The 142,143-nt window shown below is 43.7% G+C and overlaps 1 protein-coding gene across 4 annotated transcripts; it reads left to right on the top strand.

Annotated features, from left to right (window-relative positions):
- Nucleotides 1-26,892: 26,892 nt before the first annotated feature.
- On the top strand, nt 26,893-114,148 carry LOC115467196 (glutathione S-transferase 3-like). 4 transcript variants are annotated; one of them, XM_030198953.1, is made up of 7 exons: nt 26,893-27,065; nt 42,280-42,376; nt 51,771-51,822; nt 64,714-64,846; nt 91,986-92,127; nt 103,427-103,558; nt 113,984-114,148. In XM_030198953.1, the coding sequence occupies exons 2-7, from the start codon at nt 42,290-42,292 to the stop codon at nt 114,104-114,106; spliced, it is 669 nt and encodes a 222-aa protein (XP_030054813.1). In that variant the 5' UTR covers nt 26,893-27,065; nt 42,280-42,289; the 3' UTR covers nt 114,107-114,148. The 4 variants fall into 4 exon arrangements, with proteins under 4 accessions (XP_030054813.1, XP_030054814.1, XP_030054815.1 ...); XM_030198954.1 differs by lacking the exon at nt 26,893-27,065 and adding an exon at nt 27,112-27,204; XM_030198955.1 differs by lacking the exon at nt 26,893-27,065 and adding an exon at nt 36,185-36,226.
- Nucleotides 114,149-142,143: the final 27,995 nt, after the last annotated feature.

The following is a 142,143-nucleotide window of genomic DNA, read 5'->3' as shown; positions in this document are numbered from 1 at the left end:
AAAGGTCCATCTAGCCCAGCATCCTGTCACCGACAGTGGCCAATCCAGGTCAAGGGCACCTGGCACGCTCCCCAAACGTAAAAACATTCCAGACAAGTTATACCTAAAAATGAGGAATTTTTCCAGTCCATTTAATAGCGGTCTATGGACTTGTCCTTTAGGAATCTATCTAACCCCTTTTTAAACTCCGTCAAGCTAACCGCCCGTACCACGTTCTCCGGCAACGAATTCCAGAGTCTAATTACACGTTGGGTGAAGAAAAATTTTCTCCGATTCGTTTTAAATTTACCACACTGTAGCTTCAACTCATGCCCTCTAGTCCTAGTATTTTTGGATAGCGTGAACAGTCGCTTCACATCCACCCGATCCATTCCACTCATTATTTTATACACTTCTATCATATCTCCCCTCAGCCGTCTCTTCTCCAAGCTGAAAAGCCCTAGCCTTCTCAGCCTCTCTTCATAGGAAAGTCGTCCCATCCCCACTATCATTTTCGTCGCCCTTCGCTGTACCTTTTCCAATTCTACTATATCTTTTTTGAGATACGGAGACCAGTACTGAACACAATACTCCAGGTGCGGTCGCACCATGGAGCGATACAACGGCATTATAACATCCGCACACCTGGACTCCATACCCTTCCTAATAACACCCAACATTCTATTCGCTTTCCTAGCCGCAGCAGCACACTGAGCAGAAGGTTTCAGCGTATCATCGACGACGACACCCAGATCCCTTTCTTGATCCGTAACTCCTAACGCGGAACCTTGCAAGACGTAGCTATAATTCGGGTTCCTCTTACCCACATGCATCACTTTGCACTTGTCAACATTGAACTTCATCTGCCACTTGCACGCCCATTCTCCCAGTCTCGCAAGGTCCTCCTGTAATCGTTCACATTCCTCCTGCGACTTGACGACCCTGAATAATTTTGTGTCATCGGCGAATTTAATTACCTCACTAGTTATTCCCATCTCTAGGTCATTTATAAATACATTAAAAAGCAACGGACCCAGCACAGACCCCTGCGGGACCCCACTAACTACCCTCCTCCACTGAGAATACTGGCCACGCAATCCTACTCTCTGCTTCCTATCTTTCAACCAGTTCTTAATCCATAATAATACCCTACCTCCGATTCCATGACTCTGCAATTTCTTCAGGAGTCTTTCGTGCGGCACTTTGTCAAACGCCTTCTGAAAATCCAGATATACAATATCAACCGGCTCCCCATTGTCCACATGTTTGCTTACCCCCTCAAAAAAATGCATTAGATTGGTGAGGCAAGACTTCCCTTCACTAAATCCGTGCTGACTTTGTCTCATCAGTCCATGTTTTTGTATATGCTCTGCAATTTTATTCTTAATAATAGCCTCCACCATCTTGCCCGGCACCGACGTCAGACTCACCGGTCTATAATTTCCCGGATCTCCTCTGGAACCCTTCTTAAAAATCGGAGTAACATTGGCTACCCTCCAGTCTTCCGGTACTACACTCGATTTTAGGGACAGATTGCATATTTCTAACAGTAGCTCGCAAGTTCATTTTTTAGTTCTATTAATACTCTGGGATTAATACCATCAGGTCCCGGTGATTTACTACTCTTCAGCTTGCTGAACTGACCCATTACATCCTCCAAGGTTACAGAGAATTTGTTTAGTTTCTCCGACTCCCCCGCTTCAATATTCTTTCCGGCACCGGTGTCCCCCCCAAATCCTCCTCGGTGAAGACCGAAGCAAAGAATTCATTTAATTTCTCCGCTACGGCTTTGTCCTCCTTGATCGCCCCTTTAACACCATTTTCGTCCAGCGGCCCAACCGACTCTTTGGCCGGTTTCCTGCTTTAATGTATCTAAAAAAGTTTTTACTATGTATTTTTGCTTCCAACGCTAATTTCTTCTCAAAGTCCTTTTTTGCCCTCCTTATCTCCGCTTTGCATTTGGCTTGGCATTCCTTATGATCTATCCTGTTACTTTCAGTTGGTTCTCTTCTCCACTTTCTGAAGGATTGTTTTTGGCTCTAATGATTTCCTTTATCTTACTGTTTAGCCACGCCGGCTGACGTTTAGTCTTTTTTCCCTTTTTTCTAATACGTGGAATATATTTGTCCTGAACCTCCAGGATGGTGTTTTTAAACAGCATCCACGCCTGATGCAAGTTTTTTACTCTGCGAGCTGCTCCTTTCAGTCTTTTTTTCACCATTTTTCTCATTTTGTCGTAATCACCTTTTCTATAGTTAAACGCTAGCGTACTTGATTTCCTAGTTTCACTTCCTTCAATGCCAATATCAAAACCGATCATATTATGATCACTGTTATCAAGCGGCCCTCGTATCGTTACCCCCTGCACTAGATCATGAGCACCACTAAGGACTAAGTCTAGTATTTTTCCTTCTCTTGTCGGCTCCTGAACTAGCTGTTCCATGAAGCTGTCCTTGATTTCATCAAGAAATCTTATGTCCCTTGCGTGTACAGATGTTACATTAACCCAGTCTATATGCGGGTAATTGAAATCCCCCATTATTATTGTGTTGCCCAGTTTGTTTGCTTCCCTGATTTCCTTTAACATTTCCGCATCCGTCTGTTCGTCCTGGCCAGGCGGACGGTAGTACACTCCTATCACTATCCTTTTCCCCTTTGCACATGGAATTTCAATCCACAGTGATTCCAAGGAGTGTTTTGCTTCCTGCAGAATTTTCAATCTATTTGATTCAAGGCTCTCGTTAATATACAATGCTACCCCTCCACCAATCCGATTCACCCTATCACTACGATATAATTTGTACCCCGGTATGACAGTGTCCCACTGGTTATCCTCCTTCCACCAGGTCTCAGAGATGCCTATTATATCTAATTTTTCATTTAGTGCAATATATTCTAACTCCCCCATCTTATTTCTTAGGCTCCTGGCATTCGCATATAGACATTTCAAACTATGTTTGTTGTTCCTAAGTACATCATGCTTAGTACTTGACAGTATTAATTGGCAATCTTTTGTCTGATTTTTATTGTTATTTAAAGATACCCGATCTACTACAATCTCTTTTGCAACCTCACTATCAGGATACTCTATCTTCCCTGTTATGGTGATATCTTTGAAAGATACCTTATCCCGAACCATGCTCTTTTGAGCGACTGTCGGCCTTCCCCCCATTTCTAGTTTAAAAGCTGCTCTATCTCCTTCTTAAACGCCGATGCCAGCAGCCTGGTCCCACTCTGGTTAAGATGGAGCCCATCCTTTCGGAATAGGCTCCCCCTTCCCCAGAATGTTGCCCAGTTCCTAACAAATCTAAAGCCCTCCTCCCTGCACCATCGTCTCATCCACGCATTGAGACTCTGGAGCTCTGCCTGTCTCTTGGGCCCTGCGCGTGGCACAGGTAGCATTTCAGAAAATGCTACCCTGGAGGATCTGGATTTCAGCTTTCTACCTAAGAGCCTAAATTTTGCTTCCAGAACCTCTCTCCCACATTTTCCTATGTCATTGGTACCCACATGTACCAAGACAGCGGACTCCTCCCCAGCACTATCTAGAATCCTATCTAGGTGACACGTGAGGTCCGCCACCTTCGCACCAGGCAGGCAAGTCACCAGGCGATCCTCACGTCCACCAGCCACCCAGCTATCTATATGCCTAATGATCGAATCACCAAGTACAACAGCTGTCCTAACCTTTCCCTCCCGGGCAACATTTGGAGATATATCCTCGGTGCGAAAGGATAATACATCCCCTGGTGGGCAGGTCCTGGCTACAGGAGTACTTCCTACTTCACCAGGGTGATGCTCTCCTTCTAGGAGACCTCCCTCCTCCAAGGTAGCACAGGGGCTACCTGACTGGAGGTGGAACTTCTCTACAACATCCCTGTAGGTCTCCTCTATGTACCTCTCTGTCTCCCTCAGCTCCATCAAGTCTGCTACTCTAGAGAAGGAAAGAAACTAAAAAGATTATGAGTCCATAACCAAGCAGATTTTACAACATTATTTGAAAATAGTTGGGGAATTTTTCAATCCAATGAATTGTAAAATGGGTTTGAACAGTTTCATTTTCAACAGTTAACACTTTACAACCCTTTATTCTTTACAGGAACAACTAGATCTTCGCATCAACATTAGGATAAAAACCCAAAATATCAGAGAAGTATTATTATTCAATTAGTTTAAGTTTTACTGCTACTTTTAATTCAAAAGAAAATATATCTTTCTAAGAAATGTCTCTTTGTGTGCAATTTTTGTCTTACAGACCTCTATGGATCTGGTAGTCTTCCCTATCAGGTAAGTCGCTATTGTGTCAGTGTCCTTTCTTTTCCAGATGTATGACTACACTTATTTATGGTCTTTCTTGAGTTTGCTGTCTTCACCTTGCTTGAACGGTGGGGCCCTTTGCTTCACTTCTGCTCCGGCATAGACTCTGGAACCTTGCCCTACTACTCTAAATTTAAACAACTCAAAAAGAGAGTCTGTCTTCCTAACTTGTCAATTTACTCTTTCTGTGAGAAAAGGGAACACTTGGGACTCTAGCTATTAAAAAAAAAAACAACTAAACTAAAACAATATCTATCTTATTAAATATCTATTAAAAAAAACAAACCAAAAAACAACAATAACTCTGATTATTCGACAGAAAACAGACGGTAGGGTTAAATGGTAATCTCTGTCAATGGAGGAAGGTGAACAGTGGAGTGCTGCAGGGATCAGTACTGGGACTGGTGCTATTTAACATTAATAAATGATATGGAAATCGGAATGATGAGTGAGGTGATCAAATTTGCAGATGATATAAAACTATTCAAGGTTGTTAAAACACGTGCAGACTGTGAAATATTGCAGGAAGACCTTAGGAAATTGGAAGACTGGGCGCCCAAATGGCAGATGAAATTTAATGTGGACAAATGCAAGGTGATGCACATTGGAAAAAATAATCCGAATCATAGTTACCTGATGTTAGGGTCCACCTTGGGGATCAGCGCTCAAGGAAAAGATCTAGCTGTCGTTGTAGATAATACTCTGAAAAAGCAAACAGGATGCTAGAAATTATTAGAAAAGAGATGGTGAATAAGACCAAAAATACTATAATGCCTTTGTATTGCTCCATTGTGTGACCACACCTTGAGTATTGCGTTCATTTCTGGTCACATCTCAAAAAAGATATAGCGGAATTAAAGGTTCAAAGAAGAGCAACCAAAATGATAAAGGGGATGGAACTCCTCTTGTATGAAGAAAGGCTAAAAAGGTTAGGGCTCTTTAGCTTGGATGAGGGGAGATATGAGTGAGGTGTACAAAATCCTGAGTGGTATAGAAAGAGTAGAAGTAGATCAATGTTTTTTTCATGTTTCAAAACTACAAAGACTAGGGGACACTCAATGAAGTTACATGGAAATACTTTTAAAACTAATAGGAGTGGCCTAGTGGTTAGGGTGGTGGACTTTGGTCCTGGGGAACTGAGGAACTGAGTTCAATTCCCGGCACAGGCAGCTCCTTGTGACTCTGGGCAAGTCACTTAACCCTCCATTGCCTGCCGCATTGAGCCTGCCATGAGTGGGAAAGTGCGGGGTACAAATGTAACAAAAAAAAAAAATTATAATAATAGGAGAAAATATTTTTTCACTCAATGAATAGTTAAGCTCTGGAACTCTTTGCTGGAGGATGTGGTAACGGTGGTTACCACTAGTTAGGTGGCTAACATAAGAGTAGCCATACTGGGTCAGACCAATGGTCCATCTAGCTCAGTATCCTGTTTTCCAAACAGTGACCTAGCCAGGTCACAAGTACCTGGCAGAAACCCAGTTTGATGCAACATTTTATGCTATCAATCCTGGGGCAAGCAGTTGCTTCCCCATGTCTGTCTTAATAGCAGACTATAGACTTTTCCTCCAGGAAATTGTCCAAACCTTTTTTAAACCCAGATACACTAAATGATGTTACCACATCCTCTGGTAAAGAATTCCAGAGTTTAACTATTCGTTGAGTGAAAAAAATTTTTCTCCTTTTTGAAGGTGTGTTCTTCAGAATTGTACACAGTATTCAAAATGAGGTCTCACCAGAGTCATATGTAGAGGCATCATTGCCCCCTTTTTCCTACTGGCCTTTCCTCTCCCTATGCACTCAAGTATCCTAGCTTTTGCTGTCAACTTTTCTACCTGTTTGGCCACCTTAAGGTCATCATGATTGCGCAAAAAATTTTCACCCCCTAATCTGTACCATTCCCTTCGGTTTTTGCAGCCCAAATGCATGACCCAGCATTAATTCCTGGCTGCCAAACTCCAGATCATTCCTCTAGCTTTGCTAAGTCCTTTCTCATGTTATCCACACCATCAGGAGTGTCTACCCTATTGCAGATTTTGGTATCATTCGCAAAGAGGCAATCCTTAACAGACAGCATTTCAGCAATATTGCTTCCAAAAATGTTAAAAAGAACTGACCCAAGAACCAAACCTTTTGGCACACCACTGTTAAACATCCCTTTCTTCAGAATGAGCTCCATTTGCTATTACCCTCTGTCGTCTTCCACTCAACCAGTTCCTAATCCAGTCAGTCACTTTAGGGCCCATACCGAGAGCATTCAGTTTATTTATTAGTCATCTGCAGAACCATGTCAAAGGCTTACTAATATCTAGATACACCACATCTAGCGCTCTCCCTTGATCCAACGCTCTGGCCACCCAGTCAAAGAAATTAATTGGATTTGTCCGACAAGACCTGCCTTTAGTGAAACCATGTTGTCTTGGGTCCTGTAATCCATTGGATTCCAAAAACTTTATTCTCCATTTTAAAAGTGTGATCATTAATTTACTTACCACAGAACTTGGACTTATTGGCCTGCAGTTCCCAACCTCTTCCTTTTTTGTGGAGAGGGACCACATCTGCTCTTCTCTAGTCCACCGGGACCACTCCCGATTCTAGAGAAGCATTGAAAAGGTCATTCAGCGGAGCCGCTAGAACTTGCCTAAGTTTCTTCAATACCCTCGGATGTATGCCATCCAACCTCCTTTGCTTTGCTCACCCTGCCCCAACGATGATAGTTTAAAGCCTTCTTCAGGACAAACACAAACAGGAAAACTGCATCCAGGCGTTTCTGTAGAAAAGAAAGTTGAAAAACGAGCAGAAAGCCTTGTTTCTTCCTGCTACTTTGGGCTTCTGGATAAATCACAGCTGGATTCCTGTTTGTCTAGAGTGCCATAAGCTTTCGTTTACAATTACCCTGTTTTTTTTTTCTCCCCTTTATTTTTCAGCTTGTGTCTCAGCTCAGCAATTAGAGGTAAAGCCCATTTGCACCCTAAGCCCAGCTGTAAGAGTCTCCAATCATGATTCGGTAGTGACACCTTTCTTCTTCTTGCCCTTGATCTCTTTACCTCTAATTCGTTGGATGAGGAGTGGCCAGCAGGAAAAAAGGAGGTGATGGTGCCTCTGTATAAATCTCTGGTGAGACCTCATTTAGAGTACTGTATACAATGTTGGAGGCAACACCTTCAAAAAGATATAAACAGGATGGAGTTGGTTCAGAGGGCAGCTACTAAAATAGTCAGTAGTCTTTGTCATAAAGGGCCAAATTATATAAATTGTGGCAGTAAAATTCTATATAGGGCACGCCGGGATGAGCACTGTTTTTATAGAATGACATTGAGTGCATGCATGAAGAATTTTTTTCCATTTTCAAGACACCTCTTATCAACAAATAAAGACTATAGCTATGGGGGCCACTGTGGCCTCCTCTATAGAAAACCTACATGTTGCTAGATTTAAGAAATTGTTCCTCTCCAAGCATGAATAGCATGCTGTTCAAACTGTGGAAGTGATTCTATTGATGTCATTTTACTTATCTGGCAAGATAGTGAAAGAGAGTTGAGAGAGTTTTATGCTTGGTTGAATGGTCTGAATAGGAATTTGGTTTTTAAGATGGATTTTTAGTAGGGTTTGTGTTCACTGTAAACATCAAAATCATGTACAGTGGAGGAAACTTCATCACATATATTTTTAGAAAACTCACAGATAGACTCATTTTTGGATTACAAACAGGATGGAGTTGGTTCATGAAAGACTCCAGACGAAATTGGAGAGTCATGGGATAGGAGGTAATGTTCTATTGTGGATTAAAAACAGGATAAAAGATAGAAAACAGAGAGTAGGGTTAAATGGTCAGTATTCTCAATGGAGAAGGTTAGTTAGTGGGGTTCTAAAAAGGCATACAATACTTGAAAGCATGAGAATTACCCTCAGAAACCAAGGTATTGACCAAGGTCTGACCAACAAGACCCGTTATCTATATAAGATTTTGGTTTCCGTGGTCTGATCTCTTTCATTGGGTAAGAAAATTAATCTCACATGCTTACAATCAGAATTTTCTCATAATGCAAACATTTTCACTGCGAATCAAATGTTTCCAAAAGCACAGCTATAGCATAAAATAACTTAGCTTTCCTTAGCTGGCTTAATCACCCCTCATTCCAACTGCTTAATTGTGTTCAGCAGATGAATGCCCCTGCATAAGTTTGTTTAAACTGGGTTGTTCCTGATGAAGCCCAGAAGCGGGTGAAACGATATGGGCCCTGTTGAACACATATTTGATTCTCAGTGAAAATGTTTCATTATGAGAAAATTCTGATTGTAAGCATGTGAGATTAATTTACTTACCCAATGAAAGCGATCAGACCATGGACACCAAAATCTTATATAGATAACGGGTCTTGTTGGTCAGACCTTGGTCAATACCTTGGTTTCTGAGGGTAATTCTCATGCTTTCAAGTATTGTATGCCTTTTCATGACCTTTTGGGATTGAATTTGGCTGTTGTTTAGTTTGTTTTGTATTAGTTTATGCAACTTAGATCAACAGCTCATACTGTTATTTATCTATTAGTTAGTGGGGTTCCCCAGGGGTGTGTGCTGAGACCAATGCTTTTTAACATATTTATAAATGACCTAGAGATGGGAGTAACTAGTGAGGTAATTAAATTTGCTTATGACATAAAGTTATTCAAAGTCATTAAATTGCGGGAGAATTGTGAAAAATTACAAGAGGACCTTACGAGATTGGGAGACTAGCAGGCTCATTTTCAAAGCACTTAGCCTCCCAAAGTTCCATAGAAACCTATGGAACTTAGCCTCCCAAAGTGCTTTGAAAATATGCCTCTAGGTGTCTAAATGGCAGATGACGTTTAATGTGAGCAAGTGCAAAGTGTTACATGTGGGAAAGAGGAACCCGAATTATAGCTACGTTATGCAAAGTTCCACGTTAGGAGTCACGGACCAAGAAAGGGATCTAGGTGTTGTCATTGATGATACGCTGAAACCTTCTGCTCAGTGTGCTGCTGCGGCTAAGAAAGCAAATAGAATGTTAGGTATTATTAGGAAAGGACTGGAAAACAAAAATGAGGATGTTATAATGCCTTTGTATCGCTCCATGGTGCGACCGCACCTCGAATATTGTGTTCAATTCTGGGCGCCGCGTCTCAAAAAAGATATAGTGGAATTAGAAAAGGTGCAGAGAAGGGTGACGAAAATGATAACGGGGATGGGACGACTTCCTTATGAAGAAAGGCTAAAGCAGCTAGGGCTCTTCAGCTTGGAGAAAAGGCAGCTGAGGGGAGATATGATAGAGGTCTATAAAATAATGAGTGTAGTTGAACGGGTAGATGTGAAGCGTCTGTTTATGCTTTCCAAAAATACTAGGACTAGGGGGCATGCGATGAAGCTACAATGTAGTAAATTTAAAACAAATCTGAGAAACTTTTTCTTCACTCAACGTGTAATTCAACTCTGGAATTTGTTGCCAGAGAATGTGGTAAAGACGGTTAGCTTAGCGGAATTTAAAAAAGGTTTGGACAGCTTCCTAAAGGAAAAGTCCATAGACCATTATTAAATGGACTTGGGGAAAATCCACTATTTCTGGGATAAGCAGTATAATATGTTTTGTACTTTTTTGGGATCTTGCCAGGTATTTGTGACCTGGATTGGCCACTGTTGGAAACAGGATGGTGGGCTTGATGGACCTTTGGTCTTTCCCAGTATGGCAATACTTATGTATGTTATGTAAGTTGTTAAGAATTAGGAGGATATGTTCAGATCTTGTTACATTTGAAAGCAGAGCTGCTGGAATGAAGGAGAGATTTATTGCAAAAGGTTACGCAAAAAAATTGTATTGATGCTTGTCATAAAAAAGCCAGAAGTATGGACAGAAGGGCACTATTTACTCCAGGCACTCGGAAGAAGCAGAGTGTTGTATTCGTTCTCCCCTTTATATATATCTTTTGAATAACATCACAAAGATTCTCAGGGAGCACTGGCACATCATACAGCACCTCAATTGTTTTAGCGACAATAATGGTGGCCCATAAGAAAGGACACAACTTAAGGAGACCACTTGGTCCTCTCTACATTACCAATGAGTAATGAAGGCAAAAGGAATCTACTGTAGGACACTACAGATATATAGGGTTCTGTCTGTGGGGTGAATATGCAGTGGAAATCCTCTGTGGACCCATAGTCTGGAGAAGAGTTTTCTAACTATAAAATTGCTGGTGTTATATGTGCAGGCATTTGTCCTTGTGGACTCATCATTTATAGTGGCAAAACTATAAGACAATTTAATAAAAGATTGATCGAACGGAAAAGTGCAATTAAATACAGAACATCAGAGAAACCTCTGGTGCAACACTCGCTGTCTTTGAACCATTCTTTTGAGGACTATAAGTTCCTGGTCCTGGCTAAACCCAAATTAAACTGGAGAGAGAGGGCAACTTGGATGTTGACCTGTTAAAGCTTTAACAAAGGATGATTTCAAATTCCATACTATTCACCCAAAGGGTCTTAACCAGGAATTGGATTTATCTGTGGTTATATTATGACCACCTGATCATATTTATGTATTTGTTAGTATTTATTATTAGGTTGCCTGTGCCTAGTTGCGGTAATATGGGGATTTTAGGTACTGCTTTCTAATTGTTACTATTTAGCACAGAGTCTGTTTACCCTTATGGTTCCTAATTACTTGACTTCTATTGACTTTTTAATAAGTGCTTAATGTCACCAAGTTACTATTAGCTTCATGGGCACACTGCCCATTTAAAAGCAGTTTTAGTTGCGATTTTCTTTTTTTTAATATGGCCAAATATTGGATTTTTTTTTTAGTATCACTTGAAAGCTGAGGTTGTGCCCTTCATGAATATAATTTGTTTTTTCAAAACGAGCAATTCTGACGTTGTTTGTTTTTATTGATGATGGCCGTTTCATTTTCAGTGTGTTTTATCATTGTTAAACTGTTTTTAACCACATGGGTAATATAAGAAACATGTGCCTTCCATGATTATACCCTTATTTTTCAGAAACAAACCTTTTTTTTAGGTATTTGTTTATGGTTTTTAGATTGGACAGCCATATTGGCCCCTATAACGTCATTGGAACACATGGAGGTGTATTTTCAAAGCACTAAGCCTTACAAAGTTCCATAGGTTACTATGGAACTTTGTAAGGCTGAGTGCTTTGAAAATGAGACCCATGGTGGTTTTTTTTTAGCTTTTTTAAATGTTGTTTATTGTTCTTATTCACTCAGAGATGGGTTTAAGCTGTTTAATAAGTCTGGAGCTTCTATTTGAAAAGAATAAGTTGTGAGTTTTCTTTTTCCTGTTGCGGCAGTGCTAGGTCAAGTGACCCACTGCTGATTTATGGAAAGCTCCAGATGTACAAACCAGATGCTGCCCACAGTGCTCCCCCACCCCTGGGAGGTTGTGTAAGAATAATATATTTTATTCTAGTCTCCACCAATTACCTATAAGGTAATAAGATAAGGATATGTAAGAAAAAGGGGAATTAAATATTATATTTGTTAAATTACATTAACCTGCACTGTAAGGTTTAAGGACATGTTCTCAGAACATAAAAGACCATATATTTAACTTAAAAAATGTTTATTTACAATACAGGTAATGTAATAATGTTATAAGAGAGAGGCAGTTTTTAAGAATCTTATCAAAAGTGGAAATGTGCTTTCAAGTTAACAAGTCTGAATTATAAATTATGCTAGATATGGTAACTCACTTTGATGGAGGTGGCTGGTTGAAGTGATGCTGGAGATCCTTGCAGAAACAGAAGTCTTTTCTTGCAGAGGTGTAGTTGTTTGTTGGAGAATTCTTATCAGGGTGTGTGTAATGTCCAGCAGAGAGGCAGGAGGCAGGTCAAAAGAGAGAGACCAGTCAGGAATCCATGAGCCCAGTGTCCAGAGGAAGAGAGAGAGCCAGCAGCAATTCCAGCTCCTTTTCTAGTAAAATGGTCTAATCTATTTTTAGTAATGGGTCACCTGGTTAATGACATCATCTGGACATCTGCTGGTCCATTGTCTGAAAGTGATTGAGCTTAGATGGGCTTAGTCTTTGTCTGAGAATAGGTGGAGGTTTAGTCTTTGGTTAGGTGCAGTCTCTGTGATTGATTCTTTGGATAGGTGTTGATGGGCTTAGGTAACCAGCCAGCTAGTTCTTGTGTCACGTTTTCAAGGCAGAAGTTAGATTCGTGAGCCCTTGGGCCGCTGCCGAGGAGCGGCAGCGGCAGGCAAAACCACCCCACACCAGAAACAAGGCAGCACTCTGACAGGGACAGCTAGACTTCATCTGCACTTGACTGCCCTTCCCCAGGAGTTGAGCCCCTGGGTGTAGGCGGCCGGCAGGACTTACCGGACAGGGCAGGCACTGGATACCAACTAGGCTGAACAGGGACTGAGGGTCAGAGGAGTAAGGAATATACATGGGCAGCAAGGCAGGAAATGGACAGGCTAAAGGGTCAGGCCTGAAAGCTGCAAAGCAGCTACTAAGAAAGGACACACAGACAGGTAAGAGACAGAACTGAAAGCTGCCAGAAAAAAGAGCCAAACACGTCCTTTATGGATGGCCTTGCCCCCCCCCCCCCCCCCGCCGTCGCCGCTGTTCCCCGCTCCCCCCTGCATTAAAAAATCATAACTTTAGGCAGCCCCGGCTCCCCTCCCTCCTCCCTTCCTCTCTTTATCCTAAGCTCTGCCTCCCGCCATCCTCCGCCCCGTGCCTTGCCCCCGCCGCCCCCCCTGAGGTCGTCGCCGCCACTCCCCCCCTCCACCGGGCTCCCCTCCGTCTAATACCGAGCCCTCACAACACCTCTCACCTCTGTGTGAAGGCGCTGCATGGGCAAGAACAGCTGATCGCCTCTTCGGACGCCCGTTCCTCCTGGGCCCGCCCTCGTCTGATGTAAGTAACCTACTTTCCTCAGATGAGGGCGGGCCCAGGAGGAAAGGCGAAGACGTCCGAAGAGGCGATCAGCTGTTCTTGCCCGTGCAGCGCCTTCACACAGAGGTGAGAGGCGCTGCGAGGGCCCGGTAAGAAGGAGGGGGGCCCGATGGAGGGGGGAGCGGCAGCGACAACCTCAGTGGGGGGGGGGGGCAGTGGAGGCGGGGCACAGGGGCGGAGGATGGCAGGAGGCGGAGCTGAGGAGAAAGGGAGGAGGGGGGGCCGGGGCTGCCTAAAGTTATGGGGAGTGGGGAATAGCGGCGACCTCGGGCGGGGGGGGGGGGGGGCAAGGACATCCATAAAGGATGCTTCTGACGAGCGTTTTTGCCCCCTCCTGATCCTTTTTTTTTTTTACATTTGCCGGGGCTGCCTAAAGTTATGATTTTAATGCAGGGGGGAGCGGGGAGCAGCGGCAACCTCGGGCGGGGGGGGGCAAGGCCGTCAATAAAGGATGCTCCTGATGAGTGTTTATGTCCCCCTGCGATTTTTTTTTTTTTTTTACATTTAAGTTTTTTAAGCCAGGCAGCCCCAACGAGAGAGGTACAGACCTCTCGTTAGCTTTCCCATAGTTTTCCAGCGTTAGGGCAAGCGAGAAACCTTAACGCATCTCATTTCAATAGGGTTTCTACACAATTTGCTCATCTGCATTCCGTTTTCGTTTGCTGCTATCGTTTGCTGCTACCGTCGTCGGAAATTGGGCTTTAGTGCATTCCAGGGTGATCTACTTGTTCGTTAAAGGCTCGTTTAGTTTAGTGCATTTTGCCCTCAGACAATAAACAGGACTAGGCAGAAGTGCAGCAGCACCCCAACATACCAGGGCCTTAGGCGATGCAAAGGCAAACACAGAAGTTTCTAGGTGATTAATAAAGCCCGTCAGCACCTGAGGTTTAGCTGCAGCAATCTCAAGGAAGACAAGGCTGGCAGCCTGGAAGATCCGGACCGGACTGGACTGAAGCCTGGAACGGGTAGGGACAGCAAGACAGTCTATGGCAGCCACCAGTTCTGGCCACCAGAGGGCGAGGGGAGCACAAACCAAGAAGCAGGCAGAAAGCATACTGAAGCATAGAGAGGCTTAACACACACAGGTGCAGTATAGTGGAGTAATCAGAGCCATGCTGGAAGCAGCCAGCACACAGAGACAGAACTAGCTCAGAAAGACCAGACAGAAGCCAGCTTAGAAGCTGACCGCCAGAAATAAGGTAAGCCTGAGAGGGGTCATGACCACAGACGTGACATATTGTTCTCAGTAGTTTTCCAGGGGAAAGGGGAAAGTAAAATTAAAGCCAGACCAGTTTATCTGATTCTGTCCCAATAAGTCTTTAGAGCTGTATTTTTATGTTGGTATCTGATCCAGCAAAATCAATAACTCATATCATGCTACAGTTGGCGGTCCTGGCCAGTGTTCTTTTAGACTTTTTTTTTTAAGACTTCTTTTAGTCTTTTCTTCAGAAACTGCTTAAGGTGTACTTGCTGATGTACCTATTTCATGGATGAGTGAGTATTAGCAATTGTTCATATTCATATTCTTTGCAGCCAGTGCAAGTGGTGATGTGAAATGTTAACACCATAAGGGTATGTAACATGTTTGGGTTCCTACACACATTTTGGTGTATGCCACTTTTTTTGTTTTTTATGTCACACATATTTACTTATTTGTTTTAGTATTATTTAACTCATTATGATATGTTAGTTTGATTTTAAGGTTTGGTATGCTTTTATTCCCGTATTGGTCTTGTTTGTTTTAACAGTACATTTAGCCCATGAAGCAGCCCACACCATGCCAAACTGACTGGGTCATGCGCTCCTTTTAATTAATTTACTTGTTAATATAGTCTCTAGGTTTTTACCACCCTGTCTGTTCATTCTTTTTGGAACTTGTGGACCGCTTACCAGTCTCTCTTTTTCGGCACAAACACCTTCTCGACAGTTCCTGCCCCACAATTATTACACTGTTTGGCAGTTTATTTTTAATTTAAAGTTTTCCAAACTTTACTGTGCCAGCTCTTATAACAGAGAAGATTCTTGGGATGGGTGCTGCTTTTCAGGCACTTCTTGATGCAGTCTGCCCTTGGCGCTGTTCTATTGTGATTCTGGGTCATGTGAGCAAACAGATTTCCAAGTCTATGCCCCTCATAAGTGCCTATCAAAAGTACATGCATACAGTTTTGAGAAAATCTTGTACGTAACTAACTAGCAGGAGAAAATATGTGCAAGTATGTTTAATGGGATAATTTTCCAAGGGGAAATAGGTACATTATTTTCCTTTATTTAAAAAAAATAGTGTGAGTTAGGCATGCACTGCTGTCATAAAGTAGATATCCTGTTACTGAATTACTTTCTCTATGAATAAATTCCTCAAGGGCACAGTAAGCAATATTGTCTCACTACACTGCACACCACAGCTATGGGACACTTGTTTGCTCAGGCTTGTGCTAGATCCTAACGCCATCAAAAACCAACCTTGAAGCAACTAAATTCTTTCTGGCTTTCCGCAGTGCTATGGAGCCTGAACTAGAGGAGATTATTTCCTTTTGTCTTGGTGGTTGCTTCGAGCAGGCACATGCAAATACTCCTGCAGGACTTGTGCATCAGCCTTCCTGTTCTTTGTTAGTGTGCCATATCCCCCATAGTATGCAGCTGCCCTGCTAATGTGGCTCCTGGCAGAGTAGAGGGAGGGAGGGAGGAAGATATTGAGAATTGATGGACTCAGGGACAGTGGGGAGGGAGGGAGAGGAAAAAGAGAGAGAGATGGTGGCCCCAGGTGCAGAAGAGAGGGGAGAGGTGCTGAATAGCCTGAGCCTAGGGTTATGTGAGAGAAAACGCGTTGGATTAGAGAATAACACGGGGACAAAATTTGTCCCCATCCTTGCTCCGTCCCCATGGGTTCTGTCTCCGTGCTCGTAGGTTCTGTCCCTGTCTCCACACCATCCTCTTGGGCTCTGTCCTCATCTGCAGAAGCCTCGAACATTTACGATTTTATATTTAAATCTTTTTATTAAAGTATGAAAAGGAACAATATGCAGTGCAACTGTTTATAAATCACAAATAGAAAACAATAAAAATGAGCAACTTGTCTTCTTAGAAGATGTGCTGGTAGCAGGAATGTACAGGATCCGCCATTCAAATTTTGGGGTCCTTTTACTTAAGGTGTGCTGAAAAATGGCCTGTGGTAGTGTTGGCATGTGTTTTGGGCGCGTGCAGATCCATTTTAGAGTGGGCCTGCAAAAAAAATGCCTTTTTGCCGAAAATGGGCGTGCAGCAAAATAAAAATTGGGACGCGTCCATTTTGGGTCTGAGACTTTACCGCCAGCCATTGACTTAGTGGTAAGGTCTCACACATTAACCGTGTGGTAATGACCTACGTGCGCCAAATGCCACTTGGTGCGCGTAGCGGACGCGCACCAGAAAATAAAAATTATTTTTCAGACGCATGTATCGGACGCACGCCAAAAATGAAATTACAGCAAGAGCCAAGCGATAGCTGGGTGGTAACTCAAAATTGGCACGCGTTGGTGCATGCGTAGATGCTTACGCGGCTTAGTAAAAGGGCCCCTTTGCTAGTTGTGGCCAGCATGTTTTTCCCAAAAATCAAAATATCATCAATATAGCCAATTCTGCAGCAATGAATAGATTTTGTGGCTCTTGCAATGGTTGCAGAATCGCAGGAAACTAAGGACTAGCCAACTAGATGCTGGTGGTATTGTGAGAATGCATTAAAGTTTGGAGAGCTACTGGAGTGAAGGGAGTAGCCTAACGGTTAGTGCAGTGATCTGAGGAACTGGGTTTGATTCCCACTGTAGCTGCTTGAGACTCTGGGCAAGTCACTTAACCCTCCTGTGTATAATATGTAAACCGCTTGTATTGTAACCACAGAAAGGCTGTGTATCAAAATCCATCCCCTTTCCTCATATAACTCATATTGCTCATATAACTAACCTTGCTTCAATAGAAAATAGCCTTAAAACTATGCCCTGGAGTGTTTTCTTTCATAAGAACTGAACGGACAAGTTATTTCAACACATATAGTTAGGCAGCCTTGAATTTCTTTGTACGGTGATATCGTTAGGCAACTGAGAAGTAAGGGAAAGAGAGAAATTGATTTATCTTTCAGTTTAATATACATTTAAGAATAATTTACTATCGTACAAAGTGAACTATGCAAAATTAAAAAAATAAATCAAGTCATTGCAAATATTTTGGGCAAGAACAGCTTGCATTTTTAGTTAGAACTGGGTCTTTTATAAAATGCTATATCTGATTATAGTAACCAATACTTTTCTAGGTTGCTATTATTAGATATTAGATTTCTGGGTTTCAAGAATACTGTCTTCGAATGTCTTGCAACGTTGAGAATCCTGTTTCCAGCAGTGGCCAGTCTACGTGAAAAGTATCTTACAGAGTAGATCTATTTCTCATAGTTCTTTTCCAGGAATAGATAATGACTTTCCAAGCCTACCTGACTAATTATGGGCTTTTCTTCCAGGAACAACTACTTTCTTTTTTTTCCCCCCCGAATCCCATTATGTTGATTGTCTTGACCACATCCTCTGGCAACAGATTCCACAGCTTGGTTATGTGCTGTATGAAAAGTTAATCTTTCATGTAACTGGGTGCAATGCTGGAGCCTGTACATTACAATTTTAAAGCCCTTCTGATGGGAGAGCCTTTGAAAAATAAAGCTAGTATGACTTTACACAACTTACATGCTTACTCTGGTATGCCTTATTGTGATACCACCTCCTACAACAGATGCTAATGCTTCTTGCCATGGCTGAAGCTGCAGCTCTTACAAGCCATCTGGAGTCAAACTACAGTTTATATCTTTTGGCAAGAGAGAAAACCTGGCTATAAATAAATCTGCATTTCAAGAGGATTGTGGGAAAGTAGAGTTTCAGGAAGTTGTCAGAGTAGTTTTTTCCTAAAGGTGAAGACAAATTAAGCCACACAAGGTACTTCAATGTGCGGCAAAAGGGGTAGTAGAAAAAGAGAGCTCTGTTTCTTGGGAAATAGGAATCAACTACGGCAGATAAAATATTTTACAATGATGATGACTTTCATCTCTCACAGAAAAACCATACATGGATATAAATTTAAACTGGATGAGGGTGGTGGGTAAACCAGGTTCTTGCCCTTTGCAAACAAATGTAGTAAGTGGACAATGTACAAAAAGGTGAGAATTGAACAAAGCCATTAATGAGATATAGCTTAGTAGTTAGAGCATTGGGCTGAGAACCAGAGCAATCAGGGTTGAGCTCCTACTGACACCGCTTATGACCTTGGGCAAGTCACTCAAGGGACCTTTTACTAAAGCTTGGTGTGCACTAACTGCCAAGAAGACCATAGATATAAAATGGGCTTCCATATCATCAAGCTGATCAATCCATAGACTGGTGGGTTGTGTCCATCTACCAGCAGGTGGAGATAGAGAGCAAACTTTTGCCTCCCTATATGTGGTCATGTGCTGCCGGAAACTCCTCAGTATGTTCTCTATCTCAGCAGGTGGTGGTCACACACAGCAGCAGCTCTGGCTAGGCCTCCAAGCCTAATCCTTAGGTTTTGTTGAGGCCTGGGGTTGAGGGCTCTTTTGAGCAAGTGCAAACCTGGTGGTGCCAGGTCCCTCCTTTTCTCCCCCCTCCCGCTGGCTCCGTTTAAAAAAAAAAAAAAAAAAAAAAAACTTTTAAACGTCTTTAAAGGCGTTTATTTTGACGTTTATTTAAACGTTCATTGCAGCTACTCACTGGGACACCAGTTCGTTACAGCTCGGAGCGGCAAGCAGGTAATTTTACCTTTTTCTAGCGGGCAGGGGGTTCCCCGATTCTTCTCCTCGTGGCATATGGCGTCGGAGGGCGAGGGCGCAAAGGGTCGCTCCCCGGATCGCTGGAGCGCTTCTAGAGGGGATGCGGGGGTTTTACAGCCTGATTCGCCCTTGATGGGTGACAGTTTAGTGACCGATGAATGTCCCGGTCCTTCCTCCGGCGTGGCGGTTTTTCCCGCCATAAGCGCCCATCCCCCGCTCCTCGCCTCCGCCATCTTGGCCGGCCACGCGGCTCGGACGGCTTCTTCGGGGGCCGCCCTTGAGGTTGGAGACATTAATGCCATGAACGCCCTTAATTTGGGCGACGGCACTAAACCGGCTAATGTTAAGAGCCGTTCTTCCCGCGCGGCTCCTTCGCGGAGTTTCGCGCCGGACGCCATTTTGGATGCGCAGCATGTCTCTCCCCCGCTATTTCGAGCGCCGGTTGAGAGTGCGTCTAGGGCTGTTGCCCAGGCTGCGGAAGTGCACAGTCTGGGGGGTTTCTCCCCCGAGTTTGTTTTGCTGCTGCATCAGGCCTTCCTCATGCACAACGCTGCCCCTGCTCCCTCGTCTGGTAAAGAGGTTGAGGTTCCCAGAGGCAAACGCCCTCGGGTTGATTCCCAGGCCTTGGAGGAATTTGTCTCCTCCGATGTAGATGAGGGCAGCGTGTCTGAGGTCTCCCAACGGTCCTTTGCGGATTCCTTGGAGGAGACGGATCCCCGCTCGGTTGGAGCGGATGACCCCTCTGCAGCACGGCTTTTTAGCCCAGAGGATTTGCCCAACCTGTTGTTACAGGCCATGGACACTTTGAAGATTTCCTCTCCGGAGGACGTCTCTCCCTCAGCCCCTGTTGGCTCTGCCATTATGCTGGGGACGAAGCGCCCGCCTAGAACCTTCCACGTGCATGATGCCATGCACACCTTAATTTCGGCTCAATGGGATGCCCCAGAAGCGAGCCTTAAAGTGGCTAGGGCTATGTCCCGCCTCTATCCTTTGGCTGTGAGTGAGCGTGAGGCCTATCTGTGGCCTACCGTGGATTCTTTAATCACTGCGGTGACTAAGAAAACGGCGTTGCCGGTGGAAGGTGGCATGGCCCTAAAGGACGCCCAAGACAGAAGATTGGAGGCGGCCTTAAGGTCGTCCTTTGAGGCGGCTGCTTTAAGTTTGCAGGCCTCAGTTTGCGGCTCCTATGTGGCCAGGGCGTGCCTGACTATGGTGCAGCGGGCTTCCCCCTCGGATCATTCCTTGAGGGCTGATTGGCCGGCCCTGGAATCGGGCTTAGCCTATTTGGCAGACTTGCTGTATGATGTCTTGAGAGCCTCAGCTAAAGGCATGGCTCAGACAGTCTCTGCGCGGCGGTGGCTTTGGCTGAAACATTGGTCTGCTGACCACGCCTCTAAATCCCGCCTGGCTAGATTGCCTTTTAAAGGCAAGCTGCTCTTTGGGGTCGAGCTGGACAGAATCGTGACCGATCTCGGCACGTCTAAGGGCAAGAAGTTACCAGAGGTCAGGGCTCGGGCTAGTGCTCGTCCCGGTACCTCCAGAGGACGGTTTCAGGAAGCCCGTCGGTACCGCCCGGGCAGGTCGGGTTCTTCTGCCCCCTCTTCCTTTAAGAGGAATTTCTCCCCAAGCAGCATTCCTTTCGCAGAGACCGCCGTCCCGGAGGTGCTCCCTCCGGTCCTCCCCCAGGGTCTCGTACCCAATGACGGGGTCTTGGTCCACGCCCCAGTGCAGATTGGAGGACGGCTGTCCTCGTTTCTGGGCGAGTGGACCACAATAACTTCAGACGCTTGGGTGCTGGAAGTCATCAGAGACGGCTACAAGCTAGAGTTCTGCCGACCCTTAAGAGACGGGTTTGTACTCTCTCCCTGCAAGTCTCCGGTCAAAGCTGTGGCAGTGCAGCAGACTTTGGACAATCTGATCCGCCTGGGTGCGGTCGTTCCGGTGCCAGAAAGTCAGCTTGGCAAGGGGCGTTACTCCATTACTTTGTGGTACCAAAGAAAGGAGGTTCTGTCCGGCCTATCCTCGACCTCAAAGGGGTCAATCGGGCCTTGAAAGTGCGGCACTTTCGCATGGAGACTCTCCGCTCTGTTATAGCGGCAGTGAAGGCAGGGGAGTACCTGGCATCCTTGGACATCAAGGAAGCATACTTGCATATTCCCATCTGGCCTCCTCATCAACGCTTTCTGCGTTTTGCAGTCCTGGGTCGACACTTCCAGTTCAGAGCCCTCCCTTTCGGGTTGGCTACTGCTCCGTGGACCTTTTCCAAAGTAATGGTGGTCATAGCGGCCTTCCTGCGAAAGGAAGGAGTACAAGTCCATCCTTATCTGGACGACTGGTTGATCCGAGCCCCCTCTTATGCAGAGTGCGGCAAAGCTGTGGACCGGGTAGTTGCTCTTTTGAGCTCCCTGGGATGGATCATCAACTGGGAGAAGAGCCAGCTGCGCCCGACTCAGTCCCTGGAGTATCTGGGAGTTCGATTCGACACCCAAGTGGGCAGAGTGTTCCTGCCAGACAATCGGATTGTCAAACTTCAGGCTCAGGTGGACCAGTTCCTAGTAGCCTCTCCTCTTCGGGCTTGGGACTATGTGCAGCTGTTGGGCTCTATGACGGCCACGATGGAAGTAGTGCCCTGGGCCAGGGCTCATATGAGACCACTTCAACACTCTCTGCTGCAGCGCTGGACTCCGATGTCGGAGGATTATGCTGTGCGCCTTCCCTTGGACCCAGCAGTGCGCAAGGCGCTGAGCTGGTGGATGCAGACAGACAAGTTGTCTGCGGGAATGCCTCTGGTGACCCCAGAGTGGATTGTCGTCACGACGGACGCCTCTTTGTCGGGCTGGGGAGCCCACTGTTTGGGAAGGACAGCGCAGGGGCTCTGGTCTCCTGCAGAGGCAAAGTGGTCTATCAACCTCCTGGAACTCAGAGCCATTCGGTTGGCGCTTTTGGAGTTCATCCCGGTACTGGTGTTGAAGCCTGTACGGGTCCTGTCGGACAATGCCACGGCTGTGGCCTATGTCAACCGCCAGGGAGGTACCAAGAGCGCCCCTCTAGCCAAGGAGGCTATGAGTCTATGCCAGTGGGCAGAAGCGAACCTGGAACAGCTGTCAGCGGCCCACATTGCCGGAGTCATGAATGTCAAGGCGGACTTTCTCAGTCGCCATACCTTGGAGCCCGGAGAGTGGCAGCTATCGGCTCAGGCGTTCTTGGACATCACGAAGCGCTGGGGCCAGCCGAGCCTAGATCTGATGGCGTCATCGGCCAATTGCCAAGTGCCGCGCTTTTTCAGCAGAGGACGGGACCCTCGATCCCTGGGAGTAGATGCTCTTCTCCAACAGTGGCCGACACAAGAGCTTCTCTATGTGTTCCCGCCCTGGCCCATGTTGGGCAGGGTGCTAGACCGGGTGGCAAAGCATCCCGGCAGGGTAATCCTGGTGGGTCCGGATTGGCCCAGACGTCCCTGGTATGCGGACTTGATCAGGCTCTCAGTCGACGATCCTCTGCGGCTGCCAGTGGAGCAGGGCCTGTTACATCAGGGTCCCGTGGTGATGGAGGATCCCTCCCCCTTTGGTCTTACGGCCTGGCTATTGAGCGGCAGCGTCTGAGGAAGAAGGGCTTCTCAGACAAGGTCATCGCCACTATGCTGAGAGCGAGGAAGCGCTCTACTTCTACTGCTTACGCCAGGGTTTGGCGTATCTTTGCAGCGTGGTGTGAAGCAGGCTCACTTTCTCCTTTCACTGCTCCAATTTCTTCAGTGTTGGCGTTCCTGCAAGAAGGTCTGGACAAAGGCCTGTCGCTCAGTTCCCTTAAAGTCCAGGTAGCGGCTCTGGCTTGCTTCAGGGGCCGCCTGAAGGGTGCTTCCCTGGCTTCGCAGCCAGATGTGGTGCGCTTTCTCAAGGGAGTTAATCACCTGCGCCCTCCTCTGCACTCAGTAGTGCCTGCGTGGAATCTCAACCTGGTGCTAAGAGCATTGCAGAAGCCGCCGTTTGAACCCTTGTCAAGGGCATCTCTGAAAGACCTGACGTTGAAAGCAGTCTTTTTGGTGGCTATCACTTCAGCCAGAAGGGTTTCCGAGCTCCAGGCGCTCTCATGTCGAGAGCCTTTTCTGCAGTTCACTGAGGCAGGAGTGACTATTCGCACAGTGCCTTCCTTTCTGCCCAAGATTGTTTCTCGCTTCCATGTGAATCAGCAGCTCTGTCTCCCTTCCTTTCGTAGGGAGGACTACCCAGAGGAGTACTCTGCTCTTAAATATCTGGATGTGAGACGAGTCATCATCAGATACTTGGAAGTGACCAATGATTTCCGGAAATCGGATCATCTGTTTGTCCTGTATGCAGGTCCTCGTAGGGGTCTGCAGGCTGCTAAACCTACAGTGGCAAGATGGGTCAAGGAAGCCATTGCAGCGGCTTATGTGGCCGCGGGGAAGGTGCCGCCTATCCAGCTGAAGGCTCACTCCACAAGAGCTCAGGCGGCCTCGATGGCAGAGGCCGGTTCCGTCTCCTTGGAAGAGATATGCAAGGCGGCAACTTGGGCTTCGGCCCATACATTCTCCAAGCATTACCGCTTGACTGTGGCTGTTCGGGCGGAGGCCCGGTTTGGAGCTTCAGTGTTGCGGTCAGGGATTTCTATGTCCCGCCCTGGGTGAGTACTGCTTCGGTACATCCCACCAGTCTATGGATTGATCAGCTTGATGATATGGAAGGTAAAATTATGTATAATCATACCTGATAATTTTCTTTCCATTAATCATAGCTGATCAATCCATAGCCCCTCCCAGATATCTGTACTGTTTTTATTCTGGTTGCATTTCAGGTTCAAGTTCAGTCTTCAGTTACTTCAGAAAGACTTCGTGTTCAAGTTTTTTCACTTGGATTCTTCAAGAGTTAAGACGAGTTTGTGTTACAGTGAGCTGCTGCATTCCTCTCCCCTCCGTTTTACGGGGCTGGATTGAGACTTAAAATTCTGCCGGCACTCCCTCCCGCTTCGTGCGGCTGTAGGGCAGTTTTGTACCCCTCCCGCTTCGGCGGTGTTAGGGTCAGTCAGCTCCTCCCGCGGTTGCGGTTGCAGGATAAGCCAGATCCCCCCGCATCGGCGGGTGTGGTGTCCCTCCCCCGCTCCGCGGGGATGAGCTGGACGGATTCCCCTCCCCCACTTGTGTGGGGATGAGCTGGGTTAATTCCCCTCCCCCGTTTCGGCGGTGGTGAGCTGGGCAGAGTGTCCCTTCGTGGGTGTAATTCTCTAAGTGCTGAGTCCTGCGGATGGTGCTTTGATATCGACATACTGAGGAGTTTCCGGCAGCACATGACCACATATAGGGAGGCAAAAGTTTGCTCTCTATCTCCACCTGCTGGTAGATGGACACAACCCACCAGTCTATGGATTGATCAGCTATGATTAATGGAAAGAAAATTATCAGGTATGATTATACATAATTTTACCTTCTTGTCATTTAGTACGTTCTAAGCTTTAGTGAAAGGGTCCTTTAATCTTTCATTGCCTCGGGCAGAATCTTACCGGTCAATAGCCAGTGGTGAACAGCATTTTTTATGTCCACCGCTGGTGCTAAAACTGGAAATTCAACACTGGACATTGTTTGAGCTTCGGCATTGAATTTACACTTGTTGGCTTGCACATAGATGGGCATTTTTGATAGAACGTCTAAATCAGACGTTGGACGTTTTACAAAAATGTCCAAATTCTGAACAGGAAAGAATGTCATTTTCGAAAAAGATAGACGTCTATCTTTTGTGTTCGAAAAAACTGTGGATGTTTTGTGATTTGGATGTTTTTTGGGGTCCATTTTCGAACAAAAAAAGTCCAAATGTAAATGTCCAAAACAGAGGAGGAGTGACTTAATGGTTAGTGCAGCTGGCTTTGATTCTGGCAACATGGGTTCAATTCCCATTGCTGCTCCTTGTGACTTTGAACAAGTCAAATACACGAGGCATTTTTGGATATGACATCTAAGTCTGAATTTGGATGTTTTTTTGTAAAACGTCCAAAATTAGAACAGGAAAGGTCATTTTCTATAAAAGAAAGTCTATCTTTACCTTTTGAAAATGCTGTTTGGAAAAACATTTTGTGATTTGGATATTTTATTGTTTGGTCCATTTTCAAACAAAAAAACATCCAAATGCAAAATGTACAAAATACACAAGAAAATCTACAATAGAGTGAAACCATTCACATGTTCTAAGTGTGGTAAAAGCTTTGGTTTTAATGTAAATCTCGAAGTGCATCAGAAAGTCCACACGGGAGAGAAACCATTTGCATGTATAGAGTCTGGTAAAAGGTTTGGTCAGAAGGTAAACCTCAAAATGCACCAGATAATACACACAGGAGTGAAACTATTTTCATATCCTGAGTGTGGTAAAAGCTTTGGTTGGAAAGAAAGCCTCATACGGCATCAGAGAATCCACTGAGGAGGTAAAAGCTTCAGTAGTATTGGGACAGATAATTAGGGAATGTATACTCTTGCTATGAAGTATGGAAAAATAGCACTCTGGTATTTAGATATATATATAATGAGATCTTTTTATCTATAGATCTGAATTCAAAGCCCAAATCTACTGATAAACAATAGACACAAGGCTCAGATGTTATAAAAAAAAATAGAAAACTTGGCATCAGGTATAATAGTGGAAAAGTGACATCCCAGGAAAGCAATAGGGCATCCTTGCAGTCAGATGCAGGATGGAAGGCAGAGAGATGGAGAGGGGGGTGGGCAGACACTGGATGGAAGGGAGAGAGTGAAGAGAAGATGAGCAAAACCCCCATCCTCGGGTCAGGACAGGATACCATAACAGCAGTATACTGTACTGACCTGAGGAAGGAGGTTTTGGCCTCTGAAAGTTAATTGAAAAATGTATTAGTCCAATAAAATGGTTTCTTATTTTCCATGTTTTGTTTTGTTAATTTCTTAATTTTTAAAGTGGTGATTGGTATTTAACAGTTTTTTTTCAGATTTACATCTGCTATCTTAATAATTATATTTGCATAGTTCTAGTGGACATGCGTCACTGTTTCTGTGGTGTTGCATTGTTTGCACAATCTGGCTTTTTTTGGGGGTTTAATTTTGTTTTGTATATATCTGTGTTCTCTGTTTGTGAAAAAGACATGGTTTTCTGTTGGCAGGATCATCTTTACTAATCTGGCTTGTTTAGTTTTACAATGGGTGTATTGATGTTCTAGTTCTCACTGCAATGTTTAAGATGCTGCATTTTCCTAGGTACACCCTTGTTGCATGACTCGTGGATTATTACTAAAAATAACTTTTTCATATACAGAAAGGGGGTGTTAAAAATTGATTGGACCTGGGTATCAAAATATGCTGAACATTTTATGAATAAATTAAATATTAAACTGTGTTGTGTGTGTGCATTTATTCTTCAGTGTGTGTGGCTGTTAGACTCTTTTTTGTTGTTGTTGCTTTAGCTGTAGGTGCTGGCTGGTGCCGCCATCCCTGATCTTGCCTAATGGTTAAACTGACCCTGTATTCTCTAGCATTGTGTTTTGGTCTGAACCATTCAAAGTGTACACCACAGGAGGAAACACACCACCTCAGGGGCAGGAAGAAGAAAGTAATTACAAATATGTAATAGCATTTACCACACTTCTACAGTTAAATGGAAAACTGTTGAAACTACCCTAAACAAGAAAGTATGAAGCAAGATTGAGAACAGATAACGCCCAGTAGACTATCTGATAAAACCACATTCAAAGTGCTTGGCACTGGACGTCTCAAACAGCTACTGGTTCCTTTTCTGTTCGTCTGTGAACGTACAGTGATTTCTGCTGGTGCATATCATTAATAATTGAAAGGGGGGGGGGGGGGGGAGATCCCGATAGATCGTGTGACTCACAGGCTGCTTCTGCCAGGTATTGCAGACTAGAACGGTGAGGTGGGGGCGGAGATCTTTAGCTGCCGATTGGTGCTCTCGGCAGCTTCCCACCCTTTGGCTCACCTTTAGAGCGAGCAGCGCTCCCCCAGTCGCAGCTGTGGTGGTCCGAGACACGGAGGTGGGAGGGCGCGAGACGGGTGAGTATCCGCAGTGACTTTGCTGCTGAAACTGGTCAAGGCTGCTGATCAAGCACTGATAGTAGCCAATTCCTGGGTACCCGAAGCAGGCATAAATAACCACGTTTAGGAGGAAAACCCAGCTTTGTGTGGAAGGAAGGAAGGGGCTTGAGAACTGTGTAGAAAGCGTTTACGTGGGTGTTGGGGCGTCCTCTGTTCGGCACACTATTGATTCTTCTGTCCTAATGCTGCATCCGTTGCCTGCCTGAGCTCAAGCCTGGAGAAGTAATAGCTTTCTGTCCTTTGAGTGTTTGAGTTTATCCTCCTTCTCTCTCTGTGGGGGAATATAATTCGGTTTTTGAAAGTAGAGGAGCAGCCTAGGGGGTAGAATAGCAAACTGAGGTTCTGGAAAGCTGGAGTTCATATCCCACTGGTGCTTCCAGTTACTTTTGGGTAAACTCTTACCCTCTCCATTGCTTCAGGTACCACCTACATTATAAACCCTCTTGGGCAGGGAAATAACACACGTACCTGATTGCAACTTGCATTAAAATATGAATTTGGAAAAGGCAAATATAATTAAAGCTAAGTCCTAAATATTTATCAAGTAGCTGAAACTCCATGAAATTCACTTCACATTCCTGTCACTTCTCAGTTTGACTCTCACTTCTGTCCCCAGCATAGTTCCCTGTCAAACAGAAACGCAGCATGCCCTCTCTTAATTCCCTTCCTTATTGCCATTAGTCTCTCTGTGGGATCCTCTCTTTGACCCCACTTAATTCTTTCTTTTATTTTCCAGGCATCCCACCAGTTGCATTCTCACACTTCCCCCTCCCCCCATATAGCATTAAATCTTTTCTACTACCTTAAAAAAAAAGTACAAAAAGACTACTCCATGAAGTTACACCGTAATACTTTTAAAACAAATAGATGAGAAAACATTTTTTTCGGGTCCCTTTTACTAAGCTGTGGAAAACATAAAGGGCCCTGCGCTAGTGATGGGGGGGGGGGGGGGGGGGGGTTTGCCACAGGCTGCAGCCCTTTTTACAGCAGTGGGTAAAATAACCCTGAAAATAGCCATGGCCATTCTGTAAGATTGCTCTTACTGCATGGCCATGTGAGGGGGAGCACTTACCACCACCCATTGAGGTGGCAGTAAGGGCTACCATGTTAACCCAGTGGCAACTGGATAGTGTGCGGTGTTGCACAGGTTAGCACTGTGCTAAAAATTATCTCCCTATTTTCCCTAGTGCAGGAAATGGTATGTGCTGGGGCTGGAGCTACCACCGGCACCCACGTTGGGCAAGTGGTAGTTCCAGATTAGCGTGTGATAAGCCCCCATTGGTCTTACTGCTGCTTTGTAAGAGGGACCCTCAATGAATAGTTAAGCTCTGGAATTGGTTGCCAGAGGATGTGGTAACAGCAGTTAGCATATCTGGGTCCAACAAAGGTTTGGAAAAGCTCATGGTGGAAAAGTCCATAATCTTCTACTAAGATAGATACTGCTTATCCCTGGGATCAGCATGCTGCAGCAGGAAGGTTATGGCTGTCTCATGAGCAGAGACACATAGATATGAGATTGAGATGTGTGCACATGTACACCCCACTAACTTGTTTTGTTGGAGACATGTTTTTTTCTCTACTAGAAACAGGAGTATTGCTGGACAAGGTGTGCATTTCTCACTTCCAGTTTGGTGACACAGATGTCAAACTACTCTACCTATACTATGTATATTGGTATACATCTGTGCCTTGCAAAGGTTGTCTCACCTTTGTATATGTTTCACATTCTGCTGTCTAAAAAAAAATACAATTCAGAATCAAACCTATAAATGGCAAGTGACCGACTCACCTGCAAATGCGCAGTAGAGACTTCCCTCTCTGTCCCGCCCCCGCGTCAAGACGTGATGACGGGGAGAGGGGGGCGGGACAGAGAAGGAAACTGCGCAGAAGGGGATGGAGGGAACCGCTGACGTCGCTACCGCTCCCCCCCAAGGTAGCCGCTACCACCCCCCTTCACCCGGCCCGGGCCCTCTCTTCGTTATTCAACTTACAGCAGCGCCGAAACAGCAGCAAGCAGCTCAGCTTCAGCTCCCGTCGGCCTTCCTTCCCTGCCTGTGCCCCGCCCTCGCCGACGTGACGTCACACGAGGGCGAGGCACAGGCAGTGAAGGAAGGCCAACGGGAGCTGCTGTTTTGGCGCTGCTGTAAGTTGAATAACGAAGAGAGGGCCCGGGCCAGGTGAAGGGGGGGTGGGGGCGACTCCGGGGTGGGGGGGCGGTAGCGGCTACCTTGGGGGGGGGAGGGGACATGGGAGGTCTCAGAAGGAGGGGGGGCCTTGGAGCTGAGAGGGCTGGACTGAAGGGGGCCTTCCAGCTGGCTGGGAAGAAGGCACGGGGGGGGGCAGGGGGCCTTGGAACTGGGAGGGAGGGCAGGGGGGCCCTTACAGTTGTGAGGGAATGGGGCCCATTACAGTTGTGAGGGAATGGGGCCCCTTACAGTTGTGAGGGAGAGCAGGGGTCTTGGAACTGGGAGGGAGGGAAGGGGGCCTTGGGAGCTGGGGGGGAGGGCCTGGGGCCTTGGAACTGGGAGGGGGGGAGGGCGGGCAGGGGGCCTTGCAGCTGGGAAGGGGGGAGGACTGGAGCCTTGGAGCTGGGAGGGAGGGAGGGACAGAGGGGGCCTTGGAGCTGGCAGGGAAGGAGGATGGCAGGGGGCCTTGCAGCTGCAATGGGAGGGGGGCCTTGGGAAAAAAAAACATTCCAATACGCGCCCGTTTTAACGGGCTTAACGGCTAGTATAGTGATGATTCACTGTTGTATGCAACATACTCTATACTTTTAGGTAGTGTGGGGAGGAGGACATGGGGAAATCTGCAGGGATTGTAGCAATATGATGGGGTTGTGGTGAGTGTGGGGAACAGATTATTTCCCCATGCACACCTCTACTTGATAAATATTTGGGACTTTAGATTTAATTATTTGCCTTTTCCAAATTCAAACCTTAAGGCAAGTTACGATCAGGCACATGTGTTATTTCCCTGTCCAAGAGGTTTTATAATGTAGGTTGTACCTGAGGCAACGGAGAGGGTAAGAGATTACCCAGAGGTTACAACTCCTGCCACCATTACATCATCAGAATGCTCCTTTTTCAATTATAGGATGAAGACTCAAACAAAGAATAGAGATTAGCTCTGGCTCTGTATCTGGTTTATTATTTTTTAATAGTTTGAAATGATGGACTGCAAGAACATTGTGTTTAATAGTTATGAAAATAATACAATTGGGAATTCAATGATGGGCCTTCTGCAGGCTTCGGTATTGAATTTGTTTTTTTTTTTTAAGCTGACTAGTGCATGACCAGTTAAGTTAATATTCAGACTTAATTAGCCATGGGTTAGCTTATAAAGATAGGATGGCTATTTATGCAGTCCTATGTATGCACTAAACCTGGCCAGTTTGGTCTGAATATTAGGACCTAACCAGACTCCACCCCTGGAATGCTTCCAAAATGCCTCCAACATAGCTGGCGTTACATTTGGCGCTATCAGGTCATTTTCAGTGATGACTGGTTAAGTGCCGCTGAAAATTACCAGATAGCCGTGGCCAAGTAAGTTAACCAGATGGAGATTGTTTCCAGCCGGTTAATTCGCTTTGACTGTCAGCCAGGTGGTTTTCTTTCATATTTAACAAAGTAATGGCTATTCTGTGTTAAATATCAACAAGATATAGGACATATTTTATATTGTGTTCAGATTTACAAGATCTTTTAAATTTGGGCTGGGTATGGGGGAAGGAGTGGGGATAAGGACCAGTTTATGTCCCCATGCACACCTCTATTTTAAGATAAGCCTTTTAGAATATGTGCAAAACAACTTTGCACAATGGGATAGTGCAGTTTTTGCCAGGTCTTGACAGAATATATCAAAGTTTTTTTTTTTTCAAGTTGATGAGTTTGGTGTTTGGACTGCAGTCTTCAAGTCTTGCCACAGAATTTCTGTTGAGTTTAGGTGCGTCCAGTTCTTGCTGAGCCATTCCATGGTTGCTTAAGTTTGCTTTATAATGCTATTGCTTTATTTTGCATTACATTCTCAGCTTTGTTTTCCCTAGCAAGGCGGCTGATCTTTGTGCTAGTATATTTGCAGCTTAGTAAGAATATAGTTCAGAAAAACAAAAAACTTATTTGTGGTCCTATTCTTTTTCTCATAACCTTCAGTCTCTGATGTTTTGTGTGTATGAAAGCAACTGAGTACTACATGCCCTTTAGACCCATGTCCTAATTCATTAGTTAAGGCCATTAAGGAGACTTCAGGAGATTTTGCAAAGGTTATGTTAAGTGTGAATTGTGAGAGCAGTTAGACTGTTGTGAGCTGATTTGTAAGAGATGTTAACTTGCTGGAGATTTGGGGTCTAAATAGCATCTAATTTTTACCCCATCTAGATTAGCTTATTTAGGGGTCCTTTTACTAAGGTGCGCTGAAAAATGGCCTGCGGTAGTATAGACATGTGTTTTGCCCGCGCACAGAATTATTTTTTAGCGCACCTACAAGAAATGCCTTTTTGGTTTTTTTTTTTTTTTTTTTGCTGAAAATGGACGTGGGGTAAAATGAAAATTGTTGCACATCCATTTTGGGTCTGAGACCTTACCACAAGCCATTGACCTAGCGGTAAGGTCTCACACGGTAACCGGGTGGTAATGGGTCTACGCATGTCAAATTCCACTTGATGCACGTAGCTGCCGTGCGTCAGAAAATAAAAAATATTTTTCAGATTCACATAGCGGACGCATGCGAAAATTGAAGTTACTGCAAGGGCCACGCAGTAACCGGGTGCTAACTCCAATTTGGCGCATATTGGGCGCACGTAGGCGCTTATGCAGCTTAGTAAATGGGCCCCTTAGTGTATTAGAATTTCTGATACTATTTGAGTACATTTGGATACAGGACATCATAATAGTGAATGTAGTCTCATAAAATATTACTTATTTATTGATGTTGGGTAGTGTTGATATGTTCCTTTTAAGTTGGATGCTAGATCCATTTTCCCCCCTTTTTTTGTAACAGCATGTCTATATGCTAACAAATTATTCCTTGTCCTCCTGCTAGTGCCTGGTCAGATGTTCTCAGGGTCAGACCACAGACCTCCCTTGATTGAGCATGGGAGAGAGGATGATTCCATACCATATCTAACCTAAGGGTCTCCCTTGGTGGGCTGTTGGTCAGCATGGTACTCTCAGGAACCTTCTGTAGAGGGAGGAAGTATATAGTGGATGGAGCAGTCTGATTTTCCGCTTTACTTTTATTCTTCTTTCTTGCACATTCTCTATTGAAATAATATCTGGGACTGGTCTTATAGAGAAGAAGAAAAAAATATAAAACTTTCTCTGAGGGGGGCCAGGATCCCCAAAGGATCAGAGGGCTGGGCTTAATTGGCAGCTACAGATCTGGCAAGATCCTCAGCTGGAGCCCGCAAATAGGTGGGAAAATATGGGATACAAATGCAATTAAATAAATAAATAAATAAATAGCAAGACAATGCAGCACAGGATGCTTGGCATTACAGAGCAGGGGGTGTGATAATTGTGGCACAAACTGCTTTAACACAGCAGGCAGATTGTTCTGCTGTGCCTGATAAGGAAGTTCAAGGAGACCCCTGTTTGCAGCCAGAGCCTGGGTGCTGCAGAGGCTTTCATTGCCACCACATCCTCCGGCAAAGAGTTCCAGAGCTTAACTATTCGTTGAGTGAAAAAAATATGTCATCCTATTTATTTAAAGTATTTCCATTTAACTTGAGTGTCCTCTAGTCTTTGTACTTTTGGAACGAGTTTAAAAATCAATTTACTTGTACTCGTTCTACACCACTCAGGATTTTGTAGACCTCAATCGTATCTCTCCCTCATCCGTCTCTTTTCCAAGCTGAAGAGCCCTAACCTCTTTAGCCTTTCCTCATATGAGAGGAGTTCCATCTCCCTTTATCATTTCGGTCGCTCTTCTTTGAACCTTTTTTCTAATTCTGCTATATCTTTTTTGAGATACGGCGACCAAAACTGAATGCAATACTCAGGGTGAAGTCGCACCGTGGAGCAATACAGAGGCATTATAGGATTTTTGGCCTTATTCACCATCCCTTTCCTAATAATTCCTAGCATTATATTTGCTTTTTTGGCCGCCGCCTCACACTGAGCAGAAGATTTCAGCGTATTACAACGACACCTAGATCTTTTTCTTGAGTGCTGACCCCCAAGGTGGACCCTAGCATCAAGTAACTATGATTTGGATTATTCTTTCCAATGCGCATCACCTTGCATTTGTCCACATTAAATTTCATCTGCGATTTGGATGCCCAGTCTTCCAATTTTCTAAGGGCTCCCTGCAATATCTCACAGTCTGTGTGTATTTTAACAACCTTGATTAGTTTTGTGTCATCTGCAAATGTAATCAAATCACTCGTTCTGATTTCCATATCATTTATAAATATGTAAAATAGCACCAGTCCCATTACTGATCCCTGCGGCACTCCACTGTTCACCCTCCTCCTTTGAGGGAACTGAGCATTTAACCCTACCTTCTGTTTTCTGTCCAACAACCAATGACTAATCCACACCAGAACCTTGCCTCCTATCCCATGACTCTTTAATTTTCTCAGGAGTCTCTCATGAGAAAGCTCAGTTCCCTCAAAGGAGGAGGGTGAACAGTGGAGTGCCGCAGGGATCAGTAAGGTGTTAGACTTGTGAGTTCTTGTACCAAGTAGAGCGCTGCTGAGCCCGGTACTTGGACCAGGTTCTGCTTGGCGGCTGGACAACCCTGGGTTTCACCTGTGCTGACCGCCGTTCCCCAGAGGTTGAGCCCCTAGGTGTGGGCGGCCTGCAGGACTTACGGGACAGAGCTGGAAGTGGGGTGATGAATGTATCAGCCAGGCAGGCAGCAGGACAAGAGAGTAATCCAGGTACAAGCGGCAATCAGTAGGCAGGCAGCAGGCAAGAGAGTAATCCAGGTACAGGCGAAAGTCAGCAGGCAGGCAAGAAAGTAATCCAGTTACAGGCAAAAGCGGGCAGGCAAGAAAGTAATCCAGGTACAGGCGAAAGCAGGCAGGCAAGAGAGTAATCCAGGTACAGGCGAAGTCAGCGGGCAGGCAATAGAGTAATCCAGGTACAGGCGAAAGTCAGCAACGAGGAACCAGAAGATAAGAAGCTGACTACAGAGTTAGAAACACCTACCAAAGTAGAAGCTGAAGCATGGAGTCCAGGGAGAGCTCGGCTGATAAAGTGCTGGTGTCTGACATCAGCAGGGAGAAGGGGCACAGCCATAGGACAAGAGCAGGGGAAGGAGGAACTGGAAGACCAATAGGAGAGAAGCAGGGTAAGCCAGGCAAAGGAAGAGCAGACCCAGGTGGATGGAAGCAAAGCAATCAAGGAGCCTGGAAGCCAGGCAAAGAGAGAGCAGAGCCAGGTGCATGGAAGCAAAACAATTAAGGAGCCTGCAACCACCGCTCTCTGAACAAACCCAGAGAGGACTACACACACACATGGCTCCGGCAGTGCCAGTCAAGTGTGCGTGTCGATGGGACCCTGCGCAGCCCGAGGATGCTGCTTGCGTTGAGGTAGGGGACATGACAGACTGGTGCTATTTTACATATTTATAAATGATATGGAAATCAGAACGAGTGATTTGATTAAATTTGCAGATGACACAAAACTATTTAAGGTTGTTAAAACACACACAGACTGTGAGATATTGCAGAAAGACCTTAGAAAATTGGAAGACTGGGCATACAAATGGCAGATGAAAATCTAGATACACTACATCAACTGGCTCACCTTTTTTTCATGCCTTCAAAGAAATGAAGCAAATTGGTGAGGTAAGACTTCACTTGGCTGAGCCCATGCTGACTCTGTCCTATTAAACCGTGTTTGTCTATATGTTCTGTAATTTTATTCTTTATAATAATTTCCACTATTTTGCCCGGCACTGACGTCAGGCTTACTTGTCTGTAATTTCCCAGATCACCCCTAGAACCCTTTTAAAAAATCGGCGTCACATTGGCCACCCTCCAACCTTCAGGTATTATGGATGATTTTGACAGGTTACATATTACTAACAGCAGATCAGCAATTTCATGCCTAGTTCTTCTGCAGTTGTTAGTACTCCAGATAATCTCCTGGTTTAATCAGGCTCCATGTGGGCTGTCTCCAGGGTGAATACACCCCAACTCTTCTTTTTCTCTCTCTTTCTCCCCCTGTTCTCCAGCAAAGCTCCTCTCCCCTCATGTCTCTTCATCCTTAGTCCTGGCACATAGGCACATTCACATCCCCATAGCTATCTCTCTTCATCTCACCAGGTACACACTTCTATAGCTCTCTTTTAACTCATTCCGGTGCACACCCCCTATAGCTTGCTCTCAGTCACCATCTCAATTCTCCCTCCTATTGCTCTTTCAATGACCACCACCCTATATAACCTCCTGTGGTTCACACCCCCCCACCTCCATATTTGTCTCCTGATGACCACTTCAATACTGAATTCCTCTATCTCTCTCCAACTTTCTCTGTTCCCCAGCTTCTGCACCCCAGCACACACACTCGGCTCTCGCTCCCATCTCCCCACCTCCTTTAGCCCCAGCCCAGCAAGGATCACAAGTGGGAGGAGAGAAAAGTGGCTATGCATCAGGCCACATCCTCCTCTTCTGTCACTTTGGTGCTAAATGCAAAATTTGAACCATATGGTTCAAATTTTTACATTCAGTACCATGTGGCAGAAAGGGAGGCTGTGGTCTGATGTGCAGCTGCAGTTCTTTCCTTTGGCTTCTGATCAGCGCCAAGCCGGGAGCTGGGGTAGGAAAAAAGATGTATGTGCATGTCAGAGGTGCTGAGGTGGGGATAGGGGGAAGTAGAGAGCCTGCTGCTAATACTGCTTACTTTTCACAGCCCCAGTCAAGCTGTCCATATGTTTAGGCTGTGAAACCTAACTGCCTGGTCTGATTTTTAACAGTATGGTGACCTGCTAGTTGTATGTTTTTAGAAGGTGATTTTAAGGTTTGACATGAGTATACTGACAAGTTACAGAACTGGACCAGTCCTTATAATTACTGGTGATGCCACTGAAACTCAGTGTGTTTCCGCCTTCATTTGCTGGTTGGGAAGCAAAACCTGCTTGTCTGGGATGGTCTAGCAGGAAAAGGAAATTAGTAGGTAAGAACAAATTTCACCTTTCTTGTTCATATCAAAAAAATCTAAATTTATGGTTTTCTCATGTATATGCCTAGGCAGCTGCTTGGTATTTACCCCATGAAGTGGAGAGGTGTGGTAGCCGTGTTAGTCCACTCTTAAAGGTTATCAATAGAAATCAAACAAAATAAAACATGGAAAAGAAAATAAGATGATACCTTTTTTTATTGGACATAACTTAATACATTTCTTGATTAGCTTTCGAAGGTTGCCCTTCTTCCGGAGATGGGAAGGTGGTAGAACGAGAGGACATGAAATGAGATTGAAGGGGGGCAGACTCAAGAAAAATGTCAGGAAGTATTTTTTCACGGAGAGAGTAGTGGATGCTTGGAATGCCCTCCCGCGGGAGGTGGTGGAAATGAAAACGGTAACGGAATTCAAACATGCGTGGGATAAGCATAAAGGAATCCTGTGCCGAAGGAATGGATCCTCAGGAGCTTAGTCAAGATCGGGAGGTGGGGCTGGTGGTTGGGAGGCGGGGATAGGGCTGGGCAGACTTATACGGTCTGTACCAGAGCCGGTGGTGGGAAGCGGGACTGGTGGTTGGGAGGCGGGGATAGTGCTGGACAGACTTGTACGGTCTGTGCCAGAGCCGGTGGTTGGGAGGCAGGGCTGGTGGTGGGGAGGTGAGGATAGTGCTTGGCAGACTTGTACGGTCTGTGCCTGTGCCAGAGCCGGTGGTTGGGAGGTGGGGCTGGTGGTTGGGAGGCGGGGATAGTGCGGGGCAGACTTATACGGTCTGTGCCCTGAAGAGCACAGGTACAAATCAAAGTAGGGTATACACAAAAAGCAGCAAATATGAGTTATCTTGTTGGGCAGACTGGATGGACCGTGCAGGTCTTTTTCTGCCGTCATCTACTATGTTACTATTAAGTTATGTCCAATAAAAAAGGTATCATGAGTGAGATCCAAGATGGCTGCCTGAGCAGACGTGTGGGAAAGAGCTCCCGAAAGTCACCGAAAACTCCTTCAATTGAGTGCTCTCAGACCCGTCATGGGTAAGAGGAAGGGTAAATCCTTAGTGCCTACCTCCACAGGCAGGGTTGAGCCCCCTCTTTTGAGGCAGTTGACGCTGGAAGAATCGGGACTCCAACCGCCGGGAACCGGAATGTTCGCTTATGGCGGTCCGGGTGAACAACTAGACCTAAGCGCTGAGGGAGTATCTTTAAGTCCTCCTTCTTTGACGGTACCTCCAAGACCAGGACGAGAGGCGACGGGCGCGGGAGAACGGCGCGTTGAATCCGGAAGTCGGTCCTCAACGGCTGGGTGTGGAGACCCCGCGGCCGCGTCGACGCCAGTGCAGTTACCAGCTTCGACAAGGATTTTGTCAGAAAAAAGCCCCGGGGAATCGCCCTTGAATCTTGAAGTTATGAAACCAACTACCGTTACGATGGATTCTATATGGGATGCAATCCAAAGATTGAATACCAGCTTGCAGCAAATTTCAGGTACTTTGTCTGGTGCTGTGGTGGACATAAAGAGTCTACAATCTGATTTGCAGTTGAAAAATGCAGAACAAACTATAAAAATGGAGAACTTTGATAAAGAAGTAAAAACAATTAATTCCTCTATAAATGTTTTAATAAGGGATAGTAATTTTCAACAACGCAAAACGGAATATTTAGAAAATCAAATGAGGGCTAACAATTTACGTTTCCTCAATTTTCCTAAAAGCCCATTGGTTCCAGCAATTGACATGCTAAAGAAATACCTTAATGAAATATTAGGTATACCATCTGAGATGTACCCTCCGATTACTCGAGTAATGTATATTTCTGGAGCACAAGGGAAATTATTACCTGTTAACTCTCAAGATGATCTGAATATAACAGAATTATTAGAATCCTCATTAGAGACTATAACAGAAAGAACTACACTATTGGTTACTTTTGCTCTGCAATTAGATCGCAATAATATTTTAAAACTCTTTTTCCGCCACACTAATTCATTATTCTTTGGCTCTAAAATTCAAGTATTTCCAGACTTTGCCCGAGAAACTCAAAGGAAGAGGAAACAATTTTTGTTATTAAAAGAGAGAGTTTTGCGTATAGGTGGGACCTTTATGTTAAGGTTCCCATGTAAATGTTATATTTCTTTGAACTCAGTAAATTATGTTTATTTTGATCCAGAGAAGTTAAAAGTATTTATTGCAACAAAAGAATAACACTGCAATAATCTTGGATTGTAAGCGTTATACCAGTTAGCGATTTTCATGTTCCTTCTGCTTAAGTAAGAAGTTAATTACTTTGATAAATATGAGGTCATTTAATTTTCCTTTCTTGGATCAACAATTGTGGACTAAAATTTATATTTCTTTTCCTAATAGCGATTTCCTTTTGTAATATTATTACCTGATGTGTGAGATTTATGTTATTACATAAATGTAATGTTATAATTATCAAAAATAAAAATTAAAAAAAAAAAAAAAAAGGTATCATTTTCTTTTCCATGTTTTATTTTGTTTGATTTCTATTGATAACCCCATGAAGTGGGAACCAGGTACACAATCAAATTTATTGGTTAGTGGGACCAAGGCCAGGATTGGAATTACACTAGGAAGCTTAATAAGCAGTTCAGACTTTTTATAGTTCTTAACACAATAACTCAGCTGACTCCAATGTACTTTTAATCTGAACTAGAACTATATACAAAGTCCTTTACTCTTATGCCTTACCACTGGAGTAGCAGGGTTTAACACAGATAAAGTTTCTTTAAATCTACAGTGCCAGAACCATTGCCGTGTCTAGATTAGAGTGTTGATTCCTCTATTCCCTGCTTCATTATTAGAGAGGAGAAAAGGAGAAAGACAGACTGGATTTTTGCTGGGAATTACTAGTAAGGCTAATGGAGCAGGGAATAGAGGAGTCTTCAAACACTCTAATCTAGACAAGGCAATGGCTCTGGCACTGTAGGGTTAATAAGGTGATTAGCTAATAATTACTCTGGTTAGAGCTTTTGGATTGTGTTGTCTGTTTGGAATATGATTTTGCTATAAAGTGGTCCCAAAACAAAGAAAAGGGTTCTTACGAAGGTTTTGCTGGCAATATGAGAGAAGAATGCCACACTTTTTGGAAATATATTACACACACACATACCAATAAATTGTATCTCTATCTATGTATCTATCTATCTTTAGATTTTGCTCACACCTTTTTCAGTACTAGCTCAAGGTGAGTTACATTCAGGTACACTGGATAATTCTCTGTCCCAGGAGGGCTCACAATCTAAATTTGTACCTGAGGCAATGGAGGGTTAAGTGAGTTGCCCAAGATCACAAGGAGCAGCAGTGAGATTTGAACCGGCCACCTCTGGATTGCGAGACCAATATATATGTAAAATAGAAGGATAGATATATTTTTATGGCAAAGCAATAAGGAAAACTTAGCAGTAAGACTTATCAGTACATGGTAGAACAGTAAGGTAACAGTATCAGTGCAACTAATAATTATTACTGAGTCATAGCTACTGGTGCTAACCTAAGACCACATTCCAAAAGGTTCTAACTCACTTGGAACATGGTAATGCTTTCTAACTCACCCCAACTATAGGAAGGATAACTGACCTCACCCTGTAGGATGCTTGGAAAAGTTCTTTGGCTCCATTGTTTTGATTCCATCCATTTTCCATACTTGGATTATCTGTGTTTTATTGTCCCCTCTGCTACTCTGTAGCCTTTTTCTCCTCTCAGTTGATGGTAAACTTTGTTACCTGTGTTATTTCTCTCTCATATGGCAACAGGTCTTCTGTTCTTGTTCTATGTGTATTCCCTTTAGTTCTCCTCTGAGCCTGTCTCCTGAGTGCTGTGATGTCCTCTGTGTAAACAGGATAAGGATAAGACCCAGGATGTGTGTATTATCTCCTGCTTAGTGGAATAGCACTCACCAGCTATACTGTCTCTAGCCAGCAGGTTCCTCTTCACAGATAGGGTAGCTTTGAATATTGTGTACAATTCTGGTCACCACATTCTAAAAAGATATAGCTGAATTAGAAAAAATACTGAGAAAGGAGACCAATATCATAAAGAGGATGGAACTCCCCTTTGAAGAAAGGCCAAACAGGTTAGAACTCTTCAGTTTAAGGAAGAGGCAGCTGAGGGAAGATATGATACAGATCTAGCTATGTTGCCTCTCTCCTTACATCGAGAAGGTAAATCTTTTCCCAGTTGTGCGTGCCATGATAACATCAAGACTGGATTACTGCAATGCACTATACAATGGTCTGACTACAAAGGGCCTGCACCAGCTCCAGTTGATTCAGAATGCTGCATCTAGACTCATAGAAGCTTGCAAGTGACGTGACCACTGACCACATCACACCATTTTTGCAAAACATTAATTGGCTACCAAGATAATACAGGGCTAAATTTAAAACTCAGTGTCTGATCTTCAAGGCCCTCAAAGGAAATGGCCCTGAGTAACTGAAGAAGAGGATGATCCTCTACATACCGCCAAGGACACTAAGGTCCTTTCAGGGACTATCACTAACCACACCCTCTCCAAAAGACATTACATGATGTGATACTCGCAAGCGAGCCTTCTCCGGAGTAGCCCCCACACTCTGGAATGCACTGCCTGAAAGGCTCTGCTTAGCATAAGACTATCTGTACTTCAGGAAGCAGATGAAAGCTTGGCTCTTCAACCAGGACTTTAATAGAAGAAGTAACTAACTTGTTAGTTTCACTCACACACAAGGAGTGGCACAGGCTGCACATACTGCAGCAGGACATGTTTATCCACTCTTACCCTAGCTGAGATAATATTTAGGGGTATGTTTACTAAGGTGCGTTAGCATTTTTAACACACCTTTAAAGTTAAGGCACATTAAACGCTAACGCACCCATAGAAATGTATAAGCATGTTAGCGTTTAATGCTCGTAAACCATTAAAGCTTGTTAAACCGCTAACGCGCCTATAGCGCATCTTAGTAAACATAGGTGTTAACCATCTCTCTGATCTCATGTGCAACTTTATTTAAATTAGTCACCTTACTTTCTAACTCTTTTCTTACTCTTACGTATCTATATGTTCTGTCTTTGCTTATACTCTTCACTATCAATTAAAATGTTCTATTACATATTGTGTTGACATTGTAAGTAGTATACTATGCCATACTTTGTATTGTTATTTGAATATTTTAACCGCTGTAATTGCCTATTGCTCGTATTTGATCTATTCTTACTGTACACCGCCTTGAGTGAATTCCTTCAAAAAGGCGATAAATAAAGAAATAAAAAATAGTGGAATAAGTAGAAGTAAGTCACTTGTTTGTTCTTTCCAAAAATACAAAGACTAGGCGCAACCCATGAAATTTACTAAATAAATTTAGTGTAATGTAGCTGCATCTCCTGACTAGCCCTGAAGCTACTTACCTACATTATAAAGATATAATTCAGGGTTAGAGAGGACCTCGAGTCTCTTGATGCTGTGTAACAAATCACATTGTTTGCTTTTCCTAATGTGGGACATTATCTATATATATAAAACTCACTCTCAATGTTCTATTTGCACTGACGTCACTGAAGCCAGGTTCGTAAGTTTGAAGCTCTGAAGCCACACAAAATCACAGTCTGTGGGCCCGCCCTTGCGTCAAACGTTATGACGTTGAGGGCGGAGCACATTCTCAGCTCCAAGTTCCGTTGTACTGCACTGTAGCTCTCGCACAGAGGCTGCAGGGGGGCCGGCGACACACAGAGACACAAAGGGACGGAGGGGAGCCTTGCTAGCGCCCTATCATTCCGATTTGAAACGGGCCTTCGTTACTAGTTGGTTATAAAGCACATGATAAACCCAAGGTATGATAACCTGTCTTATGACAGTGTTTCCCAAGTCATTGCGGATATCCTGAAAACCTGAGTAGTAAGGAGGTACTCCAGGACCGACTTGGGATACACTTCCTTATGATATATCACTCAAATTATTTAGATGCTAATTGGGCTATGTACTCCAGTAAACCAAAGATTAAAAAGGAACGTAATCACCCTGCACTTACAGTAGTCTGTTTTTTTTTTTCTTTTTCAGATAATCGAATATGGCTGAAAAACCCAAACTTTACTATTTTAATGGAAGATGCAAAATGGAATCGATCCGGTGGTTGCTGGCAGCAGCTGGTGTTGAGGTTTGCTATTAGTTATTAAAGATATCAGTTTTAATGACAGCATGTTTTAAAAACAAGCTATTGCTATTCATTTATTGGCCACTTTAAAACAAGGCAGTTATTACTGAGTGATTAGAGAAAAGGTGCTTGTTTCCAGAAATGCTTATAATTGCATCTTTTTTTTTTCAGTTCATAGTAATACATGTTATCCTACTATATTTCCCTCATTTGTACTGATCTGTCTAAAATCACTATAAGAGATGGGAGAGGACCACTCTACTCTGGTTTCAGGAAATTAATCAGTTTCTGAGTTAAATGATGTGTAGAAATTTGGTGGTACAGTAGTCCTTAAAGGACAACACTACCTTCTCAGGAGTCAGGAAGGTTTTTCTGGTGGTAATTTTTATAAAACTTTTTATTTCTGTAAAGCATGTTTTACTTGGGGAAAAGGGTTCCTACTGTGAAGCTGAATACACATATTGACAAGATTGCAAATAGGCATTTCTTGTTTGAAGCAGATGTAAGTTTGTGCGTTACTGATGCTGATTCTGCATACCTTTTTGACATTTCACATAGGTACCCTGTTTTTAAAATTATCCTCTGCTTAGCTCTCTGGATTAAGGATTGAGATTGCTTAACTCGCTGCAGAACTGCCTAGAAATTAAAAGGGTCATCATAGCTGCATCCACTAATTCTGTCCCAGCTTTCCCGAATAGGAATGAAGGTCATTTTTGAAAGGCCCTCTCTGCCTTTGTGGTGCAATCTGAGTGTTGCTGTCTTCTCTTTTCTGGAACCTTAGTGTACTACCTAGTTCCCCAAAATAAAACGTAAGCAGGTACCCCTGACTACAGAGTCCAGCTTCCTCCCTTCAATGGATACTCTTAAGAACTCTCTTATAAACAGCTTTCATTCACCACATAGAACAACCACATCACTATCTCTAAAAACATTGTACTGGCTCCTGCAAAAACCCTGCTGACAACTTAATTCACACAGCCTTGCTACCTGCTAGGTCTGTCTCTGCTTGAACACCAATGTCTCGATATTCGGGGCTCCAGAGGTCAGAATTTCCTCTTACCCAATGATGATGGTAAGACTGCACAGCTCACTACTACTCAGCACCTCAGACTGCCTGAATTCAAACAGCAGCCTTGGCATGTTGGGCAGCTCAAGTGCCTCAAGCAGGCTTTTCTTACAGCTCAGCTTTGCCTTCATACAAGAGAACTTGAAGACCCCCCCCCCCCCCCAAAAAAAAAAGACCCTTTCTCAAACTCTCTTATAAATACTACAGGCTCTCCCTTGAAAATCTCAAGTTAACTTCAGAACTCTCTCTTAAGCCTCAGAGCTCAAAGCTAGTGCTCTCAAGAAAAACCTCTAATTTTACCAAAAGGGATCCAAAACAGGCTTTCACAGCCTTTTGTCTCCTAACTAGCTAAACTTGTTTCTCACCCTGAACCCTGCTTTCACAGCAAGCACTTTTATAGGCTTCATGTGGGTCAGCCTGCCTTCAACAAAACAGAAAAATTGTTCTGAACTGCTCCCTACTGCTCCACAAGCTTCCCCAAGCTAAGATAAGCTCTCATAAATTAAATGTACACAAAACCCGTAAGTTTTAGACCAAAAAGAACCTCTTCCACTGGCACTACATCTAACAGCGCCCCTCTCTCATTCATCCCAGCTCTAAACTGCCTCAACGTTTTTTCACCCCAGTGACAACACTCCTGGTAGCATTCTAAGAGAATTACAGGCACTTGCTGACACAGAATTCCATTTCCAGATTAAAATAATATTTTACCCAAAATCCATTTCCCCACACATCCACAGAGCCCTGTCACACATACAACTCAGTCACTCACAAAATCCAGCTCCAGAACCCACATGTTTTTACCATTCTGAGTCCAGCCACAGTTACCATGCATCATACCTCAGCTTCCACTCTCCATGCTAGTATTCTGCTCTGGCAGCTCTTCACTGTCTCCTCAGCTGCCCCTGAGGAGACCAGGGGTTGCTGAGCTTCAGGAATACTCAGGGGACTTAAAACATTCAGCTGTGGCTGATCCATGACTGCCCCATGGTACCATACTCCCGCACCCGTACTCTCTGATGGCTCATCACAGCCCTGGAACTCCTGAAGTCTGCCCTAAGCCCCAGTAATATTTTTAAAACCTGTTTACACACTCAAGCATCCTTCCAGCGTTCACCATCATCTTTTCTACCTGTTTCGCCACCTTATCAGATATGATCTTTCCTCCCCCATCCCACTCCTCTTTCATGCACAGAAGTATTTCACCCCCTAAATTGTACCACACTCTTAGATTATTTTATAGCCCAAATGCATAATCCTGCATTTTTTAAAAGCATAAAATCATGGCAATCAAATTCTGGGCCATTCTTCAAGCTTCGCTAAACCCCTCCTCATGTTATCCACACTAACAGGGGTGTCTATCCTATTGCAAACTATGGTATCATCTGCAAAGAGGCAAGATTTTAAAAATTTATTCCAGTCTTCAAGCCAATCCCATATTTGTTGCAAAAGACATGCTACAGTGTCGAATGTCTGGCAACCTAACCTCCTTTTCTTATTGGAATGCATCTGAGTTTTCTTGGTTATTCACAAAAATCTACTCAGTATGCTATTCCTTCTTTGGAGATCTACCTAGTGCAGTAATGCCAACACAGCTTGTTCACTTTGAATGGGCTGTGTTGGCATTGTCATGCGACTTTGTAAAACGGGAGAAAGACAGGACTGCTATTTATGTGGTCTTATTTATGCACTGTGGCTGGATAGCTTTGAATATCGGGAACTAACCAGACTCCGCCCCTGGAATGCCCCTGACATAGCCGGCTTGCACTTCAGTGCTAATTGGTCATTTTCAGTGAAGATAACCAGTTAAGTGCCACTGAAAATGACCGGATAGCTGTCAATAAGCGAGTTAACCCATTGGTGGTTGTTCCTGGCTGGTTAACTTGCTTTGAATATTGGTTGGACAGTGCACACAAAGACACACGGAGCAGGACTGAAGAATAAGACAAACTAGGCATGTGCCCAGGACCCAGATAGTTTAGCAAGAAACTCTTCAGGGTACTGGGGCTGAGCCCATAGCCTGTGCTGTTTTCTCAACAGTCTTTCCCAGCTGGCATCTCCTCCAGACCCTTTGGTCTACCAACCTTTTCCTGGTTAGGCCTGACTGGCCTTGTCCAGCTTCTCTCCCTGGTTAAGACCTAGCCTGCCACGCATAGAGGCAACTTCTTTTGCTGATTCGTCAGCAGCCTGAGCCCCACAGCTCTCCCTCAGCACTGTACTGTACTTCAATTCTCTGGGTCTGAAGGAGATATTGAGGGCCCTGGAGGGCAACAAATAATGCTGTCTAGAACTTGTATGTACACACACTGCTAGATCTTGTAGATTTCGCTATGCTAAGGGTTCTAGATACAAAACAATGAGCTGGCGAAAGGAGGCATGGGTCCCACATATCAAAGGAACTACTTTAGGACAGTGTAAAGCATTTGGATCCATCATATAACCTGTCCTTCAAAATGAAACAGCTCAAGAACTCACCACAAATACTTCCACGAAACAGTATCAAAAGCTTTTTTAAGATCAAAAATTTTTAGTTCTCCTTTGTTATATAGTTTCTGAGTCTCTGGATCACAACCACCATGCTCCAAACATTCATTACAGTATTCCTACCAAAGACAAAACCCACTTGTTTCTTTCTTGTCAATTTTGGAATTGCTTCACACATCCAATTAGTTATAATCTTAGCATAAAGTTTAGTATCTTCGTTAATCAGTGATACGGGTCTATAGGAGCCCACCAAGGCTTTATTAGATAATGAAGGGAGGGATACTTGTTCAATAGTCTCCTCGGATACGCCCACTAACATGGGCACTATGTGATGTCCTAGTAATTTATAGAATTCTATCGAGACGCCATCCGATCCTGGGGTCTTGTGATTTGCCATTTGTCCCATGCATGCCAAATTTCTGTTCCTGTTAAAGGAATATCTAGAAATTATTTTGAAGAAAAAAATCTCTCACTATTAGTTCCCACTCAAAACAAAAATAGTGATCCAGTGCAACCGGCTAGCATATTCAGGATATAAATCTCTGAATCTTTTGAAACAGAGGAAAAAAAGCCTCAGTTGCTGCCGAAGTGAGTACAATGTTCCAAAGAACCTTATATTGCAAACTTCCAGATTTAGAGAAAAATGGCCTCAATCTCTTTAGCTTCCAAAGTGAGTGAAAGACACTAAAGGTCAACAGAGACTTGGTTTCAAGGGTGAGGAAATGATCTATTGTGACTTCCAAGATTTTCATTGATGACTCAATTTTGAGATTTTTTTAGATTTGTTATACCCCCCCCCCCCCCCCCAGTCTGGGTTAGCCATCTTGTTGGCAAACCTCATGTTTCATGCTGGTTTTTTTTTTAATGGTTAAAATATGGCCAGTTAGTGAATTCAACAGCCTTATTTTATCCTGAACTATTGGGTTGTTATCCTCTCCTTACAGAAAATGGAGGTAGAGAAATTGATCTTTCCCAGTGACACTGGTACAAAAGATTTGTGCTTAGTAGAAAGCTCCAGTATTTCCTCTACCTCCAGCAGATGGTAGGTTGTTCAAGCTGGTGTTCCTGGTCCCTTGCCTAGTTCCCAGCTTTGCAGGCTAAGGCCACACAGCTTGGTTGAGCCTTGGCTCCCAGGGTCCCAAATCCATGGACAGGACCTGGTTGAGAATGTCTGCAGCCTCAAGTCATTGGTGAGATCGCAAGGCAGTGCAGGCTTCTGTGTGTATTGGCCATGTGGCCAGGCAGGCTGACACTGCAAGGCCTGCAGGAGTTCTTCATTGTTTTTTTCTTTCCCTGAAGGGGGTTTAAATAAGTGACTGGGAAGTTGCTTCCTCACCTCAAGCAAATGAACTCTACAGTGTTTTTTTCAGAACGACTAGGCTGAAATATTGGTGCTTCCTGCAAGCTCGGCCCACATTTCAGGCCACGTTTCTGGAGGTGTACTTTTGGAGGTCTTGACAGAAAATGATACCTCAGAAGTCTAAGATATGTATGAAAGTCTTTGCATGACATCTACTTAAAGTCGTGCTGCATGAACAAAAATTCCTTTGACAGATTCAACCAGCAGGGGAACAGAGAGGGGATCAGCAATGTCTTTTTCCCCCTTTGGCACCCTCATCTGTCCAGACTGACTAATAAGCCAGAGATGGTCTCATTAAGTGGGTAGGTCATAAGCACATAAAAAAAGAGGACATTTCACTAAAAATTAAAAATCCTGGAGGACATATGTGAAGACACCCAAAAAGAGGACATTTCCTCTTAAAAGAGGACATATGGTAACCCTAATCATGGCATCTCAATGTTCTCACCCAGCTGATGAAAGCTCTGTTTAAGTCACTTGAAACTTACCATTTGAAGATTTTGACTTGTCAGGTTTTTGTTCTTGGTGGTGGCCACTTCAGCCCTCAGGGTCAGTGAGCTCCAGGCCTTTTTAGTTGATCTAACTGTATCCCCTCAATGGGTTAAATAAAAAAAATAATACCTCGGCGGCACTGGGCATCGGGTCTAGTTTGGTCAGCGGTGCAGGAGCTGAGGGGCAGTTTCAGTAGTGGTGGTGGCGGCGCAGTTCTTTTGTAGCATCAACGGCGTTGGTAGTTGCTGAGCACTGGGGTTTTGGTTTTTTTAAAGCGGTGTCGCTGCTAGTGGCGATTTCTCTGGTAAGGAAGAACCCGAATTACATCTGTCATGCAAGGTTCCGCTTTAGGAGTTACAGACCGAGAAAGAGATCTGGGAGTCATCCTGGATAGGACGTTGAAATCTTCCGCTCAATATGCTGCGGCAGCTAAGAAGGCGAACAGAATGTTGAGTATTATTAGAAAAGGGATGGAAAACAAGCATGAGGATGTTATAATGCTGTTATATCGCTCCATGGTACGACCGCACCTGGAGTATTGTGTTCAGTTCTGGTTTTCTCATCTCAAAAAAGATATTAAGGAATTGGAGAAGGTGCAGAGAAGGGCGACAAAAATGATAAAAGGGATGGGACGACTACCTTATGAGGAGAGGTTAAGAAGGCTAGGACTCTTTAGCCTGGAGAAAAGGCGGCTGAGGGATGATATGATAGAGGTGTACAAAATAATGAGTGGGGTAGAGTGGACAGATGTGAAGCGTTTGTTTACGCTTTCTAACAATATTAGAACCAGGGGACACACGATGAAATTAGAATGTGGCAGGTTTAAAACAAATTGGAGAACGCTTTTCTTTACTCAGTGCGTAATTAGACTCTGGAACTCATTGCCGGAAAAGGTAGTGACGGCAGCTGGCCTTGCTGAGTTTAAAGGGGGTCTGGACAGATTCTTGAAGGACAAGTCCATTGATCGTTATTAAATTTGGGGGTTTTGCCAGGTTCTTGGGGCCTGGATTGGCCGCTGTCGGAGATGGAGTACTGGGCTTGATGGACCTTTGGTCTTTTCCCAGCGTGGCAGTGCTTATGTACTTATGAAGAAGAGAGGGTGAGTTGGGTGGTGGAAATTGCAACTGCAATGGCAGCAGCTGCAGCGTCAGTGGTGTCGGTGGCACTTGAGTGCCGCAATGTAGGTGGAGGTGCGGTGGTGGCAGGCCGAGATGGAGGGGTGCTTTGGGAAGTCCAGCACATGCAGCCGGTGTTTCTAACAGCATCAGGCGGCAGCACAGTGTTTGGGAAAGCCCTTGGTGAGATGTGTCGGTGTAGGACATCTTTGGGTGACGTCAGATGGCCACGCATGCTCATGGGATCAGTGATTCCCGGCCCTAAAAGGAGCCGGCTCAATTTAATGAGCAGAGACGGTTCTTGGACAAAAAAGAGACTGGTGTGGGACTGGGGAAAGGAAGGAAATGTTCCAATGAGCTCTCCTTACTTTTATTTTTTTATTTATCTGTTCCGGATGGGATTGGAGGTTACGGACACTGCGCATACGCCAAGAGGAGTGTGGAGAAGGCAGAGAGCACAAGCCAGATGCCGGCTCATGGCAGAGAGCCTTGCAGCGGGTGTGTGCTGAGAAGAAAATGGAAATAAAACACACAAAAGGATAAAAAGGTATGAAAATTCGTATTTATTAAATGTCATTTAAAAGTTGTATAATGCTAAAATATTTAAAATTGTTAAAAAGCTGTATTTTTCAGTTGTTTTGGGGTTGTGTTAGTGCAGGGGCTCGTAGGAGGTTGTGACCATCAATGCAATTCTCCTCAGTTGGGGAGTTCACTGCTTGGGCAGTGAAACAGGATTGTTGGTCCCCCTTGGAGGCCTCTTGGTCTATCAACCACCTGGAGATCCGGGTATAGAGGTTGGCACTGGTGGAATTCTTCCCACTGGTACATGGGAAAAAGCAGTCCCGTGATGGGGGTGCCCTATATCAACAAGCAGGGACACCAGGAGTCAGGTAGTGGCTCAGGAAGCCAGAGCCCATTGTCCCTGGGCAGAAGGAAATCTGCTGGTTTTATTGGCAGTCCACATAGCAGGTGAGGACAGCATCTAGGTGGACTTCCTCAGTCGATCTCTGCTGGATCCGGGGGAGTGGGGGTTAGGGCCAGCAACCATTCAGCTCCTTGTGGACCAGTGGGGACATCCGGTCTTTGATTTCACGGATAGGTCGGGAAGTGCATAGGATAGTGTAGCATCCCTTTCTGATTCTTTGGTGACCACAATTAGCCACAGAGAACAGGGTATGTGGATCTGGTTCATCTGTTGGTGAACATTCCACTTCCTCTTCCCAGAGGTAGTGGCTTGTTCAAACAGGGTCCAGTAGAAATAGAGGATCCAGAAATCTGTTCTAGTTTACAGTTCGACCCTTGAAGGGTGGTGATTAGCAAGGGAAGGTTTTTCGCCTTCAGTGATCTCAAGGCCTGTAAGTCTTACACTTTGTGGCTTATGTCCAGGTTTGGAAGGCCTTTTAGAACTGTTGGAATCACCATTCCCATTTTCTTTGGAAGACACAGATTCCCAAGGCCCTTGGGTTTCTGCTGCAAGGGTTTGATTGAGTTGTGCTGAACTCGCTTAAAGTTTTAGCTGGTGGCTCTCTCCTGTTTCAGGGGTAAAATCCTGAGACTTTCCATAGCTGCATACAGGGACATTGCTCAGGTTTTGAAGGGGGTCACTTACTTTCATCCTTCTGTCCCTCTCTTTCCTCTTAAGATTTTAATTTGTGCTGAATGTCCTCTTGGGAACCCCCTTTGAGCCCCTGAGGTTGGATTCAATTAAGCACCTCAATCTGAAAACTTTGTTCCTGTTGCTGATTTTATTGGCCAGGAGGATATTGGAGTTTCAGGCTCTGTCTTGTCAGGACCCATCTCTCTTTCTTGGAGGATTCATTGTCCATCTACACTGTTCCTTCGTTTCTTCCCAAGGTGATCTTCCCTTTCCATATGAACCAGGAAATATTTTAATCCTCCTTTTGTGGATGGGGGTTTGGGCTCTACTGCCAGGAGGCTTCACAAGTGGGATGTCTGCAAAGTTATGCTCATATATTTGCAAGAGACTAATGAAGTACATGAGGGCAGGTAAAGATCTGCACAGTCCATCCAGTCTGCCCAACAAAACAGCCAGAGGTGTGCCTGCCAAATGAGCTTTACTCTTGGATCATCTTTTTGTTCTCTTCCATGGTCCTAGAAAGGGCCAGGCAGTGTCCAAGACTCCCATTCCTGTTGATCAAGGTAGCCATTAAGGCCACCTACGTTTGCAAGAATAAGACAATGCCTTTCAGACTGAGAGGTTACTCGGCTCAGGCTCAGAAGTGACCTGAGCAGAGGCCCGGGTGGTTTCTCTGGAGAATATCTGCTATATGAGAACATAGTCATGGTCCCATTCCTTTGTGAAGCATTACAGACTGGAAGTGCAAATTGGAGCCCATTCGGACTTTGGCAGAGCTGTCATTCATGGGGAACTTGTTTTCCCCAGGCCCAGCCCAGTGAGTTCTGCTTGGTTACATCTCAGTAATTCAGGATGGTACATCCATGGCATAAAGGAAAGTGAAATTTAGTCATACCTGTTTAATTTCTTTTCCTTTAGTCTGGCTGTACCATCCTGAGGTCCTCCCTCAGAAGACTGTTGTTGACAGGACTCATGGAGATCTCTGTTTTTCTCTACTGCAGTGTTGCAATAAAAAAAAAAAAAAAAAAGGAATCTATTGTAGCTGCAGTAGTTGATGGGGCATGGGTGTGAATTCTGGAACCTTTCTGCTGCTTTGGCAGAGCTTTTCACCGAGTACAGACCCTTGCACTGGTTATTTAACTGGGAAAGTTTAGGTTTTTTACCTCCATCTGCTGGTAGGCAGGAATAACAACAACCCAATAGTTCAGGATGGTACATCCAGACTAAAGGAAAGCAACAGGTATGAGTACATTTTCACCATCTTTCTTTGCTTTCCTTTGCAGTTTGAAGAAGAACTTTTGTATTCAAGAGAGCAATTTGAAAAATTGCTACATGGTAAGAATTAGTAAGGTGGCACTGTTCTGTCCTCTGACAGCCTCGCACTAGTTTATAAAGTGATCCTAAAATGTGTGTAATGCTTTTACTGTTCTTCTCATTTCTAAGGACTATCATTGCTGCAGTTCTTACTCTGCAAAGGTACGTGAGCAAGGCATTGTGTGTAATGTAGTTCACAAGCAATGCAACCACACTTGCTTGGCTGTGTAAGAACTGTTACCACTGGTTGTGAGGCTGCCCAGACCTCCTCTCTCTCTCTCTCTCTCTGCCAAGCTTGGCTGTTTTGTCTTCCTGCTATAATTTCCTGGTCATTCTCACTCTCTCTGTCCTGGGAGGTCAGCCAGGCATGACCTTTCCCTCCAATCGAGGGCTGTCCTCTAGCACCTCCCTTGCCACCCGGTGGCAGGCTCTGTCCCTATTGGTCTCTATCTGCTCCTCCCTGAGCCTGTGTGAAGCCTCAACACCCCTTTGTCCCTTCAGCCATGAGGCATTCACCATCTTGGCCCAGACAGCTTTGTCCTACTGGAACTCCCTGCAACAAACTTGGGTTTTTTACCTTGAAAATATTTCCTCCCTAATGAGATATCGCACATTCCAGTCACCCAGCTTTGAACCATTTCTACCTGTTCAACTATCTTTCTCCCCTGCAATAAAGCTACCTCTCCTCAGATTTCCACCTCCAACAGCTCTCAGATGGAGTCTCTGTGCCCTGGAGCAGTACTTCTGAACATCTGTCTGTGAGTAAATTATCTGTGATTTATTCAAATAAAAGAGGCTTCATAAAAATAATAGACTCCAGGTGTGACTGTGTGCCAAGGTTATACTCTAAGATATCATGACTTTACAGTAATAAGTCTATGAGAGTCTTAACAGGCACTTTTTGTAAAAGCATGGATGTTTGCTTATTTGGAAATAATGTGCACTGCTTTTGGTGCCATAATTTATTCTGTATAATACAGCCAGGTCAATAGACATTCCTGATTTTATATAATATTAGTAATTAGTATATAAAGTAATCGTATTAAGCTATAACATTTAAAATTATTTTTGTTCTGAAATTATTGCACATCACATTTTATAAGTGCACCAGAGAATCAAAATGTATACAAATTATAATTACATTTGAACATGAAATGAAAAGTGCATCAGAGGTAATTTGTTCAATTTATATAAAAGTTAGTAAGTGTGCCTCTAGTAAAGTAATTTTGCTTATGTGTAACAGATGTTTTTCCAAAGACAGCAGGATTGATGAGGCCTACAAGCGGTGATGGGATGGAACCGATTTCCTACTGCTCAGAACTTTACACTAAGTTCTGAGCTTTTGTGGTCCTTACTTTATGTAGTACTTTTTTCAGCTCCTCAGTTGGTCTAGAGCTCAATCCAAGCAACTCTGATAGAGGCATGTCTTTTATCAATCCTGTTATCTACAGAAAACAACTGTTATGGGGGAGCAACATTGCTTTTTCCATCAACAAGCAGGACTGGGTCAAGCACACAAATGGGTGATTTCTAAGCTTAGGGTTGTTAAGTTAATATTGCCTTAGTCTTTGGAGCAGCCCACATAGACAAATGCAAGAGTTAGCTTAGCAGGGTTTAAAAAAAGATTTGGCTAACTTCCTAAAAGAAAAGTCCATAAGCCATTATTAAGATGGATGCGGAAAATCCACTGTTATTTGTAGGATAAGCAGCATAAAATCTATTTTACTGTTTTGGGATCTTGCCAGGTACTTGTGATCTGGATTGGCCACTGTTGGAAATGGGATACTGGGCTTGATGGAACTTCGGTCTGTCCCGTATGGAAATGCTTATATTCTTTTGAGTTGTTAGCTCATAGGAAAAGAATAGCCAGTACCCCTTGACCAAAGGCAGTGTCTTGTACTGAGGCTTGGTCCAAATAATGTGCAGTAAAAATATGAAGCGAGGACCATGTGGTTGCTTTGCAGATGGCAGTCTTTAAAAGTTGACCACTGTTGCTGCAGTAGGTCTAATTCCATACAATCCAAGTGGGCTATGTCAGCGCCAGATCCGCTGTAAATAAAACAGCAATAATAACAGACTGGATCATGTCAGAAAACCTCGACCTACTCTTCCTCACTGAAACTTGGAACCATGACCAAAAGGACCCTATAATCCTAGACCTGTGCCCGCCAGGATACAAAATCACACACTGGACCAGAAAAGAAAAGAGAGGCGGGGGCTTTGCACTAATCTATCGGTCCCACTTCACCACCAAAACCACTGCCGAGTCCATAACACCTCAACTTGAAATTGCCTCAATCAGAATCCACAATAAAATCCTACGCGATCATTTGAATTGTGTCTTGTTTTACAGACCTCCAGGTAATTGGAACGAAGGCCAGACCAACTTCATGGACTTCATTTCAAACACATGTGTAACCAACTCCAATACACTAGTACTAGGAGACATCAACCTTCACTAAGAAGACCCGAACTCTATCAACACACGAGAATGTAAGGAATGTCTCCATTTATGCGATCTCAAATGGCCACAAATGTAAGCAACCCACGTCAAAGGGCACACACTTGATCTCATCTCACACAAACTCTCAACAGACCAGAACCTAACAATAACAAATATGAAATGGACAGAGACACCCTGGACCAACCACTACAAACTAAACTTATCCCTAAATTGGCGAGTGAAGGGTATACAACGAATACCAGAACACACATCCTACAGCACAAGAGGTCAAGTAGACACGAAAACATTCTGGCAACTAATATACATTAATGAATGGGCAACACAAACAGACTCCATATACTACCTCATAGAATGGGACAAAAGATGCAAAAGCATGCTAGATGAAATTGCGCCCTTACGAACAAGAACCCCATGCAAGCATAACTCGACATCATGGTTCAACGATGAACTGAAAAAGTTTAAAAACACAAACCAGGAAACTCGAACGAGCATGGAATGAAACAAAAGATGAACATACACTCAACACATGGAAACAAATACAAAGAAAATACAAATACGCAATAAGACAGGCCAGAAGATCATACAATAAAACCAAAATAGGGACAGATTACAAAGACACGAAGAAATTATACCAACTCGTGAACAAACTCCTAAACACCAACTTGGTCAATACCACGAATACAGACATCCCATCTGCAGATAAACTTGTGAAGTACTTCAATGACAAAATTGTAAACCTACGTAACACACTACCTCAGAACAACACTGACACTTCATAGCAGACCTCACATCCCACCTAAATTACATGCTTCAGCAAGGCCTCTTCCCTAAGGAAAACGGCAATATCCTACTCACCCCAATACCAAAAGATACCAAGAAAAAGCAAACAAAATCTCTAACTACCGTCCAGTAGCATCTATTTATTTTATTTATTGCACTTGTATCCCACATTTTCCCACCTATTTGCAGGCTCAATGTGGCTTACAAAGATCTGTTATGGCATCGCCATAACAGGGAAAAGAATACAGTTGGTGTTACAAAGAGATAAAAGAAAACAAGAGGATCTGGTCAAGCAGTTGTAGAGTAAGACATTCTGAATAAAGGAGTTTAGGTGTTGTGTTCTCGTTAATTATGGGTTCTTGTGGTAGGCCTTGTTAGAGAGAGGTTTTCAGAACTTTGCGGAAGTTATTTAGTTCGTTGATCGTTTTCAAGTGAGTTGGTAGTGCATTCCACATTTGCATACTCATGTAGGAAAAGCTGGTCGCGTGTGGGTTGAGAAAGGTGCGGGAAGATCGTTTAGCATTCCTGGGTGGCAGGTCCACGAGGTCTAGCATGTAGGTCGGGACGTCTCTATAGATGATTTTATGAACAATCATGCAGATCTTGAACTAGGTACGTTCTTTCAGTGGGAGTCAGTGTAATTTCTTTCTTAGGGGTTTTGCACTTTCAAATTTGTTTTTCCAAATATGAGTCTGGCTGCAATATTCTGGGCCGTTTGAAATTTTTTGATCTGTTCTTTACAACCAGCGTAAAGTGCATTGCAATAGTCCAGGTGACTTAATACCAATGATTGTACCAGGTTGCAAAAGATGGTCCTTGGGAAGAACGATTTTACTCTTTTGAGTTTCCACATGGAGTGAAACATCTTCTTCATTGTATTCTTCACGTGGTTTTCAAGTGTGAGATTTCAGTCAATGGTGACTCCCAGAATTTTCAGATTGTTTGAGACGAGGAGGGAAAAGCTAGGGGTGGTTATGGTGGTGAATCTATTTGTGTTGTGTTGTGAGGTGAGTATAAGGCATTGTGTTTTTTCTGCATTGAGTTTTAGCTGAAATGCATCCTCCCAGGAGTGCATGATTTGGAAGCTTTGGTTGATTTCGCTGGTGATTTCCTTTTAGGTCTTGTTTGAATGGGATGTAGATCGTGACATCATCTGCATATATGTATGGGTTAAGGTTTTGATTGTCTAATAGCTTTGCTAGTGGTATCCTCATTAGGTTAAAGAGGGTTGGTGAGAGACAGAGACAAGATACTTTATGGTGGTAGGGGCAGAGAGACAAGAAGGGATGCTAGCTGGCGGGAGGGGGGGTGAGAAAGAAAGACCAGAGGGGATGCAGGATGGCAGGTGGGAGAGAAAGATGAGAGGTAATGCTAGATGGTGGTGGGAGAGTGAGAGAGAAGATACTGACTGGATTGCAGGTGATAGAAACAGAAAGGGAGGAGTTGCTGGATGAAAGGGGTAGAGAGAGGAGATGCAATGCTGGATGGTGGTGGTGGGAGAGAGGCAGAGACAGAGAAATGCTGGATGGCAGGCGATAGATAAAAGGAGGAGATGCTGAATGGCAGTGGGAGAGAGGAAAAAGCTAGTGAAAGACTGGGGAATAAGAGAAAGGAGAATTGGAGGGCTAGAGTGAGGAAAAGAGATGAAAAGCTGTAGGTAGATGCAGTAAAAAGAGGGAGGTGGAAGACTGGATAATATGAATGAAATCTGAATGGCTAGGTAACAAAAAAAATGGAAGAAAGCTGAAAGGAACAGATTAGTGTTGATGATAGTTGTTATGGAAGAGGTGAAGAAGACAGAAGAAGAGAAAAAAAGTCCCATGGACAGGAGACCCATGGAAAGAGAGTTAAATGAAAACATGGAATCAGTAACCAGAGACCAGGACCAACACAATTGGCAGACAGCAAAGGTAGAAAAAATAATTTTATTTTTAATTTGGGATGAAGTAATGAGGCAGCCTTGTTAGTCCACTTTAAAAGTTAATAAATAGTTATAAAATAAAAAAAGGTGACTAAATATATTGTTGTGACTTGCTTTCGGAGACCAAAGCCTAATTCTCCAGGTCAGGACAGTATACTGCTATAACAGTATGCTCATCCTGACTTTAAGAAGGAGTTTTTGGCCTCTGAAAACGAGCCAAAAATGTTGTTAGTTGAATAAGAAGATATCACCATATTTTTTTTTGTTTTGTTTTATTTGCTAATTTTTAATGTAGCAATTGAAATGTGTTAGTTTTTTGAAATTTACATCTGCTCTCTAGATTTTCCACAGTACAAAGGAATGTGTCACTGTTTCTATTTCTTTGGTTTTGCATTGTATGCAGAGTATGGCTTCTTGGGGTTCAGTTTAATTTTTGTCTACATATTTCTATTTTTAGTTTGTGGTTACTTATTCTATACTTGATTAGGGTCTACTTGTGATCATGTATGAAAAAGGCTGGGTATTCTGTTAGCATTGAGTGTCTGTGTAGGACTGATCTGTACTAATCCAGCTTGTTTAGCTTTCTAATAGGTATATTGATGATGTTCTGCCCACTGCAATTTTCCTATCTCTGGAGGACTTACAAATCTGTGCTAAATAATTGTATATATTTCCAGAATACTGCAAGTATTGTCCTGTTTAATAGGTTGTATTGTTTTGGTTCACTATATTCATTTTTTTTGGCACATAATTCCTGGCTTGTATTCAGTGTGCATATTACAGAGGTACTGGGGAGACAGCTGATAGAGCTGCACCAGAACCACACAGTGAAGGATTAATTCTTAGCAGTGTTCAAATGTTCTCCACTATCGTTTTACTGCTGACATAGGTGTTTCCCCCCTCCCCCCCACTGCAAGCATTTTAACGTACTCTGTTCTGTTCCATCTGTCCCATACCCTGATCTTAGCCCTGCCCTATAACTTAATCTAGCCCTACCCACTTTCGCCTCCCCAAACAGCTGAGTCACCGACCGCCTATGTGGACTACAATACACGCTAAGTGCCTTTTTGATTTTTGAATGAACTGTTTAGTGGAATGCACTTAATTAGTGTAAGATTAGTATACAGACATTATACATTGACTGCATTATATTAAGTTTTTGCGCATATCAGAGATATGGGATGCACATGAGGTTTTTATAGGAGTAAGTGCTAGGATTGACTTACTCGGTTCAGAGATTTGTGAAAATTTGTAAAAAGATTGAAGCCTAGAGCTCACAAGGGTGTTTTTTTTTTTAAAGAATATTGTCACAAAATTATTATAAAGAAATTCGTCCACCCTTAGAGGGCTCCCTAAACAGGGAGCGTCTCACTTGGGTGAGTTTACACTTCTGAGGACATCTCTATTAATTTAAAAACAGTATATAGTTATATATTGGTCACCCAGAACCGTACTAGGTCAATCTTTTCACTAGTAGGGCTCCTGGAGTATGTGATGCATAAAAGTATTTGAAAACATTTAGGGTTTAAAGACATTAAACAGGTAATAATACAGCACAGCAAAACTTCTGATGTCCACATTTGTAGTATAGTCCTGCTGCGGCTCAGTGTCCTGCTATAAAATGTCTTAAGAGCATGGAGTCAGCCAACATGGCAGTAGTTCCTACTACGATTTGGTATAATGCTATTAGATGCGAAATAAGCATATGTTAGCACCCATGACAGTAGGTTTTACTACAGTTCAGACTGTTGTTCTACGCTGCTTAGAAGACATATATTTAACCTACAAGGCAGTGAGTACTGCTACAGTTTGGTATAATGCTATCATATGCATGAGAATCTTAGAGTTAACAACTAAGATAGTGATTCTTATTGCAATTAAATAACATCTTATCAGCTATATGGAAAGTGTGAGGTCAGCCAGCACAAATGCTATCATGTGCATCAAAAACTTGAGTCATCCCCAAGACAGTAAGTACTCCTACAGTTTGGTATAATGCTATCATGTGCGTGAGAAGCTTAGAGTTTACCATTAAGACAGTGATTCTTATTACAATTAGATTACATATTTTCAGTTAAAGAGATAATATGCAAGTGAAAAGCAAGTACCATGTAACAAGTACAAACAGGTAAAAAGCAGGTACCCTCTGACAAGATCAAACAAGAAAGATCTTAGTTATGACTCTACTTAATTCCCTTTTGTATAAGTGGTGGTCAAACTGATGGAAAGCATGGTAACCAAACAACTTACAGATTACATATATTACACAAATCAGTCAGGCTTTCACCCCCTCCACAGCACGGAAACAGTATTACTCACTCTTCTAGCCAAATTCAAGCAGGAAATAGCAACAGGCAAAAACATCCTTCTCCTCCAATTCAACATGTCTAGTGCATTCGACATGGTAAACCATAATATATTAATAAGATTACTAGATAAGTTCGGGATTGGTGGAAACATACTTAACTGGATCAAGGGCTTCCTAACCACAGGAACATATCAAGTAAAATCAAATTCAAACATATCATCACCGTGGAAAGCAGACTGTGGAGTACCGCAAGGATCACTGCTATCACCGATCCTATTCAACTTGATGATGACCCCTCTTGCTAAGTCCTTATCCAGCCATGGCCTTAACCCTTTCATATATGCAGACACTGTCACAATATACATTCCTTACAAAACCAAACTGACAGAAATCACCAACGGCTTGGCTTGAGCATCATGGATTCATGAAAAATGCATTTCAACTAAAACTCAATAAAGAAAAAACCCATTGTCTCATCCTCTCATCCCAACACAGCGCGGACATCCCCACAAGTATCAACACCCCAGATCACACCCTTCCTATCTCAGACAGCTTGAAAATCCTCAGCGTTACAATGGACCGTAACTTAACACTAGAGAGCCAAGTGACATCCACAACAAAGAAAATGTTCCACTCAAACGCGTGAAGCAATTCTTCCCGAGGGAAATGTTTTGCAACCTGATACAATCAATGGTACTAAGCCACTTAGATTACTGCAATAGAATTTATGTGGGATGTAAAGAACAAACCTTAAAGAAACTTGAGATCGCTTAAAACATTGCAGCTAGGCTTATATTTGGTAAAACGCGATTTGAAAGCGCAAAACCCCTCCGCAAAAATCTACACTGGCTCCCAATCAAAGAACACATCACCTTCAAAATCTGTGCCCTGGTTCACAAAATCATCTACGGAGAAGCCCCAAGTTACATGACAGACTTTATCGACTTACCAATTAGAAATACATCCGAATCAACATGATCTTATCTAAATCTGCACTACCCAAGCTGCAAAGGACTTAATCTAGTTTTTCCTACATAAGCACACAACTGTGGAACGCATTACCAAAAGCCTTGAAAACGACGTACGACCACCTAAACTTCTGGAAATCACTAAAAACCAACCTGTTAAAAGGCATACCCTACTGATCCAACTTAAATGCCTAATCTCTGCAACACAACCAAGCTAAAGCACGTAATGGACATAACACAACTCTTCCGTTCTCCGATTCCCTAATGTGGCTGTGCCACATGAACTTGATCTTACCACAACATCACCCTGTATTTGTTCACACCGGAGCCTGCAAAGGCCTCTCCGGTACTATGTAAGCCACATTGAGCCTACAAATAGGTGGGATAATGTGGGATACAAATGTAACAAATAAATCAAATAATTTCATAAGACTTGGAGATGAGAGGAGTATCCACTTCTTTATAACAGAATTGTATACATGAAGCAAGCTAGTTTGCTAAAGTCCTTTATGCAACTGTCTACTTGAATTGAAGGAGACAAAGCTGAATAGATTTTCTAAATGGTTTAGTTCTTTTCAAGTACCATACATACTTGAATATAAACAGATTTTTGGGCAACCATTTTAACTATGGAGACTGCACAGGCAGGAGCGTAGGATGATCTCTCCTGCCCCAACTCACCACTGAACCATCAGGGCTGTAAGTTTGGCCTGGGAAGGGGGTCTACAGCGGGTCCAGGAGGGGGGTGTTCTCGTTACATGGAGGGACTGAGCGTTTCCAGTTGGGGTAGCTGGTAGCTGCCACGGTGCTTAGCCTATCTCAGGATTCACTGGGCAGGGACTAGGCACTGTTCACACCGGAGCCTGCAAAGGCCTCTCCGGTACTATGTAAGCCACATTGAGCCTACAAATAGGTGGGATAATGTGGGATACAAATGTAACAAATAAATCAAATAATTTCATAAGACTTGGAGATGAGAGGAGTATCCACTTCTTTATAACAGAATTGTATACATGAAGCAAGCTAGTTTGCTAAAGTCCTTTATGCAACTGTCTACTTGAATTGAAGGAGACAAAGCTGAATAGATTTTCTAAATGGTTTAGTTCTTTTCAAGTACCATACATACTTGAATATAAACAGATTTTTGGGCAACCATTTTAACTATGGAGACTGCACAGGCAGGAGCGTAGGATGATCTCTCCTGCCCCAACTCACCACTGAACCATCAGGGCTGTAAGTTTGGCCTGGGAAGGGGGTCTACAGCGGGTCCAGGAGGGGGGTGTTCTCGTTACATGGAGGGACTGAGCGTTTCCAGTTGGGGTAGCTGGTAGCTGCCACGGTGCTTAGCCTATCTCAGGATTCACTGGGCAGGGACTAGGCACTGCCATTTTAAGAAGGGCAGGTCCAGAGGCAGGAGAGAGGAAGTGTTGTTCTTGCCCTCTTGCCTCAAACGTTTTAAGATATGAGGAGGGAGAGAGAGGAAGGGCATTACTAGAATGAGGAGGGCTTGAGAGGGTGTCCACGGGACCACCAGGGTTTTTTTGTGTGACCTGGAGGGTATGTGTGTGTGTGTGGGGGGGGGGGGGGGGTTGGGAGGGGACCTCGACCTCCAAGGATTTTTGATATGGGGCGGTGCGGGTGGAGTCGGGAGAGAGTCCATTGGTCCACCAGGGATTTATGATTTAGGGGGGGGGTCTAGGGGGTGCAGGAGGGGGCCAGTGGACCACCAGGGATTTTTTTATGGGGAAGCCACAGCATGTAGGTAGCACAAGCAGGCAACCTTTGCAGCTGCCTGTGTTTCCCTCTTCTCCAACATCTTCAGAGCTGCCATAAAATCTAGCTCAGAGCTAGTTGCTTCTTTCTGTGCATTGCACGGGACATTTATTATAATACTAATGAGCTCTTGTAATACATTTGCATAGGATTCTCAGTAGCTGCTAACGGCACACATTAGAGCCACGGAACACCTTTTTGTGCATTATTTATTTTCAGTATTTATATACCGCCTAGACCTAAGTGGTTTGTGGTTTTCTGTTTGTTACTGGTACTCGCTTAATAAAGCTTGCTTTAGACCTGATACAACTTGTCTAAAGCAAATGTTGCAAGCTCGGTAAGCTTTGTGCATCGACCCCTCAGTTGTTCATGCAGCTGCATCTGATGCCAAGGATGCTTTAACATCAAGAGTGTTGGCCACCTTCGACTTTGTGCATTGATGAGTTATCATCCAATTCCTGTCCGAAGACAAATCCTTACTCTTCTTTAACTTCATCAGTGCCAAAGGAATGCTGTGCTGATTGTCAAGCAGAAGCTGTCATTGCTCCTAATCAAGGCACAGCACCAAGAGCACCTAGTCATTGGTGTCCTCCCAAGCACCCTCGCTGTGAGGACCACTCATCCTCCATGGCAGACGAGAAAGTGTAACAACATCTATACCCAAGATCCCAGTTCTGATATACTCAAGTAACTTAGGAGGATGTGGCCACCCTTAATATGATGCCCATACCTTTGATAATGCAGAAGTTCAAGGAGCCAATGGAATGCTCCTTTGCGTGAAACAATGCTGCAGCTTTGACACTGATGTTGAGGCCAGATCTTGTCCAGTTGATAACTCAAGACACATGCACTACCTGCAAAATATACCTTAATACTAAGGAATCAGAGTCAATATCATATAACACTGATGTCTATTTTTGGTGCATTAGGAGTCCTCAGTGTCTCAACATCTCACACTGAGGCTTGATCCAGTGGTCAGTGTTGTAAGACAGACAGAGACTCGGACATCTTCTAGAGAATGTTTTTATGATGCTGATTCAGATCATTTCTGGGATTCTAAGGAGAACCATCCCCATCTCTTGTTTGATTCTGTGAAAGAGATGGCATAGACCATTTAAGTTAAAGACGGAGGAGCAGCCCAGGGCTGAAAGAATGGATATCCTCCAATTCCTCAACTCGCCCAAGGAGGCTGTGACAGTGCCCATTCAAAGAATCCTGAAGGAGGTACAGATGAGAATATGAGAAACCCCCCTCTCTGTTTCTCTAATTAACAAGAAAGTTGACTCTGTGCTAGAAAGGCATTTTAAGTTTCAAATATTCTTAGAGGACAAAAAAGATAATATATACACAATCCTTTTACAAAACTCTTTCTCTTATATAGTAGCTCACAAGACTTAAATATCTATATGTTCACTGAAGTACAAAAAAAACTCTTTGAGGAAAAAACCTCAGAACCTTAGGTGCAAGAGGAATAAGAGAGCCACATGAATGTTAAGTTTTGCATTTATGAAGATTTTTATTGTGTCACACAGTATATTGGATCCATGAAAGTTTAATTCTTTTTACTAGAGCTTTAACAAGTTTTTACTCTGGTTTTTTTTTATGCCTATGAAGTAACCTTACCCTGTTAATCCTACCATAATTTCTTCCATTGTTTTGAAGTGGAGGAAGGGTTCTGAGGCTTTTTTTCCCCAGGAGTTTTTTGTACTTCAGTGAACATACGGATATTTTAACTCTTGTGAGCTACTATATAAAAGAGAGAGTTTTGTAAAAACTTAGTGCATTTTAACACAGGACTTTCCTGCTGCGCACTAAGGCCAGATCCAGCACAGCATAATTGCAGGCTATTTTAATATATTTTTTTACCTTGATCAGTGTGTGGTACTAGTAAAAAGTTAACACAGGAGTCCTTACCGTCTCCTATTTAGGATGCGGTAACTGTTCCCATGTTAAATTTGTGTGATAGCCAGTTAGCACACATCAATGTAAATGCACTAGCTGGATAATGCTTCCCTGCTGATGACATGTCCCCTCCTGAAAAAATTCTCCCCTTCCAAAAAATACCATGCAATTAGCGCATGTTGACAGGCAGTTTAACACAAAATGCTTTCATGCATTTTGCGATATGCCTTTTTTCCCGCGTTAGCACAACACAGTGTAGTAAAAGGGTCCTTTAATGTTCTGTTTTAGATAGCGTGCACCAGTGTTTTATTTCCTTTTCTAATTGCCCTTGTCTAACATGATGATGACTATATCTAGCCAAACTGTTTCACTGCACCTGTGATGGCAACATCATCCAAATCTGGTTGTCATAAAGTCACAATACTCAGTCTATAACCACATGTGTACACAACTTTCCAGATCCTGTTTGTTTTTCTTTTTCTCTCCCTGCATAACCTGATACCCAGTCTCCACAGGTACATGCCATAATAATACCATCTTTTAATGTTCAGCTGAGCTTAAAATGCATTTTGAGCTGCATTTCGAAATTAAGGGAGATATTCAGTGTTTTAAAAATGCGTATTTGTTTTATTATACAATTCGTCTTAAATACCTGTGAAACTTAAAACTTGTCAAACTTAAGAAAGAAAAGTAAATAAAGACTGAAACTCAAAGAACATTTTTCTACTAATTTTAGGGAAAGTTATAAAATAATGGTCTTGAGAGTAATTTCAGTATTTCTTCTTTCTTTCAAAAGATGGTGCGCTACTTTTTCAGCAAGTACCCATGGTAGAAATTGATGGGATGAAGTTGGTGCAGCCCAGAGCCATACTAAACTACATTGCTGGAAAATACAACCTGCATGGGAAGAACTTGAAGGAGAAAGCCCTGTATGATATCTTCCATATTTCTTCTCACATTGTTACATCTCTTTTTTTTTTTTGTAGAATATGTAGCTTTGACATCTGAGATGCAGTTTTGTAATTGCTAAATGAATCTTATGTACAGTGGTGGAAATAAGTATTTGATCCCTTGCTGATTTTGTAAGTTTGCCCACTGACAAAGACATGAGCAGCCCATAATTGAAGGGTAGGTTATTGGTAACAGTGAGAGATAGCACATCACAAATTAAATCCGGAAAATCACATTGTGGAAAGTATATGAATTTATTTGCATTCTGCAGAGGGAAATAAGTATTTAATCCCTCTGGCAAACAAGACCTAATACTTGGTGGCAAAACCCTTGTTGGCAAGCACAGCGGTCAGACGTCTTCTGTAGTTGATGATGAGGTTTGCACACATGTCAGGAGGAATTTTGGTCCACTCCTCTTTGCAGATCATCTCTAAATCATTAAGAGTTCTGGGCTGTCGCTTGGCAACTCGCAGCTTCAGCTCCCTCCATAAGTTTTCAATGGGATTAAGGTCTGGTGACTGGCTAGGCCACTCCATGACCCTAATGTGCTTCTTCCTGAGCCACTCCTTTGTTGCCTTGGCTGTATGTTTTGGGTCATTGTCGTGCTGGAAGACCCAGCCACGACCCATTTTTAAGGCCCTGGCGGAGGGAAGGAGGTTGTCACTCAGAATTGTACGGTACATGGCCCCATCCATTCTCCCATTGATGCGGTGAAGTAGTCCTGTGCCCTTAGCAGAGAAACACCCCCAAAACATAACATTTCCACCTCCATGCTTGACAGTGGGGACGGTGTTCTTTGGGTCATAGGCAGCATTTCTCTTCCTCCAAACACGGCGAGTTGAGTTCATGCCAAAGAGCTCAATTTTTGTCTCATCTGACCACAGCACCTTCTCCCAATCACTCTCGGCATCATCCAGGTGTTCACTGGCAAACTTCAGACGGGCCGTCACATGTGCCTTCCGGAGCAGGGGGACCTTGCGGGCACTGCAGGATTGCAATCCGTTATGTCGTAATGTGTTACCAATGGTTTTCGTGGTGACAGTGGTCCCAGCTGCCTTGAGATCATTGACAAGTTCCCCCCTTGTAGTTGTAGGCTGATTTCTAACCTTCCTCATGATCAAGGATACCCCACGAGGTGAGATTTTGCGTGGAGCCCCAGATCTTTGTCGATTGACAGTCATTTTGTACTTCTTCCATTTTCTTACTATGGCACCAACAGTTGTCTCCTTCTCGCCCAGCGTCTTACTGATGGTTTTGTAGCCCATTCCAGCCTTGTGCAGGTGTATGATCTTGTCCCTGACATCCTTAGACAGCTCCTTGCTCTTGGCCATTTTGTAGAGGTTAGAGTCTGACTGATTCACTGAGTCTGTGGACAGGTGTCTTTCATACAGGTGACCATTGCCGACAGCTGTCTGTCATGCAGGTAACGAGTTGATTTGGAGCATCTACCTGGTCTGTAGGGGCCAGATCTCTTACTGGTTGGTGGGGGATCAAATACTTATTTCCCTCTGCAGAATGCAAATAAATTCATATACTTTCCACAATGTGATTTTCCGGATTTAATTTGTGATGTGCTATCTCTCACTGTTACCAATAACCTACCCTTCAATTATGGGCTGCTCATGTCTTTGTCAGTGGGCAAACTTACAAAATCAGCAAGGGATCAAATACTTATTTCCACCACTGTACATGTTCCTTTTTAAAAGTTTAACCATCTACAAAGCATAAATATCAAATAGTAACAATAATTCACAGCATTATAGATAGATCATACAACCAGTAAACATGTTAAAATTCCCCTCTCCCTTGTCTACATAAGGCATGAAATGAGAATAAAAAGACAAGGTCACTGACTCGCACAGTTCTTACCCCAATTTAAAGATCCCCTTCCCTCAGTCCTCATAGACAAGTAGAAAACAATGAAAATGAAAGAAAAACCCCACTTACATTTTAGCAGTACAATTGACTTTGTTTCTACACGGTGGATGGAGGGACACATACACTCAACCAGTACAGGAACTAATCCTGGCCCCAACCGAACAGAACATCAGATTCATGCAGTAGTAAAAGAGCTCCAATCTTTTCCTATTTCTTAGTGGTCTTATTCTGTGCCTTCAGTTTTTCCATAGTGTATATATAGCACAACTTGGTTACCCATTTGTGGAGAGAAAAAAAACTTCATCTTCTTCCAAGAACATGCCAAGGTTAGCCTGGAGGCATTTAAACAATGTCAAATCAAAGTATCCTGAACAATAGTCAAGTCTGGGGTCTACTGAGTAGAAAATGTTCCAGGGAACCTCTAACCCAGTCTATATCTGAATTCTATAACAGACAGACTTCTAGTAGGCTCTTGCCTTTGGAGAAGTCCACCAGATGTGACCCATGGATCCTCCTCCTCTATATTCCCGCCAATATTGTGATGTTACATGAGAGAAGTAGTGGCTAAGCTACTGCTCTCATGTAAGAGTAGAGGTCCAGCTATGCATTACCTTTACATTGTTCTCCTGAATGTTAGCTGCCACTGAGGCTTTGGTTAATGCCGATTCCATTTTGTCCCATTCCTTCTAATCGAGTGAACACTTTCTGGGCAATTTCTACAGAGCCCAGGTGTGTAAGGTATTTATAAGGGACATCTTTTAACCCTTTAGTGTTCACATAAATATTATCCCTAGTTGTTCTCCTTCTAATTTCCTTGCTGTTTAGAAAGTGTGAGAATTGCATGTAAGCATACAAGGAGGTGAGATTTGAAATATACAAGAAGAAAGTATTAAAATCTAGCCATGAGGTGTTCTAAAACATTTGACCCTGATATACCAATTCCAGACCCTCCCATTGTGTATAAACAGGCACAGTCTTGGCTTGAAAGAGGATTTTTCATAATTGATATATGTTTAGACAGTTGAAAATCTGCTTCTTTGCTCATGCTGTCCCAAACCCACAAGGTAGAAAGGGTCCTGGGAGAGATACTATGCTTTCTAGGAAGTCACATTAGGTAGCTAAGCTTAGTAGATGGCACAGTGTACTGTTCTGATTGTAGCCACAAAAAGGTATATCAAATCCTATTCCCTTTCCCTTTATCAATGGTTTTATGGTCTTGGTTCTGAAACCATTCAGCAACTGCTTTAGCTTGGGTTACTCTATAATGTAGTAAATTCAGAATTCCCAGTTCTTCCCTTTTTCTGTCTGTAAATAGTATTTGTTAAGAGAATCTTGGCCTTTTATTGTTCCAAATGAAGTATCCCGTCATGGACAGAGGGGTAATTAGCATCAAATAAGGTGACTGGCACTGCTGTTAAGTAGACCCTCAGGTTCTTTATGCTGTTATGGATCAATTTTAAAGGGAAAGGAGGTCTTCAACCTCTCAAGTAAGGCTCTAACCAAATTAACATTGAAGATTTCAGTTTTCCCCATATTAACCAAATCCTGAGACTTTTCAAAAGTTTTGAATTTCTTTAAGCAAGTTTGGCATGGTGGTACTGGGGGACTGATGCAGAAAGCTACTGCAAACCAAACCTTGTGATTAACGTGAAAGTTACTAGCTAAATATTGCAAAAAAAGGAACTGAGTGTGTTTACTTTCATGAAAACCATGACATGCACTGCATTAAAATAAGTGGTAATGCGATCATTACCAATTCTGAGGCAAAGCAGTGGAAGATATGTTTTTTGATGCACAACATGGGAAATTGTTCACGAAGTCCAGAGCAGCGTAGAACAGTTAGTTGAGAAGAGTGGGTGTCTACTGGCACCCCCTTTCCCCCCAGCTGCCACAGATATCTTTCTGCAATGGTCCCTTGCGTCTAATGGCCTCCCTCCTTCCCTTTGCCCCTGAAATTGAGAGAACAAAACAGCCCCTGATAGTTTAGTGTCTCCCTCCTACCCCTAACTTAAATTCAAATCCCTGGTGTCTATTGGCATCCCTCCAGCCTACCCAAGTCATACCTTAACAAGAGGAAGGAGCGATGCCCATCCCCACAGGATACATTCTGGGATATATTGGGCACTAGTTGCTGCATGATAGCAGGAACATCTTCATGATTTTGGCTCTCCAGGATGCCTCTAAAATGCTAATTTTTGTTTCCAATTTTCTAAATCAAGTTGTAGACCAGATTCCATGCCAAGTTATCACTGTGGGGCTTTGTGCCAGCTAGGGTTTCTCTTTGTTAGTCAGTGTGGGACCATATCTCCTAGAGATTGCTATGGATAATATCAGGTTTAGCTAAGTATATCGTTATGCAGCATTTTAAAACACTCACTATTTCTCACTGAAGCATTTTTTAAGGTCTCGGCTAAGGTCTTTAACACCCACTGCTTTATTATCTGTTTGGGAGCATTCCAATTCTAGGGTCATGTGACAATTTGGATTTTAATATACATTTCATTTAAGCTTCTATTTCATAAATTCTGCATAACTTCAAAAGTTAACAGAGTGAGCTTGGATATTTCAGTACAAATGCCACATTGCAGATTCTTTCACCGCTAAGTTGCAAGATCAAATCCAACTAGATTGGTAGTGTCCCAAGGTTATTATTATCTGAAATCTGCTGATTGGTCTATCCAAAATGAGTCTTCATAATCCAATTCCCAGCAGAAAATGTTAACAAAAATGTACATTTCAGTTTTGGCATTGACTAGCAGTATTGGTAGCCTTATTGTATGGGCATGGAATGAATTGCAAGCATTGTTCCTCTAGAACAGGGCTGCATTGTAGCTGTTTTAAGGATAATTGCAGGTGGTGTATAAGCAGTGAACATTCTTAGGATTGGCATTTTATCAAATGTTAAATTTAAGTCTTTTAAGAATCAAAACGGAAGAAGACAAGACCTGAAATGGTTTACCGGTAGATGATGGTAGAGACTCGCTGACAAGTCTTGGACGTTCCTGGGATAGATGTAGAGTACAGAGGTAGAAAGAAGGAAAACCACGGGAGAAAGAAGGAAGAAAGCTGCTCTTGGTGGGAATTTATATATTCATATATCTAACGTGGCAGAAAACCAGAGGGAGGACATCAATTGGACACACTGGATGGGCCGATTCAGTGTACCTGTATAGTTATATGTAAACCTCCTTGATTTGTGCTTCAAACGAGGTGGTATATCAAACTGAAAAACCTAGGGCCCTGTTTACTAAGCCATGTTGTAGGCACAAACTTTTATTCTTATGGGTGTCTCTAGTATTAGCTCATGCTAAAAGGTTTGTGCGCCTACAGCATGGCTTAGTAAACAAAGCCCTTAGTGTTTTGCTGCCAGCATTTAGTACAGTGGACAAGGGAAGCTTTGTTTTAAAAAAATGAGCACATTTGACTATTTTTGCTACCATAATGGAAGTTGGAAAAAAACTATACAAAAGGAGTCGAATGTGTTCATTGGCTGTCAGTCTGCCTAGGTGCGTGCAAAGTAACTCTGAACATCTTAAAGGAAACATAGAAAAATGAAGGCAGATAAAGACCATATGGCCTATTCAGTCTGTCCATCTATTCCATCTACTATCTCTTCCTTTCCTTTAGAGATCTTATGTACCTGTCCCGAGCTTTCTTGAAGTCAGATACAGTTTATCACCGCCACCTCCACTGGGAGGACATTCCACCATTTATAGAATTTGGCCCTCTGTAAGTAGAAGAATTACCACAGGGATAGTGTCCAAAAATATTCTTTCTTTTCATATTATGACCAGTGAAATTGACAGGTGTCTGTGAGAATGCTGCCATCTCCTGGAGAGCATACTGATCACTGTGTGTAGTCACTATGCTGGGTTTTTTTCTGCCTACTATGAAGCCTTAGCCATAAGAGCATTAATTTCTGGTGGTGAAGATCAGTATATACACCACATAACCCCTGACGCAGCCCCTTTTTGGGCAAAACACAACCTCTGTCGGGCATTGCATTAGTTTGGAACTACCTGCTAGTATTTTCAATGTATTACCAGCAATAATTTTACAGAGGAGTGACCAAAAAGATATGTGTGTGTGTGTGTATATATATATATATATATATATATATATATACATATATATATATATATATATCAAACATATAAACGGCGAGTGACCGTACTCACTCGCAAATGCGCAGTACAGACCTTCTCTGCCCCGCCCCCACGTCAATACGTGATGACGGGGGGGCGGAACACAGAGGGTCTGTACTGCGCATTGCTGAGGGAGGGACACCGCCGTCTAACGCTCCCACCACCCGAGTCGCCGCCGCCACCCACCTTCTACCCAGTCGGGCCCTCGCTCCACTATTGAAACAGCGAGGGTCCGGGAACGCAGCACTGAGCTCTGCTGAGCTGCCGACATCGCCCTTCCTTCTTCTTCTCTGCCTCTGTCCCGCCCTCGATGACGTTATGTCACACGAGGGCGGGACAGGCAGAGAAGAAGAACGAAGGCCGACGTTGGCAGCTCAGCAGAGCTCAGTGCTGCGTTCCCGGACCCTCGCTGTTTCAGTAGCGGAGCGAGGGCCCGGCCGGGTGGAAGGTGGGTGGTGACGGCTCGGTGGGGGGGCGCGAACTCGGAGGGGGAGGGGCAGCGGCGAACTCGGCGGTGGGGGCGGGCCTTTCAACCCCCCCTTCCTATAATAGCCCGTTTTTACGGGCTCAAAGTCTAGTATATATATATTGCTCCTTCTTGCTGTAATACCTGCTAGCATTTTCAATCCATTACCAGCAATAATTTTACAGAGGAGTGACCAAAAAGCTTTGACCCTGAGGCAGGCATTTCATGCTGAAACATGACTCGGTAATGAGTCCTGATTTAACTTGATGTTCGAATAAAGGGTGATTTTTGTGTTTACCTTTGGAGTCTCCTCATGGATTTATTTTGGAAGGCTGTTTGACTTTGCTACTTTGATGTTTTTGGACTTCCATTAATTTACTTACCACAGAAGTCAGACTTACTGGCCTGTGGTTCCCAACCTCCTCCCACTTTTGTGGAGACAGGCCATGCCCAACTCTAGAGAAGTATTGAACAGGTCAGCCAGTAGAGTCACCAGAACATCCCTAAGTTCCTTCAGTACCTTTTGGATTTATGCCATCTGGCCTCATTGCTTTGTCCACTGTTAATTTAGCTAACTCCTGATGAACACAGTCCTCTGAAAATTGGTAAGGGTTTACCACACCTCCATTCCTATTTGTGTTTGTCTTCTGTGGTCCTGCTCTTGGCCCTTCAGCTCTGAACACAGAACATTTGTTAATCAATTCCACCGTAATCTTATCAGACAGTTACCGCTTAACTATTCATTGAGTGAAAAAATATTTCCTTCTATTCATTTTAAAAGTATTACCATTTATTACCATGTGGCATTATTGAATCGCCCCTACTCTTATTATTTTTCAAAAGAATAAACAACCGATTCAGGTTTACCCATTCTACACCACTCAGGATTTTGTAGAACTCTATCATTTCCTCCTTCAGCCATCTTTTTTCCTAAGCTGAAGAAGATCCCTAACCTCTTAAGCCTTTCCTTGTTTGTGAGTTCTATCCCCTTAATCATTTTAGTCACCCTTCTTTGAACCTTTTGTAATTCTGCTATATCTTGTTTGAGGTAAGACGACCAGAATTGCACACAATACTCAAGGTGAGGTCACACCATGGAGTGATAAAGAGGCATTATGGCATTCTTTGTCTTATCTGTTATCCCATTTCCTAATAAGTACATAAGTAATGCCACACTGGGAAAGACCAAGGGTCCATCGAGCCCAGCATCCTGTCCACGACAGCAGCCAATCCAGGCCAAGGGCACCTGGCAAGCTTCCCAAACGTACAAACATTCTATACATGTTATTCCTGGAATTGTGGATTTTTCCCAAGTCCATTTAGTAGCGGTTTATGGACTTGTCCTTTAGGAAACCGTCTAACCCTGTTTTAAACTCTACTAAGCTAACCGCCTTCACAATGTTCTCTGGCAACGAATTCCAGAGTTTAATTATGCGTTGGGTGAAGAAATATTTTCTCCGATTTGTTTTAAATTTACTACACTGTAGTTTCATCGCATGCCCCCTAGTCCTAGTATTTTTGGAAAGCGTGAACAGACGCTTCACATTCACCTGTTCCATTCCACTCATTATTTTATATACCTCTATCATGTCTCCCCTCAGCTGTCTCTTCTCTAAGCTGAAAAGCCCTAGCCTCCTTAGTCTTTCTTCATAGGGAAGTCGTCCGATCCCTGCTATCATTTTAGTTGCCCTTCGCTGCACCTTTTCCAATTCTACTATATCTTTCTTGAGATGCGTCGACCAGAATTGAACACAATACTCAAGGTGCGGTCGCACCATGGAGCGATACAACGGCATTATAACATCCTCACACCTGTTTTCCATACCTTTCCTAATAATACCCAACATCCTATTCACTTTCCTAGCCGCAGTGTATTATCGACGACGACATCCAGATCCCTTTCTTGGTCCGTAACTCCTAACGTAGAACCTTGCATGACGTAGCTATAATTTAGTTTTTTTTTACTCACATGCATCACCTTGCACTTGCTCACATTAAACGTCATCTGCCATTTAGTCGCCCAGTCTCCCAGTCTCGTAAGGTCCTCTTGTCATTTTTCACAATCCTGTCGCAAGTTAACGACTTTGAATAACTTTGTGTCATCAGCAAATTTAATTACCTCGCTAGTTACTCCCATCTCTAAATCATTTATAAATATATTAAAAAGCAGCGAGGTCCCGTGATGCATTGAGAGGAACGGACGTGTTTTAGTTCCTCTCCGAGGCAGCCCCGAACCTAAGCGCCCGAAATCATCTTGAAACACAAACCGGAACACCCAGACCAAGAAATCACAGCGAGTCCAGTGTATGGACCCCTTCGTTATCAGGGGAAACGTCGAGATGCCCGGAAAAGCGGGGAAAAAAGACGTTGACAAAACGCAAGCAGCGGGCGAATCCAAGATGGCGCGTAGCCCGGGATCAGGACAACAAACACAGCCGCCATTTACCACCTTGCAGCTCCAGCAAATCACAGAGGCGGTAAAAGGGGCTCTGGAACCCCAACTAAAACAGCTATCGGACCAAATCGCGGGGCTCGAGGAACGATTGGCAGATACAGTACGCCGAACCGGCGAATTGGAGAAACGGATGTCTGATAGTGAAGACGGAGCGGCGGAGAGACAGAAAACAATGGAGGAGCTGCAGAAACAAGTCCGCCTGCAGGACTACAAAATAGACGACCTGGAAAACAGGTCAAGGAGATCGAACATCCGCATAGTAGGGATTCCAGAAACAATCACTGACTCACTGCTGCCTACCATTCTGGAAAGATGGCTGAAAACGGAATTCGCCCTCTCAGACAGCGTAGGCCCACTGTGTTTGGAGCGGGCCCACAGGATGGGCCGCAAACAAGAAGGAATGATGCGGCCACGCGTAGTAATAGCAAAAATCCATAATTTTATTCATAAAATGGAGATTATGAGAGGAGCCAGGCAGAAACGAGAAACATTGCAATATGAGGGAAGCCCGGTAAGGGTCTTCCAGGACTACTCGCCAGCGCTTCAGGAAAAGAGGAAGCAGTTTACTCCTTTATGTAAAGAGCTTTTTGAGACTAACAATAGATTCATGCTTATCTATCCTGCACTACTAAAGATACAATATAAAGGAACCTGGAAAACATTTGAAACGCCAGAAGCAGCAAAGAAGTTCATGACAACTATGGAGAGGAGCATGAAGGACCAGACTTGAAAAACAGGATGGATGCAGATCAGGGAGAGATTCCATTTTTTTTCAATGGCACGGTGAGAAAATGCTATGCCAGGGTAGAGACTGCAATGTAGAAAGGACTTTAAAACTTTCAGTTATATGGATGTTATACAGAATGTTTAAAAAGTTAAGAGAAGTTAACAATGTTTTCCACAGGGCGAGAAAGGAATGACTTAGCAGAGGAATGGTAGAAGGGAAAGGAAATTTAAAAAATGTAAACTCGGTTGGAGTGGAAAGACCATAAGGGGCAGGTTAAAATGCATAAGGAAAGGTCGGGCTGGGGGGAGGGGTTGCCAACATCACACAAGACTTCTTCTTCTTGTATAGGGAAGAGATGGGGATATATGGGGGGTCACAAAGGGTAGCAGAAGAAGGGAGGGAGGGAATGAAGGGGAGGGGGGACAAACAGAGGGTAGGGGAGAGGGGTATAGATGACATAAAGTATGGTACAAGGTTGTTGAAGGCGAACATAATATGTAGCATTAGTAAGACCTATTATAGGAAAAGGCGACAACTGCTAAAGGGGCAGAGGGGAAAAAGAGAGGCTATCGGGCGAGGCTGGGCGCCTGATGGCAAGGAACACAAAAACACACAGAATAGGAATAGACCTATAGGAGGTTATGGGTAAAGGAACCCGGATTATCACCTGGAATGTGGGAGGAATTACATCACCAATAAAAAGGGCAAAAATATTAACATCATTAAAAAGGCATAAAGCAGATATTGCGTGCCTCCAGGAAACACGGTTAACCATAGAAGAACATAAGAAACTAAAAAGGAGTTGGGTGGGGGAAGTACATGCAGCAACACAGGAAGGCAGGAAAGGAGGAGTGGCAATCTTGCTTAGAAAAGGGTTACAGGCCAGGTCAGAGCTGATTAGTGCAGACCCCCAGGGTCGGTATGTGCTAATACATTTGTGGTTACAAAACAGGGAAATTTTGTTATTAGCACTATATGCACCGAATAATTATGATAAAGCCTTTTTTAAAGAAATAATTCGCAAATGTATACCACACCAAACCCTAAAACTAATAATAATGGGAGATTTTAATCTGGTGGGAGACCCACAGATGGACTGTTCCTCTCCAAAGGGGGCACACCGAGGGGGCCCTAGATCTAGAGCTCTTTCAGATCTTAACCACCAATTAAATCTGGTGGATGCTTGGAGGGCACTGCACCCCGGGGAGCGAGATTACACGCATCTCTCAAGGGCACATGGCACATACTCAAGAATAGATTACATACTAGTAGATCAAGGGCTATTCCCGTGGGTGCTGGAGGCTAGCATAGGCCCGGAAGAAATTTCTGATCACGCGATGGTTTGGATAGACCTGGAAGCACCACCGTATTATCAAGGGGCAAGGGGATGGAGATTTCCGACATACTTGTATAAACAGAAGGAGTTTGTTGGATATCTCCATCAGAAATGGGAAGAATTTGAAACCTTTAACCAGCAGCATTCAGAAAACCCGATATTATATTGGTCCACAGCAAAAGCAGTGCTTAGGGGAGCGGTAATTGCTTATGTGAGCGCCCGAAATAAGAAAATTGCTAGAGCTATAGTACAGTTAGAAAAGGAGCTAAGCATAGCAAAAAAACGCTTGGTCAGGGACCCTACAAGAAACAATAAGGAGGCACATCATGCAGCACAGGTAACTCTTAATGCACTGTTGCATGAGAGGGCTACAAGAACCTTACACTATCAAAAATACAAATTCCAAAGATATGGAGATAGGGTAGGACCGATGCTGGCTCGCATAACAAAAACATGGGGGCCCTCTCGAGTTATCACAACCATAAGGGATCAACAAGGAAAAGCTCAGAACAATTCAGAAAAAATAGCAGAGATATTGAGAACACATTTTTCAAAGTTATACACATCCCCAGGCCAGCTAGATCAACAACAACTAGAAGAACATCTGACAGCGTTGGGGTTACCACAAGTGGGACAGCAGGGGATAGCCCAATTAAATGAACCTATATCCGGGAAGGAACTACAAAAGGTATTAAAAACGTTAAAACACTTTAAAGCGCCTGGCCCCGACGGACTTACTGGGGAATTCTATAAATTATTACAGATGCAGATCACAGGGCCCTTAACGGCGTACTATGATCAAGTGGTGGAGCAGGGTACATTCCCAGATCATGCCAATGAGGCACAAATAATCTTGCTGTTAAAACCCGGGAAAATAGCTGACAAGGCAGACTCATTCAGACCGATTTCCCTGCTGAATGTAGAAGTAAAGATACTGGCAAGAATACTGGCAGACAGACTGGCCGGTATATTGCCTGAGTTGATCGGCCAGGAACAGGTGGGATTTGTACAAAATAGACAAATAGTTAAAAATATGAGAAAATTGTTACTAGCCATAGCGCACTGCCAACAGCGGGAAACACCAGCTATGGCGGTTAGCTTAGATGCCGAAAAGGCTTTTGATAAAGTAAATTGGCAATATATGTTTGGGGTGTTGGGCCACATGGGATTCCGAGGTTGGTTCCTACAGGCGATCAAGACACTGTATACAGATCCCAAAGCATTAATAAGTATCAATGGAGTGAATACAGAAGTGTTTCCAGTGAGCAGAGGTACCAGACAGGGGTGCCCTCTCTCCCCATTACTTTTTATACTAACAATAGAGCCTATTATCCAGACTATCCAGAGGGGAAGAGAGGTGGAAGGGATAGAAGTGGGTGGAGAGCTGGTAAAGGTGCTGGCATTTGCGGACGACCTTCTGGTGGTAATGCAAAATCCTAGAAGCTCCATGCCGAATTTATTTTCTATAATAGAAGATTTTGGGGTGCTATCAGGTTTTACCCTTAATGTTCAGAAAACACAGGTGCTCGATATAATGGGAGAAAATAAAACATCTTGGAAAAACCAATTCCCCCTAACATGGGAGGGGGACTCTCTTAAGTATTTAGGAGTCAGAATACCAAGAGATCTTTCCAAGCTGTATGAAGTTAATGTAACAAAATTAATGACAGACACAAGAGCAGCATTACACACCTGGTCTACATATCCAATATCATTATTAGGCCGGATAGCGCTATTTAATATGATCATTATACCTAGATGGTTATATACTTTTCAGGTCTTACCATTATATTTAAAAAGCAAAGATGAAAAAAAGTTGAATCGAATTACACAAGCTTTTTTATGGAAGGGCAAAAAACCAAGAGCCCCTATAGCTATATTACAGACTCCGGCAGAATACGGGGGTCTGGGTTTAATTAGTTTGAGGCACATAACGGTAGCAGGAGGGATGAGACATATTACAGATTGGTACAGAGACATGCAGCACTACACAGCAACAACGATGGAGTTAAAACTGATGGGGGACACTCATTTTAGTCATATGTTACATTCAGGAACAGGAGTTCACCCAGAGGTTCTTGAAATGACAGGAATTATGCCCACCGCGCGAGCAGTGTGGCGCTGGGTGTGCAGGTTGCATCAGTTTAAACACACAGTCACACCTTTTCTGGCGCTTTGTGGGAACCCTTCATTTCCACCAGGAAACCTGTATCCTAGATTTGTAGTGTGGAAAACTAAAGGGATCACTTATCTGTATCATGTACTGACTGTAGAAGGGAAGCTTAAACCATTTCCAGAATTGCAGAAGGAATTCTCCTTGCCGGACACAGACATATTTCATTATTACCAACTGCGGCACTATGTGAAAAGTTTGGAATGGGAGAATTTAACGGAGGACGTCCAAGAAGAGTTAGCAGATGCCTTTTCACTCTCTGCACAACAGAAGGTGCCACTATCCTTCCACCACAGGCACATCAGAGATACAGCATCAGAAATACAATATAATGTTATAGCCCAAGCATGGAATATGGACTTGGGTCTAACACTGCCTGAAGAAATATACAGAACGCACATTTTAAGCATGAGAAGGTCAATGTGGGCCCAGTCGCACTGGGAATTACAATATAAAGTGGTACTGCGCTGGTATATCCCGCCCAGAAGAGCTTTCCATATGGGAATATCGCCAGATGGCGCCTGCCCTAAGTGCGGGGGGGAAGGTGCAACTTTAGGACACATGTTTTGGACATGCCCACATATCCAACGTTTTTGGACACAAGTTACACAACAAGTGAGCAGATGGTGGGCGACAAGTTGGAAACTGGACGCCGAACTGTTGTTTGGCCGACCGGCTTTGGGAAAACCAACACCAAAAGGTTTGAGAGACTTTGCTGTGCGGACTACTGTTATGGCAAAAAAGGTTATCCTCATAAAGTGGCTATCTGCAGAGGAACCAAATGTCCAACAATGGCGAACACAAATGATCACACTATTGCGCCTGGAGAGAGTTGGAGTGGGAGATATATCATCATCAGCAGGACAGAAATTTAAAACACGGTGGGCTCCGTTTTGGATGACTTTGTCCCCGGCGGCAAGAAGCCGCCTGTTGAACATTTGAACATTTATAGATATTAACAGTGACAATCAGGCCTGTGGCAACCTTGAACTGGAAATAATGGGGAGAGGGGAGGGGAGGGAGAGGAGGGGGGAGGGAGGGGGGGGGCAAGGGAGGGGAGGGGGGGAAAAAGGGGGAAAAAGAATAAGATGTTCCAGTTGTGGGAGTTCTGTTTATGTATAACACAGTGATAACTTAATGGAAGATAAAACGGAAATGTTATGATTGTTTGGAAAGTTGAACATCAATAAAAATGATTGAACTATATTAAAAAGCAGCAGTCCTAGCACAGACCCCTGAGGAACCCCACTAACTACCCTTCTCCATTGTGAATACTGCCCATTTAACCCCACTCTCTGTTTCCTATCCTTCAACCAGTTTTTAATCCACAATAGGACATTTCCTCCTATCCCATGACCCTCCAATTTCCTCTGTAGCCTTTCATGAGGTACCTTGTCAAACGCCTTTTGAAAATCCAGATACACAATATCAACCGGCTCCCCTTTGTCCACATGTTTGTTTACTCCTTCAAAGAATTGAAGTAAATTGGTCAGGCAAGATTTCCCCACACAAAAGCCATGCTGACTTGGTCTCAGTAATCCATGTCCTTGGATTCCTAGCATTCTGTTTGCGTTTTGTTTGCTGCCACACACTGGGCAGAAGATTTCAGCATATTTTCCATGATGAGACCTAGAGCCAGATGCACTAACTCCACGGAAAGAGCCGATCCCTTAGCGAATCGCTAAAAAAAAGGGGCATGCATGAAGGAAATCGCATGCAAATGAGCTGCTCGCTGTTAGCTCATTTGCATGCAATTTCCTTCCTAAGGAGGGGAAGCCAGTCGGCCAGCTGAGCATGCGCAGAGCAGACAAGCGTTATGCTGGCTGCTCTGCGCATGACAAAGATGGCTTCATACACGTCCTTCACTCAAAAAAAAAAAAAGGGACGTCCCTGACAAGCACTTGGACATTTTTTTTCTTCTTCAGATTTTGTGATGAGCGTCCTCTTGGACGTGTTTTTCTTACGTGCCCGAAATGACCACGCCAGAGAGAATCGGGGATCGGGACGTGCGAGGACGTCCCTTTTGATTATGCCCCTCCAGGTCTCTCTCAGCCAATCACAGCGTGTTTAGCTGTCACTGGTGTCAGCTAAACGCGCTGTGATTGGCTGAGAGAAACCTGGAGGGGCATAATCGAAATGAACGTCCAAATAGTTTTGATTTGGGCGTCCTCGCACGTCCCGATCCCCGATTTTCAGCGGTGGTCATTTCGGGCACGTAAGAAAAACATGTCCAAGAGAAGGACGCCCATCACAAAATCTGAAGGGAAAAACATCCAAGTGCTCGTCAGGGACGTCCTTTTTTTTTTTTTTTTTTTGAGTGAAGGACGTCCAAGAGTTAGGCACTTGAAAGGACATCCATGATGAGCACTTGGACGTTTTTTTTCTTCCGATTTTTACGATGGGCGTCCTCCTCTGCTTGGGTCCCGCGCAGCCCCAATGAGAGGTGCAGACCTCCCGTTAGGTTTTCCACGGTGCATGGGGTCGGAAAATGGCTTTGCAGCTGCCTTGCATGCGCATTATAATACTAATTAGCTCATTATAATAACCTGCAGATCATTTGCCTTTCAATTTCGTTAGCTGCTACCGTGATAGGAAAATGGCTCGGAGAACCCTTTTGTGCATGTCTTGTTTTACTACTTGCTCACTAGACTGGCTAGAATTGGTTTAAAAACCACGTTGCTGGCTCGTTAAGTTTAGTGCATCTGTCCCCTAGATCTTTTTCTTGGGTGTCGATTCCTAAGGTGGAACCTTACATCAGGTAACTGGTTTGGATTATTTTTTCCCCAATGTGCATTACTTTGCATTTGTCCACATTAACTTTCATATGCCATTTGAATACCCAGTTTTCCAGTTTCACAAAGTCTACCTGCGATGTTTTTCAGCATGCATGTGTTTTAACAGCTTTGCATAGGAGCCAACTTTTCAAAATGATTGGGGGTGCTGAACATTTTTTTTTACAAGTGGTGCATTCCCCCCCTCTCCCCCTCCCCCCTCCATTCATATCCAGCAATTCTCCTCTCTCCCCTGCCCTCTCCTCCATTCATATCCAGCGAATTCTCGTCTCTCCCCTGCCCTCTCCTCCATTCATATCCAGCGAATTCTCTCTCCTCCAAGGGGGGCCCGGCGCCGGGGTCAGGCTGCCGGCGCTGCAGTCCCTGGTCTCACCTGCCCGCCTCCTCGGCTCCGGGTCCCCCGCATTCGAAGTGGCAGTCACAGATCGCCTCCCTTCGGGCCTTCCCTCCCTGTGTCCCGCCCTCTTGGAAACCGGAAGTTACATCAGACGAGGGCGGGACACAGGGAGGGAAGGCCAGAAGAGAGGTGATCTGTGACTGCTGCTTTGAATGCAGGGGGCCCGGAGCCGAGGAGGCAGGCAGGTGAGACCGCGGACTGGAGCGCGGGGGGGGGGGGGGCAGAGGCAGGGCGGCCTTGCCCCGGGCTCAACTTTGTCTCTTGGCAGCCCTGGAGAAGGGAAGGCTGAAGACGAACCTGCTCGCCTTTCACTGCTGCCGGGACCGAGGTAAGATGAGTTTTAAATTCTGGGCGGCAGGAAGGCGAGGACGGAGGACTGTTGAGGGAGAAGAGGGCAGGCAGGTTGGGCTGGTTGGGGTTGGAAGCGGAACCAACGGCGGGTTAAAATATTGGGGGTGCTCTAGCACCCACAGCACCCAGCTTTGAAAAGTTTTGTGCTATCTGTAAATGTATTATGTACCCTTCTCCACCACCGCCAACTCCAGGCTCCGCCCTTTCTGCCTCGCCTCACTCTATGCTTGGAATAAACTTCCTGAGCCCATTCGCCAAGCCCCCTCCCTGCCCATCTTCAAATCCTTGCTCAAAGCCCACCTCTTCAATGTAGCCTTCGGCACCTAACCTTTATACCTCTATTCAGGAAATCTAGACTGCCCCAATTTGACTGCCCTATTTGACTGCCTGTACATTTGTCCTTTAGATTGTAAGCTCCTTGAGCAGGGACTGTCCTTCTCTGTTAAACTGTACAGCGCTGCGTAACCCTAGTAGCGCTTTTAGAAATGTTAAGTAGTAGTAGTAGTATTACATTTGTACCCCGCGCATATCACATCACATCAATCATCAATCCCATTTAAAGATCATTTATAAATATGTTAAATAGCACCAGTCCTAGTACAGATCCCTGGGAAAACTCCACTATTCACCCTCTTCTACTGAGAGAAATGGCCATTTAGCCCTATCCTCTTTTTTTTAGCTATCAACCAATTCCTAATCCACAACAGAACATTGCCTCCTATCCCATGGCTTTTTAATTTCCTCTTATGAAGGACTTTGTCAAACACTTTCTCCATAGGCGTAGACTGGGGGGGGCGAGGGGGGGCAATGCCCCCCCAAACGACGATGACGTGGACTGGTGCTAGAATGGAAAAAAAAAAAAAAAACAAGCAGGCACGCGCTCGTCTCCGTCCGCTTCGCTGCTTCCCTGCCCTCTCTGTCTGCGTCCCACCCAAAAGGAAATGACATCAGAGGAAGGCGGGACGCAGACAGAGAGGGCAGGGAAGCAGCGAAGCAGACGGAGACGAGCGTGTCTATCTACCTCCTCTCTTCCTACCCTCCGGCGCAGGCAGCACTAATCTTCTCTAAGCCTTTCTTGTTCCTGGCAGCGGTAGCGACGTACACGCTGCCTTCAGCTCTGCCCCGAAGCCTTCTCTTCAAGTTCCTGTTCCCGCATAGGTGGGAACAGGAACTTGAAGAGAAGGCTTCCGGGGCAGATCGAAGGCAGCGTGTATACGTCGCTACCGCTGCCAGGAGCACAGAAAGGTTGAAGAAGACTGCTGCCTGCGCCGGAGGGAGGGAGGGAGAGAGGGGGTAAACGGAGTCACGATCCTGGACCTCGCGGGGGCGGGGGGGGGGGCAGCAGAGGGAAGATGAATGGGACTGGGAGGGTGGAGAGCAGAGGGAAGGAGTAAGAGATGGATGGGACTGGGAGGGGTGGGAAGCAGAGGGAAGGAGCAGGAGATGGATGGGACTGGGAGGGTGGGAAGCAGTGGGAAGGAGCAGGAGATGGATGGGACTGGGAGGGGTGGGAAGCAGAGGGAAGGAGCAGGAGATGGATGGGACTGGGAGGGTGGGAAGCAGTGGGAAGGAGCAGGAGATGGATGGGACTGGGAGGGGTGGGTGGGGAGCAGAGGGAAGGACCAGGAATTGGATTGGACTGGGAAAGGAGGTGAGCAGAGGGAAGGAACAGAAGATGGATGGGACTGCGAGGGGTGGGGAGCAGAGGGATGGACCAGGAGATGGATGGGATTTGGAGAGGTCAGGCACAGCAGAGGGAAGGAGCAAGAGATGGATGGGACGGAGGGATGGTGAGCAGAGGGAAGGAGCAAGAGATGGATGGGACTGGGAGGGGTGGGTGGGGAGCAGAGGGAAGGACCAGGAATTGGATTGGACTGGGAAAGGAGGTGAGCAGAGGGAAGGAGCAGGAGATGGATGGGACTGGGAGGGGTGGGGAGCAGCGGGAAGGAGCAAGAGATGGTTGGGACTGGGAGGGGTGGGGAGCAGAGGGAAGGAGCAAGAGATGGATGGGACTGCGAGGGGTGGGGAGCAGAGGGATGGACCAGGAGATGGGATTGGGAGAGGTCAGGCACAGCAGAGGGAAGGAGCAGAAGATGGATGGGACGGAGGGATGGTGAGCAGAGGGAAGGAACAGAAGATGGATGGGACTGGGAGGGGTGGGGAGCAGAGGGAAGGAGCAAGAGATGGATGGGACTGGGAGGGTGGGGAGCAGAGGGAAGCCTACTGGAAAGAAGACACTGCATAAAACAGAAGACACTGGGATCAAAGCGAATAGAAAAACTAAATGATCAGACAACAAAGGTAAATAAAGTTTATTTTATTCATAATTTATTAATTGAAATGTGTCAGCTTTTTGAAATGTGCATCTGTGATATTTTGCCTGTAAATTTCATTTCCTTCCTCCATATTAGCATATTCATTTGCATATGTATATATGCAAATGATATGCTAATATGCTCCGCCCATTCTTTGCCCCCCCAAATGAAACAGTCAAACTACGCCTATGGCTTTCTCAAAATCTAGATATACTACATCAACCATCTTTATCCACATGTTTATTCATGCATTCAAAGAAATGAAGCAAATTGTCGAAGCATAACTTCCCTTGGCTTGGCTGAATCCATGTTGACTGTGCTCCATTAAACCATGTTTGTCTATGTGTTCCATAATTTCATTCTTTATAATAGTTTCCACTATTTTACCCAGCACTGATGTCATACTTGCCGGTCTGTAATTTCCTTGATCACCCCTGGAAACCTTTTAAAAAAAATTGGTGTCACATGGCCACTTTCCAATCTTCAGGTACTGTGGATGATTTTAATGACAGGTTACAGATCACTAACAGCAGAACAGCAATTTCATGTTCTTTCAGTACTCTGGGTATATATCACCTGGTCCAGCTAATTTGCTAATCATTTTTTTTATTATTTGATGATTTAGCTCAGCATATCTTCCAGGATCACACAGATTTCTTTCACTTCCTCTGCATTGTCACCCTTGAAAACTATTTCTGGTACAGGTAGATCTCTTACATCATCTTCAATAAAGACTGAAGCAAAGAATTAATTTAGTCTCTCTACTATGGTCTTTGACCTCCCTGAGTGCTTCTTTTGCTCCTTGGTGATCTTGTGGTCCCATGGATTCCTTCACAGGCTTTCTTCTGATATACCTAAAAGTTATTACTATGAATTTTTGCCTCTGTGGCAAGTTTCTCTTTATATTCTCTTCTCTTTTAGCCTTCTTTATCAATGCTTTGCATCTAACTTGCCAGTGCTTGTTTGCTTCTAGTTTTCTTCATTGAGATCCTTTTTCTATTTTTTGAAAGATGTTCTTTAGGCTTTAATTGCCTCTTTCACTTCTCCTTTTAACCATGCTGGCTGTCATTTGCTCTTTTTTCCACAGCTTTATTAATATGTGGAATACATCTGGTCTGGGTTTCCAAGATAGTATTTTTCAATATTGCCCATGCCTTATTTAAAGTTCTAACCTTAGCGGCTGATCCTTTTTAGCCCTTTTTTTTAAACCATTTTTCTAATCTTATTGTAGTTGCCCTTTTGAAAATTAAATGCTGCTACAGTAGATTTCCTTAGTGACTTCACTCCAGTTAACAAGTCAAATTTGATAATATTATGATCACCGTTTCCCAGTACACCCAACACCATTACTTCTCATACTAAGTCCTGCATCACTCTAAGGACTAGATCTAAAATTGCTTCTCCTCTTGTCAGTTCCTGGACCAGTTGCTCCAAGAAGCAGTCATTTATTACATCTAGGAATTTTACCTCCCTAGCGCTTCTTGATGTGATATTTATCCAATCAATATTGGGGTAATTAAAATCAACTATTCTCACAGCAAAATTCTACTCAATGAAACCATGTATTGGAGGTGTAAAGTCACTTCTATTCATGAAAATATGTGGAGAAAAAAAAAAAGACTTCAGAAACCGTGGATATAACTCTTTAAAGGAAAAACCTTTCAAGCTTTAGAGAACTCCTCTTCAATCACTAGTCTTCACAAAAAAAAAACTCCACTCTTCTCATTCATGAAATACGTGCACATACACCTTCCACAATACTATATGGTGGAGGCCTGTTAAACGCCATACATCTGGTGAAATAAACATTAATTCATCACTTAACTTGGATAGTCATGATGCCACTGGTCCGAATTATTTTCCACAGCATACGGTAACTATAAAGCCCAACAGGAGAACCCTGTTTCGCCACTATCAGGCTGTTTCAAGAGCTAGACACGGCATCGAAAAACGCCATCCAAAGCTTCTCCCATTCACTACACAAACTGCCTCTTCTTGGCCCTTAAAAATGCATCTGTTTAGTCTTACTTTCATAGAAACATAGAAAAATGAATGTAGATAAAGGCCAATCTGTACCATCTACTATCCCTTACTCTCCTTTAGAGATCTTATGTAATTGTCCCAAGCTTTCTTGAATTTAGATAGTTTTCTTCTCCACCACCTTCATTAGCAGACTGTTCCATTAATTCACCACCCTTTCTGTGAAGAAGTATTTCCTCAGGTTACTTCTGAATCTATCCCCTTTCACCATCATCCTATGCCCCCTCATTCCAGAGCTTCCTCTCACTTGAAAGAGACTCGCCTTCTGTGAGTTTGTGCCACGTAGTTATTAAACACCTGTATCATATCTCCCTTTTCCCACCTTTCTTCCAGAGTATATTTAGATCTTTAAGTCTGTCCCCATATGCTTTATGATCAAGACCATTGACCATTTTAGTAGCCACTCTCTGGATCGACTCTATCCTGTTTATATCTTTTTGAAGATGCGGTCTTCAGAATTGTGCGCAATATTCTAAATGAGATCTCCCCAGTGTCTTATACAGGGGCATCATCACCTCCTTTTTCCTGCTGGCCATCTCTCTTCCTATGCATCCAAGCATCTTCTAGCTTTTCTACCTGTTTGGCCACCTTAAGATTATCACATACGATCACACTCATGTCCCTCCATGAGAAACAGGTCAGCTGCTCTCCAGCACAGCATAGATTTGTACTATATTATTTATATGTGCCTCTGTGATGTTCTAGCATTTCTAACTGCTTTTATATGTGCTATCTCTAATCTCTTCTGTCCTATTTGACTATGGAGTTCCATTTCCATTTATCTTTTATAATTTGTAAACCACTTTGTAATACATAAAGGTGATATAGAAAGTACCAAATGAACTGTTAACTATTAAGTTCCACATAGCATCTTATCAGCTCTTCATTGAGCAGGGACTGTCTTTCTTCTATGTTTGTGCAGCGCTGCGTATGCCTTGTAGCGCTATAGAAATGCTAAATAGTAGTAGTAGTAGTAGTCTTCATGGACAATGTACTTGCAGAACATTGTGCACAGTGCTGAAGTGGAGAAAAACCCATCCAGCTTTTTGTTTGTTTTGCCCCTAACAAGAGTGGAGGCTGCCATTGGCAAATGGAGATTCCACTTCCTTCACTTGTGCCCAGTCTGGGCTAACTCTTGAGGGTCACAGCTCATAATATCAGAAATATATTTATGTCATTAGCCCACTTGAGCTTGGTCTCCATAGAAGAGAGCTGCAGGGCTGAAACATGGACTTCTGTCTATACATTCACACCACTTTATTGCCTAGATTAGGATTCCTAATGCAACAGTAGATATGGCCAGCAGTCCTCCACCCCCTAGATAAATGGTCCTGGAGTCACCCCAACCAGTCAAGTTTTCAGGATAGCCACAATTAATATTCATGAGAGATATTTGCATGCACTGCCTCTACTGCATACAAATCTCTCTCATAGTAACATAGTAGATGATGGCAGAAAAAGACCTGCACGGTCCATCCAGTCTGCCCAATAAGATAAACATATGTGTAAACCTTACCTTGATTTGTACCTGCCTTATTCAGGGCACAGACCGTACAAGTCTGCACAGCAGTACTTCCCGCCTCCCAACCACCAGTCCTGCCTCCCATCACCGGCTCTGGCACAGACCGTATAAGTCTGCCCTCCACTATCCTCGCCTCAAAACCACCAACCCCTCTTCCCCCCACCTGCTCCGCCACCCAATTTCGGCTAAGCTTCTGAGGATCCATTCCTTCTGCACAGGATTCCTTTATGCATATCCCACGCATGTTTGAATTCCGTTACCATTTTCATCTCCACCACCTCCCACAGGAGGGCATTCCAAGCATCCACCACCCTCTCCGTGAAAAAATACTTCCTGAATCTTTCCTGAGGCTGCCCCCCTTCAACCTCATTTCATGTCCTCTCGTTCTACCGCCTTCCCATCTCCAGAAAAGATTTGTTTGCGGATTAATACCTTTCAAATATTTGAACGTCTGTATCATATCGCCCCTGTTCCTCCTTTCCTCCAGGGTATACATGTTCAGGTCAGCAAGTCTCTCCTCATACGTCTTGGAACGCAAATCCCGTACCATTCTCGTAGCTTTTCTTTGCACCGCTTCCATTTTTTTAACATCCTTCGCAAGGTGCGGCCTCCAAAACTGAACACAATACTCCAGGTGGGGCCTGACCAACGACTTGTACAGGGGCATCAACACTTCCTTTCTTCTGCTGATCACACCTCTCTCTATACAGCCTAGCAACCTTCTCGCTGCAGCCACTGCCTTGTCACACTATTTTGTTGCCTTCAGATCCTCGGATACTATCACACCAAGATCCCTCTCCCCCTCAGTACCTATCAGACTCTCACCGCCTAACACATACGTCTTTCTTGGGTTTCTACTCCCTAAGTGCATCACTTTGCATTTCTTCGCATTGAATTTTAATTGCCAAACCTTAGACCATTCTTCTAGCTTTCTCAGATCCTTTTTCATGCTTTCCACTCCCTCCCGGGTGTCCACTCTGTTGCAAATCTTAGTATCATCCACAAATAGGCAAACTTTACCTTCTAACCCTACGGCAATGTCACTCACAAATATATTGAACAGAATCGGCTCCAGCACCGATCCCTGAGGCACTCCACTACTCTCCTTTCCCTCCGAGCGAACTCCATTTACCACCACCCTCTGTCGTCTGTCCGTCAACCAGTTCCTAATCCAGTTCACCACTTTGGGACCTACCTTCAGCCCATCGAGTTTATTTAAGAGCCTCCTGTGGGGAACCGTGTCAAAAGCTTTGCTAAAATCTAAGTAGATTACTTCTATAGCACGTCGATGATTTAATTCTCCAGTTACCCAATCAAAGAATTCAATGAGATTCGTTTGGCACGATTTTTCTCTGGTAAAACCATGCTGTCTCGGATCTTGCAACTTATTGGCTTCCAGGAAATTCACTATCCTTTCCTTCAGCATGGCTTCCATTACTTTTCCAATAACCAAAGTGAGGCTTACCGGCCTGTAGTTTCCAGCTTCTTCATTGTGGATATCCTGAAAACCTGACTGGCTGGGTTGCCTCCAGGACCAGATTTGGGAACCACTGCCCTAGATCTTTTACTTTCAGTTCAAGGCTGCCATCTATTTAAAAAGAAAATGGTAAATATGGCTTTTGTCACCTAAAATTAGAGCTCTCTGCCAGTTGCAACACAAGTTCTTCTTTCCCCCTCCTATTCCCCTATTTTGCATTGAAGGTACCTTGTAGCTAGGGAGGCCTGTGAGTGAGGATTTTAGTCCTGCTTGTCCTCTGAGAAAACAAAACTACTTACCTGTAGCAGGTATTCTCTGAGAACTGCAGAACATAAATCTTCCCAATGCAATTCCTTGGGGAGGTGGGTGGATTTCTCTGTTTGTACCCAGAAGGTTCTGCAGTGGACCCAGAAGGTTCTGCAGGCAGGAAAGGATTTGCATGCATATTGAACCTGCTGAGAAGCTTCCAAAAAGTGTAGCTGGAGTAGTGCTTCCCACGCCAGGCTCTGTCGGTGATGTCACCCATGAGTGAAGATTTATGTCCTGCTGTCCTCAGAAAACCTACTATAAATAAGTAACCTCATTTTACTCTTACTTGGTATTATCTAGGGCTCCCAAGCTTTCTTGTTTGGTATCTGTTTCTAGTGGACTAAGGTGGAATGTGCAGGGACTTGTAAATTCCTTTTCTTTGTTCTTGTTTAATGTTCTCTTTTCTTTTTATTTCAGCTTTTGCTGGATTGGTATTAAAAACGTAAATTAAAAATGTTTTTTTCTGGAAACTTTAAAGGGAACATTTTCAGAAGTTTAGTTGGGACATATGCACATACAATAAGGAATTTTGCACAGAAATAAACCATGTCTGCACATTGAATTTTCAGCATCTTTAAACCATGTTCATTGGCTTATTATATGAGTATTTTTTGATCCACACCAAAAAATAGGCATTCCATATATTCTTACCACACAAAAACATCTGTTGGTTAAATTCAGCAATTCATCTCATGGTACCTTATGCCAGGCCATCCTAAACATAAACTACAACTCCAATAATATATGCAGGACAATTTTCGAAGTGATGTATGTGAGTAAAAAGCATTTTACCTGTATGATTCATCTGTCTAAAAATTAACTACACTTTGGGGCTCATTTTCAAAGCACTTAGACTTAACAAAATTCCAACTATGGAACTTTGTAAGTCTAGGTGCTTTGAAAATACGCCTCCACCTGTGGGTTAAAATTATGCGGGTAGTTCTACAACCTACATTCCCAGGGCAATGTTAGGGAATAAGGATCACAACAGTAAAGTCTACAGGTAAAAGAGCACTTGGGCCTTTGCAGTTATGTTGGCAGTGTGAAAATTGCCCCATTCCCCTGGATTCTATATAGTGCACCTAGAGATCTGTGCCGAAATCGGTGCTGATTCTGTAACAATACACGTAACTTAACAAGCTAATGAGCTCTGATAGCAGCACTTAACAAGCAATAATGAACATTAATTGGCACTGATTAGAATTTATGTGCACAACTTGCTAAGCGTATTCTGTAATGATGTGCGCCAAACTTCTGAAACATGCAGGCAAAAGGGGTGGGGTGTGGTTATGGGCGGGGAAATGGGCATTTCATGGGCGTTCCAAAATTTACATGCCTAGTTATTGAATATGGCCTAGTACATCTATATCTATGAGCAGAGATTGACACCAAGGTTTTGTTGGTGTAAATTGATGTATGTAGATTTAGGCACTGAAATATGAAGTGTATTATAGAATACACTTAATTGGAACTATAACATAAAATAAGATTTTATTTACCACTTATACCAACTAAAGTGGCTCAAGATGGTTTACAAATGTAAAGTGCTAATATACAATATTAATCAATATAATCATAAAATACAAGTTAAAAACAAACAATTGCTAAAAAAATCAATAAATTAGAATCAAAACTTCATAAAGTATTAATTACAAAACCAAAACATCCAAGGCATCAAACAAAAAACTTATTAAAAAGCCATACACACTGTAGAACAGAAGCAGCTAGCACAGGCTGTTGATGTGAAGTGCAGATACATTTACTCTAAGGTAGGCATGAAAACTGTTTGGGATATCAAAGAAGTGTTGTATACATGAGCTACTGGAGCCAGATAGGTCTGTTCTTCAACTTTGATGCCTGAAGAAATGACCTATGTGTACTGAAAAGCATGTGTACAGTATTACCTCTTTTTAATTCTTACATTGTTCCAAATAAAGGCATTGCAACCTCTAAAGAATCCAATTAGAGTATGTTATGTTCTTAGTTCAAGAAAATTATTGCTTTGAGATGTTTCCTTGGAGGACAAGCAAGCTAGCAAGTCTTCACAACTGGGTGATGTACTGTGACTGAGCCGATGTGATAAGAAAACTTTGTAAAAACCTTTAAGAAGCTCCACCTCACGTGTGTCTGACTTCTGCCTCATGTTGTCGTATGGGACCTCCTCTTTTTTTCATTTGCAGAGCTGGCAAAATATACCTGCTTTTCTTTCTCCCATCTGAGGATTTTTTGCAAAACTGTACTTGGCACACATGGATATCTTCTCCCTTCCCCTTCCTTTGGCAGCCCTAGTTAGGACTTTCAGCCATTTTAAAAATGTATCTGTATTTTTGCACCACTACCTTCTGTTACCCCCATTTTTCAGCAGTCCTTTTCAATTTTTTCTTATTTTTCTGTTGAAGGCAGCCTAAAGTTAGGGAGTCTAGCTGTGAGGACTTGTATCCTGCTTGTTCTTTGAGAAAACAAAATTACTTACCTTAGCATGTGCCAGCAGAATACAAGTCTTCACATACTCTCCCACCTCTTCTAGGTGTTATCGCTTTATTGATGGCCTTCTGCAATCACACAAGGCAGGAAGTCAAGGCACGTGCACTGTGGTCCCTTTAAAGGCTTCTAGAAAGTTTTGTAAGCGTATCCGCATGGGCTCCATCAGATGATGTTTAATTTTGAGGACATGTATCCTTCTATCCAGTCAGAATACCTGCTACAGGTAAGTTTACTTGGTTTTGTTTTCTAGGATTGACATGTATGTGGAAGGAACGTCTGAGCTGATGATGCTGATCATAGCCTACCCCTTTCTTCAACCCGCTGAGCAGGAAAAGCAGCTCAATTTGATCATACGGAGAGCCACTACCCAGTACTTCCCAGTCTACGAGAAGGTCTGGCACTACAAAAAAGCCTACCATAATTATTTCACCCCATTGAAAGACAAGGAACAGATGCTTATTTTAGATCGGGGTTCTGAAATCAGTCTTTGTGCTACACCCAGCCAGTCTGGTTTTCCGGATATCCATGTGATAGATTTAACATTCACTTCTTCATCTCATGCATATTCATTTTAGATATACCCAGCAATTTTTTTTGGATGCCCTGAGAGCTGGGTTGGGAACCTATTTTAGATGTAGATATATTTATGGTACATCTAACATAGATTTCCAATTCAACCCTTGAGTTCTTCTTATAATTGTGCATTATAAGAACTTCACCTTCTGGTGTGTTGGCATAACACTAGGTGCTGTTGTATCTCAATCTGCTGTGTGGACTGGACATTGATGATCAACAAGTGTCCTGGGGATGGTTATTCTTGATGCTGGACACTCATTCTGTATGGCCAGAGGAAGTGTGCATATGCATATAGGGGGAGACTTTATATATGGCACTTAAAAAAAATTGGCACTGAAATCAGTGTTGACTAATCATATTCTATAATCAGAATACGCTTAGTTGATATCTCAGTGCATAAAACTACATGCATCCATTTACACCAATGAAAATGGGGCGTAAATCCCGGCACGCAGGTTTACACGCTCTGGGCCATATTCTATAACTAAGCATGTACATTTCAGAATGTCCACAAAACACCCATCTCCCCACCCATAACCATGCCCCTTTTTGCCTGTGCACATTTGAAGTTTGGCACAGTTTGTTACAGAATACTCATAGCAAATTGTGTGCATAAATTCTAATCAGTGTGAATTAGTGCTCATTGTTGTTAAGTGCTGTTATCAACGCTCATTAGCTTGTTAAGCTTATTAAGTTATACGCAGAGTTATAGAATCCACGTCGGATTCAGTGTGGGTCTCTAGGCATGTTATATAGAATCTGGGGCCTAGTGGCAAACAGTTCTATTTTATGTATATTTTATAACGGAGTGACTTGGAAAGAAACATTGATCCGGAATGATGGTAGGGCTGAGCTAAAATCCAAATCTAAAATTTAAGCGGTAAATATTCGGCCAGCGGTGGATAGTGTTGTGCTGACTATTGTCAGCATTATTCCCTGATATTCAGTGCCAGACCACGTCCAGGCTTTGGTACCAAATATCTGGTTTATGCAGCCCAGCTAACATATGGCTGCTTAAGTCGATATTCAGAACTTAAGTGGTCATGGGTTCCTGTCTACAGTTAGGACTGTGTTTTATGCGGTCCCATGCTGAATATCTTAACTAGTCAAGTGCTGACTCTATTCCTAGAATGCCCCCAAAATAGCCAACTTCACCAGACTAACCTTCGAAACAGTGGCTCATGTAATTAGAAAGTTCTCTTCCGCCCACTTCCAACTAGACACTTGCCCCAACTATATTATTATTATTATTTATTGCACTTGTATCCCACATTTTCCCACCTATTTGCAGGCTCAATGTGGCTTACAAAGACCTGTTATGGCATCACCATACCAGATTAAATAATCCAATTGGTGTTATAAAGAAGTTAATGAAGACAGGAGGATTTGTTCAAGCAGTTGTAGAAAAATAACATTCTGAGTAATGTTGGATAGGTGTTGTGTTATAGTTAGTTAAGGGTTCTCGAGGTAGGCTTTGTTAAAGAGGTAAGTCTTCAGGGATTTGGGGAAGTTGGTTAATTCGTTGATCACTGAACTCACAGCCCACCTTAATTACATGCTCGAAGAAGGCCTATTCCCACTAGACAAAGGAAACATTCTACTAACACCCCTTCCAAAAGTCACCAAGAAAAAAGCAGAAGAAATCACAAACTACAGGCCATTTGCATCCATACCCCTAACATCTAAGATGATGGAAGGCATGGAGGGGCATAATCGAATGGGGCGCCCAAGTTTTCCTGAGGACGTCCTCGCAGGAAGTCCCTGTGAAGGGGCGGGGAAACCTGTATTATCAAAACAAGATGGGCGACCATCTTTCATTTCGATAATACTGTCGGGGACGCCCAAATCTCAACATTTAGGTCGACCTTAGAGATGGTCGTCCCCAATTTTCGGCGATAATGGAAACCGAGGACGCTCATCTCAGAAACGACCGAATCCAAACCATTTGGTCGTGGGAGGAGCCAGAATTCGTAGTGCACTGGTCTCCCTGACATGCCAGGACACCAACTGGGCACCCTAGGGGGCACTGCAGTGGACTTCAGAAAAAGCTCCCAGGTGCATAGCTCCCTTACCTTGTGTGCTGAGCCCCCCCAAAACGCACTCCTCACAATTGTAAACCACTACCATAGCCCTTAGGGATGAAGGGGGCACCTAGATGTGGGTTCAGTGGGTTTTGGAGGGCTCACATTTACTACCACAAGTATAACAGGTAAGGGGGGGGGGGTGGGCCTGGGTCCGCCTGCCTGAAGTGCACTGCAGTACCCACTGAAACTGCTCCAGGGACCTGCATGCTGCTGTCATGGAGCTGGGTATGATATTTGAGGCTGGCATAGAGGCTGGAAAAATATTTTTTAAATTTTTTTTTAGGGTGGGAGATGGTTAGTGACCACTGGAGGAGTAAGGGGCGGTCATCTCCGATTCCCTCCGGTGGTCATCTGGTCATTTAGAGCATATTTTTGTGGCTTGGTGGTAAAATAAAAAAGGACCATGTAAAGTCGGCCAAGTGTTCGGCAGGGACGCCCGTCTTTTTTCCATTATCGGCCGAGGATGCCCATGTGCTAAGCACGCCCCAGTCCCGCCTTCGCTATGCTTCCAACATGCCCCCATGAACTTTGGTTGTCCCCGTGACAGAAAGCAGTTGAAGACGGCCAAAATCGGCTTTCGATTATGCCGATTTGGGCGACCCTGGGAGATGGGCGTCCTTCTCTTTCGAAAATAAGCCTGATAGTGGCTAATCAACTAACAGAATTCCTTACCAAATTCACCATACTGCATGAATCTCAATCTGGCTTCAGACCCCAGCATAGTACGGAAACAGTACTAGTCACACTCCTATCTAGATTCAAACAGGAAATAGCAATGGGCAAAAACACCCTCCTACTCCAATTTGACCTATCGAGTGCATTTGACATGGTTGACCACCACACAGTGTTGAAAATACTCAACAAGATAGGAATCACAGGAAAAGTACTTACCTGGATTAAGGGATTTTTGACCTCCAGGACCTACCAAGTTAAATCAAACTTGGATATCTCCCCACCATGGAAAGCGGAATGTGGAGTACCACAGGGTTCACCACTCTTGCCCATATTATTCAACCTTATGATGACCCCACTTGCCAAATCATTAACTAAACAAGGCCTCAACCCATTTCTATACATAGATGACATCACAATCTACCTTCCCTTCAAACAGAACCCCACTGAAATCAAGGAAATAACAAACAGCATGACTATCATGGAATCATGGGCAGCGGCATTCAAGTTAAAACTCAACAGGGAAAAAAACTCAATGTCTTATTCTCTCTTCCCAATATAACACAGAAGGCCCCACTGCCATAAATGCCCTAGGTTCATCTCTCCCAATCTCAGATAACCTGAAAATTCTAGGTGTAACAATAGACCGCAGCCTAACATTCAACAACCAAGCTAAGAACACGACAAAGAAAATATTCCACACAATGTGGAAACTCAAACGCATAAAACCTTACTTCCCTAGGAACATATTCCGCAACATGGTCCAAACAATGGTGCTGGCCCACGTAGACTACTGCAATGGAATCTGCACGGGTTGCAAAGACCAAATCATAAGAAAATTACAGACAGCACAAAACACAGTAGCCAGACTTATCTATGAAAAATCATATTTCAATAGTGCGAAACCCCTACTACAAAGCCTACACTGGCTACCAATTAATGCATGAATAACTTTCAAGATATGCTCAATCGTACACAGAATTATCTATGGCCTAGCACCGGACTACATGACCGCACTAATTGATCTACCCATAAGAAACGTGATAAATACAACAAGATCATACTTAACCCTCCACTACCCCAGATGCAAAGGCCTGAAATACAAATCGTCGTACACCTCCAGCTTCTCTTTTATAGGCACCCAACTCTGGAACTCATTGCCAAAAGACGTGAAACTCATGAACAACTACCTAAACTTCTGGGGAAACCTAAAAACACGCCTTTTCAGAAAGTCCCTTCCTCTACATCGTCATAACCTCTCAACCACAAAAACATTACACAAAACAACCTCATAAATGAAAACCTACGATGCATTCCTCACTCCTGCAAATGCCACCTATTCTTCCTATCTGTTATGTAAATGCATTCTACGCTACTACTGATCATTTAAGCCTGAAATTTTGTAATCGACTGTCTTGTACTATGTAAGCCACATTGAACCTACCAAAGTTTGGGAAAATGTGGGATACAAATGCAATAAATAAATAAATAAACTTTCACTTAGACGCTAACTGCTAATTTTCAGTGGGAATAACCAGTTAAGTGCCACTGAAAATTAGCGTAGAGCCCTGAATATGCGATTTAACCACTCGGCGGCTGCCTAGTTAAATCATTTTGAATATTAACCAGTAAGTGCCAGCTCTTGTGATTTTAGCATAGGACACTCAACCTGCTTCTTTGAATTGCAAAAGCAAATGACCAATATCAACAAATACCAACTCTTGTGATTTTAGCATAGAACACTCAACCTGCTTCTTAAAAAAAGTTTTGTGCATCATCCTATGATTTTACCTTTGAAAGCTCCTCCTGATTTCAACCCATAGTTGCTAGTGAAGAAAAAGAGCAGTATAAGGAGGAACAGAAAAGTGCTGTAGGCAGGAATGCAAGGGCCCAAGCCCCAGAGCAGGAGGGATGATGTCTGAGAATGCTGTTATCGTCCAACTTCTGCATCTGATTGACACTCTTCTCATGAGAACCTGTTGACTTCAAGAGATAACTCACTCTTCAGAGGCCCTTTTTCCTATAGCTACATCTGCTGCTGGCATATTAAGACAGATTAAACATACATTGAGGAAGAAAAGCAGGAGAAACTTGTATGAAAGAGCTTGAACAGGAAGGAATATATGAATAGAACAGGCTTGTCCAACCCATGGCCCACCAACCTCTTTTTCTTGGCCAGCAAAAGCTCCCAGTGAAGTCTTCAGATAGGATCCGCTTCCCTGCCGCAACTGGTTTCACGACGTGTTTGAGCTGTGTGGCACCAGAAGTTGAGGCTGTTCCTGCGGTATCAAGTCTCTGGACTTCATACCGTGGGAAAAGTCTCAACTTCTGGTGCCATATGGTTCAACCTCCTGGAGCCACTCACGGCAGGGAAGTAAGTCTCTATCAGGTGCGAGGGAATGAGACAGGGTGAAGGCGGTGTCTGGCAGGGTACTGAGTTATGTTTTTCTGAGAATATTTTTCCTCATTTTTGAATGTTGCAGAAAAAAGAATTATACTGGCTCTGCTCAATGTACCCGGTGAGAGTTAGGATTATGTGTGGGGTAGGGATTGGAGTTAGTGGGGTACTGGAGGAAGGGATTATAATGGCAAGAGATGGGATGTTATAAGAAACAAGACCATCATCTTCACAGTATGTATTGTTTTCCTATTTTCAGGGGAAGAGAAGGGGAATTCTTATTTGTGTTGGTGCACTTTGACGATAACAGCATTGGGTTTAATTGAATGAGAAATGCTGTTATTTTACATGTTTGATGTTCTTATGTTACTCCTCAATTAAAAAAAAAAGATTAAAGTTAAAATTATCTTCCAGAAACAGACATTTAAAAAATCACCGAAGCCTGTTTGCTTTCATTTTCAGTGCCCAATGCTTGAAAATCTGCTGTCTGATATCATTAAACATTAATTATGAAGTCAACCTTAAATTGCACTTAAAAGAAAAATGAGTGTATGATTGTCTTTTGATGTGTTCTTGCATTGCTAATCCAGAGTCCTGAATCACACCCAGACTACAAATCTACTGTGTGATTTTAAGATCAGTATAATTAAACAACAATTATGAAGGGAAATAATGATACAGTTAGTGATTAATGATAATAAGCTTGGTTTTGGATAGATTCAGAGCCAATTATTAATTTATAATGTTGCAAAAGGAATATGTCAGTTTTTGAAATTTATATCTGCTCTCTATATTTATGCAATACAGAGGGACAAGCATCACTTTTTGTTTTTCTGATGTACTGTATTCAGAGTGTGGTTTCTTGGGGGGTTCAGGAAGATATTGGACTATGGAGCTAGGCCTTTCTGAGAGCCAAGTTTTAACATACTTGTATTATTTCCTGAATACTGTTGCATTATTTTGATTTTTTTGGCACTTAATTAATGGAGTGTATTCAGTGAAGGCTGGGGGGAGGGGGTAATGAGAGAGAGAGAGAAAGGGTGAAGGCAGGGGGGATACATATGAGAGAGGGAGAATGGGTGACGGCAGGTTAGCATGGGAGAGAAAGAGAATGTATGAGTGTGCTCACGCATACATGCACATGTCTTGGCCCACCAAATGTTACAAAATATTAAATGTGTACATGTGGCCCCTGATAAAAAAAAAAGGTTGGACAAGCCTGGAGTGGAAAAATCCAGCTCAAATTACTGAGTGAGTTATAAATAAATTAATTAATTAAATATAAAAATATATATAAATGCATATATATATTTATAAGACAGAAACGGATATTGAACGTAGTTTTATACAGAGTTTATCTTTTGTTCTTTTTTTTTTTTAATGATGTGATGCTAATAGAACCCACTAGAAAGAGCAGGCAGCAGCAACTGGAGTGGCAACTGAGAAAACCACTGCTGAGGCAGAGTGTTGGCATGCATTATTTAGTGAAACTGTGCACTTAGGTGCCGATGATCAGAAGCCCCGCACTGTTTCCAACAGCACTCTAAAAGTATGGCTGGAATAACGCAGGGTTATAACCTTAATGCCAACTCCAAGTTGGTATAGGGTTTATAGCAGTAGCAGTGTGCTAGTTTGGCATGCTGCCCGCTGAGCATTGGGGAGGAATACTTTAGCGTTCAGAGTCTGGGACGCAAGCAAATGTGGGCACTGCCCAGCACTAATGGCCTCTAGCACCCGCATTTGCTTTTGATCATCTAGGCCTTAGTTCTCTGAGTTGCATAGAAATTGATGGAATCCAAGCATGGGGAGGTTTTTTTTGGGAGCACTATCTAAGTGCTAGCTGTGAATAATGTGAATTCACAATATTCCCTCCATTCAGAATATTATTTCACTAGGCATATTGGATGGTGGGTAGGAAAAAAATATTGAATGACCTTCACCAAATTTAGTAGACTGCAAGCTCGTGTACCCAGTATGGCTACTGTGCCACCGAGGTTTGTGCATGGGGTCTCAACTGCAGCAAACAGATGTTGACTCTGCTACCTATCATTGTAGGTAGGGCTCATCTCAACAAAGAGGGTCAATGGTGAGTAGAGGAATTTTGTGTATGAAGGTGGGAAGCAAGTGCTAGCTGGCTGGGTGGATGGTGTTTCTGCCGTTAGTACTGCTTGACAGCATGTCTGTTCTTTTTCCCTGCCCCTCTACATGTGGCACTCCCTTTTCTCTACCTCAGATCACCAGCTTATTCCTCCAGTACATCAGCACATTGGAGGGTGATGCTGCCCTTCTCATTTGGATCATAGAGACTTGCATGTACACTTCTTCTTTGATGACGGTTTTCAACCTATTTTCCCCTTGCACATGCACAAGTTCCAGCAGCTCTGTCAGTTACTCTTGCTGCCAAAAACACTCTTCTAAACTCCACTGTCAAGTTATTGACTATCAGAATGACAAAACCCAAGGTGGCTCTTTTGGAATTGAATTACAGTGTCTCTTTGAACTGATTCAGGATTTCTTCAATATCTACCTTGAGTCACATGTCTCCAATCCTGACACCCTAGGGAGCTTTTAATACTGATCTTGGTCCCCAGTCAAGCGTTATGGAGAGCTGCCCATTGCATTATTAACCTCTCCGGTATCAGCTAAGTAGAATTCCACCTAGTGCGGCCCCACTGTGGCAAGGCTTGCAGTAGAGCTCGCAGATGTCTGAGTGTGTGGCTTCTACTGTGAGAGTAAAACTGGGGCATGCAAGAAGCAAAGTGCATGCAAATTTAATGTACGGCAAATGTGTGTGTGTGTGTGGGGGGGGGGGGGGTGTGCTGGATGCATTCGCACAACATGTCACAGTAAGCATGGCTTCTTGTGTGCATGTCCAAATCAAAAATAAAAGTGTCGGCTCACATTGGTGCTTGTTTTTCTGTGTCTAAATATGAGCCTTGCATAAATTGTTTGCAGTTGAAATTTTTGAGATCCTCATTTTTAGACGCAGATGAACAGGAGCTGATATGTGCTTTCACTTTCAGTTTTGTTCAGACATGCGCACATGTTTGTTGCTTATCAACTACCTTTAAACCTTACATGGGCTACCTTCTGCTTGCATAACAAGCCAAAACCAGAACTTAAATGTAAAATAATGGCAAGAAATCCTCTCCACAAAATCTTCTACGCTACCTTGGAAAAATTCTCACATTGTGCATGCATCAGAAGTGGGCGGTGTACTCTCTGCATTGCACAGAACACCTTACTTAGCTCATTAGAATACATTTGTCCACATTTATCCACTCCTACCCTATCTGAGATAATATTTAACTATCTCTGACATTATGTGCAACTTTTCTTTAAATTAGTCACCTTACTTTCTAACTCTTCTTACTGTCTTACCTATCTATATGTTCCATCTTTGCTTTACCCTTCACTATCAATTAAAATATTCTATTACATATTGTGTTAACATTGTAAGTAGTATAGTATGCCATACTTTGTATTGTTATTTGAATATTTTTACTGCTGTAATTGCCTATTGCTCATGTTTGATCTATTCTTAGTATACACCGCCTTGAGTGAATTCCTTCAAAAAGGTGGTAAATAAATCCTAATAATAAAATAAATAAAATTTTAATAAACTTGAGCTGTGTTTTCCTGCACAAGCTAACACCCGTGTACAATTCCTCTGTGCAATTCTTGGCGCATACAACCCACATTCAGCCTGCGGGAAATCCGTAGCTAAGCCTGGAGTTGCTTTCTCCATTGGCCCTGAATTATCTGGTGGACAGGTGACTCTGCTGTTTCCTGCTTCTCATGCAGCTCATGCCTACTCTTCACTCAGGTGTAATTATCCCATTTATTTATTAGGATTTATGTACCACCTTTTTGAAGGAATTCACTCAAGGTGGTGTACAGCAAGAACAACTCAAACATAAGCTATAGACAATTACAGCAGTAAAAATATTCAAATAACAATACAAATATGGCATTGTTGGCACTTCTCAATCTGTACCTTTAGAGCATGGTTGCCAGTCTCCTTGCTCCCCAGGCCAAAGGAGTCCCTTACTATCACATACAGCAAGTACAAAGCCATAAAAGATTCTTCTTCCTTACTGCCTTATCCATATCTTCTTCCTATCTGTGTTTTCTCAATCAGTTGCTAGTTATCCTCATTGCCTTTATTTCTGCTACAGACTGTGGTTAGGCTGTTATCCATCACCTGGGTTTGGAGGACAGCCAACTTTACCCTATTGCTGGTACATTTCCACTATACCTATAACCTGCCCCTGCCTCAGTCTATTTGCCACCAATGTAGTCAGGCACAGGTCGGCATAGGTAGCAATATGGGTGTATTTTCAAAGCACTTAGACTTACAAAGTTCCATAGTAACCTATTGAACTTTGTAAGTCTAAGTGCTTTGAAAATGAGCCCCTATAGTATTCCAGATATTCCTGGTAAAATGCACGATACTACCTTTTGTGTTGGCCAGGTATGCCTGTAACCAGATAAGGCACTGGGTGGTTATACAAGCTGGGAACCACACTCTTACTAAAACATTGTCCTGGAAGGCACTCTTAAACCCCTTGTTCTTGAATACCTGCAGGGCCTGGTCCTCCATTGGAAAGAGGCTGTCATCTCAGCATGGGAAATGGCTTCCCTCTTTTATGTAGCTTTCCTGCTGCTGCTGCTGCTTGGAGTGCAGGATGGAGTCATTAGCATTGTATATGCTTCCTACCTTGAGTCTAGCTCAAAGCCAAGGGCCAATGCTCTGCAAACAATGCTGCATGCTACTGTTTGAAGAATTGGTGCAAGAATGTCAAATGTATGGAAACTCTTCAGTCTTAAGGCCAGACAAGCAGACTATCAATCCAGTGGATTGTCACACCAATGTAAAAATTTCCATGGGATGTCCCAGTGGCGTAGCTACGTGGGGCCTGAGGGGGCCTGGGCCCCCGTAGATTTCCTCCTGGACCCCTCTCCCGATGACCCTCTCCCCCCGCGAACCCTCCCCCGTCGTCGCCTACCTTCAGTTTTGCTGGCGGGGGACCCCAATCCCCGCCAGCCGACGTCCTCTTCGTCCTGCAGACAGTGAAAAAAGTCTTTGTTCTTCTGTTGCATGCTGACGTCCTCCGGCTGTTGCATGCTTCGGCCCCCCTAACCCCCCTAGCATCCCCTCAAATGGAGCCCTGGTGGCCCAGTGGGTCACAAATCAACCCCCCCCCCCCACCCTGGTGGTCTAGCGGTCCTCTTCCCCACCCCCTACCTTTGTTGGAGGAGGGAGGTGGCCTCCCTCCCTCCTCTTCCATCGGCGCCGCCTCGAAAATGGCTACGCCCAATCCTGCCTGTGCATCCTGGGATGCACTGGGCGGGGCTTCATACCATATAAGGGAGAAACTCCATGCCATCCTTGCCTGATTTAAAGTCCTAACCTTTGCAGCTGAGACTTTCAACTTTAAAAAAAAAAATCATTTTCCTAATTTTAAGTTACCCTTTCAAAAATTAAATGCTGCTACAGTTTTTAAGTGAAATTTGATCATTTTATGATCACTGTTTCCCAGCTGACTCAACACAATTATCTCTTGTACTAAGTCCTGTATTCCAGTAATGACTAGATCTCAAATAGCTCCTCCTTTTGTCAGTTCCTGATAAAGTTTGTTTGAGAGGTCTTAGAACAAGAATGGATGATAAGACAAAATTCTAATGGTTGGGTGAGTTATGCAGATTCTTTACGATTTATCATTGTTTAGTCCTTGGATATAACTTATTTCTGGACTTGATTTATATGACAAAGTTGCTGATATAATGGCAATGATAACTGAAGAATTTACATAAACATTTTCTTCACTAGAATCATAACTGTCATAAATACAGATTAAAGGATTATGTACAGAATGTATGACAGCAATAACCTGTTTAATATTTGAGGTAGAATTTATTCTCCATATCAAAATTATGAATGTTTTCTCTATGTTGCAGGTTTTGAAAGATCATGGACAGGATTTTCTTGTTGGGAACCAAATGAGTATTGCCGATGTACAGCTACTGGAAGCCATGTTAATGGTGGAGGAGAAAAGAGCCAATGTTCTCTCTGACTTCCCTGTGCTACAAGTATGATATAATTTTTCCAAATTGAGCAAGTCACAGGATAAGCAATGTGAAACTGGCAGCCTGTGTATAGGCAATGAGGGGCCCTTTTACAAAACGTCGATAAGCCGAACGCAGTGACGTTCCTAGGGTGGCTGACACCCGGGGCGGATCGCCGATGTGCCCCCCCCGGATGCAGCACGACCTCCCCACCCCCGGCGAAAGGACACCCCCTCCCCCCTGGCGAAAGGACACCCGGGTGCATTTTTACCTGCTGGGGGGGGGGGGGGTGTGCCGCGCGCCTGTCGGCTTCGCTCGTTCCATGCTCCCTCTGCCCCGGAACAGAAGTAACCTGTTCCGGGGCAGAGGGAGCACGGAACGAGCGGAGCCGACAGGCGCGCGGCACCCCCCCAGCGGCGTGCACCCGGGGCAGACCACCACCACCGCCCCCCCTTGGTACGCCACTGGCCCAACGCGAGCTTATCACTCGCTAAAAGGGAGGTACCATTGGGCTACCACAGGCGTTCCCACCCCCTGTGCGTGCCATATCTGGCACTACAAAAATATTTTAATTTTTTTTGTAGCACCAGATATTTTCGTAGCTCTGGTGTGTACCCAGCAGTAATCGGGCAGTGCCAAGCACTGCCTGGTTACCGTTGGGTTAGTGCAGGAGCCCTTACCGCTGCCTCAGTAGGTAGTGGTACATGCTCCACCCTCCGAAATGGCTGTGGGGCAAGTGCTTCACTGCCACATGGCCATTTCCTGAAAAAACAAAAGACCTGCATTTTATCCGCTGCGGTAAAAGGGGGCCTTGGCACATGTCAAAAGCATGCACTGGCACCAACACAGGCCCTCTTTTGCTGCAGGGGCCCTGAGTGATTACTCACCAAAAATAATTTCACAGAGAGGAAGAGCAAATTTGCTCTCCTAAGTCCAGTGTCAAGATCTTGGTCTTACAGTGTTTTGTCCATGAGTCTGTTCCAAACCAGTGGTGTAGCTACATGGGGGCCTGGGCCCCCCCAACTTTCATGTGGGCCCTTGATTTTGCTGGCGGAGGTCCCCAACCACCGCCAGCTGAAGCGTTGTCCAGCACCGGTCTCTGCCGCCGCCTCGTTGACTGCCCTGCTCTGTTTTCCCCTCATGTCCTGCACGCTCCTTTTAGTGAAACTGAACATGCTCAATTTCACTAAAAGGAGTGTGCAGGATGTGAGGGGAAGACGGAGCAGGGCAGGCAATGCGGTGGCGCCAGAGACTGGTGCTGGACAACACTTCAGCTGCCAGGGTTGGGGACCCCCACCAACCAAGGGATTTGCTGCGGCAGTGGGTGGGAAGTGGCAGGTCAGCGGGGGGGGGGGGGGGGCAGCAGACCAAAATTTGCCCCCCACCTCAGGCTCTGATCCCTTCCCCTCCTTGCAATCTGAAGCTGAAAGAATAGGATAGGCGAAGGGTGAGGATCTGATTGGGTGGGCAAGTGAAAGATGCTAATTATAGGGAGGCGGGGGATGGGTTAATGACAATGCCGCTCAGTGCACCATCTATTTTTGATAGATGCCACCACTGATTTGGATAGACTAGAGAAGTAGCTTAATGGTCACTGCAGAGGGCTGAGAAGCTGGGGAACAGGGCTCAATTCCCACTGTAGCTCCTTGTGACCCTGGGCAAGTCATCCAACACTCCATTGCTCCAACTACAAAACAGATTATGAGCCCACCAGCAACAGAGAAAGTACTTGTATATAATATATATAAACCACTTTGGTTGTACCTAGCGTTACCTTATTTACCATGACAAGAAAGAGGACACCATTACAGCATTGTGATGATCCTGAAAATAGAACTGAGGCAGAAGAGAAAGAAATGAAGTTGGAACAAAAGGATATGAAGGTACCCAGAGAGAAAAGACAACCCCAAATCACATATGTTGAAGCACATACCAGGAAATGTACATGGAAAGCGATGGCCACAAATGCTCGCAGTCTAAGCAATAAAGTTCATGACCTTCAAGCCCTGATGTTGGAGGCAGGCTTAGACCTTGTTGCAATCACAGAGACATGGCTAAATGGTTCCCATGAATGGGATGCAAACATACCAGGCTATAATCTATTTAGGAAGGATAGAGAGAATCGTAAAGGTGGAGGAGTAGCTCTGTATGTGAGAAATGATATCACGGCGACCAAAATGACAGGGACCTGGGGAAAGGAAGAAGTGATATGGATCACCTTAAAAAGAGAGGATAGAACCTCTGTACACGTGGGTATTGTCTATAGACCTCCAAAACAATTGGAGGAATTAGATAAAGACCTTATCGCAGATATTAAAAAGTTGGGAAACAAGAGAGAGGTGCTGTTGCTGGGAGATTTCAATCTGCCGGATGTAGATTGGAAGGTTCCGTCTGCAGAATCGGAAAGAAGTAGAGAGATCGTGGATGCTTTCCAAAGCGGTTTGCTCAGACAAATGGTGACGGAACCCACGAGGGAGGGAGCGACGCTGGATCTGGTGCTCACGAATGGGGATAGCGTGTCAAGTATTCAAGTGGGTGCCCACCTAGGCGGCAGTGACCATCAAATGGTTTGGTTTGATATTACAGCTAAAGTGGAGCACGGCCACTCAAAACTCAAAGTCCTGGACTTCAAGCGTGCTGACTTTAGTAAAATGGGGGAATACCTGAGGAAGGAGATGATGGGCTGGGAGGAAATACGAGAAGTGGAAGGACAGTGGTCCAGGCTGAAGGAAGCTATAAATAGGGCCACGAACCTTTATGTAAGGAAAGTAAATAAATGCAAGAGAAAAAGGAAACCGATATGGTTCTCCAAGCAAGTGGCTGAGAAAATAAAGGCTAAAGAGTTGGCGTTCCAGAAATACAAAAAAACTCAAGAAAAGGAACACGAGGAGGAATACCGGATGAAAATGAAAGAAGCCAAGAGAGAGATACGTCTGGCGAAAGCGCAAGCGGAAGAACAAATGGCTAGAAATGTAAGAAGGGGTGACAAAAATTTCTTCAGGTATATTAGTGAAAGAAGAATGACTAAAAAGGGAATTGTGAGACTAAAAGATACTGCGAACCGCTATCTGGATAATGATGAAGAAAAAGCAAATTTGCTAAATAGATACTTTTGTTCTGTTTTCACAGAAGAAAATCCTGGAGAAGGACCGCGATGGAGTGCAAAAAAGTACAAATGAGATTGAAGTGGATAGAGCACCGTTCACGGAAGAGAATGTGTATGAACAACTTGAAAAGCTAAAGGTGGACAAAGCCATGGGACCGGATGGGATCCACCCCAGGATATTGAGGGAGCTCAGAGAGGTTCTGGCGAGTCCTCTTAAAGATTTGTTTAATATATCCTTGCAGACGGGAGAGGTTCCGAGGGATTGGAGAACGGTGGAAGTGGTCCCTCTTCACAAAAGTGGTGATAGGGAAGAAGCTGGAAACTACAGGCCGGTAAACCTCACTTCAGTTATTGGAAAAGTAATGGAAGCGATGCTGAAGGAAAGGATAGTAAATTTCCTGGAAGCCAATAAGTTGCAAGATCCGAGACAACATGGTTTTACCAAAGGGAAATCGTGCAAACAAATCTCATTGAATTCTTTGATTGGGTGACAGGAGAATTGAATAAGGGACGAGCTATGGACGTAATCTACTTAGATTTCAGCAAAGCTTTTGACACGGTTCCCCACAGGAGGCTCTTAAATAAACTGGATGGGCTGAAGATAGGACCCGAAGTGGTGAACTGGATTAGGAACTGGCTGAGGGACAGAAGCCAGAGGGTGGTGGTGAATGGAATTCGCTCGGAGGAAGGAAAGGTGAGTAGTGATGTGCCTCAAGGATCGGTGCTGGGACCAATTCTGTTCAGTATATTTGTGAGTGACATTGCCGAAGGGTTAGAAGGTAAAGTTTGCCTATTTGCGGATGATACTAAGATCTGTAATAGAGTGGACACCCAGGAGGGAGTGGAAAACATGAAAAAGGATCTGAGGAAGCTAGAAGAATGGTCTAAGGTTTGGCAATTAAAATTCAACGCGAAGAAATGCAAAGTGATGCACTTAGGGAATAGAAATCCTCGGGAGACGTATGTGTTAGGCGGGGAGAGTCTGATAGGAACGGATGGGGAGAGGGATCTTGGGGTGATAGTATCTGAGGATCTGAAGGCGACGAAACAGTGTGACAAGGCGGTGGCCGTAGCTAGAAGGTTGTTAGGCTGTATAGAGAGAGGTGTGACAAGCAGAAGAAAGGGGGTGTTGATGCCCCTGCATAAGTCGTTGGTGAGGCCCCACCTGGAGTATTGTGTTCAGTTTTGGAGGCCGTACCTTGCGAAGGATGTAAAAAGAATTGAAGCGGTGCAAAGAAAAGCTACGAGAATGGTAAGGGATTTGCGTTACAAGACATATGAGGAGAGACTTGATGATCTGAACATGCATACTCTGGAAGAAAGGAGAAACAGGGGTGATATGATACAGACGTTCAAATATTTGAACGTCTGTATCATATCACCCCTGTTTCTCCTTTCTTCCAGAGTATACATGTTCAGGTCATCAAGTCTCTCCTCATATGTCTTGTAATGCAAACGAACCTTTTCCGGTGATGCGAAGGAGGTAGAACGAGAGGACATGAAATGAGATTGAAGGGGGGCAGACTCAAGAAAAATGTCAGGAAGTATTTTTTTCACGGAGAGAGTAGTGAATGCTTGGAATGCCCTCCCGCGGGAGGTGGTGGAAATGAAAACAGTAACAGAATTCAAGCACGCGTGGGATAAACATAAAGGAATCCTGTTCAGAAGGAATAGATCCTAAGGAGCTTAGCCGAGATTGGGTGGCACAGCCGGTGGCGGGAGGCGGGGACAGTTCTGGGCAGACTTATACGGTCAGTGCCAGTGGCGGTGGTGGGAGGCGGGGCTGGTGGTTGGGAGGCGGGGATAGTGCTGGGCAGACTTACACGGTCTGTGCCCTGAAAAGGACAGGTACAAATCAAGGTAAGGTATACACAAAAAGTAGCACATATGAGTTTATCTTGTTGGGCAGACTGGATGGACCATGCAGGTCTTTTTCTGCCGTCATCTACTATGTTACAAAATATAATTCAGCAACACCCCTGTCACACCTCCGCCCCACCACACCACACCCCTGCACTGCAGTGTCACCTTGACCCCCCCCCCCAAGAAGCCAGATTCCCTCCCTCTCCTCCATGTATGTCCCCTCCCCCAATCTTTTTCCAGTATCCCTCCACCCACCTTTTTTTTACAGCTCCCTCCCTCACTCCACCCACATGATTCCATTCACATCCTCTTCCTTCCTCTCCTGTACCTTATTGTGGTGCCCTGGTGATCTAGTGGCCTCTTTGGGGCAGGAAAGAGCTCCCTCTTTCCTGCCTGGTGCTGCTGCAGATCTCTTGTTCCTGGCGCCGTTTCAAAATTACTGTCAAGCGTTCAAGCGGTGACCTCGCAAGAGTAGGGTTACCATATGGCTCCAGAAAAAGGAGGACGGATTGAGCCAGTCAGGTTTTACTTCTATTGCTGTCAATGGAAGTAATTGAGCCAGCCGGGTTTTACTTCCATTGCTTTGAAAGCAATGGAAGTAAAACCCAGCTGGCTCAATCCGTCCTCCTTTTTCTGGAGCCATATGGTAGCCCTACGCAAGAGGGAAGTCTCGCAAGGCTGCCACTTGAACTCTTGGCAGCCATTTTGAAGTGGCACTAGAAGCGAGAGGTCTGCAGCAGTTCCGGACAGGAAAGAGGGGACTAGACCACCAGGGCACGAAAATAAGGTACAGGAGGGGAGGGGAGGATACCCTAAGGCCTACCCGCCCAACTGCAAGCCAGTCTGCCTGCCTGCAAACCTGGCAGGCTGGCAAAACCCTCCCGGATACCCCATGGTGTCCTCAAAAAGAGGACATATCTGGGTAAAACCAGACATATGGTAACCCTAGTTGTACCACAGAAAGGCAGTATGTTAGATGCCAGAAAACTGGTGTACATTTCATTTTTATATTTCACTGAAACCTTAATGAGACACTCTGTTATTTATGAGCCCTGAGGCCATTCAAACAGATAATTTGGGTGTTTGTGGCTTCTTTGTATGCACTTCTCTCCTCTGCTTCCCAATCCACAGCACGCTGTTAAAGGGTCCCTGGTGAGGGCTGAAACTACTCCCTCAAACACCTTCAGGCTTATATAGACCTCAAACACAACAAGGGAGCCATGGAGCAACTTATATAAAAATACCCATTTACTGGGCACTCTTCAAGCGAACAAAATTAAATCAAACACAGACCATAAAAATAAAAGTTAGACAATGACAAAAAATTGCTCAAAGTTCAGGTGTTCTCACTCTGGGCCTTGTGCAGACAGCTATTGTGGGCTGCACTGTGCAGTTAAGGGTCCTTTTACTAAGGTGTGCTAATGGATTTAGTGCGTGCTAATGATTAGCGTGTACTAAATGATATGATGTCCGTGATAGTCCTATGGGCATCTCATCATTTAGCTCGCACTAATCATTAGCGCAGTTTAAATCTGTTTGCACACCTTAGTAAAAGGGCCATGTAATGAGCTGTTTACCTACTCCTTAATGACTGCTGTATATAAAAATGGTTTCTGTGCTGAAGTTTACTCTCACGGTAGACATCAGTACACAGCACATTAAAATGTAAGATAAAGAGCCTATTAGTTTTCTCACAGTAACGATGATGTTTACCACAGGGGCAAGTCTGAGGCAGCGTAAAGATCCCCCCAGTCTGCATTGGTCCCATCTCCCTCCATTCTGCCTGACCAAATTTTAAAATAAAGTCCCTCTGGTAGCCTCCGCCCTTGATGTTACTCACTCCTGTTCTGCCCCCCCCCCCCCCAAAATTAAAATAAAACCTTGGTGTCTAGTTGCACACCTTCCTATCCATCACCAGCTTGAATTTTAAGAGAACTCCCTGGTGTTTTATGCCTTTCCCTCCCCTGGACTCTGTGGACCTGAATGAGGCAGGAGCAGTGCCCACTCACTCCTACCTCTGGTGCAGCCATCTTCAAAATAGCAGTGCCCTGCCCTACGCAGTGCATTCTACCATATTAGGGAATTTTACTCTTATATACCAGACTGGCCCCATCCAGTGCATTGTGCACCATTTTAAAGGTAGTTGCAACAATATATGTGGGACACAGTTTTAGTTGGGGTGAACTGCTAAATCATACAACCAGTCAAAACCCCTAAGCAATGACTTTCCTTGTTTTTATCGTGTCCTCAGAAAATGCATTTAGTCAGAAATTTGCAGTCATTCAGAATTATAAATCTTCATAGGTCCACATTTTTCTATTTTATAATTGTTTAAATGAACATTACTTCTTACCAACACTTGTAATTTTCACTCTTCGTGCTTCAAAAATATAACAAGGAAAGGTATTGCTTAGGGGTTTTGATTGGTAGTGATTTACCTAGCTTGCTTGCCACCCGGGGTGGGTTGCCGCTGCGCCTCCCCCTGCCCCAAGGCACATCACCCCCACACGAGGTGCATCACCCTCACTACCATTTCTCCTAGCAAGGGGATACATGGAGCAGTCACACAATTCTTGGCTCTGCTGGTCCCCTGCCATGGAATAGGAAGTAATGCCAGGCGAAGCCATGAGTCACACAACTGCTCCATGCACCCCCTTGCTGCCTGCACCCAGGATGGACCACCCTCACCGCCCCACCCTTGGTACGCTACTTTATTGACCATTTTGAAGATGACAGTGTGCATCGCTCCTACCTCTTTCAGGTAAAGGGGTTAAGGGGTGGCACTAAACACCAGAGAGTTCTTTTAAAATTTGAGTCAGGGAGGGGGAGGGGGTGTCACTAGATACCAGGGTTTTTTTTTTAATTTGGAGGGAGGGAGGGAGGGAGGGAGGTGTTTCAGTTATGTCAGGGGAGGATGGTAGACGGTGCCAAAAGACACCAGGGAATTTTATAGTCTGAGGTGGGGGAGTGGTCAGAGCGGGGGAAGGGAGGGGGCCCTTTGGCCCACCAAGCGTTGGGGAGGAGTGCACAGATTTCAAAAGAGCTACAGTAATTGCAATGACTGAGATTTAATGAAGTTTGGCTTTACTGGTTAGTTTTGGCTTGCTCCATGTCCAAAAGAGCTCCTATGAATGAGGTCTTACTGGTAGGCTGGTTAGAGGGGTACCAGTCTTTGCATATCAGAAATGAATATATGAGGCTAGCCAAATAGTCAGGTTTCATTGCCAGTGGAATTCCAAATCTGCTAGGATTGAAGGAGGTGAACTGATGCATACATTTTCTGGTGGATTATTTTCTTTCAAGATAAGATAGAGTCCATCAAAATCCAGAGTATGAAAGGACTTCTTGCATAGATGTTTATGTGGTATAGGAGCACTATTTCTTCATTTACATGAAGAGGTATGGCTACCTTCAGCAGGAATTTAGGATGAGTATGTAATACTACTTTATTATGATGAAATTGAGTGTAAGGTTTATACATGACTAAAGCTTGCAGTTCACTTTCTTCTAGCTGATGTAACCACTTTCAGGAAACCATTTTATAGGTTAGATAGCTGAGAGCTGAGGATTCCATGGACTCAAAAGTTGGCTTCATGAGAGATGTAAGGTGCCATGATACAGTTGGATTCTGTATTGGTGGTTGGCTGTCAAGAAGCCCTTTTCATAAATCTGGAAACAACTGGAAACTGGGAAGCCACAGCTTTATCTATGGCAGTATTCTTTAATGCAAGGCATGGGGGCCAATTGCAGCCCCTGGAGACCCTCATCATCTGTCTCTCTATCCATGTTTATGACAGAAAGGGGGAAGTGGATAGGGGAAAAGCTTGAAGGACAAGACATTTCTTAGTAGACAAATATAATGCATTTGGAAGTGCTCTCATCCTTCTGGATACGCCAAATGAAAAGTTTGAAGGTGGGCTGGTGGGGACAGATACTATCGACACAGGATGGTCAACAGTGTCACAACACTGCATAAGAACATATTGGAGGCTCTCCTTCAGCTCTTTAGGATCCAAAGTAGCCCCTACTTAAAAATTAGTGAAGGCCACTGATCTACAGGAACACAATAGGCTGTGAGTGCACTGAGAGACACTCTGATAGAGAATACTTGCAGCCCAGCACCAGATTGAACTCCCCCCCCCCCCGCCCTTTTTTCCCCTTTAAATGCATATATACATCTGTTGTAAGGCTTGCTTTCTGCCACTAAGATGTCTTGAATCTGAGGTGGTGCGGCTGTAGAGGCAACTACATACTGCTCAGTTTCCAACCTGTTACTGTTAGCAAGTTGAGGTAAGGATGCAGAAGAGAGTGCCCATTCTAAACTGTCAGTCAGAAAAGTTTGGAGCCTACACAGAGAAAGAACAGAATCTCTTTTGAGAAGAGGAAATCGTATTTTGATAGGGCCAATATGGTACTATGAGAATTATTTTGCTAGGTTGCCTTTGAAAGTTTATGCAGGGTTTTTGCTGTTAGAGATAGGGGAGGATAAATATATAGGAGGTGCCAAGTCCAGTTTATTGTGATGGTAGAAAGTGCTTCAATCAAAGGAGGAGTTGCGAGTGGAGGAGTAGCCTAATGGTTAGTGCAGTGGCCTGAGAACCAGGGAACTAGGTTCAGTTCCCACAGCAGCTCCTTGTGACACTAGGCAAGTCACTAACTCTCCATTGTCCTAGGTACAAAATAAGTGCCTGTATATAATATGTAAACTGCTTTGACTTTAACCGCAGAAAGGTGGTATATCAAATCTATGGCCCATTAACAGTTACTTATATCCAAAATTAACTCCCTGTAAATTGTTGGCAAATGTGAGAGGGGTTTGTAGAGCATGATCAGATTGAAGGACCATAGGTGTCCTATTACTAAGCTGCTGTAAAAATAGGCCTTAGTGTGTCCTTACGTGGATCTTTACCATTTTTACCATGGTTGAAAAAACATCAGTTTTCTATTTTTTTTTTTCTATTAATGGCTATGTGCTAATGTTGCCATTTTTTTTTTTTTAAAGAACCGCAGATGCACTTACTGCCTCCTATGTAGGAAGCAGTAAGGGCCCTTGCAATAATGTAGATGTGCTAAATGGTTAGTGCAGGAATGCTCACTCTCTGTCCCTGCCCCATCCCCTAAAAAAAATGAGAAACATTTTGTACTGCTTGGTTAGTGCACGCAGATTGCAACGTTACTGCAGGATGCTTGAGCACATCCTGTGGTAATCCTTTTTTCCATGCGTTAAACCCAGTAAGAGGTTCCCATAGTCCTAGTAACCAAAGATTTTACTCTTTTTTTTTTTTTCAATGATTACAGGACAAGTGATTATAGCTTTGCAGTGGTGAAGCTCTTAGCAGAGAATGAATGGAAGTCTAGTGTGGAAAAAGCCAGGTACATTGGTTGAACCACTGAGAAGGAAGCCAAGGACAACAATTTCTTTAACTCTTTTGACCCTTTTCACATTCTCAAGCATTACTGTTTCTATTTTCTATTTTTAGGCTTTCAAAGCTAGGACAAGCAACATTACAACAATTAAGAAATTCCTGCAGCCCGGAAGCCAGAGGAAGCCTATACCTGATGAAGAATATGTGAAAACTGTGCTGAAAATTCTCCAGGTTTAGTTCACGTTAATTAATGTTGCTGCAATAAAAAGCACATTTAAATTTTAAACTTAGTTTGAAAACAAGCCATGACTTTTATATGCAACTCAGCACAGAATAGATTGAATATACTTTTAAATGGATAGTATTCTAAGCAACAGAATGTAGGGATAATTTTCAAATAATTTGGGCTGCTTTGGGGCCTTTTACTAAGCTGTGGTAAAAAGAGCCCTGTGCTAGCAGCGGGACTGTTTTTATCGTGCGCGGAGGCCCTTAAGAACATAAGCGTTTACCATACTGGGACAGACCAAAGGTCCATCAAGACCAGTATCCTGTTTCCAACAGTGGCCAATCCAGGTCACAAGTACTGGCAAGATCCCAAAAGAGTGCTCATTCCCATAGCGGGTAAAAAGGCTGAAAAAAGACATGACCATGCCGAAAGATTGCTCTTACCGCATGGCCATGTGGAGGAGCAGTTACCACCACCCATTGAGGTGGTGGTAAGGGTTCTTGTGCTAACCCAGCAGTAACTGGGTAGCATGTGGCGCTGCCTGATTACCACCGGATAACCCCCTGCGGAAAGTTTTTAAAATATTTCCGCTAGCACCAGCAATGCTGCGTGTTGGGTGTGGAACTGCCACCAGTGCCTGCGTTGGGCCAGTGGTAGCTCTAGATTAGTGTGTGGTAAGCCCACGTTGGTCTTACTCCGCTTAGTAAAAGGGACCCTTTGAGACTTACCAGCTTATAATCGAAAGTGATCGCCGGCCATCTTCCGACACAAATCGGGAGATGGCCGGCGATTTCTTAAAAGCGGCGAAATCGGTATAATCAAAAGCGGCATTTTTTACAGCATCGCCAGCGAAAGTTCAAAGGGGCGTGTTGGTAGATTAGCGAAGGCGGGACATGGGCGGGCATGGGCGTGGCTATCAGATGGCCGGCTTTCGCCGATAATGGGGAAAAAAAAGCGGCGTTAAGCAGTATTTCGCCGGCTTTACTTGGTCCTTTTATTTTCACGACCAAGCCTCAAAAAGGTGCCCCAACTGACCAGATGACCACTGGAGGGAATGGGGTATGACCTCCCCATACTCCCCCAGTGGTCACCAACCCTCTTCCATACTAAAAAAATAAAACTAAAAACCTTTTTTGCCAGCCTGTATGCCAGCCTCAAATGCCGTCCCCAGCTCCATGACAGCAGAATGTGTTGTATCCTTCAACAGCCTTTCCCTGGTTGCGATGTGGCTCTCAGGTGAGTGTGACACCTTTTCTGTTAGGTGCCCTGCAGAGTCACAATAGCAATGCATTGTGGTGGGTGTAGGGTACTGGGATGTACTCCCATGGTGCTTTTCCCCCCTGCTAACTGGGTCAGAGTGTGCCCTGTTTTGTTTCCTGTTGTAGTCCATGCGGTAGTGGCCATTTTTGTAAGCCAGTTTTAGTTCCCTTTCCTGTGTTACCCACGTTAGAGAACGTAGTTCTTACCTTGAATGGTGCTGAAAGAGGGCATTGTACATCATTGTGCCAGCTCTGACCTACTGCTAATCTTAATACCAGGGGACTCTTTGCCAGTGGGGCACAACCTCTGACCTGCAGTAGTTAACTGTGAGTAAACGTGGTTATTTCAAGAAAGGACTTTTTCAGAGAGATTAGTCTTCAGGTGTGAACTGGTGTGCCAAAGTTATACAGCAGCAATAAGTCCTAGAGGCTGTATGCAGGTCCCTGGAGCAATTTTAGTGGGTGCAGTACATTTGTGGGTAGTGGGTTTGGGGGGGGGGGGTTGGGGGGCTCAGGTCCCAAAGTAAGGGAGCTATGCACGTGGGAGCTTTTCTGAAGTCCACCGCAGTGACCCCTAGGGTGGCTGGTTGGTGTCCTGGCATGTCAGGAGGGCCAGTGCACTAAAAATGCTGGCTCCTTCTACGGCCAAATGCCTTGAATTTGGCCGGGGTTTGAGATGGCCAACATAACTTTCCATTATCACTGAAAAACAAACCCGGCCATCTCAAACCCGGCGAACTCCACGACATTTGGCCAGGCTAAACCGTATTATCGAAAAAAAAGATGGCCGGCCATCTTTTTCGATAATACGGTTCCGGCCAGCTGTAGCACCGCCGCCAACATAGATCGCCGGCGATCTATTTGGCCGGCGACATTCGATTATGCCCCTCTTAGGCTCCTAAATTGGTCCTTCTGAAATTTATTAGGGCTGAGTTCTGAACTTAATGTTCAAAATGTCACCAAATCCCTAAATTTAGGAACTTAAAAATGGGTTGGAAGCTCGGTAGATTTAGCATGGTGAAAAAGAGTTTGGAACTTAGCACTGATTTTCAACACAAAGCACCACGATTAAACTCCTAAATCTAGGTAAATGAATGGTACACCTAAATATAGGAGCATAGGGGTAAATTCAGTAAATGGTGCTTAAAAATCAGCACCAAAAAATGGTGCTTAGAGCTATTCTATAAATGGCGCTCAAAGTTAGGCACTGTTTATAGAATAGCAGTAAGTGCCCATTTGAAAGGAAACTTTTGCTTAGTACCGGAAGCTGTGACTATATTTAGCTGCAACCATTTACACCAACGAAACCTTTGTGAATGTCCAGAGTATTTACTATTTCATTTGGAATTCACATCTATTAACAGAACTTAGAAGATTAGTGTATATTTCCCTTTTTACTCCTCCTGCATTGAAGAACGTTAATCGATTTAAAATGTATGAAAAATTCTTTACGTCTCAGGCTGTTAAAGAATTGCAGGCCATGTTTTAGCATTCTGTCTAATTTCTCCCTTTTCAAAAGAAATTTGTTTGACATGCTCTCTCAGGAGTTTGTCCTGGTTATCTTTTAGCATTGTAAACCACTTTGAACCCAGTGGTGTTAGTGGTATAGAAGTATAATGTAATGTAATGTGTAAGTCTCTCTTATTCTATAACAGTACACATAAATTGTGGGAATGCCCCATATCTGCCCATGTCCCTCCTATAGCCACATACTCTTTTTGGAGCCACATGTAATATTTATGTGTGTAATTTTAATTAATGCCAATTAGCACTGATAATTGATAGCACCCAATTATCAGTGCTAATTGGCTTGTTATTCAATTAAATTGCATACACACAATATAAAGTACCATTTATAGAATTAAGGGGATGAAATTTAAATTCTTAAATGCAGGCAAATTTTCAGTTGAAAACAGGCTCCTATGTTTGGCTGAAAATGGGTGCTTACATTTAGGTGTGCAGCTTTTGATTATCAAACCCTTAAGGGGTAATTTTCTATAAATTACTTAAAGTTAGAGACTGGGATGATCTACACTAAAGTCAAACTCTGTAACGTCAGTTGTGCGCGCATCTGCCAGTATAAAATAATAGTTTAATCCCACGTTTATGTGCCTAACTTTAGCCGCAAGTACTTACGATAGCTCAGTGGCTGGCATAAATGCTTGCACCTAGCTATAGGCAGTTAGGCGTATAAATGCTAGTACTGTATAACCCATGTGTGTAATTTCCTTTCACACCCCTCCTTGGAGTGGCGCACTCTGGCATTGAGCGCACAACTTACAACTGCAAAGGCATGAAATACAAAGCGCTACATGCATCTACCTTTTCTCACATGAGCACGCAGTATTGGAATACACTGCCACGCAACTTAAGAACAATCAACGATCAAGCTTCCTTCCGCAGATCATTGAAGACCCATCTTTTCGAAAAGATTTACGGAAAGAACCAAAACACATAAAGTCCACACCAACTGTTCACGAATGCATCACACATTCACCTCTGAACTCTCACTCCTGTAACATCACATCATTCATACCTTCAATCACAGAAAGATATATATCATATGTCTTTATGCCTTTTTATCGCCCTCTAAGCTCCCATTGTTTCCTTCCAATGTTTCAATGTTTATGCTCCAGTGTCACATTCCTTAATGACACTTCAATTGTTTTGCATAATTCTGCAAAATGTAATCCATAACCAATCTGTAACAAATTGTATTTCCAACATTTAACTCATATTGTAAGCCATACTGAACCCGCAAAAAGGTGGGAAAATGTGGGATACAATGCAATAAATAAATAAATAAACAACAGAGACTTGTAGTAGATAGAAGCATACAAGTCTGTGATTCTGCAATGGAAGAGTTCTAGAGCCTAGCAAAGAACGCCAGGTCACTGCCTTAAGCTAATCAGTTTCCTATGCATCAGCTGCTGTTAGTCAGTGTGATATCCGGCAGCGGTCAGCAAATGTTGAGTGCTGCTGGATGGATATCAGCACCAATATTTATTAATGCTAAATTGTTGAATTCAGATCTTTTAGGTGGGCAGACCAATTTACTGCTATGGTCTAATAATCTAAAAATTACTATGCGCTTGGTTCAGTATTTAATTGGTATCCTAAATAAGAAAATAGGAAAGATTTTTGAAAAGCAGCAAAGTCTAAGGAGACTCAACTTGATTCTATATATGGTGCTCAGATTTGCGTGCACATATTAACTGAAGAGCGAGCTCGGAACCATCAATAATTGTGTGCTAACAACCAATTATTAATGTTAATTTGCACCCATTAAAATTTGTGCACATGTGTCTGGCTGTGCGCTATTCTATAAGGCAGGGCGCCCAACTCCTATAGCGCATATCTCAAAAGGAAGTGTGGCTATGGGAGAGGCATCAGTATATCAGGGGTGTTCCAAAAAGTTACTGGGTCAGCATGCTCAACTTGGATGCCAGCATTTACACCAGGTTTCAGCAGGTGTAAGTCTGGCATCCAAAATTAGAGTGCAGTAATCGCCAAATTTTTTCTGCGCCCACTTTTGAGCACCACTTATAGAATACAGCCCACGGAGTCAACATGCAGAATAAATGTTGAGTATGCCTCAGGAGATGAGTGGGATCTATTAGGTGCATCCCATCTTAATCCCTGAGAAGTTCAGTTCTGTTTGTGAGGGACAGTTTCCAAAGAGCATCTCAAGCACTCAGACAGGAATGTTTTTGTGATATATTGCAGTCTATTTTTCTGTAGGGAAGGACTGAAACTTTATTTTTCTCAAGACAAAAATGAAATACTGGATATTGCATCACATTTGTTACCATTTATTGAAGATCTGTCAGACTTACCACTTGAGGCAACAGTTCTTTAATGAAACACAACATTATTAAATACTTTTGACCAAGTTGCTGTCTTGAGAGAATTAATCATAGGTATCACATAGGTATCATTGTACCCCTTCTGCCCTTTACTGAAGCTGGAAAACCAAAAGCTGAGCGCCAATGGAAAAAGCATCCATCACATGAGAATAAACTTTTATTTTCAAAGGGGTTGTCAGACTACCAGTCTCTTATATTGTTGGTTAAAAAATATTATTATAATCAAAAATACTCTTCTTCTTTTACTGGAATTAAAGATCGTTTTGCATTGGTTGATAAATTAACTAGGGTAAACTCTCCAAATTCAACAAAAATTTCCACTCAGGTTCTTTCTGATGCCTTCTCTTAAGGTTCTGAATATTCTCAAGACTTTTGATTTGTTATCTATTCCCAACTGAGGCAAATTATCTTAATGACACTAAGAAATGGGAGGATTTTACCCATTAGTAGTAACTAAACAGGTATCTAAAGCCATTTCAAATTTAACTGTAATTGTGATAGTATTATGTATGTTTTTTTGTTACCCACTTAATTGATAAGCAGGCTATAAATGGAAAATAAATACATTAAAAAAATACACACTGCACACTGGTTCCTTGTTTGATTTTCTGTTTTTAATACTGTGAAGGACATTATCTATTTACAAGATTCACAATAGTTGCAAACATATGTTGCTGAGGGTGTTGTTCTACAATATTTGAAGATAGCCTTTGTAACTCCCCTATCAAAGTAAGAGAAACTGGATCCAACATTACCATACAACTATCAACCAATCTCATCCCTTCCATTTCTAGTTACAATATTTGAATTCTATATATTGTGACAAGGCTACCGCCAGGGTGGCTAGGATGAAGCAGTTAGACCCTGAATTACAAGTCCCAGAAGCCATTGCAAGGAGGGAGGCAGAGAGTAGTCTAGAGACAAGGGAATGGACTCCCAGCTCCAGCAGAGGGAGCCAGGGGGATAGCCAGGCTGAGCCTACAATTTTGTCACCCACTAGGGGGAGGCAGAGGGAAGAAGCTCAGTTCCCCTGGATACGCAATCAATATACCATGAGGCCCAGCTGGAATAGAGAGGGGCCTATGGAGAGGGAAGAAGATGATTGGATGAATTATATGGAAGGGGGGTAGATCAGATAGGGGAGGAATCCCAGGAGGGAGGAGAAGCCTCTATGGAGTGGGAGAGTTCCAAGACAGGGATGGCCAGCTCCTGATGGTTTGGAAGTGGTGTTAAGAGGTGAGAGTAACCTGCTTCACTGGAAGTCTGATTTATTTGGAAGCCTGCTTTATTTACCTGCTTTAATGGAAGCCTGATTTATAGAAAGCCTGACTTTGAAAACCTGCCTTGGTCTGGAAAAACCCTGATTGGTTGGAAACCTGTTTTTGTTGGAACTTGTTTGTTTGGAGATAACCTGTGTACTGAAGTTTGAGACAGCTGTTATTGGCCTGATAATAAAAGCTTTTGACCTAGCCACTGTCTGCAATTGTGGTGAGCTGTGGAAGTTCGGTTGGTGGGCGGCTCCACCGTGCTGGGAAGCAGTGGATCCTTTTTACAATATGGTGCTGAAAAAAAAAATCACTATTCTATAAGCCATGCTTAAAGTTAGGTGTGGTTTATAGAATAGAGCTTATTCATTTGAATCGCGCCTAACTTTAGGCACGGCCATTTGCAGTAACCGAAACATGGTGAGAATGTATGCGCCTACATTAGCTGTGTATCCCCCCTCATTCTATAACAATGAGCATACATGTTAGGAATGCCTCTGTTCCACCCATGACCCTCCCATTTCCATGCCCCCTTTTTGAACTCATGCCTAAATTTATGTTTGTATATCCCAATTAAATCTAATTAGTGCCAATAATTGCTTGTTATAAAGCCAATTATTGGCGCTAATTACCTCATTCAATTAAATTGCACATGCAAACTGGACATGTTTCCAAATTTGTTTCCACAATTTTTAGCAAATTTTATAGCATTAGGGGGTTTATCTCTATGGGAAAAATGCTTAGGGGTCTTTTTACTAAGCTGCGGGAAAAAGGGCCCTGCAGTAGCGGCAGGGGCTGTTTTTCCCATGTGCCAGGGCCCTTTTTACTGCAGTGGCTACCCCCCCCCCCCCAAAAAAAAATGGCCATGTAGTAAAATAACTCTTACCACATGGCCATGCAGCAGAGAGCACTTACTGCCACCCATTCAAGTGGCAGTACGAGCTCCCACGGTAACCTGGCGTAACCCAGCGGTAACTGGGAAGTTGCGTGGTAATGCCTAATTATTGCTTGGTTAGTGTCACACTAGACAAAAAAAATTCTGGGGCGTGCCGTAAATGGCACGCACTGAACCCAGAACTACCGCCAGTGGCTCCATTGCCCCAGCAGTAGTTCAGTTTTAGCATGCGATAAGCCCGCATTGGGCTTACCGCCACTTTATAAAAGAGCACCTTAGTAAATAGGGCCCAAGGATTCTCACCTTGAATGTTCAGGGTCTGTACCCATTAAGAGCAAAATGATATTTAAACAGGCAGAAAGATTAAAAGTGAGAATTTTGCTTGTCCAAGAGACTCACTTTAGAAAAACAGAAGAATGCTTGCTTAGGCATAAAAGTTTCTCTTATGTTCTGGTCTCTAACAAGAAGAAAGTAAGAAGTGGAGGAGTGGGGATTTCAACAGCAAAAACATTTTCAAGTTAATATATTAAATCTGATAATCAAATATATATTCAACTTTCAAATCTATATAAGACAAATCAAGTAACTATGCAGTCTACAAAAAATATAAAATGTGATACAATTAACATAAATATATTTTTCTTAAGGCTATTATTAATTCCCTTGCAGTTACCATGGCCAGTATTCACATCCCAGTTGTAGAGTAATGAGAATTCTTTAGCCATAATCTCTATAGAGTTGGCAGCATATAATACTCAAAAATCCAAGGTAGGGACTTTAACCTCTTTCATCTCCACTAGACAATTCCCCTAATGAAAGGTGTGGGACAGAAAAAAACAAACAAACCACCCACACACACACAACTAAACTCAAAATTTATCACAGATTCAGGTGTGGTGGATGTTTAGAGGGTGAATCATACTGATAAAAGGATTACATTTTCTACTTGCATGCATATAATTCTGCTAACATATAGATCTTTTATTAGTAGACAGCAATTTAGTATACTAGTACCATTGAGAATATAATATGGTTGGATTGTGCACCTGTTTTTAATCAGATGTAGAGGGATTATTGGCCCAACAAAGGCAAACATATTGGAGACTATATGATAAGCTCTTGAGGGACAATATATATTTGCAAAGTGAAAGGGGCATTAAGAATTACTTTACTTTCACTAATAGTGTTTTAAGTCTCATGCATTAATCCAAAGGTCTCTAATATTTCTCATACCTCACACTAACACAATTTGCTTTTGTCTCACCTAGAATGTAAACCGCACAACCCTGGAAAGGGGATAGTAGCGGTATACAATAATTGAATTGAATTGACATTATGTGAGATTGTCTTAAAGCTTTTCTGCAGGTTAAACTTGTATCCTTATCTGCCAAAAAAGACAGAGAAGAGGAAGGTTATTTCATAGGTTTCACTTTGCTGTCTGGTGGGGAGGGAGGAAAGGGAGTGTTAGGAGCATTTGGCTACTGATTTAAGGCTCCACATGGCACCAATATTCTCATGATCACTGAGAAGTAATATAATGCCATCTTATTCATGGTTTTGTGCAGACTGAAGCTGCACCCAACATCTGTTTGAATGGGCCTAATGACACATACAAAATGCACAGGAGTCAATATTCTAAGTGATTTAAGCAGGCAGGAGAGACTTTTGCCTACTTAAATCATGCTGAACGGGCCAGCCATCTATATTTAGCAGCACTCAACTAGGCAGTGCTGCTGAATATTGATTCTAATTGGCCATCTTGAAACCGGGCAGGAGAGGGGTGTTACAGGGTGAAACTGGGGAGGAATCAGAAGTTATGCAGGTGCCAGCAATATTTAGTGCTGGTCAGTGGCATAGCTAGGATTGAATGAGCCTTGGGCGGAAAAATTAAGATGGAGCCCCTACAACATCATCTCTTTCCAAGTGGGGACGGGGTAAAGATCAGTAGTAGACATATGAAGGCAAAAATGAACTGGAAACTTCAAGAAATCAGACTTTGTATATACAGCAAAACCAGAGAAATAGAAACTGAAATGCAAGATATCAGAGTTGCACATTACCCAAAGCTGACATATTTGAATTAATACATTCAGAATTAAAAACCCCTTTTGTTTACCTTGTCTGAGCATTTTATTTTTTCATTCACTTTGGTACCACGTCTCTGTTTTTTCCCCTCTTTCCAGGGTCTCCTCTCCATTTGGCATTTTTTTCTCTCACCATAACTACCATCCATTGAGGAGTAGCCTAGTGGTTAATGCAGTGACCTGAGAACCAGATGTACTGCTATGGATTTACAGCCTGCCTCATTGACACAGACTACTCAGTAATTACTGTGGATTCTTTTGGATTCGTATTAGATAAATGAAACCTTTATTAGAGGAGCTAAATTCTACAATGATTAAGGTATATACAATGATTAGCTATATATATAAACAATCATTACATCACTGGTCTCTACATCTAAGCAATGCTAAGAGTTCTTAGACTAGGAAAAGAAGCAATAATACACTATACATACAACATCACTGGTCCTTACATCATCCAGGCTCTTAACATCAGCTGGGGGGCCCGTTACAGCGAAAGCCAGGAGCTTTTCAGACCAGGAACAGATCCTCTGCGCAGTACGTACGTTACTCACAGATGAGCTCCTGATTTCACTGAAAGAAACTCCCCTTTTTATTAGGCTCAGAACTCATGTTCAGAGCTAGGGAAAATTACAGAATGCTTCTCTGTCTAGGTAAACAAGCCATACTGTGGGAACATGGTCACATGTTTTCCAAGCCCAGGTGGCCAGGCTGAACTTCTGAAAACAAATGCCATCCTCCCCTTCACATATCAAATTAGTTAGAGCTGTGTCTTATCTTCTGCATTCCAACTTATTTTCACACAATCAAAGTTAAACAACCATTTTTAAATAGAATTACTTCTAATCAACAATACAGACCCCGAGTGCACTGGTCGGTCAAGACAGAGATGAAAAACAATCTTTAAAATTCATTTCCATTACACCAGGTTTGATTCCCACTGCAGCACCTTGGGCAAATCACTTAACCTTTCATTGCCCAAGTTACAAAAACACCTTAGACTGTGAGCCCACTAGAGTCATAGAAAGTACTAGTATATAATATGTAAACCACTGTGACTGTAACCACAAAAACACCACTGCTGTCCCTGGGATCAGTAGCATGGAATCTTGCTACTATTTTGGATACTGTCAGGTACTTCTGACCTGAATTGGTCACTGTTGGAAGTAGGATATTGGGCTAGATGGACCATTGGTCTGACTCAGTATGGCTATTCTTACGCCATGGTAGACTACTGTAAATCTGTCTATACTGGCTTGCTTAAGAGATTGTTGAATAGATTGCAATTACTCCAGAATATGGGAGTAGATTCAAGAAAGGGAGCCAAATCTTAGGCACAAAAATTTAAGCACTAAGCAAGTATTCTATAACAGTAAAGTTGGGCACTGAAGCCATTACAGAATACTAATATAAGTCGGTATTTCAATGCCAAACTTTAAGCATGTCTAATTGTAGCCCACCAAATGAAACAATGTGGGGACTAACATTCAATACATACTAACAAAATGTCCCAAACATTTAAATTTGCACCACAGATTTTCTATAACTGCAATAACACCTCAGTTTATTCAATTTTTTATGGGGATCATCAGATCTAATGCATCTCACACCATATGAACAGCCTTGTTCTTTCTTCACAAAAAAATGGTTGTGGTGCAAATCTTCATAAGATCACCCTTCTTTTCTAAATTTCTCTTTACTTTTGTTGTTATTTTACATATTTTAGTATGCCATGACTGTGCAGTATAACAGCATTGTTTTGCTATAACAAAAGTGCATTTTAGCACAAACTTATCTTTGAAAAACGGCAGCTTTCAAGCGCAGGAGAACCTCCACCGACATGGCCAGGTTTTGCAATAAGCTTTTTCAAGGAAGAGGCTGTCTACAAAAAAACACATCATACACTTTATCCCAAAAACGCCATACAATATAAAGTAAACAGTAATAAAGTGCATCGCAGTTCTTTACCATAACATGCTTCAGATACTCCTGCAAAAAGAAAATGGCCGCAGCATCTCAGTGCAGAAACCAGCTTTTAATAGGCTACAGCTGATCCAAAACAAAGCCCAGGATTAGATGCAAGACAGAAACAATTTCAGCCAATCCCATCAAAGCAAGGACCACCAGTCTATTGCTGAATTAAGCCCTGCAGGCTCGAGATGCACTTTATTACTGTTTACTTTATATTGTATGCCGTTTTTTGGATAAAGTGTATGATGTGTTTTTTTGTAGAGAGCCTCTTCCTTGAAAAAGCTTATTGCGAAACCTGGCCATGTCAGTGGAGGTTCTCCTGCGCTTGAAAGCTGCCGTTTTTCAAAGATAAGTTTGTGCTAAAATGCCCTGACATGCCCATGAACCTCCCATGACTATGCCTCCCCCTTTGGGTTGTGCGCTATGGGATTTGGGTGCACATTGTTATAGAATAGCACATAGCAAGATATGCGCACAAAATCAATTTGGTGCCAATTAGCACCCAATTATTGGCACTAATTGGCTCGTTAACCATTGGTGCCAATTAATGCCACTTAAGGGTCATTATTGGCAGTTAAAGCCAATTGGTGCCCACTTAAACAATTATTTTAGGCCCTTGAGCATGAAATTTGCACACTGGTCACAAAATTGTGCACCCAAGTTTATAGAATTAGGAGGATGGCTGCTAAGACAGCTACTTGTAGCATGTAATGGGATGAAGCCACTTAGGAGTCCTTTTATAATAAGCTGCGGTAAAATGGGGCCTGTGCTAACACCAGTGCATGTTTTTGATGTGCACTGAGGTCCCCATTACCACAGCAGGTAAAAGCCTGGCCTTTTCAGTGGGGAGCCCTTACCGCCACCCATTCAGATGGTGGTAAGGGCTCCAGCGCTAACCCGGCAGTAACTGGGCAGCCCTCGGAACTGTCTGATTACCACCAGTTAAGTTCTGGTGCTACAAAAATCTGAAAAATTACTGTAGCACCAGAAATGGAGCGCACTGGGGGTGGGAACTACCATGGGGCTCCTGCAGTAGTTCCGGATTGACACGCAGCAAGCCTGTTGCTGCGCGCCATCCCTTTAGTAAAAGGGCCTCTCAGAGCCTTGCATTGGCTACCAATAGAGTTTCATACATGTTTCAAACTTTTATGTTTTGCATTCAGTGCTTGCTTATTTATTTATTTAAAATCATTTATAACCCACCTATCATAGCATTCTAGGTCAGGAACAATTTAACATTCAAAGATAATGATTATGCACAAATAAACACAATGTAAATGGAGTAATCCAGCATACTGACAACATTTCTTCATGTGAACTAATTATGTTCATACTGTCAAAACATTGTATTAAAAAAAAATCTTATTTTGTAGTGCTACTGGATGTACACAGCACTGTACAGTGGTGATAAGTATTCAGGTGCAATACAATGTGGGCTTAAAAACTTACTTTTTTTCAGAAAGCTTTTATGCAAGATTAATAAAGCTGAGGGATAACTTGCAGATGGAGACATACACACTTGATCTAAGACGATATGAATGTGTGTGTGTGATTGTACTGGGTAAGTGTGTCTATTCTATCAACACTGGTGTTCTTTTCTAGATAACTTTTATATTTTATATATTACTAGTAAAAAAGGCCCGTTTCTGGAACAAATGAAACGGGCGCTAGCAAGGTTTTCCTGGGAGTGTGTATGTTTGAAGAGAGTGTGAGAGAGAGAGAGAGCCAGAGTGAATGTGCGGGTGTGTGACACTGTCTGTGTGACAGTGTGTGTGTGAGAATGAGAGTGTGTGGCAGGGCCCCCCTCCCCTGTTCCTTACGCCCCTCACCCCCTTCCCTCCTCCTTCCTCCCCTCCTTTTCCTCCTCCTTCCCACACTTTGGCTTCCTTAAGTCTTTCAAAAGTCTATCTACCCCCGTGGCCCTAACGCCCAGTATCCGGATACCCCACCGCTTTCCTCCTCACCCCTCCCCCAAGATGTAACACTTTCACTTCATTCTTTTAAAAGTCTCCTATGTACCCTGTGTCCTAATGGCCAGCATTCAGATTGTTTTCCTTTCCCAAATTTTCATTTCTTTCATTCGTTCACAACTCCCCCCCCCCCGCCCCCCTCCCCCCGCGTTTAACACCTTCGCTTCCTTCAGTCTTTTAAAGTTGTCTCCTATGTACCCCCGTGTCTCCAGGACTCACCTGCTGGTTCCGCTCCACCAGCGCATCGTAGGAGCACAGGCGTAAGACCATCAGGCTCTGGAGCAGCTCCCAGGTGTTTTTACTCCGATAGCCTTCCCGGGGGTCTCGGAAGCGGATGGTGACGTCAGGGGAGAGAGTGGAGGAAGGGGTTCGAGTCACGTCCTCTGCCCAATGCATGTGCTCCACTTTTGACAGCCCAACCTACTCCTCCTCAGTCTCCTCAGGATCCTCCGTGGACCTCGACAACTCACACGCAGCAACCTTCTCTTCTTCACCCCCTCCACCATGCTTCCTCTTCGGCTCCCAGCCACCAGTCGCCATGTACTCTCATGCATCACAGAACTGCGACATTGTGCGAAATAGTGACGTCACGTATGTTCAATCTTCCTTGCCTTGACCAGTGAGTGTCGTGGGTGCGGATTTCGAGGTTCATTCAGAGTCCAAGCATCGGTTTCACCTGCAAGGATTAGTCTGTTTTCGGGATCTTTACTGGCTTCTCCTGCTGCTGTAATCTGGGAGAGGGGACTCGTGGAGTTTTTTTCTGACACCTCATGGCAGTGGCGTAGGAAGGGGGGGCGGTGGGGCGGTCCGCCCCGGGTGCACGCCACTGGGGGGGTGTCAGCTCGCTGGTTCCCTGCTCTTTCTGCCCCGGAACAGGTTACTTCCTGTTCCAGGGCAGAGAAAGCAGGGAAGCAGCAGAGCCGACGCAGCTCCCAGTGACGTGCACTGGGGGCGGATCGGCCCTCCCGCCTGCCCTCCGCTGCAAGGTAAGGGTGCATTTCGGGGGGGAGGGTGCGTTTCAGGGGGGTGCGCTCCGGAGGGGGGGTGTGCCGTGCCCTGCACCTGGGGGGGGTGCGCAGTGGCGACCCGCCCCGGGTGTCAGGCACCCTCGCTACGGCACTGCCTCATGGTAAGGGAGTAATTGTGTGGCGGGGGACGGTTTTCGGCGGGAAGGGGAGTCGACAGGGTCGCAGAAGGGAGACAGGGGGAGGAGGAGTAGGGAAACATGCTCTGCGTGTTTCCCTATTCCTCCTCTTGCTTTCGAATCAGCTGTCACTGACGTCAGTGCGTGCCTGCCTAGCAGACCACCTCCGAGGGAGGCACGGTCCCAGGCACATTAGAACGTTGGACGTGAGAATTATTATATAGGATAAACCTCTTTCACTATGTAAGAAAGGTGGTATATCAAATACTTTTAAACTACTAAACAAGAAGCTTATAATCAAAACGGGTACCTGAAGCAATAGAAGATTAGGGGCAATTCTATTTAGGGTGCCACAATTCTGGCACCCCAAAAATGAGCGCTAAGCCAGTATTCCTTAATGGCCAAATTGTGCACCAAAGCTTGTCAGCAAATTAACACCTAAATATAACCATGACACTTATGCCTACTCTATGGCAGGCACAACTGCTCATGCCTAAATACTGTTATGTGCTAATCTTTTTTGTTATATGAAAAACTTTTTTTAATTTATATTTATTGATTTTCATTTTAGACAAAGATACATTCTTTGAATAGATACACCAATATTTAGCAAAATATTAAAATAAGAAAAGAAACAGAAGAAAACTAAAAACTTTTCTTCTTCTAGCAAACAGTACAATATTGGTTTAAACAGTCCACTAATATGGGAAAGATATCAAGATTTAAGTCAATATACCAAAGGAAGTTGGCTAAACAATGAAAATTTCCTAAAGAAAATAAGCAGGAGGTTACCCCTATAAAAAAAAAAAAAGACCGCTTCATGTCTGAGATTGCTCCTTGCTGCTTTGCATATTAAGAAATATACGTAATTGTTCCGGTTCAAAGAAACATATCTCTTATCTTTAAATATTAACAAACACTTGCAAGGAAATCTTAATTGGAAACGAGCATTTATCCCAATGGATTCTTGCTTCATATCCAAAAACTTTTTTCTTCTCTGTTGTGTCCATCTGGAAATACTGAAACTTTACTGCCTTTAAATTCTGGATGAATATTCTTAAAGTAAGGTCTTAATAAGGCTTCTTTATCCTGAATAAATATTCATGAAACAATTAAAGTTGCCCTAGTTTCAATATTCTCTTTAGATTGTTCCAAAAAATCTGTTATATCAAGTGCTTCTATTAAGTTATCCTGCTGAGATGGGACATTTTGTTGTTGGTTTGATTTCAAATCCAAATAATATAGTCTCTGTAAAGGTGGAAGAGATTGTTCTGAATATTTGTAGATCTCTTTTAGAAATTGAACAAACATGTCTCTTGGAGTAATGTATTGAGATTGTTGAAAGTTTAGTATACGTAGGTTCAAATTTCTGGATAAGTTCTCTAAATTTTCTATTTTTCGATGAAGTAGTAAACGGTCCCCAGAGACTTGGGCTTGTTGATCTAATTACTTTAGCCATTTCTGTTTCCAAGTTAGTCTGTTTAGTCAAAACACCCTCCACCTTTTCTTTTAAAGTTCTTATTTGAGTAACATTGTTTAATGATACTGTTATAAAGGAAGTACAGACCTTATGCAGAGACTCAAGGGCAGTCCAGATTGATTCCGATGACACCTCCTGGGGCCTAACCAACGGTTGAATTGCCATTGCACAAAGGGAAATTTCTTCTTGTAAACCAGCATTTCAGGACGTATCAGCCGTGGTATCCCCTGTTATCATTCCTGGTAGTTGTTGTTCTCCCTCCACCGTCCCAGAGATATTTTTGGTTCCTACTTCCACTGACGGAGTCCGCCACCCCTTCGAATCTGTTTCAGTTCCAAGACTCGGTACAGCAATTCCGTCTGGTTGCAGAGGTGGTGGGGTAGCAGGTCCTAACGGGCTGAGCGACAAATCGCTCTCCTAAACGGGGCTCTTCCTTGCCCCAGTAGTGGAAATGCCCGTAAGTGGAGTCGAAACCAAAAATGTGGAGATTGACGATTGCCCAGTTAAGGGGGGTATTTGCTTTGGGAGGGGTGGTCCCTTTGGCTTGCCCTTCCTTTTCGGCATGCTCTTTTGAATAAAAAAGGTATATTTTTAGAATATGTGGAAAGCGTTCATCTCACACAACCTGCTTAGTCGCCATCTTGAATCTCCCAGTCATAGGAGAAACTTTTAACTAGTATCTTTTAATTTAATTATAATTTATAAATTAATTTTATCTTGGTAATTTAATTGTATTTGTTTGTAATAAGTCTAAGTGTATGAGTTTATTTATTGTTTAGTTATTATTTTACTAACAAGTGGTTATATATTTAGTCTGATATACAAACCCAAAAGCAGACTAAAATAAAAACAAAATAAAGAATGAATCTTTATAAAGATTCATTCTTTATTTTGTTTTTATTTTAGTCTGCTTTTGTGTTTGCATATCTGACATAAGTAAGCAGCCATTCTGCCTTTTTATTTTTCTTTACTATACTGAGAGGCATCATGTCCCACTCACCATGGCGTAACATTCTAAGCTTCACTGATGCACACCTTCACAATCTTCTACCTAAAGAATGTATTGTTTTCAATAAAGATTCATTCTTTATTTTGTTTTTATTTTAGTCTGCTTTTGTGTTTGTATATCTGACATAAGTAAGCAGCCTTTCTGCCTTTTTATTTTTCTTCCTTATTTATTTAGTCTCAGTTTTATTGCCCCTGATGCAACCCTAGTGTGGAGCAAAACATGGCCATATCGGGCATTGGTTTTTAAAAACTTTAAGTAACGTGGAGAGGCATTTTCGAAAGAAACATCTAAGTCAGAATTTGGACATTTTACAAAGACGTCCAAATTCTGAGGCGGGGAGAAGGTCATTTTCGAAAAAGATGGACGTCCATCTTTTGTGTTCAAAAATACCATGGACGTCCTTGAATTTGGACGTTTTGCAATTTGGATGTCTTTGACTTTCAGCCATTTTCGAAACAAGTAATGTGGAGAGGCATTTTCGAAAGAAACATCTAAGTCAGAATTTGGACGTTTTACAAAGACGTCCAAATTCCGAGGCTGGGAGAAGGTCATTTTCGAAAAAGATGGACGTCCATCTTATGTGCTCGAAAATACCATGGATGTCCTTGAATTTGGACATTTTGCGATTTGGACGTCCATCTTTTTCGAAAATGACCTTCTCCCCGCCTCTTTGATTTTCAGCCATTTTCGAAACAAAGACTTCCCAGTCAAGCCATTTGGACGTGGGAGGAGCCAGCATTTTTAGTAGACTGGTCCCCCTGACATGCCAGGACAGCAATCGGGCAACCTAGGGGGCACTGCATTGAACGTCATAAAATACTCCCATGTACATAGCTCCCTTACCTTGTGTGCTGATCCCCCCAAAACCCACTACCCCAGCCCTTACAGGTGAAGGGGGCACCTATATGTGGGTACAGTGGGTTTCTGGTGGGTTTTGGAGGGCTCGCAGTTTCCTGCACAAGTGTAACAGGTAGTGGGGGGATGGGCCTGGGTCCACCTGTCTTAAGTGCACTAAACTACTCCAGGGACCTGCCTATTGCTGTCATGGACCTGAATATGACATCTGAGGCTGGCATAGAGGCTGGCAAGTAATGTTCTTCACCACACTTTTTGGGGGTGGGATGGGGTTAGTGACCATTGGGGGAGTAAGGGGAGGTCATCCCTGATTCCCTCCAGTGGTCATCTGGTCATTTGGGGCAGCTTTTTGTGCCTTATTCGTAACAAAAACAGGTCCAGCTCAAAACGTCCAAATTTTTGTGCTGGACGTTTTTGCTTTGTTCCATTATGGCTCAAAGACGTTCAAGTCTTAGGAACACCCAAGTCCCGCCTTGAACACGCCTCCAATACGCCCCCTTGAGATTTGGACATCCTTGCGACGGACTTCCAAGAAAGACGTCCAAAATGCAGTTTCAATTATACTGATTTGGGCATTTCTGTGAGATGGACGTCCAAGTGCCGATTTATGTCACTTTTTGGACGTCCATCTCTTTCGAAAACGAGCCTGATAGTAACATACTAAGTGATGGCAGAAAAAGACCTGAATGATCCATCCAGTCTGTCCAACAGTCATACTCATTATCAAAGCCATGGTAAAACGTGGCCTGTGGTAGTGTGGGTGCATGTTTTTGGCCCATGCTGGGCCACTTTTTACTGTGACTGGGATGGTGTGCGCAAAAATTAAAACTAGGCGCGTGCCTATTTATGGCCTGAGCCCTTACTGCCAGCCATTGACCTAGTGGTTAGGACTCATGCGCTACCTGCGTGGTAACCATGCAGCGCACGCCAACGTGGCTGTGCTGCCGATTACCACCGAGAATGCCCCCCACAGTAGAAAATAGAAAAATACTTTCTACTACAGGATTTGTGCACGCTAAACTCAGAATTACCGCCGGGTGCACATATTACCCCGGCAGTAGTGCTGATTTGGTGCACGCTACCTGCATGTTAGTCCTCCCGCAGCTTTGTAAAAGGGCCCCTAAATCAACAATGAATGTGATATTATATATTTGATCACAAATCTTTCTTTGGTGTTTCTGGTACATAGAACGTAGAAGTCCACCCGGCTTTGTCTTTGTGTTCCATCTACTGGAGTTGCCGTTAAAGCCCACTCTAGCCTATCCAAAGCCAACTTGTTATTTGTGGGACCCAGACCAGAACCCTGCAACACAACAAAATTAATACTTGAACTGGACATAACTTAACTTTTCCTCCTGGATTCCCTAATATGTTTGTCACTTTTGAACTTTTACCATAATATCACTCTGTATTTGTTATACCAGAATTGGCGATTGCCATCACGGTACTATGTAAGCCACATTGAGCCTGCAAATAGGTGGGAAAATGTGGGATACAAATGCAACAAATAAATAAATAAAAAAAAGTCTGCCCATCTGTATCCTCGATTCCAGCTACTGAAGTTGCCATTGAAGTCCTTTCCAGCCTATCCTAAACTAGATTGCCATATGCAGGCACAGACCTACAAAGTCTGCCTGGCTTTGGCCTTAGTTCTTCAGCTGGAGTCACCATCCAATCGTCATTCACACATCCACCCACATGCTGAACATGAGGAAAGAAGATAGATACACAGAGATGGAAGTTGGATGGTGAGTATGGCGAAAAATGAAATGTCAAATGGGCAGGATAACCTGGCGAGTTGAGAAGACAGAGGGAAACAGAAACCAGAGCCTGGGACCAACATGATTTGAAAAATACAATGACCAGACAACAAAAGGTAGAAAAAATTATTTTCTATTTAGTGATTAGAATATATCAGATTTGAAATGTGTATCCAGCTAGAGCTGGTGTTAGATGTGGCTAGGGCCCAGGGCACAAATTTGGGAAGGGACCACAAAGCCTATCAGGCCATGCAGTGGCGTACCAAGGGGGGGCAGTGGGTGCGGTCCGCCCCGGGTGCACGCCGCTGGGGGGTGCCACGCGCCTGTCCGCTACGTTCATTTTGCGTTCCCCCTGCCCCGGAACAGGTTACTTCATGTTCCGGGACAGAGGGAGCATGGAAGCGAACGAAGTGAACAAGCGTGTGGCACCCCCCCCCCCCCAGCGGCGTGCACCCAGGGGGGTTCTTTTGCCAGGGGGGTGTCCTTTCGCTGGGGGGGGAGTTGCGCTGCACCCGGGGGGCGGGGCGCATCAGCGATCCGCCCCGGGTGTTAGCCCCCCTAGGAATGCCACTGAGGCCATGTCTTCTTCAGCTGCCAGCAGGCTTAGGGCTCTCTCTGGCCAGGGGGCAGTTGTCGTAGTTGCATTCCCCTAACACCATCCCTGGCATGTAAGATCTTTAAATTTAGCATGGTGTAGAAAGAAATGCATCTCTTTCTATTTCTTTGGTGTGGCCTCTTGGTGATTTGATTTAATATATGTTCATCATTTTTGGTCAGCACTATGTATTTGGCATTTGCGTTCTGTGTGTGTGACTGAGGTATTCTGTTAGCATGAATTTTCTATGTAGCATTCTGTGGTAATTTGGCTTGTTCAGTTTTCCCAATAGTTAACAGGATATTTGTGAGGGGAGACGAGGATTTTTTTTGATCCTTGTTTTGTATTATTTGTGATTTTTAAAATGACATTTGTATAGAATACTGATTCTTTTATACATTAATAAAATGATTTCAATATTAAAATCAAAACTGTTCAAGGCTTGTGCGGGTGGGATCAGACAAAGCTCGTGGGGAAGGGGACAGAGCTCACAGGGACAGGACAGGGACGGGGACAGAGTTTGCAGAGATGGGGACAAACTTTGACCCTGCATCATTCTCTATCCTGCATACTTGAAAGGAAAAGGACTGGAATATGAAAAGACGTGGTGTAACTGTGTTCTAGGCGATACCCCACAGATTAAACCCTGTTATTATCTCTTAACATGATCACCTGGCAGAAGATGTTCGCCTATGTCCAGAACTTTGAAAACTACATGTAATCCCCTGTTAGATTAGGGATTACTGTGGAGAGTCACTGGGGAGAGTGACTGCGAGGTCCCTGGGTGGGAGGAAGCCCAGCCCAAGGGTAGTAGTTTGAAATAAAATGCAGAGATAGTGCCCTGATACTGAAGTGTGATGGGCGGAGGGGAGGAGAAGATTGGAAGGAGATAAAGAGGAGTGTTTGCCATTTAGGGGGGTCTTTGAATAGGATATTAGTGTTTTAATATATGATTAACCTTCACACCAAGCAACAAAAAAAGGGGGGCTTATTTTTAGGCTTGTTTTTGAACTAATATCATTTATCTTATCAATTCAAAAACAAGCCTAAAAATAAGCCCCCCCCCCTTTTTTTTTTTGCTTGGTGTGAAGTTTAATCATACATTAAAACACTAATATGCTATTCAAAGTAGTGTTGCCAGGTAGTCGTGGAAAAACAAGCATGTTTTACTTAAATAAAGAAGCACATTGCTTATCTTGTGCTTCTTTTTAAAGTAAAACGTGCTTGTTTTTCCACAACTACCTGGCAACACTACTTTAGGAGGGGGGGGGTCTTTGGTTGTCTAATGGTCCCCTGCCATTGACCTGGTGGAGTCAAGTGGAATCCCAACTAGAAGAAGTAAAACCACTGGCTGTAAAGGGGAGTTGTGGCTCAGCAAACCGGCAACTGCGGAGGAGGAGAGCTAAGGGTAGAGGAGGAGAGACCCAGCCCAGGAGCATGGGATCGGAACCAGGTAGTGTCATCCCAAGACCAAGGTGGATCTAAAGTAAAGGACATCCTGGAGAGTTAAAGAATAAACAGTTTGAGTTTGCATGAGCTGCTGACTCCAGAATGTTCATTAGACTTGAGAGAGTTTAAGTGTCTCCCAAGCCTGCCAATCTAACAGCCAGTCTTATTCCCCCCAGTTTTCATTTGGACTTGTTTTTTGGGTTTCCTGGGGGTGAAGAAGGTAATTCCACTTGCAAACGCTTCTTTCCCCAGGTGGAGGCACAGAGTGCCGAGAAAGCACAGGACCAACAGAGACTGCTCTCGAGAGGCTCCAACCGGGTTGGACCCCGAATCCAGGAGCATCCAGGACAGGGGTGTCATATAAAATTCTGGAGGTTCCGCTGAGATCCGGAAGAGTTTTTTGAGAAAATACCTTTATTTCAAACTGTGGAAAGACTGACATCGAGAGAGCAAACTACATTTTTTGGATTACAAATATTGCGCCCTGTGGATTATAAAAACAAGTACTGCACGGATTACAACAAATTTGGTGCCTGAGAATACCGGAGGGACTGTTGGTGCTAACACTGTGGCAAACAGACATAGAAAAATGTGCCAAAACTGTGAGTACATCAGTAAAGCATGGGAAGGATTTGCTGAATCATCATAGTGGTGGTTTCTGCACCAGCCAGAAAGGAGGAGGACAGAGGGCTCCTGTGATGGCACGTCGCAGAGACTTTTGGAGCAAACTGCCATTGGACAGTAAGAGCTTGTGACATCACTCGTACATCCCAGAGGGCGGAGGACAGGCACAGGGGTTGGATGTGCAAGATCGGCCTATAAAAGGAGAGGAGGATTGGCCTAACCACATGGGAGTTTGAAGAACGTGGCGATCTAAGCAGAGAGAGGAGTAACAAGGATGGTGCATGCGATTGCAGGCTGTGGTGGAGCTAAGTGTGGAGGAGAGCATGGTGGTGGGCTGAGTTGTATGCCCTGGTTACACTTATCAGAGCTAGCCTGTGCCAGTTAAACTCTGTTGCCTGGAGTGCAGGCTTGGGTTCTACAAGAAGGAAGGGAGCAGTATATTGTTGGGCAGTGCAAGTCCTATGCCACTGTGGAAGGAGAAGAGCGAGGACTGGGCCAAGTCTTCAGAGGGCTCAGTTGAATGACCAGCCATAGAGGATATCTTGGGGTAGGACCTCAGGTCCGAGCCCTACTTGCCAGCCAGCCCAGTAACTGGAGGGAAGATGCCATTGGAGACCGTTTCTGCAGGATTGTTGGCGGAGGCAGCCATCGAGACTGGGAGAACTTGGGGGAGGAGGAACTCAGTGCCAACACCCCCACTGCCTCCTCGTCTGTTGGAGAGCAGTCTGGAACCTCAGACCAGTTGGATACGTGGTCGGGGCGAAGACAGCAGCCAGTGGATACCAAGGTAGTCATGGCCCGGGAGGTGGCGTCTGTGATACTGAGGAGGGTGGCCCCGATGATGAGGAGAAAAATGGAGCCCCCAACCACACCTCAAGAGTTCCTGTGAACTCAGCGGAGCTGTCTTATGTGGAGGGTACCGAGGGACTTGGAAACCAGGTTGCCCAAACCGGTGACCATGTTGGATTTTCTCAGCCTGGCCACTGGGGAGTTGGACACCAGCATTCCAGTGAACTTGGCTTCTGAGTGGGTTGTCCATAGTTTGGAGGTGAACCATCTCCTCCGAACCCTTCAGATTCCCACAAATGTTATTGATGTAGAGGGATGGCCTGGGTTGAACCCCGAGGTCTTGGATGAGTGCTGGCTAGGGGAGCCAGTATTGGATGAACTCCTCAACGGAGTATGGATTGAGAGCGGGAGGGCCGCAGGGACAAAGCTGCCTCGAGTTAGCCATGGAGACCGCCATTTGAAAAAGTGGTCTGGGTTCTTTGGGGACTGCTCTACCCTTATGTCCCGCTGACTGCTGTGTTTGGTGGAGGCCCAGCATGAGACATGGAAAAAGGAGGAGATTTTCCATTGAATGAAAAAATAACCCACGTATCCAGTCGAGATGGAGGATCCAGGGATGAAGGGACATATCCTGGTCCAATATGCTGACTGGACTGTGGGTCAGAGTGTCTGGACCCACTATGTTGAGGTTGTGGATGAGTACCATGACCCCAAATATTACAGAGTGTCCTGACCACTCTGGGGCGGGGTTGTGATCCAGAAACCTGATCCCAAGTGATATGGCTGATCAGAGAAAGTGAGTTGGGATTGAGGTCCAAAGATAATAAATTTAAACAGTTGGACATTTTGAGTTGAATTACCAAATAAAGAAGAGTAAAGGAAACAAAGAGGGGCATTTTCGATATGTCTAAGTCCGACTTTGGACGTTTTGCAAAAATTGTCCAAAATCTAAATAGGGAAGAAGGTCATCTTCGAAAAAGAAAAAAGCCTTTTTTTTTAACAAAAATACTGTTTTGTGATTTGGAGGTTTTGTTTTTTGGACGTTTTGTGATTTGGATGGGGTTTGTTTTGGTCCATTTTCGAAAAAAACAAAAAAACGTCCAATTGCAAAACGCACAAAATCCAGCCATTGGGATGTAGGAGGAGCCAGCATTTTTAGTAGACTGGTCCCCCTGATATCCCAAGACGGCAATAGGGCACCCTAGGGGGCACTGCAGTGGACTTCATAAAAAGCTCCCAGGTACACATCTCACCATTGCTCCCTTACCTTGTCTGCTGAGCCCCACAAAACCCACCCAAAACCCACTACCCCTAACTGTACACCACTACCATAGCCCTTATGGGTGAAGGGGGCACTTATATGTGGGTACAGTGGGTATCTGGTGAGTTTTGGAGACTCACAGTTTCCTCCACAAGTGTAACAAGTAGGGGGAGGTAGGAGCCTGGTTCCACCTGTCTGCAGTGCACTACACCACTACTAGATTACTCCAGAGACCTGCATGCTGTTCTAATGGATCTGAGTATAACATCTGAGGTTAGCATAGAGGCTGGCAAGTAATGTTTTTCATCACATTTTTGGGGGGTGGGAGGGGGTTACTGACCACTGGGGGAATAAGGGGAGGTCACCCCTGATTCCCTCCAGTGGTCATCTGGTTATTTAGGGCACCTATTTGTGCCTTATTCGTTATAAAAACAGGTCTAGCTCAAAACATCTTAGTTTTAATCCTGGACGTTTTTGTTTTGTTCCATTATGGCTGAAAAACATCTAAGTCTTAGGAATGTCCAAATCCTGCCCTGAACATGCCCCTGAAACGCTCCCTTGAGATTTGGACGTACTTCTGACGGACTTCATAGAAAAACGTCTAAAAATAGGTTTTGAAAATACTGATTTGGACCTTTTTGTGAGCAAAACGTCCAAAGGCTGCTTTATGCCACTTTTTAGATGTTTTTCTTTTTCGACAATGAGCCCGATAATGAACTGAATGGTTGGGCATAGGCCCTGGTTATAAAAATAAATGTTTGAAGAAATAGATTAAAATGCTTTGGGTTCTAGGAGAAATGTGTTAATATGTGATAGGAAAATATGGGTTGGACCCAGGTCTGAGATGTGGGAGGAGGGTCACAAACAGGTTGTATTGTTATGAAAAGTGCTTAAATAAAAATAAATCTGTAGTTCATTTGACAGATAATGTGTATATTAAATAAATGTTGAAATGTGCATTGAATAAAATGGTTTACAGTTATGTTGGGGAAAGATTATGAGTGAGTATTCATGGATTCTGGGGAAGAGTATGGCTGAGCAGGTTGCCACTTTTGGCAGGTCCGGAGTGCCCTGACTCATGCTGCCTGGGGGAAAAGAAAATTAAGTGGTAAACAGAATTTAGTTTAGACAGGTTGCCACCCTGTGATTATCTGGGTGTCCTTGAGAGAGACATTTGGTAAATGTTGGAGAAATGGATTATGTCTGAGCAGGTTGTCACCCTGAGGTCCTTGGGTGTCCTGACTTAATCTGGGAAACTGGTGAAGTGTTTTACCTTAGCATGATGCCACTTTGTGGTTACTTGGGGGTCTTGTTTAGAGAAAAAAGGGTTGGGGACTATCTGACCCATGGTAAAGAGAAGTCTCCCTTTCTGAGGAGATTATAGGGGGGAAACAGAGGAGGAAGAGAAATGTTGATTACAAAATGTGAAGTATTATGGACAAGTTGATGTGGATAATGTGCTTGCATAACAAGGGTTATGTGAAGAAACAGATCACTGGAGGGAATGATCAAGGAGAAGAAGTTGAAGTGACATTATGTGTTATATAAAGTTGGATGATGTTGTGTGGGGTCTGTGTTGTTCCAAAGGGAAGGGAGAACAACACCTGGAATATCCCTTGGGGGCAAGGGATTGGTTAACTGGGGGGGGGGGGGGGGAGGAAGAGTGAAATCCCCTATTACATTAGGGATTACTGAGAGAGTAAATCCCTTGGGGGAGTGACTGGGAGGTCCCTGGGTGGGAGAAAGCCCAGCCCAAGGGGAGAAGTTTGAAATAAAATGCAGAGAGATAGTGCCCTGGTACTGAAGTGACGGGGAGGGGGTTTGTGAAAGGAGATTGGAAGGAGATAAAGAGGAGTGTTTGCTCTTTAGGGCAGTGTGTTGCCAACCTTGCTTATTTCCCGTGAGTTTGGGCATGTTATTTTTTGAAGTTGCGTGTTTTTTTTCTGAACTCATGGGTAGCTTGTTTTTGGGCTTGTTCTTTTTTCTTTTATTTGACTTGATATACCGCCAATTGCCCATAATTGTCACCATGATAACATTGCAAGTAAGTATGTCAGCCGGTGCCCAGCCCCACCTTTTCCTGTCCCCTTTCATTTCCTCATTGGCTATGGAAGGAGTTAATTACAACATGCACCGCCCCCGTATTAGGGCTGCCTTCTGACACTCCGGTCAGCAGGTCCATGTACAGCGGCTGCTGCTGCTGAGCTATATTGCACTGGGAGCTGAAGGCAGCCTCAGCTCAGTTGAGAGGAGTCATGTACAGCAGCCTGGAGTGGACGCAGAGCCGGTACTGGTTCAGTGCAAGACAGTGGCCTGCTTCCCCTGCCGCGCACAGCTCTTTCCTACCTCCTCATGCTCCCCGCCTTCACTCCCAAATCCTATAGGGCGGTTCCATCCCCACCCCATCCTGACCTGTGATGTCTGCACACATACACTTTCTCCTTTCCAACAAAACCATCCATCAGGACTTTGTGCTTCTGGCCTAGAGAAATTAGGATTAATGTAGTGAATAACTGGATAAAGTTGAATTGATCCATCCAATTTATGCAGTTGAGATGCTTTTGCTTCTTGGGTGGGTATGTAACTTCCCATGTTCCAAAGCCCAGCTCTTCCTCCATGCCCCTCCTTCTGATCTCTCAATTCTTGTCTGTATTATATGTGCATAAACTCATACAAGCAGGTGTCCTTAGGGAAAGGACATACTTTATAAGACACATAAACTGGCAAGATTATGCATATTAAATAGCAGTTGTAAAGTTCTGCTTATATTTTCTTTAGGGTAATTTCCAAAGGGAAAATGTACATATATCTTCCTTTTGAATATTGGTGTACCCTATGTGTTGCCTTCTTAATAGTATATTAGTGTTTTAGCGTATGATTAAAATTCACATCAAGCAAAACAAAAAAAACCTGAGCTTATTTTTAGGCTTGTTTTAGAACTGATATCACTTATCTTGTGCTTGTTTTTTTTTAAGCAAAATGTGCTTGTTTTTCCATGACTACCTGGCAACACTGCTTTAGGGGGGGGGGGGGGGGTCTGGTTGTCTGATGGTCCCCTGCCATTGACCTAGTGGAGTAAAGTGGAATCGCAACTTGAAGTGAAACCACTGGCTATAAAGGGGAGTTGTGGCTCTGCAAAATGGCAACTGTGGAAGACAGCTACAGGTGGACAGGGAAAAGACCCAGCCTGGGAGCGTGGGATCGGAACCAGGGAGTGCCCATCCCATGACCAGGGTGGATCCGAATTAAAGGTCACCCTAGAGGGAGGTCAGGCCACAAGGGATCTGGACCTGAGAAATTGAGAGGAGCAAAGCCTTTGGGACATTATTTCTGGGATAGACATGGACAGGAGTCTGTACAAAGTGTATATTGTCCTGCTGAAAAATATCTGTAAATATATCCAAGGGAGGAGAATACAGGAGTTCCCCTGCAGACCACCAGAAGAATCATGGTTTTAAAAGATTTGCATTCAGTGTTGGAGAGTTGAAGTGATTTGATGTTCCTGCTTTTGCTGAGTTGAAGAACAGTTTGAGTTTGCATGAACTGCTGACTCCAGAGTGTTCACTAGACTTGAGAGAGTTTTATAGTCTCCCAAGCCTGCCAATTTAACAGCCAGGCTTATCCCCCCCCCTTTTGGTTTATCTAGACCTTACGTACATATGGTATTGCTTATTAAACCCGAAGGCAAAACCAAAGTGTGGTTAAACAATTTGGCATAAACTGTGTTTATGACTTTACTTGTTATGAAATGCTTTGAGTCCTACTGATCTGT

The sequence above is a fragment of the Microcaecilia unicolor genome, chromosome 3 (genome assembly GCF_901765095.1).
Source record: "Microcaecilia unicolor chromosome 3, aMicUni1.1, whole genome shotgun sequence".
Taxonomy (NCBI): domain Eukaryota; kingdom Metazoa; phylum Chordata; class Amphibia; order Gymnophiona; family Siphonopidae; genus Microcaecilia; species Microcaecilia unicolor.
This window is presented reverse-complemented; position numbering and strand designations above follow the sequence as displayed.

Coding starts and splice junctions, on each gene's coding strand:
- LOC115467196 (XM_030198953.1), top strand. CDS start 42,290: ATGGCTGAAAAACCCAAACTTTACTATTTTAATGGAAGATGCAAAATG. Junction 64,847..91,985: donor AACTTGAAGGAGAAAGCCCT/GTATGATATCTT, acceptor TTTGTTTTCTAG/GATTGACATGTATGTGGAAG. Junction 92,128..103,426: donor ACTTCCCAGTCTACGAGAAG/GTCTGGCACTAC, acceptor TCTATGTTGCAG/GTTTTGAAAGATCATGGACA.